This window comes from Bombus vosnesenskii, unplaced genomic scaffold, assembly GCF_011952255.1.
Source record: "Bombus vosnesenskii isolate JDL3184/JDL3185 unplaced genomic scaffold, Bvos_JDL3184-5_v1.1 scf7180000013349, whole genome shotgun sequence".
Lineage (NCBI taxonomy): Eukaryota > Metazoa > Arthropoda > Insecta > Hymenoptera > Apidae > Bombus > Bombus vosnesenskii.
In genome coordinates, this window is record NW_022882985.1 from 322,488 (window position 1) to 460,961 (window position 138,474).

Below are 138,474 nucleotides of genomic sequence, written 5' to 3' on the forward strand. Positions count from 1 at the left end.
TAAGTTGACTATTCATACCGTATATTAATTTTTTACTAAATATAAGTTTACAGTAAATATCCTGTAACATATATATATATATTTCGAAATTGAATTCAAATTTTGTCCATATACTTATAGCAGTCGCGTCTCATTACAGTGTTAATAAAATTTTAAAATGTTTCATATAACACGGACAATATAGGAATATATGTTTTCTGTAGCAAATGTACGAATAGCTTTGCGAGCCACTGCACGTATATATCATAATACACATGAGCCGCCGATTTTCTACGATTACTCGTTTATTACTTGTTAATATTAATACGAAAAATAATAAGGGCGGCTAGCACACCACGAAAAAATTTGAATTAGGAAATTAGTTATTATCGCTTGTCATCAAATATATAATCCATGTATGGTCCACGATTCTAGCACTAAATATATATCTACGATTCTTTATCTAATTTCATTAATTTTTCGACCTTTGTTCCAGAAAAACATAACTCAACTGATTTTAGTTATTCAATTCATCTTTATAATACTCTTTATTAAATGAAATATATAAATCTAATGAGAAAAATATACGTGCGATTTACGTTTATAAATATTAAATTAGATTAATAAAAGATAAAATATGTAACGATCCTTTTTGATATTGAAATTAAGTTATAAATTAACAAAGGAAATTCTACAGGGAAGGAATGCAAATATGGCATGATCCAGAAATGATCTGGCCCTACACATTGAAATACCGCAGATCTCTGAATTGTTCTGTACATGACAATCGTTTTAGTCTCAGACAAGTATAATTTCGCTCTGTAGCTATAGGAATTACTAAACAGTTTACTCTCAAAATTAAGTAGATTTTCAGGTATTAACAGGTATCATTTCCAGATCGCAAATTGCAGAATCCCTGCACAATAACATGTTGTTATATGCGTTTACACCTCTTTATTCATAAGTGCTAGAAATACGAATCATGTGTACCGATAGAGGACACGTTACATGCTCTGCTGGAGAGATACGTACCGTCGTATAACGTGAGGATGAAAATTTTATTTATACGTCTCGTACGTAACAATCTATTTACAGGTGATGAAATACATACATATCATGAAGGCCTTCGTATACAAAACGAAAAAGTCAGAAGAAAGCATTTGTAATACTCTTACGTACAATAAATTCACTCTTCTTTCTAAAACCTGTAATACTAATTATATAAAACAAACATGTTTTATGTATATCACTTAAGGAATTACAATTTACAAAAAGATATAATAAATCGTCTTTAGGAATGAATAGAAGCAATACTGTATGGAATGAATTAGTACCTTTGAATTTTAACAATAATTTACAACCATCGATCGATGTTAGAAAATTATTGTATATATTTGGAATATTTAGATTCAAGCCTTTAAGACTGTTAAAACTGCTTTTTTAACAAATCAAATATGAATAAAGTTTTGATTTTATGCAGTTAGATTAATTGTGAACAAAACTTTGTACTACATCTTTTTATATATTAATGAAATCTAATTTCTCGTCAAAAATATTTCGATCTAGAATATATATGGTACATTTCTATGCATAACTAGAGATATATATATTTGTCTGTGACAATTAAAGAAATAGATAATCATAAAAATTTCTTGTCTCAATGGAATACAATTACTTGCAAAACTTCTGATGAATGTCATCTATGCAGTTGTCCATACAAATCAAAATAGATTTGCAAAGATAAAAAGGTATACGTAATGCTATTGTATAATCATATATTAAGATGGAATATTTAGTTTGCTCAACCATAGTCGACGCTTAAAGCGCTCAGCCCTTTCTTCTTTATAGCTTCTGCCACAGCTCTTTCTAGAAAATTCTCTTGTTGGTCATTCTCGTCAATTTTATCCAAATCAAAATCAAGCCTATTATATTCCTCTGTGCTTTTTGAATCATTCAATCTTAATGAATTTGCAGATGTAGTAGCTACAGAGTTTTCAAAATTTCCAACATTTTGTATGCGATTAGAGGGGCAGGAACAGTGCACATCAGTGTATTCATTATTGGTCCAATATCCCGGAGCTTTGTCACTGTAAAAAGCACTGGATTGAGGAATAAGTCCTGTAGACTGTACTAGACCGTGATTACGAATTGCCATCATAACTGCAGTGTCTTCCATATCGTTTCCTCTAAACAACTGAAATCTGGACTCCTCCACGGAACAAGAGGATGAAGTTACCATAATGTAATTCTCTAATACTACATTAATGGTATTATCCACATATCCTTTGGCCACCTGACAAGCTTGCCATCTTTTCAATTTTTCCCTTGCTTGTCTCTCTGCATCGTCATATTCTACATTTTCTGTTTCTTGTACCATCTCTTCTTTTCCTACTGAATTCTTTTCCTACAAAATGAATGCTTAAATGGAACATATATTTTGAGAAATTAAATGATCACACTTTGCTCATTTCTATTTAGAGAATTAAAATATACGATTAATATATAAGATGATCCATATGATTAATATAAAGGACAGTTCTATGTCTTCTTCTATCTTAATTTTCATGTCTTTTAACATATCTGTCTTATGCCTTAATATACTGCATATATAGTCTGCATATATAGCTGAAGCATGTTTTGATCTAGGTAAAGTTTATAATTTTTATCCTCCCACTTTTGGAACAGTAGTAGACTTGTAAAAATAAAATACTGAAAACTGAAATTCGATATTGTTCATAAACTTTAAATAATGTCAAGGTATGCTTTAATTATAAGTATAACAATGCTAAAGTATGTAGTAACTATAATATATATTGAGGCAGAAGACAAATACTTTGAACATTTTCTTTAATCATCCATAAATTATAAATGAAGGAATATATGTGACATATATGCATATGATGTCTTTTACTTATTTTAATGTGTAGATTCACTCTCTAAAGTATTGACATGTATTTATGAATCACCCTATATATCATTAGAATAATTTAATATAATATTAAATTTATTGTAACTATACGTAATAGTTACCATATCCCAAATCGTCTCGTTGCCTTTAAGTCGTGTACATTGCCGTTTCGGAGGAGCTGGCCTTTCGTGATCGTCAGTATCTGATTCCTCGATGTCAGTCGCCATTTTCTCTATTTTATATAGAACTGTATCGTTTTCTTTTCAAACAACTTAAATAAGAATAAATAATTCCAACAACAATACTTCTAAACAATCATCAAGCAAAGAGTCTGACCGACGTTACAAAAATTCGAATCACTTCCACCAACTTTCTTTGACATCTTTCTCTTGGATAATAGTGATAAATCTTTGTCGTGCTGTCAATTAACTTGAAATAACTTCGACGTTTCTGATTATACGCAGTCTTCACAATGTGAGTAGATCGCAGTATAAAAATTGAATAATAATCACGAGCGAATCGGTTAGAACTCAAGAGGACAAATACCACACATAATCAAATGGCAAGAATCGTTTTGACAGCTTCAAAATGGCTACTTTACCATTAGATTCTATATAAAATTACCAAATTGAATCGCAAGCATATTTTGTAGATTATTAATACGAGATACATTCTGAAAATATCGTAAAGAAAATTGTGCAGGAACGAAGCACATCGGGAAGTAATTTAAATTTAAATTAATCTACCTGGACGGTGTTTTGACTGCAGCACTACATTCTAAAATGGCGTAAACATGTGTTTGCAGTGTTCAAGGGAATTTTGACGTCTGGTTCTGTCAAGCATATCGTTTTGTAAATCGTTCGAAGTAAATTCGTTTTGACATTTTCGTTAAACACGCTAATTGGCATGGCAGTCTGTGGAGAATACATTCGTAGTCAATTTCCCACGATAGATGACGATCTATACCAATATGTAGAAGGTATATTTCCAAAGAATAACCTATAAGTTATACGAAATATTTATCACTTCGTTTATAAGTTTATAAGTTATAAGTATATTTTTAACTAACATAAATATCCGTGCTCATAAAGGTATTTTAGATAGTTCAAAGGATGATTTCGAGGATGGCGACGAAGTTTACGAAGCAATAGGGGAGGTATTACACGAGGTTGCAGAAAAACCAGAGAATGAGGTTAGGTCTGTAAACGTGTTCGCACTTATCACTTTTCATAATGTTGTCAATTACCCTTTATTGCTATCGTTTATTTTATGTTTAACTTTATAACTTACAGCTACAGTTTCAACTTACAGTTCTTTCTGATATTTATTTTTGAAATCATTTTCTTACATAATCTTTGCTCAAATTTCTGATTTAGAATTTTTTATTTGCAGACAAATATGCGTCAAGCTACTGGAAATGCTAAAAGGTAATTCAAACGATGGAAATGTTGAAAGGAGAAAAAATGGGGTAAACAAAGTATTAAATGCTCCAGTACATTTGGGTACTATGGCTGCTACCCTAGAAGCTCAAGTAGAACAAATAAAAAGTATATGGGTTACTACTAGAGATGACGCTATGGTAAAAAATAATTCTGTGGATAATTAATATTTAAATAGTACTTCGATCACAAAATATTCTTTTACAGAAAGTAGATGCTAAGAAGCTAGAAAAGGCAGAGGCAAAATTGCAACAAAAACAAGAAAAGAGAAGTAACAATGAATTAAGTGGACGAATTAATATTGTAAGCCAAGGTATAGAATCCGCTAGTGCGAGTCAAATGACGAGTAAAAAGGATAGTAGAATGGAGACAAAAGGTGGTGTAAATAAAGCCCAGGATATTAGAATAGAAAACTTTGATATAGCATATGGGGATAGAATATTATTGCAAGGAGCTGACTTAACGCTTGCATTTGGTAGACGCTATGGCCTTATCGGTAGAAATGGACTCGGTAAAACTACATTACTAAGAATGATATCTAGGTACTAAAACATGTAATATGATAATTTCTTATTCTACGTATTTTACTTAATCTTCTAAATATTGTTTTATCTCAATCATTTCAGTAAACAGTTGAGAATACCATCCCATATAAGAGTTTTACATGTAGAACAAGAAGTCGCCGGAGACGATACTTCTGCTCTCGAATCTGTATTAGAATGCGACCAAGAGAGAAGTATGTTACTTAGTAAGGAAACAGAATTGCAAGTGGCGATCGAAAAGGATGGTGGTAAAACGGGAGATGCATTAGGCGAAGAATTAGCTAGAGTATATGAAGCAATGCAGTTAGCTGAAGTAGATAAAGCACCTGCTAGAGCTAGTGCAATTTTATCAGGACTTGGGTTCTCTGTCGAAAGACAATCGTGGCCAACTAAAGCTTTCTCTGGCGGTTGGAGAATGAGATTAGCACTTGCAAGGGCACTGTTTTCTAGACCTGATCTTTTATTACTTGACGAACCTACAAACATGCTTGATATTAAAGCCATACTTTGGTTGGAGAAATATTTACAGTCATGGCCAACTACGTTACTGGTGGTTTCTCACGACAGGAACTTCTTAGACACAGTAAAGACTCGTGTGCTTTAAAGAATATTATTCATACATTCTAAATAAATAAGTTTAATTTTATGATATTTTTTACAACAGGTTCCAACTGATATACTATATTTGCGTGGACAAAAAATTGAAGCGTATCGTGGTAATTATGAACAGTTCGCAAAAACTAAAGGGGAACGTGAAAGAAATCAGCAGAGAGAATATGAAGCTCAGCAAGCGAAAAGAGCACATGTACAAGAATTCATTGATCGATTTCGATACAATGCCAATCGCGCTTCTAGTGTACAGAGTAAAATTAAGATGCTAGAAAAATTGTAAGTTCAGTAAATCTAATCTAGAGAACGATCAGAGAACGCTCAAATTTTATCATTTTTAACAGACCAGAACTTAAACCAATGGAGAAGGAAGGAGAAGTAACTCTTCGTTTCCCAGATGTTGAACCATTAAGTCCTCCAATATTGCAACTTAACGAAGTCTCCTTTAGTTATACTGGAGGAGTCGATAATTCGTATATATTTAGTGGCGTGAACTTAACTGCTAGCTTACAATCCCGTATTTGTATCGTGGGAGAGAATGGTGCTGGTAAAACTACGCTTTTAAAAATCATAACAGGTGCACTAAGTCCAACACGAGGCACAGTGCATGTTCATAGAAATTTGAAATTTGGATATTTTAGTCAACATCACGTAGACCAACTTGATATGCGTGTGTGCCCAGTTGAACTATTGCAAAATCATTTTCCAGGTGTGAATTAATTTTTAATTTGTACAAATGTTACTATTAATAGATTATTTCTATAATCTGTTCTTCATTTAATTACCAGGTAAACCAGTTGAGGAATACAGAAGAATGCTTGGAAGCTTTGGAATAAGTGGTAATTTAGCTTTGCAGACTATTAGTTCTTTATCTGGAGGGCAAAAATCTAGAGTAGCATTTGCACTAATGTGTGCTGCAATGCCAAACTTTTTGGTACTTGATGAACCTACGAATCATTTAGACATCGAATCCATCGAAGCTTTAGGCAAAGCATTGAATACTTGCCAGGTAAAAAGTCGTTCTAAATTTTCTCTTAGTTTATGTTATGCAAATTCTATTTTGAATAATCTTCCAGGCAGGTGTTATATTAGTTTCACACGACGAAAGATTAATTCGCATGGTATGCACCGAACTCTGGGTATGTGGAGAAGGATCTGTTCGATGCATCGAAGGTGGTTTTGACGAGTATCGTAGGATCATTGAAAAGGAACTTGAAGTATAAAGATCGTTTTAATTTAATTGCATTATCAGTCTCTGCATTGTCCCCACTCAAGTTACCGATGTGAAAATTTCGATTAATTCAAGTAGATACAAGAAAAGAACGAATGTTTTGGGACAATGGAAATTTTTGATTTATTTATCGATGATATCACGGATATTATATTGTCTATTTTAAATAAAATCGTGATCACTATAAGAATCATTGTTTACATATTATATATATATTTCATCATATTAACATGAAATTTGCAAAATAGACTGTCTTCAACTTACAAGAACATAGAACTAGGAAAGTTTCACATCGTTTAACTGCCAGCTACAATAAACTATATCTAAAAAAATTCTGATATTTAATATTGTACATTAGTTAATAATAAAAAGTCGTTGTTATAAATAAAGGTATATAAGACTTTGTCCTTATTACAAAACCATTCAGGATATTACATTCAAGATATATATATAATATAAACGCAGTTCTTTTCTTTAAATTTACCATATACTATCTCAATAATACGACGTATCAAAATTTTATACGAGAAATTTGTAGAGCTGTGAAATTAAAAACATTAAAATCAACATTTTATTTTTAATAAACATAAAATGTTCATGATACTTCATAATACATAGTAGTTTTAATACTTTTATTCCGCTTCCTTTTTCTTTCATCTAAACCTTTCATTTCAATGTAATAATATTTCGAAAACTATTAAAACTAGTTGTATAACATAATAAATATAACAAATTACTTGAATGTGCCAAAGAAGTGGTTCTGTATTGTCACAGTTAACCTCCGGATGAAGTATTTAATGATACCATTGTATTGGATATAGAAGACATTTGCATGGGTGGCGCAGGAGCTTGTTGTTTTGCAGCTGGAATTTTCAAATACTTCTATTATTTTTCTCTTGACAAAACTTAAATTCGCTCGATAATCAGGTAATTACTTTAACATGCAGTTGGATCTTGAAGATGCATATCACGCAATGCAAGCAATTAGCTCAAGTATTTAAGTAAGCACCTAGTATTAGTTGATGTATTGTAATATATATAATAAACAATTAAATTAGTTAAATAAGTATGTGCTTTATTTTTCATACTTAATTTTACTTTGTGCCACATAAATGTACATGCAAAGAGATAAACTTTCTATTCATGAGCAGAAACAATACAAACTAGTTGATTTATGATATATGAATATAACATGGTGACTCATTGTCAGTAGTAAATCATATGCAAGAAATGATGAATAGTTTTAGATATGCAAATTTATAAAAATAACTCCGCAGTATACCGCCTAATAGTATGATTCGAAAACGAATATGATGGACTTTTAAATATATCGTTCTCACCATTTCTGCTGCTGTAGACTTTTGTAAACCCCTTAAATTGCTCCGGCGGCGGGAAATTCGCAATAGAATGAAACATATCCGCGAACCGAACCTCTAAATCTAGAGCATTCATCGTCTGTCCATTGCGCATGGAAGAACTCCTTGTGGGAGGTGTTGGCGGTGGTGGCGGCGGCGGGGCTAGTCTTTGATGAGTAGGAGCTGGACGATGCGGAAGGGGCGGAGGTGGAGGTGGTATACAAGGAGCGCTAACAGTTACTCTAGAAGGAGGTGGCGGTGCCACTCTAGTTGCTGTAGAGGGTATATTGTTTGATCTAGATGTAGGTGGAGAAGGAGGTTTCGCGACTGGAGGCTTAAGAATTCGATTTGTAGGCCTCGATTGGGTCTCGTTCAGACAATCCTGAGACTGATGAAGGGAAGGTGGAGTTGGAGCAAGTACAGGAGGTGATCTAGGCAATCGCATACTTTGTGCTCTTGACACACTTCCTCCAGTTAAGTTTAATTTCTTAGGAGGTGGTGATGGTTTGTGCAATGCAGATGTTGATGTGGTAGGTGGTTTGGGAGCAAGAGTAGGCTTTCCAAATCCCTTAGGTGCTTCCATATTAGAACTAGAGTCCGCAGTACTTTGTCCTGGCATTGAGTTTGCCTTCTAAAATGTGACACAAAATCTTCAAATCTATATTAACATATAATTTTTTAGATATCTTTACCTGAACAAATAGTTGTGGCTTTTGAGTGGCTGGTGGTGGAATTGGCGGTGGACCTCTTTTTATGCTAGGGACAGTCGATTGACCAAAGTTTGTATTATTAACATTACTATTATTCTTTTCAACTGCAGAAGTCCGAGATCCTACAGGCTTCAATTTAGGAATACCAGTAGGAAATAATCCACCTAGTCCTATGGGACCTCCATTACTTGTGCTAATGCCACTGTTTGCTACATTAGAACTATTTTCCTTGCTATGTAAGGAAGAAGAGTTTCCTGATTCACCTCTAACTCTACCTAAAATGATAATAATAATAAGTATCGCTGACTGAAAAATATACATACTTTATAACTTACCACTAACTACAGGTGCACTTTTATCTACGGTTATAGTTTTCTTTAAAGTTTTGCCAGCTCTAATTGACTGAAGAAGTAAATTTCTATCCTGATCTGCTACCCCAGAACCAGATGTGTTGAAGACAGGAGGTGGAGGTGGAGGTGGTGCAGGCATCCTTGTTCAATTTTTATAAAAGTATTTACCACCTCTGTTAAAATCGTATTATAACAATAAAACGATTAATTTAAATAAATCTGAATCACAATCCTTATGATCAAATTAAATTGTAGACTGTAGCATGTAGAATGGCTGAAACACATTTTGAGATAAGATTAGACCTCCTACACAGAAAATAGTGCAATTAGGTTAGCGAAAAAATAATTTCAACATTTTCTACGATATTTTATATTTGTATTGGCAATTTTTATACTTTAGAAACATATGTCGTAAGTATAATGAGACAAATTATAAATAATTTACCTAAAATTGATAAAACGATTCTATCCCCCCAGAGGAACAGTCTTTGAAACTACCGCACTTTGCATCCGTTTCTGATTCACTATGAACGAACAGAATCCACAACATTCCAAATTTTTCCAGGGCCGATAAAAATTCAGATGCACTGATGTTTCTTACAGGTAAAAATTAAAATCGACTCGTTAGACGTATAGATAACTGAATTAATGCACATCTTGATAAAAGTCGACCATTTGTTTATAGCATTGACGAGTCATATTCGATCGAACATGCATACGTCGAGTCGAATACACCTGAATACACCACACCTGGGAGCTCTTAAACTCATGACAGTGAAATGAGAACAGTATCTTTCTCTTGTAGCTATGTTACCATTGGCTACCAAGAGATTCGCAGCCTCGCTTTCCACTATAGAAACACACATCCGTTTTTAAACATTCCAATTGTAATTGTTTCCTTATTCGTTTATGCAATCCGGAAGTTAAGTAAAAATATTAATTCTTAATGTATTAAAAAACCGACGAAATGATTTCCATAAATTAAAGTTGATTAAAAATTAGATATCAAATAAGATGTATTAAAATTAGACTTTTACTATATAAAAAGTAATATTTTATGCGTTACATTAAAATATAAAAGAAATATGAAATATTTGAAATACAATATATACATATGTATAATTTATAAGGAATATAATTAGCATATAGTAACATACAAATATAGGTGATAGAATGAGGCTTCTTTCTTAAAGAGAAACTTTCGCCATTATACAAATAAATAAAAGCAATGAAACATCTTATCTTTTAGGTTTTTATTCTGTATATGATTTTATCCAAGTAATAGCCTGAAAAAATTAATCGAATGCAACAGTTGTTGTCTCTACATAGCATAAAATTTTTCTATATTAAAGTCAAAGACTGAACATATCTGAGAGTCATAATATCAAAAACTGTTTATAAGTGTAAAATTTATTTTGTGCAAAAGATCTTTCTTTTTACAATTAATATACAATCATTATACATATTTACAAAATTCGCCCATCAATACAAAAATAGATTATATACTATATTGAATTATGATAATCCCTGTAAAAAGTTTCCCCTCGCGTTTAGCTGCATTGCAAAACATAATTGCAATAATTTTTACGAGCTCTCATAAACAATGTAACACTACCTAGATTTTTAAATCTTTCATCGATGTTGTTAACATAACAACCAACGTTTTAACCAACAGCTTTTTTTATTCCTAAACCTTCCAGGCAAATGATCCCATATGGAAAAAACATAATTCTTATTTTTATTCCTTTGTTACATGATTCGTTGGTTCAGGCTTTATTTCATCGATCTGTTCAGTAATAACTATATCAGACTGCTCTGTATCTTTATGCAGAGCGATAATAATTTTTTCTTCCGTGGAAGATTGACTATCTGAGGAACCCTCCTGTGTTGAAGTAGCTGCTTCCTAGAATAGAAAGAAAACTATGAAAAAATAATAATAGACCTACAACATTTTCGGCTTCCCATTCTTTTCGTTCATCTCTAAACCGAACTGATCCCAGTCAGATTACAACTCTTCTTACCGTACTCCGAATCTTCGTGTGTGTCTTTATATGTTTCGTCAAATGGTCTGATCGCATGAATTTTTTAGTACACTCAGGACATTGGAATCTCTTTTCACCGGTGTGAGTTCTACGATGCCTCTGAAGCTCATCCGACCTAGTAAATTTCTTACCACAAAATATCCAACTACAAACAAATGGTCGTTCTCCGGTATGCCACCTCAAATGAGCCCGAAGATGACTGGTCTTTCCATATACCTTATTACAACCCGCTATATGGCATACATGTTGCCGTTTTCTAGTCATATCTCTATTCCTATTCATATGAATTTCAATCTATAAAATTGTTATGAACTTAAACAGATACTGATACAGATTAGTTTTAAAATCCTACCTATCACCATCTCCGCAATTAGGACATGTGCAAGCAACCCTTCTACGATGTTGCTTATTAGAATCCGTCTCGATATTTGCAGACGGTGCAGTAGCTACTTGATGCTGGTGTGATGTGGGGGTAGGCGTTGTTAACGCGTTATTCGATTGAAGAGTTTGTAAAATTTGCCACTTTGTCGGATCGTTCGAATCTAATTGTACGGTTGGAGCAGCAACAATCGGTGCAGCTGCTGTTGCAGGTAGCGTTTGAACGGTGGCAGGCTGAAGAGCACTTGCAGGTATGACTTGCACATTACCTAAACCTGGAATATTTTGCACAGGTATCGACTGAAGAAAACCATTTGTCGCGTTCATTCCACCAGCAGGTTGAAGTTGCATTATACTGCCGTTACCAACGCTCCTCATCATGTTACCTTGCTGGGCAGTTAAGCTTGCTAACGCGGATGCAGGAATTAAAGTTAGCTGTTGTGCTTGCGTTCCTGTAAAATATACATATTTAAGTGTTAATATGGTTTTCCTAGTTATAGATAGAGGAAATTCAAATTAACAGTCATTGGTCAATGTACCTGCAATTGTAATTGGCTGAACTGCAGGTTGTGTTGTTTGAGCAGCAGGAATATGTATAACTTGGCCGCTAGCTAATTGTCTAGCATCAATACTGGCTACTTTTATATCACCCTCGACTGACTCTGGTGGTCTTGCTAATGCTGATAACGTCTGTACATCGATCTTCTGTCCATCTTTTGTGGTAATTACATTGTTGCTTCCTTGCATTGGCCTTCCAAGTGCACCGATTCCAAGTACCTATAGAAGATGCAATAAATATAAACATTTAATCGTAGACATAAAAGATAATTAACTCTCTTAATACATCTTCTACAATCTTTCACCTGAACATTGCTTGGGGTTGTTACTGTTGTGCTCCAAGTTGCCACAGTTGAAGATGGCGTAGATGATTGTTGTTGCGCTTGTTGAACTTGTTGTTGCTGCTGCTGTTGTATAACTTGCTGTACAACTTGTTGCACTTGTTGCTGTTGTTGCTGCTGCACTTGAGCTTGTGCCGCCTGCTGTTGCTGTTGCTGCTGCACGGACTGTACAACCTGTGGTTGAGCTTGCTGTTGCACTACTTGCTGTGCTTGTTGCTGAGCAACTTGCTGAGCTACTTGTGTTACCTGTTGATTCTTATATCAAAATTATTTTAATAAAATCGAACATTGTTATATGATGTATTATTTCTTTTTATATTTACTTGTAAGCTTTGAAGTTGTGGTATGTTAGCAATTTGGACTTGCTGAATTTGTCCATTAGGTGTAATTATTTGAGCTACTTGTGGAATTTGCTACAAATAAATTTTATTTCAAATAATATATGTATACTAATTCTTATCGCACAAAAATTTGTATTCGCGTAATCAACATACTTGCGTGATCTGCGGTATCATCTGCGTGGCAGGCACATTGAAAACACTGGACAATGCTTGAACTGGAAAATGTACAGTTTGATAAACTGTCTGTCCATTACTAGCAGTAACTGGTACTTGCACAGGCACAGTTTGTTGAACATGTTGCATAGGAAACTGAAGAGGTCTAACTTGTACACTTTGCCCTGAATATAAAAAATATTTAATGAAATCTGCTATCTTTTATAAAAGTAATCTGATAACAATGGAACACATACCTGTTGGTAACTGAACAGTTTGCGCAGTGATATTCTGTATAATGGAAGTAGGAAAGACACTGGGTGCTTTTATCAAACTAACTGGCTGTGGTGTAATAATAGTTTGACCATTAGCCAGTTGTACTTGCTGGCTAGCAAGTTGAACTTGTTGGCCATTAGCAGTGGCAAATTGCATTGTTGGTTGGCTTTGATGATGCCCTCCTGCAGCAGACATAGCTGAGGATGGGATGAAAAGTGCTTCTTGGCCATCAATGTTAACGGTTTGCATCTGTGGTATAACACTATAACTGAGTTGTTGTTGCGGTTGTTGCTGTTGCTGCGATTGTTGCTGTGTTTGCTGTTGTTGAGACTGTTGTTGCTGTTGCTGAAGCGCAGCTTGAGCCTGAGTACTGATCAACTGAGCACCCTGAAGTAATTTTTACATCTTAAAAGAAGAAAGAAAAGAAGCGAACCATTTAATATTCTTCTAAAAGCATTTCTCACCTGCAAGAATTGTTGAGGCAAAGATTGTACAGAAATGGTTTGTGCTCTTTGTTGATCATGCTGCGGTTGCTGAGTCTGTAAAGGCACAAAATTTTGCAATTGTTGCAAAGTAATGACTTGTGGCTGCTGTTGTTGCTGTGCTTGTTGTTGAACATCTTGTTGCTGCTGCAATTGCTGCAAAACTGCTGCATTTGTGGTTAAGAAACGAATTTGAGGTTGGGCAGTTTGCTGTTCCAATTGCTGTTGTTGCTGTTCAGCTTCATCCTGCTGCTGCTGCTGCTGTGTTTGTAAAAGATCATGATCTTCGATCTCCTCCTGTCAAATAATTTCAACATCTGCATACTTCTGCATACTTTATTTCTATAGAAATAATTAAATCAAATTTCTCAACCGTTTTACCTGACTGATACTTCTCCCATCCACGCTTCGTTTCATGATAAATATATGTGTAGTATATTCTTAACACAAACAAGGTCGTCGTCAACGCCAAATTTATGCAGATTACCCTTATGCTAGGAATCCATTCTTGACTATACCAAACAGGACTGACTATTTAGTCCGTGGTACGCGGAAACACCCGCTGGAAGAGCGTTTAATCTAAAAAATTCATTAGTTGGTTAAACCCGCTCTATTTTACTTTATAACTACTTAAGTTATGAATCTCCACCAAGTTAGCTACAATCGTAACTACCCTGCCACTTGAACACCGCATCTGGCTCCGTTTTTCTTTTTCTTTTATTTCGAGTTAAAGTAAACGACACTTGCCACTCAGGTACATCGCGATTGAACGAAAATGAAGTGAAAATGATGCGAATGAAGCCGTAGCGTCGAATGAGCAAGAAACACGAACGACTTAAACGATATCGACACGTGCGAAGACCACTCTCCGAAGACAAAGAAGGCCAGAGAGCACTCCTCGAGAACCCAATCGAGGACCGCCTCTCTACGCCCCTGTTCCTGCCGCCCCACCCGCAGCCGCTCGAAATATTGCCCACCGTGGCAAGGACGCGCATAACCACCGACACAGAGGCGCACTGTATGTCGTCACACCCGCCCACTCGGTCGTTTGTCGACTGTCCGCCTCACCAACACACTCACCTACACGCGATAACGGGGAAGGCAGCCTCACGATGCAGCCTCCACCCACTTTGCACATGGGACTCCACCTAACTCGCGAACAGCACGTGGCTCCTCCGCAGAAACGTCCACTATGTACTCCCGCCACTCGATTTTTTCCTCAAAAACCAGGATGATAAGCCTTCCGTGCTCGCTATGCTTCCTGTTTCATCTGTTCGGCCCCGTAGCTGTCCCTGAGACGGCCATAATAGAACACCACGGATAACTAAACTTCAACCTAAAAGATTTTACAATATTGTAGACTACAAAGAAGTTGGTAATGAACAGAAAAATAAATAATACAGTATAATAATATTGTGTTATGTAAAGTAATACATATATTCGCTAAAATATATATATATAATATATAATTCGCTGTTTTAGAAATGCATTTCCATGTATACATCTATACACCGATGTGCATACTCAAGCGTTGCGTGGTACGCGCGCGCACACTATTCTCGAAGCGATCGCGGTCGACGATCTATGTCCTCCTTCTTTGGTCGATACACTCTCTGTTATAGTGGAAACGTTTTTTTTACAAAAAGAAATACGATCAACGAGATTCTTTGCCACAATGGTTGAACTAATTTCCTTGGTAACACCAGAAGATTGACGCTATGTTCAAAGTTGCCGCCAAAAGTACAGATATAGGACAAGCCAATGTTCTTCTTTTTCTTTCTGATGATCGACGAAGAAATTAGTTAGCGGATACTCTATAACCGACAATTTCCGACGAAAGAAAAATCTTACGCTGGTTTCGTATCACCTTGCGAACGATTCGATTTCAACGTGATTTCAACATGTGCACGTAGACTCGCAACGTGTTGGTCGGCCGTCCCTCGCGAAAACAGGGCTACAAATACTGCTATGAGAGGACTACTTTCGCCGTGGGGCGGTACACAAGGTGGCAACGTCGCCGTACGCCAAGTGCGAGGATCAAAGCTCTGATTGGTCGTTGGTTATTCGTGATAGTTGGCACCGAGCAGAGGTTCGTTAGACAGGGGCGTACGCAGAAACCGTCGGACGCCCACCCCGTCGAAGAGGGATAAACGATGCACACCTCCTACTTTCTCTGGCCTTCCTTCCCCTCTTTTTACCAATACCCCCGGTCAGGGCCACGCTTGAGCAGGGTCGCGAACATCGGCATATCGTTGTTATAGAGCAAACTCACTCTCTCTCCTTCTTACTCTATCACATTATAGAAACGCTACTGATTGCCTGATGCCGACATTTATAGGGAGAAGGGAGGAGCTGTTAGTACTCCCTCGCTATGCCGCCGCCCTTCTTTTCATAATCAGAAACAAGCTTCACGAAACGAATCTCTCTTGCTTTAGTTGGCCATGTATGGAGTGGCCGAGTAGGTTATGTGTTGAATGTGATTCAATCCTGAAGGCTACTTTAATTGGAAGTAGTGATGGGTTGTCTCAAGCATTTCAAGTCGCATCGAATATCTGAATGTGGCGAAAATTCAAATCAGTTCGAATACGATTCGATACCCTAAAACTTATGAAAGTCTTGGACCTTGAAAGTCTTGGAGATCTTGAAAGTTTTGCAACTCTTGTAAGTCTTAAAAGCTTAACGTGTAGTCAATATTTGACAGCATTTTGAATACTTTAATCCAAATACATACATTGGTATAAAATATTAAAGATAAGTCAATAGAAAGTTTGAGATATTGGAAATGCATCTACGCGAACGATTTCCAAGTGTTTTGAAGTATTGAATGATATTCGAATCACTTCGAATTTCGGCATTCTTAAAAAACATTGAATCATCTCAAAACTGACAATGAAATTTGAATGCCCATCATAAGTTGTATTTCTATGCGATCCAATCCTGCAAGCTACTTCAATTGGAGGTTATGAATCTATCGATGTTTTTTCGATCAATCATATGTATTTTCTACACTTTTTTTAAGACTCAATTCACGTATTGATTTCGTTAAAAAGTGGGTACTTCGTACATAGCAACAGCAATTTTTCAGCAAGGTGTATAAAAATATCGATAGGAAGGGATTGATAATATACAGAATACAGAACGATATAAAAATAATTTACTTAACAAAAAGTATAATCTCATACTGCTCCAATTTGAGGTTATGAATTTACCAATATTTTTTTATATTTTGTACTTTTTTTGGAACTCATGGTTAATCTATTTATTTCATTAGAATTTATCTGGTGCATAGCAATAGGAATTTTTCAGGTAGGTACCTGGAAATATTGATGAGGTTTAATTCAATAAAGAGGAATGAATATTATATAGAAGTGGTATACATTTGACATGACAAAAAATAACATATTTATCTGGAAGGAATGAGATGTAAAATAAGTCCAATATGGCTTTTATTAAGTCAATGATAATGACAAGTGAAATAAATTAATTTCTAACATCAACCGTATGTCGTAATTGCATGATGTTAGTAACAATAAATTAAATAAGTAGTTACATTTAAGTAATCAGATAATCTACATATAGACTGTTTACTAATATACATTAGCAATTAACGTAATTTATAAATAAATTCTTCTTCAGGAGTTCTAAAAATAATATCGAGCTTACAATCCAATGGCGTGTATGATTATGTCACATGTAATGTGTACCTAAACAGGGAATTATTCACAATACATGCTTGACGATTTTGTTACAGCGAGTCTAAAGTAACAAACTTAGAATAACATCATGTATTTCTTTATACCAAACTGCATTTTCTAATTGCATTAAACTAGAATTTATTTTCTGTAACATCAACTTTTTGTAATTATGAAAGCATACGTTCAATGATTATGGCATTTAAAATGCTCGACGTTCGTGTAAGTATATAATTTTCTAAAAATTGTACCAACTCAGTATACAATGATATACCTAGTCATAAATACGTTTCTTAATCATATCGATGCATTTAAAGACTTATATACAGATTAGAACATATCTGTTCTATTCCTTAATGAAAACTGAAACACTGTACATAAAAATATTTACATATTAAAAGTGAAATTGTTGTTATGGTCGTGTCCTTTTTCCGAAGTTGATCGTTAAAATAGTTAAGATTCAGCGCAGCCGTAATTAATGTACATTTACGCGCTTAAAATCTTCCCTCTTATCTTCATCTCGTTCATTTTGAGCTTGCAAGCTAACTGCAACGAAGGTAGAAAGTCGTTGTATAAAGTACGAAAAAAGATAAATAGGTCTACAAAGTAGTAATCCTAGAGTATTTGTACTAGAGTGGGCTACAATTGAAGTTCAGAGTGAACAATGATTCTGTCATAATGAATTTGTCGTAGAACTGTGTTTTGAACGTGTAAATTGCTTTTAGAAGCGTGCAGAAAATTGTACAATGCCACAGAAAATGAACCTCCTACAGTCCACCGCCTGATCTCTCTACACTGATCTGTTTCTTCAGCATATCTTTCTCGTGTTGCGCCTCTTCCATCTCTGCCATTCTTGCAAAACGTGAATATGCCACGTGTCCAGATTTAATGGCCGACATCATCTGCGTCAAATTGAGAAAAATTAGCTTTAAAAATTCGAAACGAGAAGAAACCTGGTTCCATAAACTTGGTGATAATCACAGTTTCATAGTTTGGCACAAGAGCAGCATGATACTAAAATATGTTGAAGGAAAGAAGTAAAAGAAGTAGAGAGGTTCGAATATTCATAGAAATATTGTAGTCACAACATCAGAACAAGACACGCTTTGATTAGATTAGATTATTGTAATCTATTAATATGTAATCAGGTCTAAACTATTCATGCAACAAAAAAGAGAATATTAAAAAATTTGTTACGAGAAATTATGATAAAATAAAGGAATACAAATGTTATTGGTATCTATCGTTATCCAACAGATCTTTTGTGCGATTATTTTTTTTTTTTGTTAAAACTGAACTAGTCCTAAGTAATGTTAAAAGATATGTAAATATATATGTAAAATAATGCAACAAAAGAAATTTGAGGAAAAAAGAAATTTGAAAGCGGCTGCAAGACTATACGACAAATCCGTGCGTGCGAGCTTTCACAGACCTGAAGATATTCGTCCAACTCGACCTGACCATTCATATTAGTGTCGATTTCGCGTAGTATTTCATGAAGCTCTTCACCAGGCACTTCCTTGTCACCAAACAACTGCGAATGGTAAACAAATGTTTCAATTAAATATATGCTTTACGATTTACCTGTAGATAATCTTGTAACTCCATTTGCCCATTGTAATTGAGATCAATTTCATTGAGCAAAGTGTGCATCTCATCTTCTTTCAGTTTTATGCCAAGTACCTGTACATCGACAATTACACGTATAATGAAAACAAAAAGAAAATAAAAAAATAAATTTAGCATAAAATTAATACTATGTTTTATGCAAACCTTAAGTCCCCGTCTGATGTCGTTAATGGAAACATAGCCTTTGTTGTCTTTATCGATGATTCCAAAACGTTTAATATACAACTGAATTTCATCCTTCGTGAGGTTGATAGGAATTTTGTCACGAGACGCGCGATTAACCATTTGTCCCATTTCATTAGCGAGGAAGTCACTAGCCTCTTTATGCTGTCTTTTCTTTTCCTCCGGTGTCCAATGTAATTCTTCTCCCATAATGTCGATAATTACCGGAAGAGCTTCTTGTGCTGCTTGGACGTTTAAGAAGGCTAATCTCAATCGTCTTGCAATCATATCAATTGCTGTTCTCGCGTATTCACGAACTCCATATCGAATCTAAAATTAATAGCGGTTAATTATTACAATGAATAAAGAAAGATATATAAAAAATAATGATTGATAGTATTTACCTCAGCGTCGATATATGGGAATTCAGGATGAATCTTTTTGCCTATAATTGGCCACCTTTTACCAGTAAGGGAAGCCATTTTTGCTACAGCAAATGCACGGTCTCCATAACTCTTGGCCATATGTTGTGCAACCTCACATTCCAAGCCAAAATCTTGTACTAATCTGATGTACATTGTTGGACTCCAACCATGAGCTCCCTCGAGGAGAAAACCATTTGTTTGACAGGGTCTTTCAGGTTTTAAATCGCAGGCTTAACAAATAATATGAAAATTAAAAATAAAACTTAACAAATCTCTATCGTACATATACATCATGTACTATACCCTTGATAGCTGTATCGATAGTTTCCTCAGCCATCGCTCTGTACGTTGTCCATTTTCCTCCAGCTATCGTGATAAGTTTCGTGGGACTGACATGTACAATGTGATTTCTCGCAAGGGACTGGGTATTTGGTTTGTTTGGATCGGAGACAAGAGGTCTAATTCCGCTCCAAGCGGACAAGACATCCCCTCGACGAACTTCAACGTCCGGATTGAGGTAATTCTTCACTTCACGTAAAATGAACATGATTTCATCCTCAGTGGGTCGTGGATTATGCGTTATTTCGCAGGGTAAATCAGTCGTTCCTGCGATCGTTTGTTTCTGCCAGGGTAAGAAAAAGATCACTCGGCCGTCACTCGTTGATGGATCCAATAAACCCATCTGATCGGGGCTATAAAAATGAAATTAATACATATAATTAATGTATGTTTTTCTTAACCATGCTTCCCAAGTTCAAGTTTTATAATCTATTCAGTTATTCACCTGTAATAGCCTGGAAGAACAATATGAACACCAGAAGAGGGACAGCAGATTTCTTTAACGTTCTGGTCATCCATTTTCCTGATATGGTCGGTAAAAGGTCCCGTTGCGTTTATTATTGCCTTTGCCTTCACATCCCATTGTTCACCCGTAAGTTCGTCTTTCACTCGAGCTCCAGTAAGGACCCGATTACCATCCTTCGTGCAGAAAAAATTTTATTCCGATAAACAATCTATCTTCACATGGCTCTTATTACATATGTACAATCAGATAATATCGATGCCAATACCTTATCGAGACCTTTCAAGAGATTAACAACTTTAACATGATTTACGACTGTGGCACCATGTCGTGAGGCAGTTAGTGCAACTGCCAAATTCATTCTGGCATCATCCTGTTGACCTGTTACATCAAAGCAATATGAAATTACAGCATGCTTGAAAGAGTTGATAAAGAATAGCACAATAGAAATACCATCATAGTAAACAATAGCTCCTGTGAGTTTATCTCCTTTCAGCATGGGAAACAATTCTAGCGCATCCCTCTTGCTGAGAAAGTACGATGGTCTAACTGTCTTGCCTCCAGCAACAAGATCATACATTTTTATACCAAACCAGTAGTAGGGAATTTGCCACCACCTGTTGAAGATAAGTGGATTTTGATTATTGATTTCATATCGAACAGGTAAAAACAATTAAGTAATAAACATCATAACATACGTGTAAACAGGCAACATGATAGGCAGAGGATGAGCCAAATGAGGTGCGCTGTGTAACATAGACGCTCGTTCATGCAAAGCTTCTTTGACCATTCTGTATTGTTCCACATCCAGTTGTAATATAGCCTTCTGTAAGTAACGGACTCCTCCATGAATAAGTTTAGTACTCCTAGAGGATGTACCAGAAGCAAAATCATCTGCCTCGATTAATGCCGTCTTCAAACCTGGAAATTAAAAATAGCATATGATTAATAGATAACTACCTAAGGTTTTTTATTTATTTAAAGTCGCATTACCTCGTGTACATGCATCTAACGCACATCCAGCTCCAGTCGCACCACCACCGACGATAAGAACATCGTACTCTTCGTGATTCTTCAACGCCTTCACTTGATCTTCCCTGGTTGGCAAAGGTCTTTTCGATGGTCGTGATTTCTGTACATCCGCGTGTACCTAATAAATAAAGGAATATTGTATCAAGCGAACTACAACCAATTTTACACAATACGTCCTCCGAGATTAATATTTTTATTTGATCATTTTGATTATAAATAAATTTCTGATGTTTATACATTTTTGGGAAAATTTAAGATTCCAGAAATCTACAAAATACATATATGTAGTATGCAAAAATATGTAAAATATTTAAAGTAGAGCACTTATTATCATATTTAGTAGATGAAACAAATTTCTATCTAAATTCTATTTTTTTAATTATGTGCATAAAAATATAAAATTCCATAAGATTCATCTAATTATAAACCAGTTTTCATAAATGACACGATACTAGTCGATAAAACAGTTGAAGATGGAGCGGGTCATTCAAAACAAAATAGCATTCCCCGCGTATTTATTAGTACAGATTGAAAGCTATTCTCCGCTTATCATCGTATAGGAGCATGGGGCAATTATCGTAATAGATGACCCTATACCAGCGTCGTCTTGGATATAATCAACTTTAGTCACTTCGTGATAGAATCAATTGCGATCACGATTCGTGTCACTGTATCAATTTGATTTGTCGGGTATAATCAAGTTTGATAAATATCGGTCTCGTGCTTACATTTCCATACAATAAATGAAAAATTTTACGTTGGTCTTTATTTTTATTTTCCTTAACTTTTGTTCATATATTGTCAAATCAGAATGAAATAATCCTATATTCAGACGGGCCATAGCTTCGAAAAACAATCGTGTATCAAAATAGACGAGCATTCCTGATAGCTCGTCCTGGCCTGGCACAGACCTTTGCAGCAGTGAAATTTTGGTATCCACGTGACTTCTAACTTGGTAACTTGGTGCCACGAAACACTACAGCCTTGACTGCCAGTGTAAATTATAGTTACTAATAGCTTTCGTTAATAGCTATAAGTCAAACTGAAAAATGCAATAAACAATTGAAATTTTATTGCGATGACGATTCTGGCTTCTTTCGATATTTGCACTTAAATAGCATTTCTTTTAAACGCTGTACATTCTCAGGAAACGAGAAAGAAAAAAAGATTTAAGAGCGATAATCAAAATTGTAATAAGAAGAAGTTAATACGTTTGATTGCAAAGAACAATAAGAAATGACTAAAAAATTTTCTGGTATATAAAGAGGGCCCAACAAATCCATCTTCGCTGATATCTCACTGCCTATGTTCCTGCCATTTTTAACATAATCCCACGAGTGAGTTTCAAACGGAAAATTCCATATCCCTTGCACGATTAGCTTTTACAAAGAAGAAATCATAACCAGCAAATAAAGAATGAAATAGCTAGAACATAACATGCAAAGTGAAATATTCAATATATTGGCACATGCCATATAAGTAATTCTCAGTTTTTCTGACAGTTAAGTTTAAGACAATAGTTTTCTAAAATTGCCATTGAAACTTAATGAAAAGGTATAGGGAATTGCAAAAAGTATGGAAAAATTAATTATTGATTAACTTTGCCAATTAGTAACTTTTTATTCTCATCTAGTATATGCAAACTAACGTCAGCATCACTTATGAGATGATCAGATAATATGTAGAAAGTGCAACAGATTTCTGTCTAGGTTCTATTTTTCCAATATGAATTTTTAGCATAAATTTGCATGAACATTCACGATCTAATAAAGTCGATTATACTTACGGTATTATCGGTCATTAACAGATAAGAAGTAAGAGCACTAGCACCGATGGCACTTGCACCACCCACTAATAGCTTTAGCGATGCCATTTTATTACGTCTGTTATGATGGAACCACCCTTTTGGAAAGATCTGAAAATAAACGAAAATACGCTTGTATTACTGTTGCTCACGTCAACGGCGGTTTAGAAATTACGTAAGACGAGAACGGAATAGAAAAATAATTATAGAAAGATACGACAAAGGGTTGCTAAACGGCGAAATTTCTACACGAATGATAAGCGTTTGTTAAATGAGGAAAAAATATCGTTATACAATGATAAGATAAATGATAAGATAAATCGAATTGATAGCTGTAAAACTGAAGATATAATCTTTCGGGCGATTAATCAATGCCCCTGATCTATTTAGTGAATCACCATGCAGATTTTTTGGCAGTATATCAACAGGTGCAATTTGAACGACAGTAACAAGGAAGCAAATACAGTAGAATTTTGTTTATTAGAACAAATTAATACTAAGCCTTCACTATCCGAACTATGATCAAGCATGATCTCGTACTATTTCGTAATACGTACAAACACTTATTCTTATGAGTATATTAATACATGCAATTATTTATTTTTATATAAAATAAATTCTATATGTCAAAGGAGGAACGGTTGAAATTGTAACACTTCGATCCTAATATGTTTCAACTAATAAGAAAAGATGGAGAGAATAGCTAATTAGTGAACAGTGAACTTCTATTATCGGAACAGCCTTGTCCTCCTGTTTGTTCGAATAAAGAAGAGATTCTACTGTATTAAGATGGGATACGACAAGAATGTTATCGATGAGGATTTAACCTAATTGTTTACAAATCAAAATTTGAGTTTGATCATTTTTATGTGTCTTATGTAAAAAGCAATGTAATGTACAATGATTTTAGATATTGATACAGCTATGAAAGCATAGAGTTACATAGTTCGTTGGCTTCTTTGCAAAGATTTAAGTTTTAAAAATGTTTATTGGCAGTTATCCCGGAATATTTTTGTCCTGATTAAACGTGACATACCGATTCTTTATTTCTTTTGCATCGGATCATGTGATATACTGATGTCTCATACGAGACGTCGTACCTACACTGTCTTACTTACGTATACAATGATGTAATAGACTTTAGTCTAGTGATTAAGAGCCATGGGTGCAAAGTGAATTACTTGATAGTAGTGCTATAATTAACCGGCTAGAACTCGCTCTTACTGAGTGAGGAAATCCGTCTTGATAAATCTACTGCATACATTCAACGGTTTCTGTTGAATTATCAGTTATAAAATACGTGATTGATAATGAATACGGACTATATGTAGTTACTATGTAAACGTAGTATAACGCGATGTAATACGCAAGGTTCGTTAAAATCACTGATTGTTTGTCTACGATTTTGTTAAAACTTCGAATGCCAGGAATTTTTTCAAAAAGTACTACGACATATTAACCGATTTTTAGCAAGATGCATTATGATTGCACGTTTCAAAGATATATTATGTATTAGGTAAAGAAAAACGCGTTTTTACTTTCTGGTAATAAATATAGCGATTATTTTAAATAGTAATAAAAAACATTGACGCAAATAAGGCATAATCATTCCCTATACTATCGACGGTTTAATTACTTCTTCTCTTCAAATTTTTATTAATAATTTTTGTACATATGTTCGGGTTATTATGTTATATATATATATATATATGTTATATTATACTAATATGACTATTAACCAATAAAAGTAACTGATATATTTAATTGAAATATGATACACAGTAAGATGCACGTGACTCTGACGCACTATTTTTTATCGGGTGACGTGTTCGTCTTAATTCATGAATTAAAGTAATTCAAATAAAAAAGTAAGAGCAAATAGAAAATATGAAATCATTACATGTAATTGACACTTCTCTAATCACAGAGTTACTCGCCTTTCAAGTATCAAAAAAATAATTTACGTTATGCTATTCACTATGAGACCTTGACAGTCCCCTAAAACACGTGGAATTACGTAAGCAGTATTAATCAGCAAATTCTAATATTCATAGTATCCTTTCTGACTATTTCTCTTTTTTTATGAATGTCAGATGCATCGAGATATAATATATGCGAAATATCTTATGAAAATGGAGAAACTGATTGGATTGGATGAAACTAGTTAACACTAGTTGAATCTTATGCTGTTCTTTTTCTCGAAGCAAACGGAGTCATAACATTTCCATAATTTTTATAAATATTAAAGTACATGTATATTACGATAATGCAAATGTAGAGACCGATGTCGTAAAGCTACGTTTTAAAATAGCACCCGAATCTCGTGCCAAATGATTTGGAATGTCATCAGTATTTGTATTGTAACTGTACTCATTATACAATACAGATATACATCACAATATTATGAGTGGGAAAAAAAATATTCACTAACTTTCTTTTATTTCAATATGGATGAATGAATGAAATCTCGTAAACAATCCATTCTTCAGTTACATAAATCGACCTCAACGTATCACCACCTTCTTCTAATTAAAACTTCAGTGATCATAGGAGTTAGTTTATAAGGATTTCTATAAAAAAATTCATAATTAACATCACCTTATCTCTTCGTTAAAAAATGTAAAATAATTTAGTACGAAAATAAATGATTTATTATCTATATGCAATAGTTCATAAAATGTTCTTTGCTATAGTAGCAATTGACATTTGTGACATTACTGATAACGCTACTTACTGTGAAACAAATTGACAGCTATGAGAGTCTTGAAAACACTCGCGCACAGTGGTGGTGAGTGCGATATATGAAACTAAAAATTAACGATAGACATAATCAACGAGGATGCCGGCACACATTTCACTGACTCGCGCGAGCGAATGAACCGTAGTGAACGATCAAACGACACTTAATAAAGATGTAAACTGACTGCCTCAGCGACATCTTTCGAACATTTTTCTATTTATTGAATGGCGCGCCTAATAAAATGTAAATCAGTTTATTCGCTTCTTTTTGTTTGTGGATAGAAAGATTAAATCCTGAAAAAGACATAATATACTTTTACATTAGAATAATGGATTTTTTCATTCAAAGATATATAAAATTTTTCTCAATCAATTATATTGTTTTATATTCACATTTTTTTTTATACAAAACAAATGATTTCCTTTCACGATGTCAAAAAACAGATTAGTCAAAAATACTCAGTTCCTTATTATTTGTTACTCGCAAAAGTTCGTAAAATAGTGATTTTTTATCTTGATTATCTTATGTAGCATAACTTACATATGAATTATATATTATTCATACCAGAAATAAAATAATTTTTCATTATTTTACAGCGATTTATCTCTATAAACGATAGACACTCGTTTCATCCTGAACAGTTATAGGGTTGAATATACATAAAAGTCTTGTGTATTAATTAGACATAAAATAACATCCGAAATCTTAATGCTAGTAACAAGTGAATTCACATGTTGACTATGATCTAACAAAATAAGACATGTAAACATAGTACAAATGCACAGGATGTATGATGAATGGATGTACAATAAATAGCAAAAATCATTGCAAAAAAATCAAAACACACAGCGTAGCTAATACCTACTATTTACACAAATTGTTATATCAAAATATATGATCATTTTTATTACACAATTAATTATGTTTTTTTTCTTTTCGTATTATCCTCTTGAGCCCAAAACGTGAGCTAAAAATTACACTTCGTCAGATGCAAGTACTTCTCTATCAGTGGGTGAAGATGACTTGTCTTTTCTCTCATCTTCTTTCATTTGAAGAGCAACCGCGGACTCAAGCACCCGTATCCTACCCTCATGTTTCACAATCACCGCTTTTAATTTTCGTATTTCCTCACCAAATTCTTTTAAACGTTCTTCCTGTAAAACAAACAACCATATGTTCAACAATTTCGTCAAGAATAAAGTTACGAGTAACGTACAGTAATGCCTGCCGATGCTTGTGTAGTATTTTGTGCAGAATTCGAGGAGGCAACTTTTGCTCCTTTGCTCAATATGTTTGACTTTTTATGTATTTTCAATTCGTTTTTGGCTACTGAGGGTTGATAACCGTCCCTCAGAGAGATCAGTATGGGATCCGCATCGGTTCCATTTTCCCACTCTTCGGCAGAAATCGCAGCAGTGTCGCCGGGGGTATCGGGATACAAATCTTCTTGAAATAATTCTGACTGGAAACGAATAAACGATATTAAAACGATTAAAAAGAAAAACGCTTATTTATTCAGTATTCAGAATGTGTATGAATTGTACCTTTCTTGGTACAGTCATAGAGATAACCTGGCAAAAGCCTGAGTTGTTGAGCCGGTAAAATCTAGTTATTTCACAGCTATTAACATCACAGCCTCGTTTTGGCATCATTCCTATACCTCGTTGAGGATCAGGAGTTTGAAACGTATTGATATAATGAACAAAGGGAGGTTCAGGGGTAATTTCGAAATATCGAATCACAGAGTCACCCTTCCCACATAAATACACTAAATTCGTGTCGGAATCGTACAAAGGAAACATAACTCCGTTACTTGTATCCAATTCGACCATAACTATAGGTTCACCTAACATATCTGGAGCACGTAGGGAATATTGCCTCTCAGACATTTTACTGAAACCTGTGGTAAATATCAAGCCTCCCCTGAAAACACATTAAACACACATCTTTGTGGATACAGTTTTATATATATTCATAGATACAAATATAAGATCCTACAAAAATATACAAATCAATAAAATATATGTTTAAATATTATATCCTTCTCTAATTTAATAATTTACTTTTATTGTTTTTTGAATTATCTTATTCAAGTTAATCATCAAAACTGAATAACATCCACCTTGTTACAACATTTGAAAACTGTGTCTTTTGTATTAAATACACACGTGTGAAATAACATGAAACAAATAAAATAATTATGAAGAAATAGTGTTGTTTGCGCAACAAATTATTTCAACTTATATTTTAAGCAGAGATCAGTGCACCAGCTCTGTCACTGAATTTTGTAAAATATATATACCTGAATCGATCTGTCCGTTTTTCGAAACAGATATTACCAGCATTCAAAACTGCATTAATGATTTTTTAGATATTAGCGTAGTTATTTCACTGTATTCTGTACTTGTTTGCCAACATATACGAAATGTTATATTTTAAATGATATATATACGATACTTACTGAAACTTTTATGCGGATACTACACAGTGGACACCTTGATATTTGCATTTATTAAGCTGACATCCCCCTGACGAGTTGCATTTTCAATCTTCAAGTTTTCCATTAAAAAATACCAAATCTCGCACTACACAAATTGGAAAGACCATGTGATAATAAAAAATAAATGTATTCTTAACGAGCAAATAGAAGTATCAATCACATGTCATTAAAAGATACTATAGCCTGCCATAAACATAGTCTGTTTTGAGATAAACATCACATTTATCCTTACATTTATTGTGTAAAAAGGCGGATGTATATTGTTTGATGATTATTTAATGTGGAAGATATGTTGATAGTGTTTTGCATAATCAAGGTATTCATTATTCCTAAATACATATTTCGGTAACATTTATTTGAAATTTATTGGTTTTCATGTGCACAATGGTAGAAATATTTGTGATTAAATATATGTATAATTAAAAGCTAAAAGGGCTTATCCACATTGATAAATACCTACTGAAAAGAAATTTACATACCTGAGAAAGATTGCACGAGTTGCTTTACTACCTTCGTGCGCAATGGCTTCTTCTAATATCTCTCCAGTTCTTGGATCCAAAATTCGAATCTTTTTATCTTTACAAGTAGTAACTACTCTGGAACCATCCCAATTCCAACATGCAGAATAAATCATATCTGGATGACAATCTATTCGTACTATGGCTTCTCCTGTGCCTACATTCCAAATCAATACAAGATTGTCAGATCCAGCTGTGAGCAATATGTTCAACGCTGTAGGGTGCCATAATACAAGGCCAACTCTGCGCTGATGCAGCTGGAGATCTACCACAGATTCAGTTAATGTCCTAGAAATACCACCATCAGGTATTTGCCATACTTTAACTACGCAATCTTCGGAACCTGATGCTATGATATTATCATTATGAGGACACCATGCAATGTCTAATACAGGACCTTTATGTCCACCGACTAAAGGATAATCTGCTGGTATTCGACCTACCTATAATAATATAAAGATAAAATATAAAATAATAAAATTAACGTGAGAATTACTTGCTAAATATCTAATAAAATAACAAATAATATACTAGTACAGTGCTTAACTTGAAATTGAAAAAAAAACGAAAATGACAGGGAGATCGAGGGTGAAACTTACTTTGTTATGCGGTAAGACTATGAAAGCACCACCGCCTGCAGATTCTACGATGATAGCGAGAAATTTTGGATTCACGGCGCAAAAGGTTGAATCCCATGAGGACTTCGACACCCTTATATTATCGTAACATTGTTCACGTTTTAAAGCCGTCCCGTACACGTGGCGGAACTTGCTGCTGCGCACCACACGGAAAGACATATCTGCACCTACTTTCGGTGACAAACAAAAAGCGAAGGGAACAATGATTAACCTAAAGAATAAGGATGGTACTTTGCCGTGTGCCGGTTATTATGATTATTTTAATAAATTATTGTTACGTGTCCACCGCCAACGTGGGCGTCGCGTGGACCATCCCCGTTTTATAAATAGATTCCCCACCCTTGACGTGTTGAAATGAGCGCGACTGAAATAAGAATATTTTTCGAATCTCGACTTTTTACTGTTTATAAGTTTAATGTTTCTCCCCCAGTCTTCTCGACCTCAGGACTGCCAATTATCACGGATATCTCGAAAATATTTAATAGACCATAATTGATCAAACGAAAAATAGATCTGATCCACCCGAAATAAACCGGCCGCCGCTTTTATGCGACGATGATTCACACCGATCGTCATAGCGTTCCTGAATTTACATTACTGTACTCCGTCCGGTCCCGTCTAAGGCATGGATTGCAATCCAAATGCTTCGTTATTTCGATATTTTCGGACGAACGTTTGATCACTAAATTCGCGGATATCGTGATTTTTGACGTTATGCCAATATCGAGGAGCAACCCGGGGGAGTATCGAAATTTCCCCACTGCTGGAGAACGCATTTAGGTCAATTGTATTCTCCGTTCGTGCTCCAATGAAATATCCTTCGTGAAAAAAATTAACATATTAGAAATCAGATTATCTGTGTTCAACTTAAGAGCAAGATAAGTAGAGCAGAATTGTTTTACAAATGCGAGCAAAACCACAATTACAAATGCGATTTACCTTCGACTATTTAAAGAAATACATCTATCATTCCCTCTGAATGTCGTTCTTTTATCTCACCCCGGTACGTTCGATGAAACAAACGAAAATCTTATCAATTAAAACAACTTGAACTAAAAACTGATTTTCTATATACGTGTTAATAGAAAGCTAAATAACGGAATAATTTCAACGTCCCGATTAATCGTTCTGCTATCGTCAACGGGTTGACGCCGACTGCTATTCTCTCGCGCTAACTGTATCTAATCTACCACGTGTTTGTATACGCCACATGCACATACGCAACAGAGATATTCACGCGCAACTACGACTCACGATTAACTATTACATTATCGTATTTTACAGATAAGAATGCAGAGCTGCATTCATCGGATGACGAATACTCTTTTTTTAATTCGATCAACACTCGGAGGAATTTCAACGTTCCCGCCGACTAGCAATAACGTTGTAATTCAGTGAACGACCACGTAGTAGCGCTATTGACACGAACGACTGGATCATTTGAGAGCACCTTATTTGGAAGTGCGCACCCTGCTCCTGTGAATACCTACCCCCGAAGCTACTTCTTCTGTCACATTATCAGTTATAAATCTGTATACTTGTGAAATATTTTCTATGATTAGTTTCTTGTCTCACCCCCCTTGTTTTTTTTGTTTGTAGCACTTGTATACGTACGAATTAAGCGGGTTACATATACACGAGGTAGAGAAAATCGTCCGATCTTTCCGTGAACGCGACGAACTTATCGTGCCTAGATAATTTTTTTCAGAGTACGTGTGTAAAAAGAATCCTCACCGAGAAATTTTTTTCCGATGACAGCCGATGCACGCTTTTGGAAAAGAACTCTCCCCACCCCCCAAATCTCACGCGCTAATGAGGATGATGGATGCGCGCGCTTCTAAACGCAATATGGCGCCTCACGGCGCGTAATATTTAAACTTTTGAGTCTCCTGCACATTGATTTTTTACATTGTCATTGATACATTACCATTAAGCTGGATTTTTATGCATTTACAGGAAATTTGAAGCTGCAATTGCACAGAATGTACGAAATACGGCAAAATATATAAAGTATAATGCTTTCTATAATACTTAGTAGGTTTTTCAATCAACAACAATTTTCTAATGAGGTTCTACTTTTTTTATTATATTCTGAAAAATATGAATTTTTATAAAAATTCGTAGACTGGTAATAAGCCACAATATATAGTGAAACCATCTTCAGCCCTAATTGTATGTTTAAAACTTACTATTCATGCTGTATACTAGTTTTTATATAAATATATGTTTCCAATAAACGTTATGTAACTTCTATATACATTTACGAATTGGTTTTAAACTTTGTTATTATAATCACGATAATCATGTCTCATTACAGTATTAACAAAATTTCAAAAAGTTTCGTATAATGAAGGTAATATATCCACAAAAAGATTCTGTCATAAGTGCTCAAATATTTTTGCGTGCCACTGTACGTTCTTAAGCCAGATTTACACCTTTTCATATTGAATGATCATCACGGATAGTTCATCGAAAAACATCGTTTTCTTCCGCATTTCATTTAAATTGAGTAATGATCAATCTTTTCTTTTGATAAATTAAATGGATGATTAATTCGTAGCGAAACGATATTGTCTTATGACTATGCCGTTGCAAGTACGATATACTGAATCCAATCATTTCACACTCCTATGATACATACCATACGAAATGAATATAGATTTGGCCTATTCTTACTATTTTCTGGGCAATCCTGTATTAAGAATCTTAATAATAAATTCTTTAAGACAGGGAAGAAAACTATCACATTTTGTTTCAAGATCTATAGGATCAACTTAATAAATTTGAAGAATATTTTAAACTAATGAAATGAATTCAACCAGTGAACTGGTATAAATACTCCGGCTTTCATTATTCACATTTACCGTGAAAGAGATGTAAATTCGGCTGTATTCAATTCATTCAAAATAAGCTTTACTTTGTTGACTGGTCACCTCACTATAAAACGTAACTGAAAATATTATTTTTCGATGAATAATTCGCTATAATCATCCAAAGTGAAAAAGGTGTAAATTCGGCTTTATCTTTCCTGAGTTCTGACTAACCAATCCGATTTTCGAACATAATCTAGTGAACAGTTAATAGAACATACTTAAAAGGGAAATTATTTGGAGGGGCGGGTGGGATTCGATTTGTCGCGAATGCAACACTTGCTTTCGTATCATTCATGACAATATTCTAAAAAGTTGCATATGGTTGTATGCATGTTTGTTGTTGTGAGTGATGATATGTTTAGATAAGAGAGTGAATTTGTTAATACTTTAATATTAAACTGGTAGAAATGGGTAATCAAGCAACACGTGGTGGACATGTATCCACCAAGAAGGCTGATGCTGTGGTTCATGTTGGTGATAATGCAAACGCAAACAATCTTTCGAAAAGTTCCTCAGGGACCGAATTAGAAAGTAATTCGCACATGCAGTTCTTTCCAATTGAAAGTCTAGCGAAGGTATAGGGTCAATTTGTAATTACTATTTCTTCGTAAATCGAACGACACAGATATATTCGATATATCGCAGAAGTATGTCGATCGTCTTTTGAAAATCATTAATCGTTACAAATATTTGTTTCACATTTTAAAAACGCAAATTGATTTGTATGGTTCACGAATAATATTCAAATTATTTCTTAACTAATTTATTTTCGATCCACTTTTCCTTTGACAATCTTTATAATTCGTATAACCTACGATGTCATGTTGCTGATGTAATATGTTTTTCGTAAATAATATTTTTGCGTTGCAAAAATTAATTTAGATCATCTCTGGTCTTTTCCCAAAAATGTGAATAAATATAAAACTGTTTGTCATTTCTTTCCACGTTAATAAAATAAGATACTATTACTTTCTAGTTTGTAGATTTATCAACATTAATAATATCTATTAAGGTTTATTAAGATTTAATATTTATTAAAATTAATTTTAGAAAGCATGTATTAGTTAGATTGTTCATTTTGCAGATTTTGTCTCATTTAACTCACGAACAGGAACGTATAAATGGGATAACAATATCTATATTTCAATGCTATCTCTTCCCCAATTATCCAGAGTTAGGTGAAAAATTATTCAATTATCTCCATCATGCTGCCAATGTTAATACTACGCACTTGAGTGCCAATTCTTTCAAACAACAAGCAGAGAAGTTCCTCTCTGTAATGAGTGATCAAACTGTATTAGAGAATTATGTGAAGATGTATTCTGATATAAAAGGAGATGGAAGCATAAATCCTGATGGATTGAAGGCTTTATTGAACATTTCTTATAATATTGCTATGGATAGTAGCGGAACCTCCCCCTGTATTTATAAAGGTCAAATAATTGATTCAGCTGTATCATCGTGTGTTAGTAAATTTAATATTTATTAGCATTATTAACCAAAACCTATACAAAACTAAAACTATAGAATGTGTATTACAGTTTCATGGCAAACATACTTTGTCTGTGAGTTATGTGAGCAACTGGATCTGGCAACATTGTCCACGTCTAATATATGGCCCTCATCGATATATAATACATGTACTAACAACTGCTTACAGAAATGGTAAAGCTCTTTTATCCAAAGAACAACCACAACCACATTTGGAGATACCAACACCTATATTGGAGCAACCAGATTCTTTATGTTTTCCACAAGTTTTGTTACCTATGAGCTACGTGTGGTTATTATCAAGCACACTACCCGAATGTTATCTTCAGGTATATTTTCATTTGAAATTTGATATATACTTCACTGAATTGTAAAATAATAAGATAAATATATGTTTAGACAGATGATTCACCAAAAGATGTTACTCATGCACTCATAGCTAAAAGAATGGGCAATGTGTGTCCTAGACACTGGACATTATTGTACAATAGCTCAGAACATGGAACAGGAGCTAATCGATTTCTTTACCATGTATTAGGGTACAGAGGACCCACTCTTTTATTCATACGGATTGTTAATCCAGATGGAGATACTTTGCGTCCTACATACTGCATATGTTCAGCGATAGAATGGCGTGAAAGTCATCTGTATTGGGGTGATGAAGATTCGATGGGCATTGAATTGTTTCCTTCATATAGGGTTATTGAAAAAGGAGCTAAAGTGTTATACTTGAATACTGGTATCAGAGGTTATCCTCATGGATTACGGTTCGGAAGTAATCCTCGCTCGCCGTATATTAGTATAGATGAATCATTCCATTCAGTTAGTATAGCAGGTGCACCTTATCCGATTGCTAGCTTAGAAGTTTGGGGTTGTGGAGATATGAAATTAAGGTATCTTTTTTTTTGTTTTTTTTCTTATATAAAGATGAATAGATTTCAATAAAAAAAATTAATTTGAAATATTTTATAGGGAACGTCAATTGGAAATTAAAAAGTGGCAAGTGAAGGAAGCAGAAAAGCAGAGGACCGTTAAACTGACTGCTAGAGATTGGAAAGATCATCCTGATCGTTACTTACTTGAATTGGCAGGTAGGGCATCCTACAACGAATCAAATAAATAGTCTCAATATAATATTCTATTATAGCACAAAATTAATTCAGGATTTTAGTAGATTATTTGTATATATGTATATATCATTAAGGATAGTATTGCTTGAATGTGTAAGTACTTATGCTGTATGTGTAAGATTGCAAACACCATATTTGATTTACAAAGTATGAAGTGCTATAGTATATAAACTGTACAATAACAGGAGGAGGAAAGTTTCTTAATTTATTACTTATTTTTTATGAATCAGTTACTTAAACTAAAATCGAAGTACTTCAAAAACCTAACATAGTATATTTTTAAATAGTACTTTCATGCTCAATAATATTAGCATAAAAGATACAAAGCTCCAAAAATATTTAAGATGAAAGTGTGCTATGTTATATAGCGATGATTGAAAATTTGCTTTAATAAAACTTGTCTAATAACTGTAAACTTTCAATTTTTAATAAAATATTAAATATACACGTGTATTTGTTAAAAGTATAACTACATAGGTGCTACTGCATATTTTTATGTGAGTTTTAGATAAATGTGTTTTGGTTGTGTGCGTTAAATGTGAGCTATTTGATTCAACCAACTCAGATTTATGTAACTTCCGGAATTTTGTATCTTTTTGTATTTTTAAGCTGTGACCATTATGGCGTGCCTTATATACGTACTTAAGGAATATAATGAATCACGTTAGATATTAACATTAGATGCGTGCAAAAATGAAATAAAAATAACAAATACAACTGAAGAACTAGTTGCGTCCGAAATCTTATTACCATCGGAGAAAAAAGTAGTCATTACTGGATAATTTATTTTAAATGACTAATGTTTTTTAAAATAAAATTTGTATTTACATAAATAAAGCAATGAAATAGCGAGCAAGATTTTTTATTTTAACGATTATACTGTATGAACAATGTTATTTTTTGGTTAAGGAATAAATAAGGTATTTAACATATTTTCTTGTTTTTTAAATCCCGAAATAATGCTCATGTTTAATATAATTTTTCTTATTTTATTCAGTTATTTCCTTAACTCTATGCTTCAGTAACTATAAATGAAGATCGTATGCTTTTTCAAGAATTTATTGCTTAATATAACGATATTCAATGTAATATATATTTCTATAGAAAGACGCGTATAAGATCATTTATCATTCCAAAGATAATTTAAACATTGTATAATATATAAAGTAACTTGAGGAAATTGATTAATTGCTGTGACATTTAGCATACTTTTTAACATCACTGAATAGAGTAAGGGAAAATAACTTATAACGTAATTTTCATAAGTACTTATATCAATACAAGTATATGCTTTATCAGAAACATATCTATTGAAGATCACTAATATGATTTTCAATATACATTCACACTTACTGCAAAAAACTCTACATATATATCAGAATATCATATAAGACATATTTACAGTTATTTAAATAAATATATAAAACTATATCTCTCTAATAGGTTTTATATATATTATTTATGCTACCTGATAATATGGGATGTGCTACGAATGGAAGATAAACAAATCCAATATATTCATCTCTAGAATGAAATGATCTTTTGAAACAGTAAGACAGTAGAAGAAAACATATCCTTGGAATGCTGTTAACCAAAGTGGAAAGTATAACCGTCTGTACGAAATTGATAACCATCATGTTGAAAGAATGTCTGAAACACTACATTTGGATCGATATCTATAAAGAAAAAAAGTTAATTATTATACCACATATACTGAACTATCTATAAAATCTTATACCAGCATAAATTTACGGACTGTGCGAACCTTGGAATCCACCTTCAGCATCATCAATGTCGTGTCCACTATCGTAACGCGACCGTTTCTTAGGATCAGATAGAATACCATAGGCTTCTCCAACTTCCTTAAACTTCTTTTCTTGTTCTTTCTTTTCTCCTTCTGTTGCGTTAGGGTGTCGGTCTGTACATAATAACGTAAAGATAGATTAACATAATTAAAATAAACTGAATAGGCACGCATTTTCAAGCTTACCAGGATGATGTACCATCGCTCGTTTCCTATATGCTTTTTTGATATCATCAGTAGATGCATTCTTATCAATACCTAAAATCTTGTAGTAATCTTTCCTCTTTGATTTTTTTAACGCCAACTTAGCTTCCATTAACAATCGTTTGTTATCTGTCAATATTTAATAAATTAATATGTTATTATAAAAGTGTTTATTATTGTAAGTAAAATATGTATCTTCTTTACCTGAACTTTTATCCATTTTATACACTTTTTCGAGATCACGAACAGCTTTTTCATATTCTTTGAGCTCCATATAAGAAGCTGCTCTTCTCAAGAGTGCTTTAAGATACTTTTCATCGAGTTTCAGTGCTTCCGTACATTCTGTTACCGATTCATTTAATCGATTTAACTATAGGGTTATGTGAAAATGTTAGTAATTTTTATAAAATCGATTTTAATAAAATATGAAAATATAATACCTTTGCTGCGACCGTTGCTTTATTAAAATGGAGTTTTGCATTTGTTACTATATTTTGAGGATCTATAGTCAAAGCTTCTGTATATAATTGATATGCTTTCAAATATTGTTCCATTTCATAAGCAGCATTGCCTTCTTCCTTTTTTTTTTTCAAATTCTTAGCTCGCTTATATATTTCTAATGCTTTAGCATGGTCTGGAGCCAATCTAAGTACTTGTTGGAAGTGTGCAAATGCTCTGTCAATATTATCTTGGAAATATAGGCACATAGCACGAACATATATAGCATCTGCATTTTGCTTATCAAGATGTAAGATATCACTGAAATATCATTGATATTAAATATAAAATAATTTTGATTACTTTAGGTTCATGAAAAAAGCAATTACTTTGCTATTTCCTGTGCTTCCTGGTACCTGCCCAAGAATACCAAACATTCTGCTTTAGTTAATTTAAATCTTGTGCAACGATTACTCACATCACAACAACGATCCATACAATATACAACCTACAAGTATTATATGTTAAACACTATTATCTATATTACTAAGTACATGTTCATTCAGAAGTTGAGCCACAAACCTTACGATAATCTTTAGCATTATATGCAGCATCTGCATCCTTAAGAAATTTTTTCACATATTCTAAGTCTTTTTTCTCTGTGGTAATGCCTATATTCTCGGGATCAATCTCTAATAACTTGGATAAAGTAGTCTCAGCTTGAACTATGTCACCCAAAATCAGACAACATTTTATAATTCTTACATAAGCCTAAACGTAAATGAATTGAATTAAAAGAATGTTCATTTCTTTAAATGTATTTTTATGTATCTTTATGTCTAACGTACTTTGTATACTTTTGGATCCAATTCAATACATTTCTTCGCATCTTTCAAGGCAAGAGGATATTTGTTAAGCATCATGTAACATGCAGCTCTGTTTGTGTAAAGTTGTGGTGTATTTGGGTATAATTCTAAAAGGATATTCATTTTAATCATCTATAAGGTCATAACATCATAACAAATTTTTAATTGAACAAATACTTACCAATAAGTTCACTGTACTCTTTTAATGCTTCCTTGTATTGTTTTCCACCATAAAGTTCTTTGGCAGTTTGCATTTTTGCATGTTTGGAACATCTATGTATTTAATATTGCACTGAATAATTTGATAAAACATAATCATAATCATATAAACTAAAGCCATATCATCTTTTACCAAGTCAATTATGTAACCCCATAAAAAATATTAAAAACATAGGGTCAATATAAAATTAAAACGATTATTAAGAGATAGAAAGAATGTTTAAGAATTTTGAACGATATATAAAGAAAAAGATCGATCAGTCCACGGTATATATCATTTCTGCTTATTAAAAAAGTAACATTTAATAAATTAAACGAAGCGCGACATTATATATTCTCGGTCTTTACTTACTCTTTAATAGTAGACATTGTCGAATGTTTTGAAATATACTTGTGTATATTCCTAGAAGACTGAAAAATAGTAAGCGTAATATTTCATGAGATATTATATGATATTCCTATGTTCATACATAGTCATTTTATATTATTATGAAACTTACATCTTTGTAACAAAAATATATACGTACTAACCCAATCGGTTTATTCCCTTCGTGCAACAGTCCTACTCCCTTTAAAACTACCAACAGAAGGGCCGCATTTGTAATAATGATCCCAGGAAATTAGTATATACACGTTCCAAAACGCATCCAAAATGGTTTAAAAATCTAAATTAATTTTAAATTAATTATTATTTGATACTAATCATTAGTGCGATAATTAATCAAATTTTTGTCCTAATAATAATTTGAATAAAAAAAAACATCAAGGAGAATTTGAAAACTTTCCACCATTTTTTTTGGAACACCTTTCATCACAGCAATTTTATGATGTATCAGCCTTTAATGGCGTTGTCATTCTAACCTGTGGCAGTTTAACCATTTGAAGCGAAAAAAACGATCAATTTTGTAATACGTAAGTTTATAAATGAATAAATAAAATTATATACTTTTACATCATTTTTGTTAATAGCAATGCGTGCTCAACATAAACTAATACTAATCAAACTATTGCACCATGTGCTTAAAAATTATCGCATATACAGAACAGATTTTCTTATTACATGCACAGTTCAAATTTCAATTTTATTATTATCATATTATATTATAAAATTTTATAAATAAATATATGTAAAAATTTTTATTAATAATAAAGTATATACATTTATATACCACCTTTTCAAGTATTAAACATTTACTAAATTTGTTCCTTTTTTCTGACACAGTATTTTTCTAAACATGAGTCGTTTCTTTGCTACTGGATCAGATTCTGAATCTGATAGTGCTTCCGAGGAGGAGCAGGTTCAACGAGCACCGACTACAGCTTTTACTGTAAATTTAAACATTATAATATTTCATTATTTCCTTTTTTATACTGTGGCAAACATACAAAATTTGAATTAACATAATGTAAAATTTTTTCAGTTCAGTGATGAAGAAGAAGAAACTAAGAGGGTTGTACGATCAACCAAAGAAAAAAGATACGAAGAGATTGCAAATCTCATCAAGCTCATAAGAAATTATAAAAAGATCAAAGATATGAGTAGCATGTTGTCCAGTAAGTGCTTACAAAGTTTAATGATATTAAACAAATATAAATTATTCATAAAGTATTCATTTAATTAAAATCATTTATATTGTAACTATAGGTTTCGAGGATTTAATGCGTGCTTATCAAAAAGCTCTGCCTGTAATAGCAAAGGAAGAAGGTGGTCAAACACCACGTTTTTACATCAGATGTTTAGTAGAAATGGAAGATTTTATCAATGAAGTATGGGAAGATCGTGAGGGTCGCAAAAATATGTCAAAAAACAATTCAAAGTCATTGACTTCATTGCGTCAGAAACTGCGTAAATATAATAAAGATTTTGAAGAAGATATAGCAAAATTCAGAGAAAATCCAGATCAGGATGATGATGAGGAGGAAGAAAAACGTGAGTCAATTTCACTGATAGTATTCAATAATATTTCAATTCAATAGTAATTCAATAATATTTACTGATGTTCTAATTTAATTATTTAAAATAAAAATTAATCATTGTTTAAAATCTAGCTGAGGAAGTTATAGAATCTGAGGAAGAGGAAGACAGTGCAGTTCCTTTCAAAAAGGCTGGATCAGAAGCAAGTGAACCAGATACTTCTAAATTTAAGGTTTGTTATATGTAATAAAATATTTTGTGACTTCCTTTTCTTGATATTAACAAGATTATACTTTTACAGAAAAGCATAGCTGATGGAGAAGAAGGTAGTGAAAGTGAATCTGACTGGGGTAGTTCTTCAGATAGCGAGAGTACAAGTAGTGAGGATGAAGGTCAATATCAAAATATACGTGAACGGTTTATCAAAAAGTATGTTTAACTCATTCACACAAATAGATGAAAGTAATAATTAATTAATGTAATATTAACATTGGCATATTCTGAAATAGAGTGACAGATAAAGAGGAAGAAGAAGACAAGACAAAACGAAAGGAACAGCGAAAGGAACGTAAAGAAAAGGAACGGAAAAAGAAGAAAGATGAAGACGACGAAGAAGGTGAATGGGAAACTGTCAAAGGCGGTGTAGCCATTCCATCCGAAAAGCCGAAAATGTTTGCGAAGGATGCAGAAATTAATGTTGCTGCTGTCTTGAAGAAACTTTCTGAGATCATCGCGGCTCGCGGTAAAAAACGTACCGATCGAAGGGAACAAATTGAACTTTTACACGAACTGCAATCCATAGCCGATACTCATAATCTTGGACCAGCAGTAGCTGTAAAAATTAAATTTTCTATCGTGTCCTCTATTTTCGATTACAACCCAAAAGTATCAGATGCAATGAAACCTGAATATTGGTCAAAGTAGGTATTATATTCTAAATTTTTAGAATATGAAACCATCCCAATTTATGAATTAATAAATTATTTTTTTGCAGGATACTAGAACGTATCACAGAAATGCTTGATATGCTTTTGAACACGAAAGATATGGTTATCGCTGAAGTGGTATCTGAGGATGCAGAAGAGTACGAAACTCCGCCTTATAAAATACATGGATGTGTGCTAACGTTAGTAGAACGTTTAGATGAGGAATTTACTAAGTTATTAAAGGAATGCGATCCACACAGTAATGAATATGTAGAAAGGTATGTATATATATTTAAATAAATTAGTAAATTAAAAATGTAGACGAAAATATTCACCATCTTTTTAGGTTGAAAGATGAGAAACAAGTATCCATGATAATAGATAAAGTTCAAGAATATTTAGAAAGGCAAGGCACAGTTTCTGAACTTTGCCGCGTATACCTACGTAAAATTGAACATCTATATTATAAATTTGATCCAAATGTTCTTAAACAAAAAGAAGTAAGTATATAATTAATATTTTACAGATAAAAATCTAAGAATATAATATATACATATTCAGGGAGAACTTGGTCTAGACGTTGCAACATCTGTGCAAGTTATGGAGAAGCTTTGTAAATACGTTTATGCTCATGACGGGACAGACAGACTTAGAACTCGTGCGATTCTTTCTCATGTTTATCATCATGCTCTTCACGATAACTGGTTTCAAGCACGTGATCTTATTCTGATGTCCCATTTACAAGAAACCATTCAGCATTCCGATCCAGCTACACAAGTTTGTATCCTTTATAATGAAATTATGCTTTTCCATATTCTTATAAATTTTTTCCCCTCTATTTCCAATTACAGATTTTATACAACAGAACTATTGCTCATCTGGGTTTATGTGCATTCCGTCACGCGAATATTAAAGACGCACACAATTGTTTAGTTGATTTAATGGTGACTGGTAAAGTAAAGGAACTCTTGGCACAAGGTCTTCTTCCTCAAAGACAACATGAACGGAGCAAAGAACAAGAAAAAATCGAAAAACAAAGGCAAATGCCATTCCATATGCATATCAATTTGGAACTCCTTGAGTGTGTTTATTTAGTTTCTGCCATGCTCATTGAAATTCCGTACATGGCTGCACATGAATTTGATGCGAGGAGAAGAATGATTTCCAAGACATTTTATCAACAGTTGAGATCAAGTGAACGTCAGTCTTTGGTTGGACCTCCAGAATCTATGAGAGAACACGTTGTCGCGGCAGCAAAAGCGATGCGCAATGGAAATTGGTTGGCTTGCAATAATTTTATCATTAACGAAAAAATGAATGCTAAAGTTTGGGACCTCTTTTACCAAGCGGACAAAGTTCGTGACATGCTCACAAGATTAATCAAAGAAGAGGCTTTAAGAACGTACTTGTTCACGTATTCCCACGTCTATGATTCGATTTCTATGCCAAAATTGGCAGAGATGTTTCAACTGAAGCGACCTGTTGTTCATTCCATCATTAGTAAAATGATTATCAACGAGGAACTTATGGCATCTTTGGATGATCCAACAGAAACGGTTGTGATGCATCGCAGCGAACCAAGTCGTTTACAATCTCTAGCATTGCAGCTTACCGATAAAGTAAACAATTTCGTGGATTCTAATGAACGTATTTTCGAAATGAAACAAGGTAAGCTATGAAAACTTTAAGTAATTTTAAATAATTGTAAAATTGTAAAATGATTTGTATTGTATATGATTGTAAAATACTGATGATGATGAACGTCTTACGTCACAGGAAACTTCTTCTCAAGAGGAAATCAAGGAAACTTCCGTGATAGGCAAAATTATAATCGACAGGGACAAGATTGGGGCCGTCAGAGACGGGACCGTGATCGGGATCGTAATCGAGAAGAAAATCGAAATTATTAAAAATCAGGGAACATTGAATATTGTTTATGTGGGTGTTTAACAGTGGATTATCATTGTACCGTGTATACACACTCATGTGAATAATGTTGAAAATAACAGTATATAAATAATTAATCACTATTTTAGTGTATATTTATACTTCCATGTTTGCTACTATTTACATATAATTACTTTATATATAAATGTTACAAATTTTTGATTATCATCTTTAAGATGTTCATATATCTTGCACCTTCTCCAGCAATTTATTACCTGTTATTATATTATCCGAGGTTAGTACAAGTCGAATCCCAGTCGATTTTTCTATAAACCGGCAAGCAGTTATTTCGGCATAGGTAATACCACCAATGATACATATCACTACCATTTTTGGTAATAATGAACCACGTTGGCCACTTATGACGCAGTTTGATAAATTTGTTAACTCGTCAAGACTCTTAGTATCCTTTTCTTGATTCACAACAATATTTAATATTTGAGCCTATAGAGATGTGAATTTTTGTCAACTCCATTCAATATTAAACATTATCAAGTAAACTAATTTAATTAATAATATTACTAACGATTAGTGGTACGTAAACATTATTGAATACGTAACTTGCACACGAACGGCTTTTTTGCTCCATTTGCTTGTAGTAACTGGGTAACAGCTTTAACTTCTGTGCATTATTATTCCATTCACTGTTCCAATTTGGTAATTTGTGTAAAATATTTTCTGACCTATACTTCAATAAACTTATACTATGCAATTTATAAAATAACGGTATGTGTTTATAACCGTGAGCATGAAGATAAAGTTTTTGTATAGAATCCAGTTCATTTTGGGTAATTCCGTCGCTTGTAATCGATAATAAACATAATAAACGTAAGGTTCTTAGTGGATGATCGTCTGAAAAATGAGTTGTAAGATCGCGATGAATAAAATCATCTGAAAAAAGATAGTGTTGTCTATTAAAAGAATTTACATACCTACATATCTCTCAATATGACTCAAACACTCTTTCCTCTCTCTGCACTCAAGCATACATTTCTCTATTTTTTGCAAGGTTTGAAAGTCAGAACTTAATGTGTCTGCTATTAGCTGGCAAGCAGAAATATGAAAAGCAAGTTGTCGCGTTAGATCTCTAGTTTTTTGTAATCTCGTCGCTACATATCTTTCCATTTCGGATAACTTCATTGTTTGTATCGCATTCTGTTCCACTGATATGAACCATTAAAAATACTGCTAACTTTTATGAAAAATAAATTAATAAAAGAAATATATAAGAACATACATTTTAAAGATTTCGCTTTCCCATGTAAAATTGGAAAAACTTCGCTGCATGGTGTATCTCTTACTTCCCCGTAAATTTGATCTTTATCTGGATCTAGCTTAACTTGAGATTTGCCCAAAATACCTGTACCAACATTTATTTCCACTACTTCGTGTAATAATCCAGCGTAAGTTACAGGGGTTAAAAGTGGCGTAACTAAATCATAATTTCTGTCCATTATAATTAAAGCTCCTATTTCATTTTCTATATTAGAGGAGCCTAAACAGTGTTTCATTGACTCCATAATTTTGAACATTTGCTGACTATACTTTCCAAAGGAAAGTGTCAATTTGGGTGAACCAAGTATAAGTTGCAGTGACCATAAGCTACGTCCTAATGCTGGCAGTAATGTAGTATCTTTGTGATAGTAAAGATCAATAAACATACAGTTTTCTAAAGATAAGATGTTCCCATCTAATCTTATAAATTCCCAAGATAATGTTTGTAATGTAACTAATCCAGATAATCCTAAACAAACATTTGCATTCTTACCCTAATGGAACTGAGACAACTATTGATTATTTAATTGCATAATAAAATATTCACCTTCTTCTTCGATTATTGAATTAAGAACAGTGGGTACAGATGGAGTAACTAGAATATGATGATATGGTTGTACATGTGGTTTAATATTTGAAGGAATTTCTGACTGTATTTGATCTAGTACCCTTTTGCAAGCAATCAAATCACTTGAAACCAAAAAGATGTGTTGAGAATTTGAAAGCTTCAAGCCTTGCTCCATTTTATAAATCTTTTCAACGCCATAACGTCTAAGTCAAAAATAATATCATTTAATATCTGTTCAAAAAGTAACATGCCACATTAATTTAAAATAATTACTTGAGTACAGAAACTCCTACAAAACTGTCCAAAATTTTCATAAGTTTCTGCTCTATCACTAAGTCTTTGGTTCCGGGAATTGCGTCCAGTATTTCAACAAGTTTTCGTTGACTTATTTGTTGTAATACATTCAATCTATCATCCAACGTGATGTCCATATCTTTTTAATATATATTATAAATTTCGATAATTTGATAATAAGTAGTAACAAAATTATTTAACCACTATGAGTTATGAAGATGCTGCATATTTTTGTTCGATGACATGATATCGATGTAAAGTTAAAAACTATAATGGAATTCCAATGTTTTATTCGTCTATCAAAATTCTTTTGAACTGCAAGTGATTTTCAAACCACATCACATTAAATTGATACTTCTTTTAAAGGAAGCATAACAAACAACTCGACTAGTGCACCCATGTGGCAGAGCTTCGTAAACCGGAGTGAAACGTATTTTCCAATCCTTTCAATACTCACGCGTATGCGTATAGTATCTCAGTAGGGTTATTTAAAAATGGCGGACGCATCGTCTTCCGATACTACCTCAGATTGTTGCTATGAATGGTTCTCTGATATTACTTCCGAAAAATCGGAATACGTGATAGTAGGTCAGAAACCATGCCTGTCTCATCGACGCAGTAAAAGACATTTCTTACAGAAGCTATTTTTAAGAGAGGTAATGTTGCTTAACCTTCAACTTACTACGAGCGTTAATGAAATTGACAGACCCTAAATAACTGCCAAAATTCTGTGATAATGTGAAAAAAAAAGGAAAACAATTAAGACATGTCCAGGAAGAAAATTTAAATCGTTCCTCGGTGTTGTATGCTTGTTGTTAAATGATACATAGTGCTTAATATTTTATGGATGCAAGAAAAAATGTGCTTTTGTTCTTGCTCATAAAGTTTTTTAATCTCTCTTGTTTGTTCTCTACTGTAAATTAAATGAATTAATGATTACATGATACCTATAAGAAATAGAAATTAAAAAATATAAGAGCAACAGTGATCTATTAAAATTTGTTAATTAGAGAGGAAGAACGATGAGGGTATTATAAAAAAATATTAATTTTTACAGATCAGAGGTTGTTTATCAGCGCACAACTATGCCTCAGAAGAAAGACTGTTTGCTACTGTACCTTCATGGAGACACTTACCATTATTACATGTAATCCCAAAATCAGCACTTGAAGCAGGGTATGTTTATTACATGCGTAAATTTATATCACGAGGAAATGTAGTAAAATGAGAAAATGTTCATTCATTGAGAATCTTGTAATAACAATAATTATTATTATTGAAGACACATTGTAATGGGATTGACACAATGTGGTCAGTTTTTACTTACATACACATATACCATGGATGTGAGTGGCACTACCTCTTTGTACAAATACTTGTTACATTGGTGGGCCTTTACTCCAAATCATGTTGCACGTAAAGTTGCAGAAGTCACGCTTTTTGGTAATTACACTATCTACAGAGAACTTAGTATTGTTATATCTCAATGGCCACTGGAGAGGAATAAACTAGTGATACATGGTCTTTGGTAAGATTTCATTTAATTATTTTATTTATCAGATAAGTCTTCAAATTTACAAAGTAAATTAAGTAATTTATGAAGTAAGTGAAAGTAATTAATAAACATAAATTTCTAGTACAAATTGGCTACACCTTCAACCAACAGATAGAGCGTACTTAACAATAACTACAGTACCATCTCTTGAAAATTGTAAGGACTGTTTAAAAGTAGCAGCATCCTATGAAGAAGAAGGTGAAGGTAATATAACATTACATGTATAAAATGCATTGCAGTAAATTAAAAAATATTTGTTTGATTTTTTACAGAGCTTGCAGCAAACTGGGATGGTTGTGTACGGTGTAATTGTCTTCAACATGGACTCACTGTCCATACCACCTATGAAGTAATTTCTCCATATCCTAGGTTCCGTGCTACTGTCTGTTTGAATTACTGGAATCATGTGGTAGTTAACACAGGCAACTTTTTACATGTGCTCAGGGTGGACTTGGACATTCCAAAATCAAAAAACCAGAAGTCTAGCGATAAACAGGATACTGTAATTCCCGACACAGTGCCGTTAGACATGAGTGATGTTGAAGAATTGGATTACACAAAGACAGTGGAACGTTATGAGAGTTCCGACGAGAAAATAGGCACACCCGAATGCGCGGTGGATCAATCGCCGCGATGCGAGTCGAGTATAGAACATGACTTTTTAGAAGAACCAATTAAATTAGATGATAAGTTAGGTCGTGATTCATTAAATACCTCAAGCAGCAATCAAAGCGACTGTGCCTGTGATATAAATAAGTCTGCTGATGTCGTAGGTGTTAAGCCGTGCGAGTGTTCCGACAGCATCGAGTGTAAATGTCGAAACAGTAGTCCGATCTCACGAACCGAACAGCAAGCGATTTCTGTCAGAGACAAAATCTTACAGGACTTCTGTGAGGACATGTCCCAGGAACTCAATATTGGTAGTGATCTGATCACACTAGTGAAGCATCCCTCGTGTTCCCCACGGTCTACACCACAAAGACTTCCTTCCGATCTCAAAACTATGACATGGTCTTCGCCAATTCTCACACCACCCTCAGACATCTTGAGAACCCGGAATTCAGAGTCTAGTCATAAAAGCACGCGCAGTCAACGTTCTAATTCTCCTCAACCTGGCGCTTCAAAGGACAGCAATGTCAGTTCTGTTAATTCTCCTCTTCATTCGGTCTCTATAAGTCCATCCTCTTCATGTTCTTCGCGGTTAATGTCACCTCCTGTGTCACGATCCTTTCGTCATCCAAGTCCACGCAAAAGATCTAATTTACATTCTCCTCCTCCCATTGTGAGTTCGACGCAGTCGAGGACAAGAGCTACGCATAAGCTTATCCTCGAAGCTGAAAAGGCGTATGAATTTACGGACGAGGCGCAAGAGACTTGTGAAAAGCTTAGCTCATTCCGGAAACGAAGACTTGCTGATAAGAAGTACGAGTTCTGCGATGAAACTGAGGATGCCGAGAACATAGTTCCTTTCAAGCATATACGGGATCAATTTAAACATCGTGGCTGTTCAATACATCAGATATCGTCCTCTCCTACAATGTCACCCGCACTGCCAAACGGTAAGAAGCATTGGGTGGATTCCGATCAGAGTGAAACGGATGATTTCAGCGTTACTCAGGATATTGGTTTGTCGAATGATTTAATCATTGATTCAGGTAAACTGAATTGTCCATATCGAGGGGGCACTTCGATCTTATTGATAGATGAAGTCAATAATGTTATTTTAATTTATTAGCGGAAAAAAATGTGCTACGTCCATTGAATCAGAATCAACTATCCAATGGAGGCATAAGTAGAGATCGTTCTAATAAGCATTCTGTTAATTCCTCGCCATTAGTTCCAAAAATAAATTTACAGTATCCTAGTATAAAATGCACTGCACATTTCAAGAGAAGTTACATAGAACTTGATGATGAAATGATATCAGTTATTACAGATGTTGAAGGTATATTATAATTTCTATTATTTTTTGGTAATTAAAATAAAAACAAACAAGCATAAGCATTCATATATATATACATTTTACAGATGAGGAAACAGGAGGATATGTGAGTTACCAATGTGTGCTTCCTATGCATGTCCATGGATCTGGTTATGTTCAAATGCAAATGATTAGCAATAGCAAAGCTGAAAAATTGGTATTATGCTTAAAATTTGAATGATTTTATTCAACAATTGATAAGATAAATTTAAACAATTATCGAATTTTTAGATAGTACCATGCGTTTCGATAAATCAATTAAGTTTCGATATTGAAACGTTCTCTCATCATATTGCAGACTGGATTTGTATGAGATTTAAGAAGAAATATTGGCATTGTAGTGATTATGATATAGAAATAATAGATGTGTGTGCGTTAAGTGGTGACATTATCTGTCTATTAATAATGAAGATACAGGCTAGTGAAATTAGTAGTCAAACTCAATGGTTCGTACTAGTTTATGTTCAAGAATTTTCATTATACCTCAAATACTTATTTTGGTGAAATATAGCTCTCAAGAGAGAACACAGTATGAAGTGGGATGCAAATTCACATGGAACATTAATACAAGCCAATATAGGATAACTGATATATTACCATTGGAAGAAGTAAAAACCGAATCGTGGAAGCCAAATTGTATGAACGTTCCAAATTTTCGTAGTCCATTATGGAACCCGACCAGACGTTTAGCGCCAAAATTAAGGGAAAAGATACAACAACCATATGCGCACACAGTACGATTTTTGCATAATGAAATGACTTTGGCAGGTAAGCGTTCCAAATGAAGTAAACATTATTTTAAAAAATAAAAAATACATGATATATTTTTTAGGCGAATCTATAACTAGACTTTATGATTTGGATAACCTGGTGGAATTTTACATAACACCGATGCCAAATTACTCTTCGATTGAGTAAATAATTATCGACTAAACGATATGTCGCAAACAATAATTTATTTAGTGTTACAAATCTATGAGTTTCATCATCAATAAGATAGCGTGTACAATATACTGAATGTATTGGAAACATACCCCATACACTTATGATACTATTTCAAAAAATTATTAATTCCAAGCGTGAATAGCAACAGATGTAACACGTTGTATAGATTCTTACTGTGCTTTTTTCACGAGACTACCTAAATAAGTTGATTGTTAAGTGCCGCTATAATGGATTGTTCAAAACTTAATGACGTAGACTAAAGGTACTGAATAATAATACAACGAATATTACAAGCAGTTTGCTTGAACTTTGTAAATTATATTCTAGCGCTATATATTGATTATCTATATATTATAGATAAACTTTGGTAATTACCAGATATAAGTAACTAAGAACTGATTGTCAATGAATGTATTGTATATGGTCTCAAAGAAATGGAATAACTAGCAACAAATTATTTAGTACTTGGTCCCAAAATTAATTAGCAAAGGAAAAATATATCTCAACATACTTCTTAATTAATTTTTTATGCTAAAATTTGCTCTAGTTAGATTTGTAGAATTAAATACATTTATTTACGTTTTCGCGTTAACTTCGCGTAACCGTGTTGTATTATAAAGTCATTTTACCATAAACCTTTTTATATCTGGAAAACTGAAATACATATATAAATGTGCACAACGTGTGCGACTAATCACTGTATTGTAATGTATATAAGTACCGATTGTACTTTCTACAAAAAACATTTAAGATTTGAGAGATAAAGTTATTTAATTCGCTGAAGCAGCGACAATGAAACTGGAAAGGTCAGTTTCTTAAATGCAATAAAATATTTGTCATTACTGGCGAAGGATGGCTTTAAGTTTCTTACCTTTATAAATGCATAAGATAATTACTATCTGTATGTACGAAAGTGAAAGATTATAGAATTCAAACGGGAATCTTGATAGGTGGTCCTACGCTAACTTCGGATCCTATTCCATCCAGTTTCAAACCAGTGAGAATTTCTTCCCATGCACTCATACACTGCTGATAATGTCGAATTTGTCGATCTGCCATTGAAATTAACATATTTTTCAAATCCATTTGCTTTTCAACGTTCCACCTTTGTAAATCACTTCGGAGATTTTCGTTCGCACATTCTACACGATCTTGCAATAATTCTGTTTGCTTTGCTAGTCGTGGAATAGTTTGTCCGAGTCTTTCTAATTTTTCGTCACGGGATTCTGCCTTCCAAAGTGATCCACCCCAATTTTGGGTTGAAGAATTACCGCTTGTAAGACCCATTAGCTATTTGAATAATTAGTATCATAAAATATCGCAATTTATTAATAATAACTACATTTAAAAACAAAATGTAAAGTGCACCTGATCTTTCTCTAATCTTTTCTTTGCTAATTCTTCAACGGTCATTTCGTATTCAATTTGCATTGAGTCCCGTCGGGATAAAGCATTTCTAACTGCATCTACATATGAAATGTATTCTCGTTCCTCGTTCGTTACGTTTTCTAAGAGTTTCTGATGAGCCACTGCATTACATTCTATTGCTTTAGCAATAGCTAACAGAAAGGAAGCTAATTCTGGCTCTGAAGTTGCCCATAAGGTGAAAATTGGATGTAATTGATGCAATTCCAGCAAGTAGTCTAATAAAACATAATTTAATTGAGATCATAATAAAAAGTAATTAATATAACGAGTCAACTAATCTTTGGTTATACCTTGCCTTTCCTTATGTATACGATGATTTATTTTATCTACAGTTGCTAATTTTTCGCTAAGAGCTGTACAATAATCCCGAATTTGCTCAAATTCAAAATGACGCTGTTTCATGGTATATGTACTTGCGATATTTTGTAGAGAATCAGTCATTTTAACAAGAACATTTCCACGATTTTTACGATGTATAAGAAATTCCTAAAAAATATGGAAGTACAATATTCAAAAGTATATTGAAGAAATAAATATATAAGAGACAAAAATATTCTTACTGCAGGTTTAGTAGTCAGAAAAATGTACAGATTTTTGTCACAACTGAGAATTGGATGATTCACAACTCTGTTAAGAAATACATGTAACAACTTCATGCGTGCTATGATAAATTCTTTGGAATAACGATCTAACTGAGCAAGTAACGTATGTTTTCCAGGCATTGGCTGTAATAATAATATTAATATTTAATCATTCTCATAAGTTATGAAACTATCCTGGGGATAAGTAAGTAAACATAGAGTTAATATGGTTCAAAAATATATAATGGCTCACTGGTATGATATGTGTAGGATATAAATCCACTAATTTTTGTCGCAACCAAATAAAATCATTGTAACGTCTCCTGACAATGTATTCTCCTTCCTCAAATTCTGGTCTCATGGACTAAAATGATGCAAAAAGTTTATCATTCTATCAATGCTCTTTATCAATGCTGGTTTATCGTCCTCTACAGATATATAACTATAAACTTGAAATAAAACTTACTTTTGTTGTTATACGAAAAGTAATATAAGTTTCAAGCGTTTCAAGATGCTTCTGAGGATTGTCTACTTTTACTTGTAGATCTCTAGAATCTGTTTGAAAATCTGATATTTCTTGCTCTGGTAGAGTAGAGAAACTGTCAATGGAGGGAGAAGCTATCTGGAAATAAAAGTTGCATTAAATAAAACACGATACTAAACGTAAATAATTAAAGCTATTAACTGTATACAGTAAGACATTATGCAAAACTCGTGATTTTTATTTCTGTATCGTTGTAATGCAGTGACTGTCAAAGATATTACAGGTTATATCCTCACCACAGAACCCTCGACGGACGTGCTACAATTCGAAAGAAAATCGACATCGCGGCTTTCCTGCTTAATAACACCGCCGACTGCCATTGTGCTTACTTCTAAAATTGCAGAATCTTCCACATTCTTTTCACTCAAGTTCTCTACCTCGATTTCCGAAGAGGTCATCATCTTTAAACTGTCAAGCAACAGACACACAGCTTTAACAGCACTGCGTCCTGCGTCACAATGCGCAGCATTAGGTCAATCACGAGTACGATACGCACATTGATCATGTTTTAAAAACTGGGGGGCGGTCAACAAACAATGACGAATCTGTATCTTTTCAGGCCTCTAAAATCCTAATAAGATGTCATTCTATAAGTTCTAAGTTATCATAAGAGTACAATTATTTATAATAAATATGATGGGAAAGTTGGAGGAAATGTAGATGAAGCCGACGGTGTTTCGAAAGACGAATTAGAACTTTCTGACTTCGAATGATGATAACTTCCAAACGATTTATAAAAACATATTGCTCAAATTGTTAATTAATAAAACGCGACAAATTAAGGCAAATATTCCATGAAATATGTTTTTATAGTTATACTGTAACTTACTTTTGAAACAAGAGGGAATGTATTAAATACGAAGAATTGCCGCTATATTTCATCCTTTTTTTATTTAGATGACGTTTTTTCGATAAAATATTGGTTGTACCTTTATTTGCCTGATGCCTAACTAGGATTTTAGATGTCTGAAGGAACACGAATTTGGTATTTTTTGACCATCCTTTTTTTTTGAATATAAATAATTTTCACGTAATCAAATTAATCATTATTCCACATTACAATCTATAAGTGTTACAATTTATGGGCACTTTTTCTCTTACTAGATTCTTATAAGAGAAAAATCGTATATTGTTCTCTCTGTAATTGAAGAACTATAATCTGATCTTCAGTTGTTATGAAACGTGGTTGAAAAAATTTACGACATTCTGGAGTAAAGAGCAAATAATTTACGCCCGTGGAAACCGTATCTCGGGATACAGTCGACAGATTTTCCCGCGATTAAAACTCTAAAACTTTGGCGTGTACTTCGCAAAAGTATGGAGTGGCAGGAAGAGGACGAATACAATTCCATTTTTTCCAAGAGATATTCCATAATGATGGCGGAAGAATCCTCATTGCCGATTATTTATTATCGATCTCAAAATTTGTTGCCAAGTAAGTTTTACATTTACATATTTCCTACACCTGTCAGAAGGTTAAACGTGCAGCGAAAGTTTATTTAAAATATAACATTTTTGTCATTGGGTGTAAACATATTTAGTTGTTTTAGGAAGATCTCATACAGGTTATTCGTTTTTGTTACGATAATAGTAATCACTAGACTGCGGATTTTTATGCATTTTTATATTTTTATGAACATAACTAAAGAGATAAAATTCCAATCAAATTTCTAATTTAAATAGAAATTTGTTTCATCTACTATCAAATATTATAATAAATATCCTATTTTGGATATTTTATATTTTTGTGCACATTATATACATTGTGCGTTATGATGTATTTTTGCATCATCAGACTTCCCATAGATGTATAAAAATCCGCAATCTAGTAATTATATTTGTGCATGATTGGTCAGTTATTTACAATCTCTCACTCTTCGACAATTTCGAACAGCGCGCCGCGTGAAAGCGCGGTGTATTTGTATGATCGATTGATTCAAACGAATTAAATGCAGATTAAGATGAATTAAAGATACTCTGACATATTGCATATCCAATCGAGTAAAAATCAGCGGCTAATCTAAATGATTATTCATCGGAGCAAAGCAAATGTCATAATGCAGTTAGTCGGTATCACGTATAGGCTGCGCATTGATATGCGATTGCGCACACATACACTAACTGCTATGTAACACAGTTTCTATTTATGAGTTACATTTGCCGTTTTTCGAAAAGGGGATTCCTATGGAAAAAAACCTGGAGTTAAATTTTATCTAAACGAATGTTATAGATTTTAGTGATTTAATCGAGTCCGACTGTTAATGTCGAAGAAGGGCACGCGCGACATTATTCATAGGCGTATCAATAATTCTATAGACCCGGTTCAAGATTATTCTGTAAGAATAATTTTTTACTCGATTTTAATCGACTATTAATAGACTCGGCTTTTATGCGTTTATAAGAAATTTGAAAGCGCAGAATTGCACAAAATGCACGTAATACGAAAAAATGTATGAAGTATTCAAAGCATAGTGCCTTCTGTAATACTTGATAGTTAAAAGAATTTTTTACTGAGATTCTACTTTTTAAATTATATTCTCAAAAATATAAATTTACATAAAAATCCGCAATCTAATTACTAAATATCATTGTGTATTGCGGGATATGTAACTTATAAGATGATTTTAACTATGGTCGCGATAGAAGTGCTTGATCACGTAACATACACAAAACCTAATACTAATTAAGTTCACTGTCTATCAAATTAAACTTGAAGATGGCCGAAACTTTAATAAAATATGGTTTAAAAAGAACGAATACTATTTCGTTTACTCTAAAGTACATTTACTTATTATATCTTACTAATTACATATATATAGTAGCTCGCAAAAATATTTGAACACTGAACACAAAACTGTTTTTATGAATATATTATACGCGTTACATAAACCTTTTTGAAAATTTGTTAGCACTGTAATGAGACACAATTATTGTGATTATAATTATAGAGTTCGAAATCAATTTGAAAATGTATATTAAAGTTACAAGACATTTATTGTAAACATACACTTAGTAAAAAATTAGTATACAGAATGAATAGTAATCTTAAACATAAAACTAGTGCTAAACATGGTCTGGTAAAATATTATAGCTTATTAATATAGAAAATAATTGATTGTTAATACTGTGCTTATCCTTGCAAAGTGTATGTTTCCAATAAATATCTTGTAACTTTTATGCACATTTTCAGATCTGTCTCAAATTTTACCAATATGAATCACGATAGTCATGTTTTACTATAGTAATAATGAAATTTCAAAATGTTTTTTATAATATATACATAAAAGTTCCTAAGGATATTCGAATACTTCTGTGAGCGTATGTATAGAAGAAGAATGAGGAGAAGGGCGAATTTAACAATATTTAGAGAAAATAGTGAGCTTAATCAGAAAACGTTGATTTGAAAGAATAAAATTTAAAAACATAAAAGGGTATATTCTGAAAGAGCATAAATAATAGTGGTAGTTTGTAGTATTGGTTGTTTTGTATATATGTATAGGGTAGTTATAGCACCCTAAGGTAAACGAAGATTAGGTACGGTACTGGTTGTGACGCGGGCAGTGATGCCGTAGTCAAGGCGACCGCAGCAGCAGACAACCAACACTCCGACCAGCCGTCGACAACAAAATATACAGGTTTGTCGGAGTGTGCTGCTCCGCTTTTCCACTTCTACGGTGCCTTGGCTGTCCGCGTGGTTTCCTGGGTGACAACTACGGCAGTTCCTTGAACGGGAAAAGCCCGATTGAAATACGTGGGGGGACACGTTCGGTCGCGCAAGTGCGTCCGGGCGTCGTGTTGAAAGTACACGCCATTCATGAAGACAGGTGAGTAAAAAAGAAACGTATGAACCGCGCTTTCTTACGATTCTAATTACTATTGTTTATGCGCGTGTTCATAGAATTTTCCAAACACGATTACGGAAAACAGAACGTAACGTGTTCGAACATACAGCGTACTAGCGTCTTATCAAACTCTGCTATATTATTAATTTTATCATCTGCAATATGTATTTGTATAGTGACAGTTTATACAATTTGATTATTCATAGCTGTAAGCTGAACTATCCAAATAACTTATGGTTCTGAGAATTTTTTCACGTTTCATAATTGTATTTCTTAATGCAGAGTCATCGTACTATGAACATTCATACGTTACTGTTTGGCCTTTTTATGTGAAGATTTGTTGAAAATGTTCACACTACACTGTTAAGACTATGAATCGTTTGGTTGTTTAGACATTTACAGAAAAAGACTCTGGACCAATTAGATTAATCCTCTGATTTGAAAATTTCATTCCTTTTAAAATGTTATATTTTCTGTGGTCAGTATATCTTCTAAGTATTTGCTGTAGCAAAGATTAATTAATTTCTCCCACATAGAAAATCATTGCAGATTTCTTGCTTTATATATTCCCCTATTGCATTACGCTTTGGTGATTTTATTGTGCACCCTACCTGGGGGATATCTAATATTTGGAACCCTGTGTAGCATTTAATTAAAATGGGCTTATCAATGTACTTCTTGAAGCATGAAAGAAAAAGCCCACCTTCAGCCATCTAATTATTTTAAAAATGATGCTGCAATAAACTTAAAATTTCAAGTACTGCAATGTGTCTTGTCCAATATGTTTATAGATTATGTTTATAAGATAAGACTTGTAATATTAAGATATTTGAAAGTATATAAATATATGTGATATTATATATGGGGAACATGCAATGTAAAGTAACAAATAAGGTGTGCTGCAGAACACTTTCAGGCATCAGTCATGCAGTCATGCATAACAGAGGCCAGGTGCATACACAGTATGCTTTCTAATGAAACCACCATTTTCTAGAATAACATAATACCTGATATCAAATAATATATTTTTCATATATTTTTTTCTCAAATTAATTATTACATTAATAGTGTCTTAATGGTTTTATGTTGATATTATATTTGCAAAGAAAACGATTAATATATCTTTTTTCAATAGAATATACAATAAGAATTTCTATATCGTATTTTTTTTCTACCATCGAAACTTTTTCACGGGTACGTAGGCTAATTATAAAATTTATTGCTATTGATCAGCAGGGAGTTTTAATACTCTCTAATTGCACCTATGATCCGACCTTTCCTATCGATGCTTTCAATCCCCTTGACAAGAGTTCTATGTCCATCCACGCGTATGCTACATTTTAGCCACTACCCCTCGCCCTTTCGTTTTCTTCCCTTTGAAACATTGTTTGGTACCTGTCACCCTACAGGTACAGGGTGTACCAATACATCTTGCTACACATACGTCGAAACGACAATGCCGTGTTTCATTCGAGCGCTCTTTGAGGCTTCTCTTTGATCTATAGATTATTGAATGCTACACACCTGCGAGAAATTACGTAGGCGATTCTTCTTATATGTAGGTTAGGGTGTCTGTTAATCTATCGCTATAACTAACATCCGATTCGCGGGTATCACCGTTCGATTATGTTCCCTGTTTCTGCTTATCAACGTATACAATATGTATTCTGAAATTTATTATAATAAAAATGATTAACTCTACTATATTGTTATTCTTTCGATACTTATACGATCGTATTTGTTATACTATAAAAAATAATCAATACATTCTTGCACATTGTATAATACATCTAAACAGCAAAATATACATCAAATTTTTATTCATTTACGAAATATTTATCTTTCTCATTTTCATTTAAAAACTTTCCAAAAAGTAGTACATAATACTTGTAAAAAAGTGGAATAGTTTGTAACAATCTATAGATTTTATAGTAATTTTGCTTCCTTTATTTATGAATCAATTATATTTCTTTAGTGATTGCATTCTATAGAATGGCCATAAGCATATAGAAAGAATTTATAGCAGTTCTTCCTGTGCCGAGTCTGCTGGAGAACGTTATTGATATTTATTGCATTTGTATATGTATACGTCTACAGATTCTTCCCTTCACAAACGGGAAGGTAGCAGTAGTGGTGATACAGTGGGAGTAGAGAGAGGTGAAGGAGTGATTGCCATGACTACGACAGGAGCCCAGTATGCCCTCGCAGCATCCACCAGAGCTAATAACAGTGGGGGTAGCTCTACAACAGTGGGGGTGGAACCTAAGCCAAGCGTTGTTGTCGTGACTACTTCCAGCTCCAGTGGCAGTGGTAATGCAGCACAGAGTCAGTCTACGAGGGGACAGCAACTTATTACTGTTGTTACCAGTCCTGATCCTTCCAGTCCAAATAATCTACAACCTATACAGGTTTGCTCAACTACATAGTATTAGTAATTCTCTATTTGCTAAAAGATTTCCTTTTTTAAAGAACTTTTAAAGAAATTTTTTTCATGATGTATGGAACCTTATATTTATCAATTATATATATGTTTGATATTATTGGAAATGAAGAAGCTGTGTTAAATATTTATATTATTATATAGAAATTTACCGTTGATCATGAGAACATGCATACTATAAATAATAATTTAGTTATTGGTTCAGGATCCGCTTGAAACAGCTGCAGACTCTTCCAACGGCTCAACAGGTACTCCAGCGCATGTTACAGCACAAGTTGTAGTGAATACTACCCATTCTGGTCAGCATACTCTTGTTGATTCTGACGCTGCATCCACGTCTGCTGGTACCATTGTCAGTGGATCTCCGCATTTTATTACAGTAACAGGTGCGTTTTGAGCCAAAGTTAATTTCAATTCAGCTGTTAGTCGCAAAATTGCTGATTGCCGAGTCGAAAATTGCAAAACGTTCAAATTTGAGAACTTGGTTTTAAAAAATACCATTGATATATATAAAAGGAAATCGCGATAAGTTGTCGAGAGACTCCTTATAAGTATATGTTAGGGGTGAGTATCAGGATCAGTTTGAAAAAAAATTATAGTGTTTGAGTAGAGATTTGGCCCTTTCCATGCTGCTGAAAAACATGCACCTCTGTTCTTCTACTCTGACCACACTAGGCACCAGTGACTCACCATCCTACGCGTCCCTCACAACGGCAGTAGGTGAGGGCAGAATATAATTAGCATGCATTATTTATTTCATTACTAATGTACAACATACTTGTAAAAAAGTTATGTATTATTCGTTAATATGCATTAATTAATTTTGCATGTTATAGTACGTTTTTTATATGGATGAATAATAAAGAAAAATATAAATAAATTTAAATACGTGTAGATATTAAATTTTATTTTAAGAGTGGAAGCACTTACTTAAATGCACTCTATTTTTTCTAGTGATTGGCAAGATACAACTGCGTAACTCCTAAATATTATGCATTTCACGAAGCTTAATTCGTGTGAAAGTGTTGTCTATATAAATATATTGAAATATATCGCGTTTGTTTCAGTGTCTGGTGAACCGGAAGCGGTGGGGTCCGAGTCGGTTTCTCATCCTACCTATGTTCAATATGTTGAGGGAGATGGTTCTACGTATATACCGACAAATGGCCAGATGTAAGTATATCAATATTATATTCAATCGTTCCACTAAATTTTATAGTTTATCATTCATAGGACATACCCTGTATATGCTGTTGGAGAAGCAGGAGCGATGTATACTCCTGCGTCCAGTCAGTACTACACACCAGCAACCACACCAGTAACTTACGCTCAGGTAATTTATAAAAGATCTTATCTGCTATTAATGGATGTAACTGTAATTCTAACGTAATGTGTGGCTTTTAGTATTATCGTGAATAATATTTCATTGCATGTAGGTTACTGGTCAAGGTTCAAATTCTACAACTGGACAATTGTTATCCCAGGGCAATGGCACGTACCTTATTCAACAGAGTGTTGTAGATGGGGATCCGACAGCACATGCGTTAATATCTGCAGCTGCTGCACGTGCTAGTCCGCAGACAGAAAATGCGGTAAGATAGCAATGCATGTTTATGGTTCCCATTGCTTTCAATTTCTTTGTTATTTTGCAAAACTCTGTATATATATATATATATATACTATTGTTTTATATAATATAAATTTGTATCGAGTTGCTCTAGAATATTAAATAGCGAATGGTGATCTATAATGAAGCTACTTTTTCGAAATTGGGATTTAATGTGGTATTGGTATGTTGGGTGTTTGATAGGAAACTGTGGTTAGCGGGGGTGGAGGGGCATACTTGATCAGCGGTAATTCAGGAAGTACTGCTGTCACCGTGGAAGATGCTGCAGCAGCAGCTGCAAATATGACGCATGCCACTAGAGTTTCCCAAGCAACAGTAAGCTGATACATAATCTCTATTTGTAAGCTTAGCTGTACTAATTTGTTGTAGCATGCAAAACTGCTTCTTTAGAGATGCTTTATACAAGCTCAAAATTTAATTTGATTCGCCAATAATGCAAGAAAGATTTTTTCTAACATAAATATTACTAGCACGTGTGGGTGTTATATGTAGTTTGAACTAGCATTTTATTTTCTGATTTTTTATGTATATAGTGTTATATATCTGTTGTTTGTTAATAATATAATTCTGAAGTTTATAATGAATTTTATATAATCAGGTTCATTGGTTGCTTGAAAATTATGAAACAGCAGATGGTGTTTCTCTTCCAAGATCCACACTTTACAATCATTATCTACGTCACTGTTCTGAAAATAAGTTAGATCCTGTAAATGCCGCAAGTTTTGGGAAATTAATACGTTCCGTTTTTTTGGGTTTAAGAACCAGACGATTGGGCACAAGGTAAAGGACTTTATTGTTTGTTCTAAATACACTCTGCATTATATTTTAATTGTATGTTGTAAATAATTATGTTTTAATCACTATCATCTTCCACAGGGGAAACTCAAAGTATCATTATTATGGAATTCGTGTTAAACCCAGTTCTCCTTTAGTCATGCTAAATGAAGATGGAACACCGCGTCAGCAACATGGTACAAATTCGCAAACGAAACGATTCAAATTCGTGAACCAAAAACAGGATACTACATATGAGAACAATGCGCATTCGAATACGAACATTTCTTCGAACAATTCACCGCCACAATATCATCAGTATCTGGGTGAGGCGAGTGGTGCTATTCCAGAATTTCCAGAAATAATAGTCGGACATGGTTCGTCCCTTCCGGAAGATTGCACGTTAGAGGATATTGATACGTTTCGTAGTATATACAGAGAACATTGTGAAGCCTTTTTAGATGCTGTTCTCAACTTTGAGTTCGCTACTGTAGAAAGTCTTTGGAGAGAATTTTGGCGTAGCCAGGACAATAATAATGGTGATGAATGTGAAGAAGAAAAATATTTATCAAAGTAAGATTTTTATACTCGATTTTTTAAAGAAATTTCTGAAAAACATTTTAAGACATTTTATACTGTTTATTTAGGACTAAGTTATATCAGATGTGTAAATGTTCAGAAGTTCAAGATTTCATAAGAAAAGTTGATTATACATTTTATCAAAATTTAGTGGAAGTACTAATGCCTAATGTGTTGCGACCCATACCAAGTGAGTTGAATTGATCACGCCATTATATATTTGTAATATCATTACGGTAACAATTGATGTACAATTTCCAGGTTCATTAACACAGTCTATCCGAAATTTTGCAAAAGGACTAGAATCGTGGTTGACGTCAGCAATGGCTGATTGCCCTGAAGAAATGACTCAAATAAAGGTAGTATTAGAAAATAATGAAGAATTATATCTTTTTTAACAATATTTTATTTTAGTTGACTGCTGTATCTGCGTTTGCTCAGACATTAAGGCGTTATACATCATTGAATCATCTTGCTCAAGCTGCACGTGCAGTGCTTCAGAATTCTAGTCAAATAAATCAAATGCTAGCTGATCTGAATCGCGTTGATTTTCATAATGTACAAGAACAGGTATCTAATTTATTAAGGCTTAGTAATTTAATATAAAGTGTACCTCTTCTAACACTGAAAGATGCATATATGTATATTTTGCAGGCTTCGTGGGTATGCCAATGCGATTACGCAATGGTACAACGTCTGGAAGCAGACTTTAAGGTAACATTACAACAACAAAATTCATTGGAAGATTGGGCAATTTGGTTAAAGAGCGTTGTGACTCAAGTTCTTAAACCGTTTGAGGAAAAGCCAACATTTGCAAAGGCCGCTCGACAATTTTTGCTCAAATGGTCCTTTTATAGGTAATTATTTCAAATATGTAAAAGATTACGATTAATTCCTTATATCTTTGATTATTATTTTATTATTCATTCAATAGTTCCATGGTTATTCGTGACCTTACTTTAAGAAGCGCAGCAAGTTTCGGATCTTTTCATCTAATTCGATTATTGTATGATGAGTATATGTTTTATTTGATTGAACATCAAGTAGCAGTTGCCACAGGGACAACTCCAATAGCAGTAATGGGAGATGTGTGTATTCTTGTCAGACAATGTAAAATATAATATTTTTAATAATTATTGGATTAATAGCTTTTATTTTCTTTCAGAAAAGTCAAAATTGCTCTTTAGTTAGCGCGTTTGGGGCCACTTCTAATGGAGGTAAGTTATGCTTGCTTAATATTTTTCATGAATTTTATCCATTTACATGGAATTTGTAATTTAGAAATGTTTCTTTAGATGCGTCGAACACGAGTCAACCAAAGCGTATGAAATTAAGCTAACTGCGTGCCTACGTCTTTTAGTTTTGAAAATAAGCCAGTAGCACCTGAGAATGGAACGTTAGCACAAGAGCATGCAGGCCTACTAACACACTAGTCCCATAAATTATAATTTTATATAAGATGAGATCTTATTGTATTATGACTTGAACAAAGAAGATTTTTGCATAACGAACACCCAGGATATATACAATCTAAGTAAGTTTGTGTGATATAATGTGTAGGAATATGTAATGCAATCTCGTTTCATACGAGTATATGATGCAAGTGTAACGTATCGCTGGCACGATGTTTAGTACATTAATGTATCATCTAGTCGAAACATCCTTGAAATGTGTATGGGACCATGAATTTATCATGCCCTTATAGTATTCAATATTGAAAGCTTACTCGACTATAAATTTCGTTTCCTTTGAAGCTTCCGAGCATTCCGAAAAGTCTTAAACTTTACCACTAATAACTTGAACTTTGACTACCTAATGTACTTTACTTTTTAGCATGTTACATGAAAATTAAGTCGAGTGAGCTTAAAATAACAAACATCAGTTTGTGCAAAAGAAAATAGTCGGAAAGAGAGCATTTTTAACGGAGAAACCTTTTTCTCCTAGAATTCATATCGACGGATTCTATTTTGCACAAATAATTGAGTAACATTTTACAAGATCCGCCCTGTCGACGGTATTGTCAAAAGAAAGAGTAAGAAAAGTAACTGTTCCTACTGGAGCAGATTCAAATTAGATTACTATAATGGTATAATCGATGCCAGTTTTAAAAATTTCCGACATTCATATTTTTTAATGCAATTTATTAATTATACATAAAGCTGCGTAAAAAAGTTCTGTTGTAAGCCGTCTGTGTGTTATACTCTATATATATTCTTTCAGTACTTTTAAACGAATAGTACAAAACAGCGATGAGAAAAGTGGCGAATGTAATGGTATAATATAATCGTTTTGATTTACTGATAGAATATACATTATAGTTCTTACATTAAATGTATATATATGAATGGTATGACAGAGAATTGCACAGTTGTTGAAATTTAATATGAAAGAGAAAGAAGAACATAAAATTGCAAATTGTATCAGTGAAAACTGTGAGTGTCTTCAAACATACTTCGCATTTATTACATAATTTTAATATATTTAACTACAGAAGATGATTTGTATTTGTAGACACTCAAGTAACTTATCTATGTAGTAAAAACTAACTAAATTTTAAGTATACATTGTGAATTTCATGTTATACTTTTTTGTTATATATGTATTATTTTATGAAAGCATGTCAAAATATGTAAGTTGTTACAAAAGTTGAAAACACACATACTTTTTTTTTTATGTATGATTTCATCATTTATTGTATTTATTTATTTCAGCCTGATGGCCTAGAAATTGGATTTCGTGTTACATAATGATTTCATTATTTATGATTATGATTAGATTTAATTATATATATCACAGCCACTTCCTAAATGTGGAAATTAGCTGAATTAATGGAGATATACTATAATTATTTACGACTTACGAAATGATACCAAAAGACTTATATTCTAATTTGATATGTTCATTTCTAAGCATTTTAGTGTACATTGAGAGAAAGGGAGAGAGAGAAAGAGAGAGTATAATTTGTTGTACACTGTAGGTTCATAAAAACTTATAGCTATTATTATTTGTTTCCATAAAAGTTTCATATTTCTGAATTTCTCATATTTTATGTCATATTATACATTTATTTCATATATTTAGTGATATGAACAAATATATACACACACTATTATATACTTTGAGAGAAGTACAAAGTTTCAATGAAATTGATGTGTACTGTTTGACATATTTTTTCAGTAACTTGCTTATTATGGTTATTACCAAATGTCAGAAAATTACTCTAATAATTCCATATTTATAAAACAAAAGTACTTTATTTGAGAAACTTGCGCTGAAGTAAAGTTCAATTAATGCTTGCACATTAAATGAATATTGAATATATTAAAAGATTATCTTTCAAAATTATTACTACCTGCATGCGAGTTTACTCAAATACAGAATTGATGATGTAAACGTATTTTTTATTGCAAAACATTGCTATATAGATTGTTTAATTAGACTTTGTGAAAGCACGTTACGTATTTTACAAGAAATCGAAAATTATTATGTAAAAATATACGAATTGTTTGATTTTCCAAGAGAAATCCTATCAGAACGTATCTCGAAATGTAGGAAATGAGTAATTGCATAAATGTTTAAATCCATTGTAGGATGCTATTCTTATTCAATATTAAATTGAAAGATAGAAACTCCTATGAACAAACTAAATGTTTGGCAAAACTTGGTGCCTTTTATTTCATACAAGAAAGAAACGAACATTTTTTTATTGTACCTTGATTATATAAAGAATCGAGGCCAAACGACCAAGATGAATGGGACAGATAGTTATGCTCTTCCTTTAGGGCTTCTTTTATAGCATTTTATTTTGTAAAAAAAGAGTTAGGAAGTTTTTTCAAAGTGATGGAGTAGAAAAGAGAATTAAATGAATGTATGAGAGGAAATGTATGCATTTTATAAAAATATTGTATCGAGCAAAAAATTGCGGTTATTTCTTTTAAATATATTTAAACGATTTTTTTTTTGCAAAAAAAGATTTCTTCCAAAGTAAAATTCACTTTGTTAAAGGTCATAATAAAGGGTACTAAATACTGATCAAATTTATTACATTGCGATGTTCGTAAATAGTTTTAACGAGAATAGGATACAAATATATATATATATATATATATGTAGGATATATATATATATATATATATATATATATATATATATATATATATATATATATATGTGTATATTTATTTATTGTATAAAAGTATTGCATATATATACTAGTCAAACTTTTTATAGATTTAAGTCGAGAACAGGGATTGAGTATCACACAGTAAATTGACCATTGGTTGCGCGTTATATTATTTGTGTGCAAAAGGAAAGGATAGAATATTTCCATAACTATAATGAGCTTATACATGTAAAAATTAATGATATGTGTACTTAGCATAAGAATGGCTTTCTAAGAAATTTCTATATTTCTTTTTTTGTCAATAAGAATTCATGCAATGATGGCAAGTATGATTGAATATAGAAATGTGTGTTAAACGAATTCATTTTCAAAATGCAGCATTTAAAAATCAAAATCAAATAGAAATGTCTTATTACATTACACAAAAACGATACTATTCAAAAAGAAATGTTTTGCACGGTTCTGTATTCATTGATACTTGCTTGTACTTTGTACTTCTTAGGTAGAATCGCTGTTCGTAAGTTTCACATAATTATCACAAAGTGCAAGCAATTGTAGTCTTGTTGTTGATGATAAAAGATCAAACTTAACACAGTTTCCTATGTTGCGAAAGAAGACGGCCTTAAATAATTCCAATTGTAAGACAGAAAAAAAGATTTACTACGTTGTTAAGAGATGAACACTGAGAACAAACGAAAAAGAAGAAAATTAAGAGATACTCTTGAGAGAGGAAAAGTAAAAGTATCGTTTTCCTTATAACTTAAAGAAAATATTTTGATACCTCCAGATTTGCACAAGTCGAGTGTCATTCATTACTGCTTAAATAAGATTATTTTTACTGAATGCAGCTCAAAACGATAAACAATTTATATAAATTATGTGAGGTGTAAGAAGCTCTAAGAACTGTGTGAATGTGCGAATCACAAAAATTGAATAATAAATATATGTTTAAAACTTGTAAGATTGCGTTTGTTATCTAATTTGTGATGTTATCATAAGTCATTTAGTTGACGAGTATTTTTCATTAAAATAATTCATTGAGAGACATTTAAAAGAATAAAGATAACTTAACAAACTTGAAATCTATCAACCGGATACCATCTAATTTCATTTTTATGTTTACTACAAAACATGAAATACCTATAACGTAAACAATACAATAATCATTAATGTTAGACTAAGGTCTTTGCTTCAAAGTTACCCGCGTTTCGCACAAATCACATGTAGACCCCAGAATCGAGTAAGTTGCTCCCTCAGTCGCCATGTTGCGCGCGGTCTGTATATTATGTAGTTGTGCGCGGTGGAACGGAATTTTCCAAATTTTTCGCAAAATTTCGAGAAGTTGAATTAGTTTTTATTCATCTCGTATATAGTATACTTTAAAGAGTAAGTATTGATATAAATAAGAGTAATTTATAATATAAAATACTATAATATCAACATAAACATTATTAATGCAGGCTAAGCTGTTTTCTCATATTATACGTTTTCTTTATCTATTTTATTCCACGAGCATTGTTAATTTGTCGAGAATTTTATTCTTTTTATTCAATTTTTACATCGACAATGAAGAATAATTAGGAAAAGATGGTAGGGATTATAATACATGAAAATTATTGTTTGAAAAGAATTCAATTTAAGTTTGTCCGTTATATTTGAATCATAACAGCACCCTCTATCGACCATTTTTTAATAATTTGAATTTTGATATATGTTCGTTTTTACAGCAGAATTATAAGCTAACTGTTATATTATTTGTATTATTGTAGACGATAGAGTAACGCGAGATATCATCTTTAAGAAGAAAATACAATAACATAAAGCAAGGAGATTTCATCTTCCTGATTTTCTACAATCAAGGTCTCACTGCATTGGTAAGTGGATAATATTGAATATTTTGAATAATTAGACCAAAGAAATTTTTATAAATACAGCTAAAGAAATGCAATGTAAATAGAAATTTATTTCATTGTCTAAATATTATAATAAGCATTTGGGTGTTTCTTGTATTCTTAGTCTAATTATTATCAGCTTTGCACAATATCCTGCTTCTTTTGTTTCAAATTGTATTTACCATAAAATTGTGATTAATTTCAAAGAATTCGATTATTAGTTTGGCAGATACTCGAAATAAAAAATAATTTATATGTATGAAAATTAAATCTTTTTTTATTTATTATATGTATCTAACATATCTAACATATCTCACGCATTAAAATAAAATCAAGAAAAAGGGGAATAATACACATTACTTAATGTGGATAATTTTTAACTTTAAATATAAATCTCTAGACTTATACAACAATAATAATGACAAGCAATTAAAGTTAAGACAACAATCGATAGTTTGTACAACAATCGATAGTTGAGCTTTTATTCATACATTCATACGATGTTTTGTGTATTTACGGATAAGTAAAAGAGAAAACTTAACAATAAGCTTGATTCACTTCGCGAAATTTAGCAGAACAATTTATTTTAATAATTGAAAATCTATTAAACATTCTCTGTAAAATTAATCTTAATAGTTGTTGACACGTCAACAACTACTACTACAAGTAACAAGGTAGTTCCAGATATTTCTCTGAATAGTTTTTGTTTATTATATCTATTTACAGTAAAAGGAAACTATATCTAAGGTATCGTTTATCTGTTACAACATAATATTTTTATAAAAAATTTTGAACCATTTTGGTAGTTAGAATAATACAATTATTAAAACCATATTATTAGTTCTTGAGGTTATAGGAAAAAGTAATTTAAACATTTAAGCGTTTTTAACCAATTTTTTCGAGATTTTCTTAGAATTGCAACGAACTTTCTCGCGTTCATTAAGTGACGCTTTTATTTTAGTAATTCATTAATTTTAAATATGTAAATCTGACTATATGTTAGACAAATTTTTTGTAGTCAGTTGTCATATGGCATTAGTAAATTTTTCTCTAATTTTAAGAAGTCTATAAAATCAATTAGAAAAACGATTGAATTTAATATATACTTTCAATTGTTAGGTATAAAATGCCTTCAGATATCATGAGCACAGATTTTAGCAAAAATAAAAATATGCTAGTTCCTAGACGGTACCTTGTAGTTGATGCAAACGATATTAATGATGATAAAAGTTTACATATCTCAACTCCATTTGAAAAGTTAATTAGTAGTGAATTGCAAATAGATGTAAAGACGGTTAATAAATCAAAACCTGATTTGGATACTGCAAAATCTTCGATAGATACTGAAGAGGATCAAACTAAAGGTGATAATAAAAAAAAAGATTAAATAAAGCATTCTTAGTGATAATAGTATCATCAAAGATATTTCATTAAAAAACATTCCTTGTGAATACTTGCCATTTTGTAGTTCATTATAATTTAATTTTCTGGTGATATTTATTAATAGAATTTGCTATTTAGTTCGTTATAAGTATGTTGTTAGTCACTTGAATAGGCACTTTAAAACAGCTGATCTTTTAAGGTTTCCATAGAAGGAGACCTGCAAGGTCTTTCTTTCTCTCTTTGTCTTTTTAATATGATAATAAAATCAATGTTGAGCTACTGATTAAGTTATAGTGCACACTTGATACAGTAGTATATTAGTGCTTTCAGAATGCCAGTAAAATATAAAAATAAAACAAAATTTTCAAAGCGTCGAGGTATCATCATCACTTATAGAATAGTTCCTGGAAGATCTTATCTTTACAAAAATCCATTTCTTAGAAATATTTATGAACATTTTGTACTCTAAGGTGTGTATTTAAAACAAGATTGTTTTTGCTCTAGAAGTTGTTGGACATCAATTGAGATTTAGTACTCACAATGAAACTAATTATAAAAGTAGTGATATTGCTGCATTTATTCAACCAGAATATGATGCAAGCATAGATGAGAAGTTACCAGAGACAGTGACATTACTTACTACACCAGAAGGAGGAAAATTATACTTAGTAGGCACAGCACATTTCAGTGTTGAAAGCCAAAATGATGTTGCAATGGTAAATAAATTATATTTTATATGTACCAGATATATTAAGTACATTTCAAAATATTCAAGGATCATTCCAATATGTTTTCTTTAAAGATAGTAGGAACCCCCTAGTAGGATAATTAAAAACTATATTTTTTCTTTACAATTAAAGATCATTCGAGCTGTACAGCCTCACATAGTTGCAGTTGAATTATGTAAAACTAGAATCGATGTTATAAACATTAACGAGGAAGCTCTGTATCGTAATGCGAGAGACTTAAGTATTAGTAAGTTCCCCAGATTGTTTATTTAAGTACAATGCTTTTGGCATATCATTCACTTACTTCGTTTTGTAGAAAGATTAACTGAAACAATAAGACACTATGGGGCTTATAATGGATTGTTGCATATTATGTTATACCGCATGGTGAATCATGTCGTTAAGCAACTTGGGATGCCACCAGGTGGTGAATTTCGTACAGCGTTCGAAGAGGTATACTAGAATAGACTTTAACCGAATTTAAACAACAACGTGAGATAATTATAAATTCCATGGTGCTTCTTCAGGCAAAAAAAGTACCAAATTGCATTATCCAGTTAGCGGATCGTTCGATTAACGTGACATTTCAACGTGCGTTGAGAGAATTATCTTGGTGGGAAATAATGAAGCTAGCTTGGTTAGTAATACGATTAGATTCTCGTATCAATAAACAAGACGTAGAGCGTTATAAACGGAAATGTGTGATACAACAAATGATTTCGTCATTGAGGGAAGAATACCCAGCGATAGAGAGAACGTTTGTCACAGAAAGGGATATGTATCTTACATACCATCTTCAGATGGCTACTGCAGCACAACACACTGCAGAAGGGCTAAAACCACCAAGAATTGTAGGAGTTGTTGGCATAGGACATATTAATGGAATTGTTGAAAACTGGGGAAAAGTAAAAGCCTCTGATATATGGCCTATTATACGGTATATATAAAGTTAACTTAAGTATTCATGGATGTATCATTATGGATACCTACTCTTCTTTTCCATATTTCTTTTTTATAGAGCACCTCCTCAACCTTTATCAAGCAAAATATTAAAGTTTACAATTAAAGCCTCCTTATTGGGAGCTACGATTTACATGGGATATAAAATTATACCACTACCTTCTTTTAATGCGTTGCAATCAATCAAATCGTCGTTTGAAGGATTATTGGAGGTCAGTGCTAAGTAGGATAGCTGGAATTTGACTTTTAGAGCTCTTTATTAATATATAACACATACTTTTTATCGGAGACAAAGAAATAAATACAAAATAATTGTTTCCTTTATTTTGTGTTGCCTATCCTTAAAGATCCTGTCAAACTTTCTTCTGGTTTTTAATTGATATAATATTATAATAATCATGGAGGCGACTGCCTGTGCAGATGAATACGAACACGCTGTACCTGGTGTCATGTACACAGTACATAATATACCAGGTCCTGGGATAGATCTGGAAGAGTTTGAATCAGAATATTCATTAGGTTGCTCATGTACAATTCGGTGCTCCAACTGTTTCTGTACACGTGGTTCGCCGAATTATAAAGATGATTGTATACTAGATGAAAAATTATCAGGGCCAATAGTTGAGTGCAACCCTCATTGTACTTGTGGAGAAAATTGTAATAATAGAGTGGTACAGAATGGTCCAGTGGATAGTCTAGTCGTGTCAGAGATCGATGGAAAAGGACACGGTTTGTTCACGAGTAAACTCATTAAGAAAGGTCAATTCATTTGCGAATATGCTGGGGAGGTGATAGGTATCGAGGAAGCAAGGCGTAGAGTCGAAGCGAATAAAAATACCATGAATTACGTTCTTGTCGTTTCTGAACATATCGGGGATCGAGTAATAGTGACGTGCATAGATCCTAAATATTTTGGCAATATCGGAAGATACTCCAATCACAGTTGCGATCCAAATACTAATCTTGTACCTATTCGAGTCGAAGGACCAGTACCTCGATTATGTTTGTTCGCATCCAGAAATATAGAGGTAGGCGAAGAGATAACTTTTAACTATGCCGGCGGAGTTACTAATTCCGTCCATAATCTCAGTCATACACCCTGTCTTTGTGGCTCCAACAACTGTTCTGGCTATCTGCCTCATAATACTATTTAAGACTGTTAAGCTTTTTGATAAATTTATCGAAATACTATTTAAGACTGTTAAGCCTTTTGATAAATTTATCGAAAAGCCTTCAGTAAATTTGTATGACTGGAAAGAATGGAATCTGGATTGATCATAGAGTTGTGTAAATATAAAAGAGTTTTGGTAATTTGTATTTATTCGTTGTTTATTTATCGTTTATCGAGAAAAAAAAATATATATATATAATATTATTTTGCAACAAATTAGTATCCTGAAAGTATATTATTTTTAGTAAGAAATGAATAGTTGAATATTAAATTCGTGATATTATGTTTGTTATAGCGTGTGGAAAATTAGTGTGCTAGTAGTATAGAAAAATTATAATTTTTTCTTATTAATATAGGAAAATAGCAGAGTAAAGGAATGTTACTTTGATCATTATAATTATATTTTCTATTACAGCCTTCTTGTGTGTTCGTTTACACTAATACATATTAGAAAAAATAATGGGGATAGGGATATTTTTATGAATATAATAATTGCTAACTTTAACATATTGTAAATTAAAAAAAAATCATTACAAGATTGTGGTTCTCAGTAGATTTAAGGATATAACGTGAATTATAATTAAGAAATGATTTATCATAAGATCATGATTTTATAGTGAAATTAAAAAAAGTGATGTACTAATATATTACTCTAACTAAAACTATTAAGAATGATACAATATCATTGTTACTCGAGCCTCGATTTAATATTCTTTGTTATATACGTACCAAACATATTTGTAATAACTGATATATGTTAAAAACATATTATATAAGAATGCGTGTATAGCAAAACAGTTAAGCACAGTATATATCAATTTTCCAACGAAATAAAACATTCGTGCGTTTTAAGTAACACCAATGTTTTTAATAATGTAATTTTACTCTATACAAATATTTGAACACAGTTTTTTAATCTCCATATTGTTAGGTATAAATAATGTGCAGTGCTGACAATAAAGTGGAGTATGATATACAGAAAAACAAGTCTCGGATTTATAAAAATCTTTTCAATTTATTAGAATATACATCCGATACGTCAATTAAAAAAATTGACCTTTAGGAGATTGATTGAAGTTTATATTTTAACTTTAAAATTGATTTTTTATAATTGTGTAATTAAGAAAAGCACTAGAGAAGCATCCAATATTCTTTTCGTTTCTTAAACATTAGTGAACTTCTTTGGTTTGTTGTTTAACTATGTTTCCTGTATTTTAAAAACTGTACATTACGTAAAGGTAATACGTAGAACGAGCATAAAATTAACCTTCAAGCTAATATCTTTTTGTTCTATTAACTTCTATTTTTTTTCTTCGTTTTTCGTAGCGTATTCCGATTCTTTCGACTCGTTACGATATTTCCAACGCATCCATGCCACCCTCATGCGATCCCAAATGTTCTCTAACGAATCCATAGCTGGTCTAACATCTAGTAACGTGAATGTAAATTTTTCATCAACTGCACCACCATCATAATAATCTATAACGTATCGTACATCCTTTCCGCATCTGTCTACGATCCAATCATGCCGGTCAAATGGTAATTCATATCTAAAAAAAAATAGGTCCATGTTTATTAACCAAACTCATCAAGGATAATCGTGAATCATTCTTCTTGATAACCATAACTCACCCCAACCAATATCGGATGCGAGCGCGTGGCGAATACTGCTTGGCCTTGCCTCCAAAGCTACGCAATTTCGGAGTACAACATTCTCTTGCATGAAGAGCCTCCCACTTAAGCACTTCTTGCCATGCTAGTTCGTTATTGGCATTGTGGATTTTTATTATGTCATCCATGTCTTTTGGTGTTATGTCGTCTTTTTGCCATCTCCAGCCTTTCCTCAGCATCGCATTCCAGAACATTTGTTGCGAAGGGTACACCCAAAACTCTCCTTCTCCCACTGCTTTTGGTATAGATGAAACTTGTCTCTCTGTGGGCAGTGGGAAAGGCTGATCTGGTGCTGGTTGTTGATTAGCTGGTGGCATCTAGAATTTTATTTAAATTACCATTCAGAGGAAATGAATTAATACCAAGAGGCATTCTAAAGATATTCTAAATTGTGTTAATTAGAATATTAACCATATTAAGGGGATTAATGTCTCCTGAAGCCATGTCATTAATTGGACATTCACTGGGATACGTAGATGGTGTTTTGTCCTGTGCAGATTTGTGCATAGGACATTCTGGAGGAGGTTTCCCATCAGGTTTGTGTATTCCATGATATGGAGCGTTTGAGATCTGTTGCTGGTGCGTTGGGATAATTGCATCAGCTGCCAATACAGCAGAATTCATTACATTACCCATCTTCCTTTGTTCTAGAATTTCTGCAACGAGTATTTGAAATTAGAATACTTATGTTTTCATTCAAGAAAATAAAAATTACGACCGTTGGAAGTATAACCTATAAATAGATTATGCAATAACCTACATCTTCTGTTGTTTCAATGTCACAATTAGGTATGTTAGAGTAAGTAATGAAAATATAGTAGAGTAAGTGAAATATTCTCGTGTTTTGGCAAAGGCGAGGTTTTAATACTTACATAGAGCTATGAACATGTGATATCGTTGTTTAAGTAAATGTATTTGATCATCTATTTTTATCAAATTAGGGGGACGTTTCAATAAATTACGATGTTTCTAAATATATTAAATAAATGTTAAGAATAAGAGATATTGTCCTTTAAAGAATTGGAACATCTCAATTCCGAATTCTTCAAACGGTTTAGGATTGTCACACTTCACACTGTTATTTCTAGTAGTACTAGTAACAGTGATCTCTGTTAAGGTCACGATAATTTCCCCTAAAAGTAGGGAACTTTCTAGATTTTACAACAAACGTTCGTGAATAATTTGAGGCAACCTTTTAACAAAAATTTATTCTATTTTCATATCTGTATATAAATATGTTTGTAATAATATGTAATTAATAATTCCACCAAGTTTTAGGAAGTTATACGTTCTTCTATTGGTAAAACTTTAGATTCAAATTTGAAATTTTTGACGTAAGAAATTTATTAGGCAGTGAATTATTTTTTAGTGCTTTTTTATTAAAATACATATGATATGTACACTCAGTCCGCAGATTTTAGTATGCGAATAGTGACGTTATCGTTAGATTTAAACCATCTTTCATTATATGTACAAAAGACATCAAATTTCGATAAGAAAATTGCGTTATTAATAAGATAATATTTTCTCAGTAACAACAATAATTTCAGAATAATCGATAAATTAGAAATAGTAATTTCTAACGCAAAAGGACTTTCCACTCGCATAATTCTTTAGCCTACAATACTGTAAAAACAAATCAGAGAAAGAGAACAGGTCTATCGAAATACATACTCGTTATTATTAGATTTTAAGAAATCACTATTTATATTATACTTAAGGCGATCTACTCTTTACAACAAAACCGGTTTTCAATATATTCTTCTTCTACTATCATCGAAAGCCGATTTTGACAAATACACTGGCCACTATTATTCATAAATTCAGCAAGTTCCGTAGCTTCGCGGAAATTGAACCTATTCAATCGTGTGGCATAGACGTGTGTTCTCAAAGGATTCGATTAAAGCAAAAAGAATCAATTCCTTGCGATCTTCGTTGATTCCTTGTTTCCGGTTACGTGTTCCAGATCCAGACTATCGTATTCTAGTCCAGCAGTGTTATCATAATAGGCATAGTCGTAGTCATTTTTTTTCCCAGATTTTGGCCGCGTTGTAGTGGTACTAGGTAGCCTCGTCGTGGACGAAAACGGTCTGGCAGACCCACTAACATATGTACTTTCTCTAGGAGTTGTTGGTGATTGTGACGATCTTTGGGTATTAGAGTTGAAATTGTTGGGATTGTACGTGGTGGCTGTAGAAATTCTCCTATGTAAAAATAGTAAAGTAGTAATAGTAATAATAGCAAAATGATAAAAACTGTAAGAATATGTAAAAACGTATTTTTTTTAATAGAGAGAACGTTGGCTCGAGTTTAGAAGTCCATATTGCGTACTAATCTATCTAATACCTTGGTACTGGAGTCGTAGACCTTGGTGTTTCAGCCAAATGATTGATACTTGCAGGGCTGAATCCAATTCCAACCGAAGACCTTGCTAGATCGTAATTTCCGGTGCTGGTTTCGGTGTAGTATTTCCCATTTGTTCCATCGTAATTGTTGTATTGCGTGGCTTTCTTTGGTGCTTTGGTGCTGTCGTAGTATTGAGACGAACTTTTGATAGGTTGGTTAGATTTTTCGTAGTACTGTCCGCTTTCGCTGGTCCTCACAGCTGTTTGAGCCTGGGCATTGTCATTAGGAATATACTTCTTCGTGGCTGGGCTATATGTAGTAGGGGCGTAACTGCTGCTTGCAAAACTAGGGAAGTATTTAGTGGTTGGTTGAGAGATATCCTGCTTGATGGTTGTACTACTTCTGTACTGTCCATTATTATTGTTGTTATTGTAATTATTGTTGTTGTTGTTATTATAATTATTATCGTAGACGGTAGGTGTAGCAGTGGTAGACTGATAAGGTACGTTATTATTTGTACGTTGAATATTATTGTAATTTCTCTGGTAGTTTGTGTAATCGTTTGGCTGGTAATTGGTGCTAGGTTGCAAGGTTGTGGATTGCGTAAACTGCGCGCCGTTATTATAATTCTGATTGTAATTCTTATTATAGCTGGTCGGCTTCACCGTGGTACTCTGACTGAAGCCACCGGTATTTTGTTGGTTGTAATTGGGATTGGTGTTGTAAGCGTTGTAAATGGTCGTTTTGGTCGTCGTGCTAGGAGACTGGAAGTTGTAATTATTCTGATAATTGGTGCTGGGCCTGTACGTCGAAGACGGCGTGTTATATCTCTGCGTATTTTGTTGATTCCTGTTGAAATTCTCTAGAGGCCTGGCACTGGTCGACGATACGAAACCATTGGCTCGCTGATTGTAATTATTACCACTATAGAAGCCGGTATAAGTGTTCTGATTAGCAGGAGCAGCGGCAGGTACAGCAGTGCTGGATGCTACGTAATTGTTGTTGCCATTGTCATTGTACTGCTGTTTCCTGCTGACCTTTCTCACTCCGGTCTTCTTTTTTTCTTGAACAATCTCGTCCTTGTAGGTTTTCTCGCTCTCATAATCCTCATCCTTGCCGTTTCTATTATTGTAAAAATTGCCACTGCTGCTGCCTCGGAGATCCCTGTTGGCGTTAAAGCTTCCCGACGACACTCTGTTGAGAGTGTTGGCCGACGAACGAACAGGGTCACTCGTTTCAGACCGTTGAAGATGGTCTTGGGGCTCGGCGTCGCTGCGTATGCTATCGTAGTGAAGCGACTCCAGGCCGGATCCTAATCTGTACAGGTCAAAATTATCGCTGGCGTAGTACAGAGTAGCCGCCTCGCAGTCGACGTCGTACCAGTCCGCGCAGGTTTGACTTTCTTGGTCGAACGCTGTGTCGTTGGGACACAAGAACCTTGAAAAAGAAAACAAGAAGAAGAAAGAAAGAAAAAACAACAGATGCTTATAATAAATCGTTTTGAACGCGTTGGTGGGCGGAATATTAATTTTTCTCACAGAATAACCTACTTGTAATCCTGAATAGTGCCGGACACGGACACACAGACGTGAAAGACTTGACAGTCAGTCTCTGGGTCGGCGTAATAGCTTCCTACGATCTTATTGCGACAAGTGAAGGAAGTTTCCGGCATGTACTGTTGCGAGTACCTGGGTGGTGGCCGTTGGAGCCCGAAGACACAGGCTCCGAGCGCAGCCACTGTAACAGAATGGGAATCATCGAAAAAAGGTCGTAGACTTTCGCTTTCCATAATTAATTTCACCAGCAACGAGAAGGGAAAATCGCTCGGCAACCAGTGGCTCGTCACGCTTCGCGCTGATGCTTCTTTTTTCGCGCGTTTACGGCATGTTCGCAGAATCGTATTCGCGACACGCGTCTCTTTCCGCTCGAAGGATCGCGACAGAGAAATTCGCCGAAGCACCCGTGAAATTCAGTTAAATCTCCAAGGTTTCGTCTAAACGTACCCCATACAAGGCAAACGAGTCTCCCGATCGATTTCATCCTGTCTTCTTCTTCGACTAAACCGTTCACTACAGCAGTTGATCCACAAGATAGCTGACACTCGCGCGTTACCTTCGCGAAGGGACTCTTCGAGATGACTGCAGCGTCGAGGAGAACGCCACGACCGAGAAGAGGATGCCCAGCGGGGAACGTTCCACGGGAGGACGCCTCTGGGGCCCGTGGACGAGGTAGGGGCTCTCGTCTATCCAGGAGAAGGCACACGTGTCTGATGGGGGTAGAGGACGTAACGAAGCGTTACGTCACTCTCCGCTCGATCGCCGAAGGCAGATGCTACCAGCCAGTGACGACCTGCATAGAGAAACTATTGATGAAAGCTGCGGAACGATCGTAACCTCGCATTCTTCTCATCTTCCTATAGAGTTTGTTTTCCGAACATTCTGAGCTCCTCGCTGACGTCTTTTTAAACACAGTCTGGCGATCTTCGGAGCTCAGAATCTGAAAGGGGAAGAGAGAGAGAGAGAGAGAGAGGAAGAGGAAGACTATGGAAACACGTAGATTAATAGGTGTCTCTACACCTTATGTATTAAGACAACTATTTATAAGAAGAGCCTAATAAATTTGACTTTTGTAAGAATGAACAGCACGTTATAAGACTCATATGACGCGAATAAAGTAACAAATTTACGGCGAGATTAATCGAGGAATAAACGCAGTGGACCAGCGTTCGATTTCTGTCAAATATCATCGAGAATACCAATATCTATGGCCGGCGGTTTAATTGTTTCACAATTGTTTCGATTATTCATTTGATGTAAGTTGAGGAACCTGCGAGTTCTCCGATCTAGGACAAGCCTAGCCGATCTTTAGAGAAGGTTTACCCGCTCCTATGACAAATCGACGTTGCTGTTAGACTCTCTCGGATGACAAATCGATGGGTTACGAAGGCGACAGGCAGTAAAAGTCGCTTTCTATTAAATCATTCGGCGGCACGTAGCCAGGACACGGGTTGCCAAAGCCCGGAAAAATCGTCGATCGACAGGAGATCTTAGCTCCGAAAGTGTCTACAGTTGAAGATACCGATAGAGATCTGCGATCGGATGAATTGGTCGATACCATGGAAATCGGTGACGGTCGGAGCGTGCTGAAATCGACACAGGAATCGTGGTGTACGCCGCGACCGGTCGTCTCTTGCCCTTTGCCAGCTGGAGATCGAGTCTCGACCTCTGGAAAAGGCGCATCCAAGGAGTGCTGTGTCGCATTCCAGCGATGGACCGACTTCTCTCGTTGCCTGGAACCTGATCGTCTTACGGTCCGAGAGGAATCAAAGGGTCGGAGAGCGGCGAAGGATAAAGGGAAATCGAGAGGAAGCACGAGGAGGCTGAAGATCGAGGTCGTACCTCGACAATCGAAATTTTGCAATTCCCCTCGCATTCTGTTTATCCTGCGTGAAACGGAGGTGGTTTCCGGCACGTTTGAGAACATCGTCGACGATAAAACGAGGCTTACGCAAGACTCTTGGATCGAATATAACGAATATGAACGTATACATACAGGGTGTCCCAATATTGATGGTACATCGTGGACGGGCTGATTGTACATGAGAAAATAAGTCGAATATATGGAATAAATTTGTTTTCGAGAATAGCGATCCGTCTAACATAATCAAATTCACGCGTATTTGGCAGAAATTCAAAGTCGATTTTCTCGAAAGCAAATTTATTCCAAAAAATGTATTCGATTTATTATCTCATGTACAACCATCCCCTCCACGGTTTTACCATCGAATCTGTGACACCCTGTACACTGCAAATATATCTGACGCTCAATGTATTCTAGCGAAGCTTCGTATTTCGTATTGGATAAACGTGTATCTTTTTTCGAAAATTGTTATTGTCATCTTTTACATACGCTGTTGGAATCTCAAGTAGATGAGCGGAAAAGAAGCGAAATTGTGTTGCACCAGCGGAAGCACAAGAAAAGGACAGCAGTGTCGAATATATTTATTAGCGTCGACTGATTCTGTTGCGATGAAAATTAGATTTATACTGTTTTGGCTGTTCGCAAGAGATCTATCTCTCTTCTGGCCGTAAATAAGAGCTAATCGAAAGTTTCATCACAGACAGCGGCTATTCCGTTTTTCAATGACCATCTGCGTCTCTATTACGCGCGATGAGCTCGCGACGAGGAATCTTCTCAGCCTTGGAGGGCGAAAGTTGCCTTCGACTCGTTCTTAGATGGCACGATATTTGCACCTACAGCCGGAGGAACGTGACCATAGTGGGAGATGGATCGGCTGGCTCCTTGTAATTTTACTTGGCTTCCTTTTTTCCCATCATCTTCGATATCTATTAATAGAGATCGTGAAAACCGTACATGGATCATGTCGGCCTTCGCGCAGTTTTCAATTTTCTATCGTTCCATCGATGGAAGCTCGGATGCGATTTCGCTTTCCTTTTTAAAGCCGAAGGTCGCGAGAATTTGTATAAAATACGTCCGTAGAATATTCAGCGCGGATACCGATACCAAATTCACGGATACGGTGGCTGTAAAAAACACTGCCACGTGTCGTTATTTTCGAGCGAAGCACATTCTTCTCAGATTCTGCGTTTCACTTTCCTGCCAAATTTTCGGTACGAAAGTATTACCTAATTTTAATGCAAAATTCAAAACTCTTGCGCCTAATTGATAAATAACAATTAATACGAATACGATGGCACTGTATATCAGACACACGTTAGACACACGAGGAGAGGCTCGAAAACGCTTCCGTCTTTTTTGCCCATATCGCGACCGCCTACGAGTATGAACGTTCGTCGTGACATTCTTTGCCAAGCGTCGAACCGATGCGATGGAGAAAGCGGGGTCATGGGTGCACAGACAGGCCATTTTCCCGCCAGGATATTTATCAGGGATGCTACGAACCTGATAACTCCATAGGCGATTATTAAATTGTATTTATTGCAAATGAAAGCGTCCTTATCTAAAACAGACTTATCTAGAAGCGAACTAGACGCTTATTGTCAGCCTCACGATCCGGTGCGATGTCTGCATCGATCATTGCGCGAGGATCATTCACTCGTCGTCGATCGTTCTACGTTGGAGTTCACGACCGCAATAGACGAAAGTATTCGTACGTTTAGCGCAAAAGATTCTTCTGCGTGTATCGTATAGAACATTTTGAAATTTACGTAACGAGACATCGTCATGGTTACACTGGTGTTTGAGACCAATACAAAGATATACACGTATACGTATACGTATACTGTATGTGCGGACTGTATACGTATAGGAACGAGGATAAGCATCTTAGGCGTGTTAAGGATGATCCTATGGAATACCGAAGTTTATTTTAACGTAACGAATAATCGTTTGTTCGGTATACTACGATCTCCGCGAAATATACACTTCGATGGATACAATTTTCAAATTTGTTTCGAACATTGCGAATATAATGGCGATACGCGAGCCTCTTAACGGTGGTAACAGAAGCTTCAGAATGTTTCGCACGATACACTCAGAAATTATCTACGCACGTTGGAATACTTTCGCGAACTTGTGTACATGTGGAAGAAAAAAAAGCTCGGTTTTACACGACTGTCGGCGAGGAATGATATTACGTAGATTTGCATAGCGATTTGGAGAAGAGAGAATGTTGCTCGTTACCCAAGCGGATACAAAAAGGTGCTAAGCGTATGCGGGAACACACTCGACTTCCGTCAGACCGGTGCACCTCTTCGTCCAGCCACCGTCTCGCTATCTTTTTTAACACTTTCGCGTGTGACGCGTCTTTCTCTAAACCACGGCAGATAGCGAGTCCATTTACAGCATGGAATTCGAATGGGACATCGGCTTGTTAATATTCAACGATCCTTCGTCTTCTGGCATCCTTTTTTACACGTTACACGCAAGATATTCGAGCAGGTAGTCGTATAAAAATATCTCGAGTCCAGCTATTTTTGTATTTGTAATTTTCATGCTCGATCGAACGAAGAACGAAAAGTGGCGGCACGAAAGAGCGAACGCGATTAGATGTACGGCCTTGGCGTGCACGAGCTCCCGTTTTTCCTATTTCCCTTCGTACGCGTTCCTCTTCTAGCCCGAGTCGAGCTAGTGAAAGCTGGCTGGAAGATCTCCAGCGTCCTCCGGCACGTGCACTCGAATCCTCCTCACGAATCGACGATTTATCGCGTTGAAACGGCGAAAGCAATAGGAACTGGAGCACAGATATATCGACATCACGACTATCGTATCCATTGGTCGATGCTCCGCTGGTGAAATCAGCCGCTGAGTCGGTTAATTCTGCATCGAACTTTTCGTCAACGTTTCGTAATATCGAAAGATATTCGGACAATTCATGATGTTCAAATTTGTATATTTATTTATTCCATAGGACAGATACGAATACAAGATAATATACAGGGTGGTTGGTAACTGGTGGTACAAGCTGAAAGGGGGTGATTCTAGGCGAAAAAAGAAGTCGAAAATATAGAATAAAATTTTTTTTTTTTAATTTTTCCATCGAGACAACGATCTACAGTGAGATCCGTTCTAACGAGACGCGATAAAGTGCACGCGTACCGAGCGAAAGTTCAAAGTCGATTTTCTCGAAAACAAAGCCTCGAACGAAAAATTGTTATTCTATATTTTCGACTTCTTTTTTCGCATAGAATCACCCCCTTTCCGCTTGTACCACCAGTTAACAACCACCCTGTATAAATAATATAACAACTTCGAGAGCTGATTATAGCACGTAAAAGCGATGAATAGGTCCATGTAAACGTATGCTGTGTCTGTGTCCGTTAATGAGACGTAACGAATTTTGTAAAAAGAGCAAACGCTCGTGAAAACGTCGAGAGACTAACGTTCAGGATAGAACAAGCTTTTCAACAAGTTCGGAAAATACCAGCAACCGGTTCGACGACAGAAGGAAAGTCGGATGCTCATTTCGAGTATCTTCCGTAAAGAAGCTAAGTTCGTATGAACTTTCTTCGTTGTTTTTAAGTGTACGATCGAGTGCCGAAGTGGATTCTACGCGTTCTGTTACGTCCTGTATAATGGCAATTATCGTGTACATAGAAATGAGCGTCGGGCAAGAAATAAGCAGAAGCAGAAAAGGCAAAAAGAGAGGCAGAAGAAAGTTCCTTTCTTCGCGTTTGAGTCGATCCGGAATGGAAAAGAATTCAGGATCGATTTTGCATGGTTGAGGAATTCAAAGGGAAAGAAACGGCCAAGCTGCTGGAAGTATGAAATTTTAACATCACAGTCGTCTCGTGAAATCGAATTAACATTATCAGCGAAGTTTTAAGTTGTAAGTTACAAGTTGCGTTATCAATAAACCAGCTGTGCACAATATACTAACAAAGTGAAAGGAAGATGTTATACTGTTTTTGGTCATTCGATTTGGCTATTTGATTACCTCGCGAATGAAAGATTCTTGCAGGACGTTCGAGAGAATTTTATGTCCAGAAATGGCCATTTAATCTGACATCATCGTCTACAGGTAGACGTTACAGATTGCGGGACGTTTGATTATCTCATTAGGCGACACGTTATAACGTCACAAGAAAGAAATGTATAATCTGTAACTTACAAGTTCAGTCAATTTATTAATATTATTAGTAGACTCTTATGGACATTAGCTGGCCATTTGACTAGCTTGCGAATGAAAAATTCTTGCAGGACGTTCGAGAGAATTTTATGTCCAGAAATGGCCATTTAATCTGACATCATCGTCTACAGGTAGACGTTACAGATTGCGGGACGTTTGATTATCTCATTAGGCGACACGTTATAACGTCACAAGAAAGAAATGTATAATCTGTAACTTACAAGTTCAGTCAATTTATTAATATTATTAGTAGATCGCCGACTCTTATGGACATTCGCATTTTAGAATATAATTAAAATGAAAAAAGTGGAGCCCCGGTAGAAAATTGTTTACCAAGTATTGCAAAAAGCACTGTAATTTCTACATTTTACGAGTATACATACAGCTTTTTCACGTTATATGCGCATTCTGTGCCATTTTGTAGCCTCAAATTTTCTATAAACGCGGCAAAATTCTCTACTCTAATTATTGCGGATTTTGTTAATACCAGCTAATGGTGAAATTCGCAATCACTTAGTTGCCAACCCAATATTAATAAATTATCGCTCGCGATGATCCAAATATTGGAATTTCGAGGAACTCTATTCTATAGCCTATAGAAGGCTATAGAAGAACGACAATAGCCAAGAGGATCGAATAATTCCCGGTGTTAAGAGCTTCCGTAGTTTCTTCGCGAAAAGACGAGAAAATTTGATCAGCGACGACATGGAAGCGCGACGAGACGATCCGATCGTTTGGTTCCGGTGATTAAAAATGGCGAGGAAGGTCGGTGAAGAAATCGATGCCTCGAGTTTCCGACCTACGACCCTCGATTACGCAATTCGATGCGCCTGCCGAGAGAGAAAATTCTCGCCACTTGTCTACGACTTTTCTTTTTCCCATGTCTGTTCGGAGATTTCACTTAATAACGAATTAATTTCCTCGTCCTAAATCCTGCAGCCGGCTCGAACAAACGTATTGCGAAACCTGCTTCAACGTTCGTTGTAGGTTTGCTCCTGTTCGTAAACGGAGAAATTTCGGTGGTGCAGGCTCTCGAACACAATACGAAGGCTCTCGTGTCAGCATCTTATCTGCAATGTCTCTCTTTGAATATTCCTCTCGCGTGCGCGAGCTGCTATCTCGCAGCTGCATCTCGGCGTCGATTACGTTGTCGCAATTACGTTTCCTCTTGGGAAAAAAACACCGTTTTGTTGCTTCTTATTGCTTCTCCAGAGGCGAAAATCTTCGCAAATCTCGTCCAAATCGAGTTTTTCTTCCGAAAGAATCACTCGCGATAGCTTCTTAACGTGGAAATCAGAATCTTTTGTTTGAGAAATCTTTGATGGAAATATTTGAATGACGTTATTGCACGTTGTACTCTGTGGACCGTAAGTGTTAGGACAGCCACTTGTTACACAGTCGGAGACGAAAATACAGGTAGCAGAGACAGATATCGATGAAGTTACTTAAAAAATAATCTATGTACTGTAAGGATATGCAGGGTGCGGGCGAGTAACACGCACAAGCGGATACGAGGCGATCGCTTATGATAAAATAGGAACAAAGTATGGAATAAAATTTGTTCATTTCGTTTTCATTTCGTAAGGAATCGCATTCGGCCGCGCCATGTGTAATAAATACAACTTACGTATATAACTGTAACAGTAGTACCAGTTCGATTAAACTCCACATTATCTGTCCACTTATTTTTATCCGCGACTATATTTGTTGGAAAACTCGAGCAATATTTACCTTATTTACTATTTTATATCGTAATACGTTGCTTCTTCGTAATCAATATGATCATCGTAACTGTATAATATAATAAGTATATATATACAGCTTATAGTTATATAATAAACGCATAGTAAAATAATATAGATATCTATAGATAGTATAGATAATATAAATAATATTAAATAGAATTTCGAAAGTCAGTACATAATATTAGATTGTCTGAAAAGTTTCTTCCGTTTTATAAGGAAATAGCAGATGCGCAACGTTCCTTTGTTTCATATTATTTTGTTCTATTGGAAATACATTGGATCCACAAAGTGGATCAGACATAATTCAATAAAATAATAAAAAAACCTTGTGCGTCTATTATTTCCTCATAAAACGAAAGGAACTTTCGTGACAAACTAATAATAAAAATGGCGCTTGTAATGGTCAATACCTCGACAAGGTATTCGTCGTTTCTGCAAATTCTTTAATCTTTTAATTACACGCCAGATTAAGAACGATACCTTAAACAGATAGAAAAGCTCCCAACGTTCATGCAATCAGTGACATTTAAACAGCAAACGCCTCTATTACTATAACAAACAAATACTAGTATAATAAATACTGCAATGAATTGCCAGGTTTTTTAGTATGTATGGATTACACGTGTATCCTGTTGATTTCATAAAAAGATAGTACTTGTTGCTTCCGACTATTTCGTTCGTATAATTTCATTTGTACAATTCACATACCAAAGTGTCCGGATACATAAGAGCGCTAGTGTATACATATAGAAAGGTGTAGCTAATTACACAGTCGCGCAACGATTGCATACGCGAGCGGCGAAGATGGAACGACGAACTCGTGCACGAGGATCCTCTCGCAGTTGACTCGACTTGGCGCGGGGAAGGGGATTCCTCTTCTAGTCTTCGCCACGTGAGAAAGTGAAAGCAAAAGGCGAGTGCTCGAGGAGGCATCCTCATCGAGGCGATCTCCACTCGTCTGTCTCTGGCGATCATCCTGAAAATCCGCGTGGCCCCTGAGCTATGAGCGGCTCGTTAACCCTCCTCCTGGATCCTGTCCTGAGCCAACCGTTGCACCATTTACGTACACGGTTCGCTATACTTGTAGAGAATTTTTAATTGATAAGAGCTCGCGCTACTATTGGTTGAAAACGTAGTTGCCCGCGAGGAAGCAGACCGATGATTCGGTCGACTAGTCGGCTAAGGCCGGCCTTAGCGCCTGTCTACAGATATCCGCGAGCGATTCTAGCGGAAAACAGGTCGGTTAATTAAGGATCTGGTTAATTTAAGGCCCGACAACCGATTAGTTTCTACAGAAGGTCCGTTTACTAGCAGGAAGGACCGTGTAAAAGATACGGCGTTTCGAAATGGGCCCATTGATACAGCGAGGACGCGATTTACAGGACGAAAAGCTCGTACCGTGCGCAATTAACGCCGCTCCCGAGGTCTTAATTACGGACTAGCTGGTTATTGTGACAGAGTGTGCAACTCCGTGTGAAAAAGAGGATTATCCACTCGTCGCCGTTCTCTTACGTAACCCGCGCTTTGGCTCGATGCTTTGTCGTCTGAAACAAATTTTCGTGACTCTACTATCAGTAAATCACGCGACGTCTCTACCGTTCAAATGTCTCGTCTGAATCAACCAAGTACCGCGTGACACGGTACAGGCGGCTGTATTTATACGACTTTGACAGAGAACCAGGTCGCGACGCCGTTACGAGGCACCTTCAAAGTTAAGTTTGAAAATATGGTCCCATAGAGAATGAGGTTCCAGCTACCGTCTAATGACGCTCTAATGTCACCGACACGAAGAAGCAACCAAGTTCACCTACGAATGGTTAAAGAAATTTCTAACTCGCTCCGCGACTACCTACTAAATCGCTAGACGCTAATAGCGTCTCCTGCTGACGAAAAACAGAGGTCCATGTTGCCTGAGATTATGAGAAGCTTGCGTATGCGAGTAGCACGATGATAAATGATAGTCGTTAATAATAGTAATAAATCGGTAGCTGACGCGGCTACAAGTAGCAAATAATTAGAAGAAGAAATTTCGAGTTACGCTTATTGGGATACATTTTCATGTGTATCATATTCCGAGAGAAATCTTTCCCATGACACGACGACCTTATTGGCGAGCTTCGAGCAATTTTCAAATAGCGAACGATGGGAAGTGTTCCACTTTTTATCGGGAACGCCGGCTGGCACAACGGTCGTCTTCTTTCCCAATATTGTTTTCTCCGAGGAAGAGAACAATCGATATTTCCCACTAATGGAACCCGATTCCACTTGGAAATCGCCACGAGATTCGTTCGGTACGTTTGGAGGATCCACGGGCACGCCGTTTAGTCTGGCCAGCTTCCGATATGATAATGGCAGCGGGTCGTCGCGATGTGCGCCGTCGGTCGGCGTAACTTTCACCGGGGCACACACGGGGACGAGGTGGTGTGTCGTGCGTGCGCAAATCCCCGAGCAAAGTTGCATAAACGCGGAGCCTCCGCGGCCTGGAACGTGGAAGTTATACAAGCGGCCGGTCCTGAGAGACTTTCCAGACGAGCGGCTGGATTCCTCCGCCTCCGAGGCAAGATCTTGGCTGGTGAACTTCGTGGGGAAGTCTTGACTTTGGGATGGAAAAAATGATCACCTCGCCAACTTCCTGTTTGCCTGGACCTCTTCCACGTACAGCGCCTCGTGGAAATATTAGACTGTGCCAAAAGTTTTGCTTTCGTTTTGCAAGCAAATGATAGATGCACGACATTTTTTGTTTTATATTATTTTATTGAATTATTGTTTTATTATTTTATTGCACGAACCATTTTGTTCTATTGGTACAAAAAAATGTTGTGCATCTATCACTTCCTTATAAAAGGAAACTTTTGGGGCAATATAATGTTTAAACTCCCATCACAGAATTATTTTTGCGAATATACTATATGTGCTACAAGTTTTTGAAATTTGAAACTAATACGAAAATGTACGTAAAAATTATAAGAAACTTTTGGGACAACCTAATGCTTAAACTCCTATCACAGGATTATTTTTGCTAATATACTATATGCGCTATAAGTTTTTGAAATTTGAAACTAATCCGAAAATATACATAAAAATTATAAGTCGTTATAAGTCATAACATTTAGTGAAAAGTTAGTATGCAATAGGAATAGCGGTTTTGATACATCAAAGGCCAGCGTTGCGATAACGCAACGTTTAATTTGCAATCTTTCTCGGTTAATTTATATCATAGGATCGAAGTGTGCTCGTAGAAGACACTGCAAGTGCGAAGAAACAAGCTTCTCGGGAGAAAATACCCGAGGAAATGTTCCATTCATTTAGATAGATGACATAGACAAAAGCCAAGAAACAATTAACTGAATGACACTCATGCTTTTCTGTACAGAGGCGACGTTGTGACACCATCTACGACTATCAATAAGCGACAGCTATTTAAAGGTGGAAATTGCACTTAAATTCTATGCTACACAGTATATTCTCATTAGTACGTAGAACATTTTTCAATAATAAGTCAAAAGTTTTTAATTTTGCCACTTATAGTGTTCTCTACAAGCATTTTTCGATTCTATTTCCTTAGTATCGTGGCTATCAGAAGAATATCCTTTTTCTACGTTATTTCTCCCACTTAGATTCTTCATGTTTATAAAATGTAAAGATGTAAATTGGAATATTTGTAATAGCGTGATAATTTATTATTGCCTGCTCCTTAATGGGTTAAACGTGTACGATTATGCCAAACAAGGGTCTCTCTGGTTTTTTAATATAGCAAATAGTTGATCATTTGTACAAATACTTTGGCGATCCTTGCCAAATGCTTCCAATAAATGTCTTGTAACTTCTGTATACAATTTCAAATTCGTTTCAAATTTTCATGATGTCTGTGATGATAATTATAACAGCCGTGTCTCGTTACGGTGCTAATACAATTTCAAGATGTACATAATATGAACACGTTTCATGAGTTACCATAGTTGCTAAATTCATTCCTTTTGTTTTTCAAATCTTAGTCCACCTAAATTGTTGGCATCGTTTATCGAATGTCGAAGATAACGTTCTTGTTGCTTTGAATACGACGAGGCTAATTCTTTTTACAGTTATAGGATTTTGAAAGATTTAAGATACAATTGTCAACACGTAACATACTAACACGTTCTTTAGGGATCGGATTTTCATTTTGTACAACGCTGTGGGCTAACAATAAATTTTCGTACAACACCTGTCTTTATATTACGAAACTCTACGTACGTGTGCAACGTGAATTATTATGAAATACTTTTCCGCAATGTGCGTGATTTTTAGTTCACGTGCCGTTTCGAAGTAAAAGCATGTAAATACGTCAAGTCGAGATGTTCGTAAATTTTTGAAATAAGAATAAAATTTCGTTGAAGCAGCGATTCGAAAGTAGAATTTAGAAGACTAGGAAGATCAACGTCTAATATCGAGTCGACGAGAAAAGTAAGCGTTTACAAACTTTAATGGGCCATTTTTTAGTCAAATTAGCCTTTCAGCCGTTGCGTAAGCGCGCGTTTCCATCGGCTATCCGGGGCAAAATGATGCGACAGTAGACGAAGTAGGAGAATCTACGACAAACGCGCAACTCTCATGACAGATTTCCGCTAGGGGTCCATGGACAGTTACGAGTGAGAGGTTCTCTAATTATTCTCTAACAATGCTCTAGAAATATCGAATTTGCAGTTAACGATATCTGAAAATATCCTTAACCCTCGATCGATATTGGTATATTATATAACAGACGACGACTCGCGTTAGATTCGATTCAAGTTTCTCGTAGAATAGAATAGAATAGAATAGAATAGAAGATCGTAGAATATCGAATTTTAATTTATATTCCACATCTTCTTCGATACCGCTGATAGCCTTGGTCGCTTAAAATACAGAACGCGTGTTCAATTAAGAAAAGCAAAATTACGTTAATTGAAGTTTGTTGTAGATTTTTTGATCTCATGTTCGCACCACACCAATCGAGGGTTCGTGCCTATGCAAATCGTCGTTCGAGATAATCACGCACGTCTGGTTAAAGAAGACGTTTCACCGAGTCTGATCGAGATGAAAACCGTATGGAAATGTTAGAACGGAATAGAGCGTAAACAGTGGAGGGAAATTGATGAAAGCGCGGGATGTTGCGTGATCGGAGGCGAGTTTCATTAGAAAGAGCGGATCAGAAGGCTAATTGGGAGAAGCGTAGGAAGCGTTCATTCATTACTGGGAGAAATGGTGCAACTTTGCTGTATTTTAATTACACATTTCGCAGAAAATCTCACGAAATTACCTACGGTTCTCTTGCACGTGTTTCTGTCTGGCAAATCGGCTCTCTCGTCTCCGTATTTTAGATTTTCCTTTTTCATTTTCCATCCTATGGAATTTTCCGATAGCGCGTGTTTTCGACAGAAACGAACCGCGGACATGTTCCGTGTCGCAATCGCGAAATCGCAGAATCGGTTTCGTGCTACGAATGTGTCGTTGCAGCCTCGGATCTGGCACAAGGATGCGTTGCCCGCTCGGCTGGATCCTTCAGTTTCGTTTTTCCCTCCTAGCTCCGAGCCTCTTCCCTGTTCAGACACGAATTTCCATGGGACCAATACGGTTCGACTTTCTCCGAAGTCTTATCGATGTTAAGAAACAGCTTGTGCCCCTAAAGGCATTGTCGCGTACTCCAGCCGCTTTCGCAGGCTGATTTTTTTTCCTCTCTTACGAGGCAAAATCCTCCTTCAATGGATCGGCTACTTTCGCGATGTTCCTGTCCCTAAAGAGTGTGAAGTCGAATGATGCGTAGACAATGGCACGCGTGCTGTCCTCGATTCTCTTCGTCTATAGTTCTCTTTGCACGAGGTTCCGAGTCCTATTGAATTAAGTAGTTCCGATCGTGAGGGATCTACGGTGCAATTTTCACGCTATCGATTCGCACGATGCAGATAGTTTAATTCTAAAAAAAAAAAAAAAAGAAAAAGAAAAAATGAAATTTCCATGCAAACGTTCGAGCGATGTAAAGAATTTATTTCCAAAAATAACGATTCGTCTACACTCGATAGACAACGAAAGATACGAAGAGGCGCGCGTCCTCGCCGACTTATCGGAATTTGATCGATGATCTGCGTGCCGTGTAGCGTTACGAAATTGATGATCAGTGTCACGCACAGTCCAGCAGTTCTTAGCCAGACTTTCGTATCGAAGAACCTTGAGGAAGACGAGCCAGGTAAGCAGCGCGGACAAGTCGATCGAAGGAAGTTGTAATTAGCCGGGGGCATACCCTGGAATAATGGTGGAGCCGTTACTTCTTTTTCAACCAGGCAAAACTCTCGTGGGAGGCTGACAGCAGTTTCACACAACGATCATTTTATTATACCGCTAGGTATGCGCGCCGTCAGGTCCCGTAATTGTTGGTAAAGCGAGCTGCTCGACTAACACGTACGATCGCGTAACACGCGTTATTGTCAGGCGGATTTTTTTCCTTGGTGGCATCTTCCTGCCATGGAACCAGGAAACGAAGCCTGGTTGCGCAATGGAAAGCGCTCTCCGAGAGATAGGATCTGGAGGAAAACGCGAGGACGATTATTTCGCCGGCTCTGATCGTTCGTTTAGGCTGTCCCTGTTCCGTTTTTGCACAATTTTCCCGGTGAATCTGATAGGAAAGCCAGGGTTACTTCTATTTATTTTCTCCACTGTTGTTATACCGCCTAATATCTCAAATGTTGCAATGTAATTAATTTTCTTTTACGTACAATAAGAATAAATAGCCGAAATACTGCTTGAGTAAAAAGTACATTATAAAATTCTCTTGAGTTACATCCTCCCTTTCAAGGTAACCTTTAAATCTAGGAACATCTTACAGTAGTGCAGCCTCTAACCTATCTGTAAGTCACGCACAAAGTTCAGTCACGCTTGTATTTGCTTCGTAGATTTGTTCTGTAGATTGTCATTTTAACCGGCGTTGACATAGAAACGTTTTCACAAGGATTCATAATCGATTGTTGAAAGTTGAAACCTGTAGCATTTGAATTTTCTGTCGTTTGGACCTTCTAATCGAACATCCCATTAAGTTATAACGTACAGTGGCTCGTGTAAGTATTCGTACACATTTTATGAACATATTACGTGTGTTATACGAAACAGTTTTACATTTCATTAGCTCGTTGTAATGACACCCAATTATCATAATTATATTGGACAAATTTTTAACCATTCTGGAAATGTATACGGAAGTTGCAAGACGATTCAAGTATATATTTTATGGAGATCAAAATAATATTTAAATAGGCAATCATCCACTATACTAATAAATCTCAGTATTCAGTGAGATCATTTTTAAATTACACGCTTAAGATGACTATTCGTACTGTATATTAATTTTTTTACTAAATATAAGTTAACAGTAAATATCTCGTAACTTCTATATGTATATATCTTTAGGTTGGATTAGATTGTTGCCAATGTAATCATGGCAGTAGAGTCATTACAGCGTTAATGAAATTGCAAATTGTTTTATAAAATACGCACGATATTAACATAAAAGTTTTCTGTGGCAAATGTACAAACACTTCTGCTAGTCACTGTAAAGGACATTCTAATGATCAGCAAGCGTCCGAAGAACGTGCAATAAATGGCTATTATATAAGCCATCGAATAAACAATTAATAGTATGGTAAAAGAAAGAGAATAAAAGTTCTTTGACTCATTCACTGGGTCTCCTGCAATCGGCGTAATCCTTGAATGTATAACCTTTCGATGAAGTCAGTGAGCATCCTCTGTCTAAATGCCAGAAGAGTAACATCACGACATGCTCATTGATATAATGGTGTTGGGTTTATTCTACCATAAAGCTACTTGGGAAAGAAAAAGTCCTTTTCTGTCAAGGATATCTCGTTTTTATCGAAGCCGTTCCATTTCTCATTATAGCTCTGGAACTAATTGATGGTTTTAGTAGGACCTATTTTCGTGGATGTTTCTTAATGGAAATGCTTCGAATTACGTAAGTTTTAGGTATATCTGTAGGAATAAAAATAGCGTGCTTAATTGAGAATGATTTATTGCAAATAAACTTTCTCTTGAAATTATTAATGCATTTGTATTTTGTATCGTTCGCAACTCACATTGTGGAGCCATCTGTGGAACGCAGATTCAATCTAACGAGACAGAATGTAGATAATTGCGAGTATTAGTAAATAATAATTATTAAAATTTATTGTATATAACAGAAAATATGACGAATTGGAAGGAAATACTCTTTATTGCAAAAATAAAAATCCTACAAGACATATATTTTGCCTCATAATATTTACAGTTTCGTTGTTATATATCAAACAATATTATGTTTGAAATGCTTCGTTAGGAACGGCGGAAGATTTATAGTCCTTCATAAAATTAGAAATTGCTTTTCTTATGTCCCACTTAGCTTCTTCTAAATAAGTCTGACACCAATCGGTGTTTAACCTGGTCGTTTCTACAAATTTGGCTAGTAACTCTTCTTTCTCGCTTACACTAAAGCACGATGGAACGACGTCGTCGTGAAATCTTCCTTCTATACTACTTGGTGGAATTTCTTGTATAGTAGAATCTATTAGGTACTGATCATTTATAATATTGTATTCGTGATCAGGACCAGCTTGAATAATGAACGTTCTGTTGAACCATAAAATTTGCGATGTGGTGCTAATGGTCCTCAATAGTCCGCAAACGGAGATTGCTAAGCATTTGCCATTGTCATACATTATATCTAATACAAAAGAATTTCTATCGTGATAGGATCGTGGTAATCTCTTTAGACCAACTAAAATATTATCTTGTCCGTAATAAAGATGCTGTTGCCGTTTCTTATTTGAATCTACATTTTTTAATAAATTTCTACTCGCTGTAAATTGAACGAGATTCCGTTTATGAGCCACAGCTGCTGGAATCGCCAAGCTCATGGAATAAAACGCATTTTTACAATATAATCCCCTCAGGACTGTTCTATCCCTCTGATCGTACAGAGCGAAAAAGTGGTTGACGAATTTGGTGACTAACCCTTCCCTAGATTCATTTCTAAAGTAATTAGTATACGTGAGTGGTAGGCCAGATGTTCTAATGTAAACTCCATCCAATTGAAACAAATTGGGACAGTATTTCATAGCAGAGTCTATGTACTGTTTAGAACTAGAATAATTTTCACAGAGAGGATTTCCATCTAACCATAACTTCAGTATACACAGATTTTTTAAAGGAGCGAGTGCTTCCATAGTTATAAAGTTATTGTACCTTAAATCCAGATACTTTATGGATGTCAAACCACAAGTTTCTATAGGAGTCAGGTTGAACAGTTCGTTTTTTTGAAGATTCAGGTGCTCTACTTTGGCAATTGAAGTCTTTGTTAATTTTAAAACATGACAAAAAGTTCTCTGTTGAGATAAAGGACAATATACGGTGTTAGACATTTCAGAGTCTTTATGAAACTCTGACAAGTCTAAAGTTTTTCTATTAGAATTGTACATCTTGGTCAAAGCAGTTACGATCAATGGCTGAATATTGAGTTTCAGATCTTGAATGGATGCAAATCCTAAAGTTACAATCAAGATCAGTGGATCTCCATCTGGATTTTTAATTACTAAGTTAGTCTTGCATAGCTTGTCCAGAGCATGAGCACAATTACGTGCCAAAAAAAAGGTATCTTCTCCACTGGCTTGGTACTTAACAGGGATCAATTCTGCTGGTTCGATAGCACTCAATATGGCTTTCAATACATTTTCTTTGCTGTATTGAGTTCCTTTCAGAATTTTAACTTTGTGCCACACATCTGAACGACCCATTAATGTCCTTTCTTGGAACATAGATCCCCCCATGCTTATTTTAATAGCAATGGAGGAATCCAGTTGCATTGGCACAATTGGTAAACTTGTTCGTTGCATTTCTGTATTATATATTCATCCACATGTTCTAAGTAAATATTTATCGATATGAAGTCTTTGGAAATTTTTCTAATTTTATACCAAGAAAATTACATGTTCCTGAAAAGGAAAAATTTTTATTCTTTACATCGTTAGGTTAGATTTTTTAATGCAAAATTATATCGTACGTATAATAAGGATCCGAATTACATTACCCTTTTTCAGCGATATCCATGGAAAAAAAGATAAATTTATTTTTGTTTCAAAAATATTCATTACTAATATTATTAAATATTGTTGATAATTTATATTGCATCATTGTACGTTGACAGTAGGTGTTGTACATCGACATCTGCTGGCTGGAGTAGTAAGAAAGAAGTAGAGGAAGGATCACTTACTGGTTATCGATAAATTCAGCCGTTTAAAATGCCTGCCACTGTTTCGGTCAAATATCGTAATTGTTACTTTCGTACTACATATTAACTTTACAAATTTTTCACAGTTTACAAAATCTTTTTATAAGTATTTCTGTATATCGTTGTGAACGTAAGAAACTTCCATAAGTTGCCGTTAAGCCTGTCAAATCTCCGGTTCATTTAATTGTCGAGAACACTTAGAACTGCGTCCTCTACAGAGTTAACATGATATCGCGAGAACGAAAGGTCCATTGAAATTCGGATAATTGTTTCTGCTCGATGAATATACGTCAAAAATGCCTGACAAATATTCTGAAACCTGACTCTACATAGAATCGGATTATGAAATCGTGGACGTGAAGATGTGCACGACATTGGATCCAGATAGAGATCAGTATCTCGACGTCGAAGTACCTTATGAAATCATTCTGAAAAAAGGTTGAAAAACCAATAACAGGTACCACGAAGCATTTTCACGCGAGGAAAGGGTAACCAGATATGTTAATGGCTGGTCGACGAGCAAGTATGCATTACCGAGCAACGTGTAACGTTATCGGGAGAGAATTACCCGCTCTAGAAATGGTGCGTGGTCCGGCTTCTCTTTTAAATGTGTTATTTCACGGCGAAGCTCGTCCAATCACGCACGAATACAACAATGAATAGCGTTGAAATAGAGGTATAGAAGATCGAGAGACCGGTGATTTGACCGAGGGGCAGAGTCAGCGTGTGGTGAGTGTGCATCGAAGCCGCCTTGGGCATCCTCTTCCGCATTTCACGTAGACCGAAAACGAAAAATCCGCCGCGTCCAACGATCTGCTAGTTACACTACCGCTCAAAAGTATCCGGGCGTTAGCTTCTTCTTTTCATAGAATTCCGCTCCAATTACAAAAATACGAATAAATCGGATACCAGAGATTTCACTCGTAATTAACACGGTATACGGATAATGTTACGAATTGGTTAACACTAACCTTACCAGGTTCGGTCAAATGACAGGTTTGAAAATTGATTTTAAAATTGCACATTCATTACTATGTATGTATATTATATATGTAAATTCTTATATTATCTGATTAATCAATTTCTCAATTTTGATTAATGTAAGAATTTACATAAGGTTAGGTGAACAAAAGAAGTAACGATGAAAGTACAATTATAAAGTAAATTCTGAAACTAGAATATTCAATTTTAGAAGTCGAAAAATCGTAGAACGGAGCTGATGAACAATTTCTCCATTCGCAAGTCTCTTGAAAATAATTCGCGCAGTAAAAAATTACTTAGGTGGAGTAGGAAACGCCTTTAACTTTTCTTAAATGCTAGTTTTAACTTTCTCCATAAACCTTCGTGGCGCTTTCTCCAAATTGAAGTTCACGTAAGAAAATCACACGAATATTCTGACTATATACACCAATGTTACGATAACGAAGTTTCATATTTTTATTATAAATCTTCCTAACATCGAACGTGCCGATTCATAGTAAATTTCTTCCACCATAATGTAATTGATAATTAACGATAGAACAAGATTGAATGATATAGTAAATCTGATATAGTAAAAAGGCTTGCGACAGTAATGCAAGCGCTGGTACTTAAATGGTAAATCTATATAATATATAATGGAATATTCGTAAGCTTTCCAACAGATAATATAAATTTGTAGCCTGTTTTAGTTACTAGAGTAGAGTGCGCTTTTTCCATGCAATTATAGGAAATTAAAAAATAAAATGCGCAGGTAGCTCATAACATGAAAAAATACATAAAACATCCAAAGTGTAGTACTCTCTACAGCACTTATTAGATAAAACAATCTCCTTCCGAAGTTCCATTTTCGAAATAATATTCATGAAAATACGAATTTGCACGAACATCCGAGCTCGTAAATAATTCTAAATTCCTTATTGATTCGCTCTGGTAAGATCCGCGTACTTCTCCTACGAAGCGTAGGGAATCTTACGTGTACGTGTACCAGCAACCGGATGAATATTTTTCTTAGTATAGCAGACTCGGACAGCTGCGCTAATGGCCACGGGCCATAGTCGAGATACTCGGAGCTGCGTTAAATTCGCGATTTAAACGATCCACGCGGAGAAAAATCTTAATGGAGACGCCTGTGCGTCTGCTTTTCGATAATCGAATCTCTCTTCCTATGCGATTATTTAACCAAGCTGCATCTCGCCGTAGGAAGGAAACACGAGAGAAGTAGGAAGCGGGGTTTTTGTGTTTCAACTACGGGCCACATTTTCCTCTCTTTTTAGCTGGGACAAGGCTGGTTATCTCGCGGAGATTTCGCAGACCGTACGTTTTCCACGTGGTGTATACACACGGGATCGTAGCCCGTATTATAGCAATTCAATAATAAATTGTAGAACGTTCGGTCGTCGCATTATGCGCCGGTAATCACAGTAATAAGCAGTTCTAAAAGTAACGTAAGTACGTTGTAGGTAGTAACGAGTGAGCCGTAATCTCGGGGATGCCCCTATCTTCGTAGTTCGCAGCCATCGAAGGGAATCATAGGGAGGGAAAAAGAGTGGGAATCGAGAGAGGGAACGAGAAAGGGAAGGATAGGAAGGCAGAAAGACTGTGGGACGACGGAATGACAGAGAAGGAGGCGCGCGCGCGAAGGAGGAGAAGGAAAAGGCGATGCCGTGGAAGAGGCGCAGTGCGCTCGACGAGGAGAGCAGCCCATGGGCGTCATCCATGGTGCGATCTGGAATCGGCATAATTTACAACTCTCGCAGGAAATTGAGCCGCGTCGAGCCGATGCAAAAGTCCGCCGTGAGCAAGAGTCGCGATCATAGGTCCCTACCTTTCCTTCCGGCAGTAGATCACGTCCGATTGATGAATTTCTGCCTGCTGGATAGGAAAGGATCACCGATTCATTCCCGCTCGATCTATATTTTCCGACGTTCTTCGTTAGCAACCCTAATCGCCGCTCGAGATCGTTGCTCGTCCGGAGATCAGTGAATTCTTGTTGGATGGTTTAGGAAACACGAGGAAAACGTAGCTACGAGTAATTTCGGGAATTAACGAGGGGCTTTGTTAAGTCGGAACGGCTGGAATAGATGGAGCTTGGATCGATCCAGGAAGAATTCTCTTTCTCTCTTATCGGATGGTAGTACAGAGAATAAAAAAAGGGCTGAGGCTAACCGTCGGCGAATTGAATTAAGTAGATCTTTAAAGTTTGATGCTCTCGTTACTATCACGCGATAAAGAAGAGCGGCGTATGTACGCCTATGAAACGGCTCGAAGAAGACCGTGTTGTACGTAGCCGTTAAGCCAACATCTAATTCGATAACTGGCGAAAATAATAACGTAGCGATCTGTTGCGTTCGCGAGGCGCAATCATCCGTTTCGTACCGGGTGTCCACAGAAAAGTATCGGTCGATTCTCGCGCAGCTCGCTCCACGCCATCTTTTTTTTCCTATCTTACCTCCCTTCTTCCAGCGTCGTTCGCCTTCCACTGAAATTATTTGCAATGATAAAGCAGGCGATTAGACGCGATTCTTCGCGTCTATAGGCACGAAAACTCGGAGAAATTGCTATAAAATTTATCAATAAAAGGGCAGGGAATCTGAACGTCGGTTCCAAGGAATTAACAATGCTACGCTATTTTCCTTCGACGACAGTCGGAAACACGTTTGATCGAAAATATCGATCGCGGTTGAACGTTAACTTAGATGGGACTTAAATAGCACCGTTGGTTTACCAACGACCATAACGATTGTTCTAGGTTAAATTAATAAGATTTAGAGTGTTTGACTTCATTTTGTATCCTACGTTCTCCGCGAAGGAGGCGAGAGGACCAAATCGAATTAAAAATTCCAGGATCAAGTAATGAAACCTGAAACCGTTACCGATGGCTCCATGACAATACCGATATAGAGCCTTCTCAATTTTCGAGTAATGGAACGAGATCGTATTGTAGAAGCGGATCACGCGTTACAAAGGAGGTTGGCGTTACAAAGTCGACGAGTAGATTCGTAGCTGTAGGCTGGCGACGCCGGTTCCAGGGAATCAGATAATTTTCGGCCCTTAAAGACCGGAGCAGCGCACGGTAGCGATTTATAACGAGTCAGAAGAGACTGCTACCTCGGTAGCAGATGACATTTATTAAAAGTTTCGGTCCGAGCCGGGACGAGCATCGATCTTCCTCCGCTTCTTCCCCTTGGAAACTCGTGTTGTTCATGGCCGGCCCCGCGCGTCGGCTTGTTGCGCCCGTCCACCGGGGAATACCGAACAGTTTAATAAGCAAGTGGTAGCCGCGATACAAGATACACCGAGTACCATCCATCACGATGCACTCGCCAGTCGTCATTATGCTCCACGAATATTTCGAACCGGCAGATCCTCCGCCCTTGAACCTACTCTCCCCTTCTTTCCTTCGTCGTCGACCTTACTCCATAGAACGTATTCTCTATGTTACGCGTTACGCGTTAGAATTCCGCTAGTCACGACGGACAGAGTCGATACGCGAATTTATCAATTCTTGCTGTCTGCTGTTCGAAGTGTATAACGATCGAAGTGGCTTCACACGCCTTCCTTCTAAGCCAATCTTCCCTCGCGGAATCATAGAGACAGAGCACGCGAATTCCTCTATAGCGTGGCGTGTCAGGCAAAATAAACGAGACGTATCGAGATCGAACTGACGAGTCGCTTGTTTTCGAATAACGCGGTTAAACATTCGATTCTAAGGGTATGATCCGCCTTAAATCAAACTTGGAAACTTGTCTAGGTGTACGCACCGTGTGCTTTAGCGCTAAGCTTACCAGGCCCGGTTAAACGACCGGTTTCAAAATTCAATTTAAAATTGTACATTCGTTGCTATTTCCTTTGCTCATCCTACTTTATGTAAATTCTTACATCAACGGGAATTGAGAAATTGATTAATCGCGTACTATAAGAATTTGCATATATGATATTCGTACTTTTAATTTACTTATTTACTTATACTTTTACTTATACTTATTACTTATTTACTTATAATTCTCAATGAGAATCGATTGTAAAATTCATCGAAATAAAAAACGAATAATATTCATGTATAATAATGGGTGTACAATTCTAAATGCTATTTTGAAATTGCTCATTTTTATTAGTTCATTTTATTAACAAACATCGAGGAAATGATTAATCGGATGATATAAGAATTTTCATAAAGTTGGACGAACAAAAGAAATGGCGAATGTACAATTTTAAATTTATTCTTGAAACTGCCCATTTTTATTAGTTCATTTTGTTAACACAAATTGAGAAATTGATTAATCAAGTACTACAAAAATTTACATAAAGTTGGACGAACAAAAGAAATGGCGAATGTACAATTTTAAATTTATTCTTGAAACTGCCCATTTTTATTAGTTCATGTTATTAACAAAAATTGAGAAATTGATTAATCAAATACTACAAAAATTTACATAAAGTTGGACGAACAAAAGAAATGGCGAATGTACAATTTTAAATTTATTCTTGAAACTACTAATTTTTATTAGTTCATGTTATTAACAAACAATGAGGAAATAATTAATCGGATGATACAAGAATTTACATAAAGTTGGATGAACAAAAGAAATGATGAATGTTTAAATTTAATCTTGAAACTACTAATTTTTATTAGTTCATGTTATTAACAAAAATTGAGAAATTGATTAATCAAATACTACAAGAATTTACATAAAGTTGAACGAACAAAAGAAATAACAATGAATGTACAATACTAAATGAAATTAAATGTTGACAGCGGTCATTTGACCGAGCCAGGTAAAGTTAGCGTTAAACGTGATGATATATTTCTACGTACGTGTGTATACGCGTAGAGATTATCCTGAGAACTATCGTAGTAGTTAATTGTTCGAACAGTCCTTCCCGATTTAACTTTCAGGCGCAAATGTATACACTGCCGCTCGAAGGTATCCGGTCGTTTGTTTATTTTCGACGAGACACTCTTCAGAGTGGAAGGAAAGCTACAGTCAAAGCTGCAGTGGTTTTCTTGTTTTCGTCGTCTCATCGCAGTTACGTATAACGGAACGTTATTATCAGCCGATTAAATTGATTCTGAAAGGTCGATAACTAATAATAAGACTGGCGCGCTTAATTGTCACCTTTCTTCTGTTGCTTGACGAGCTCTTTATCCGCAGATTCTCTGATCTTCGAATCGTAAGGTACATAGATATCAACAAAGGTGTTCTAAACTGATAGGAAAACTTCCAACGTTAATTGACATAACGACGAAATTGATGCGACACGGCTAGTAATATTTAAATAGCAAATATGTACGTACATAGTATCGGTTTATACCTGTATTTCCTGCACACCTTGTATAGCCAATACAAAAAAATATTACGTTTCCTAGCATCTAACTCAGATTTACATTCTGTTAATTTCATAAAAAGACAGCGTGTGTCTAATTCTAACTCGTCACCGATATCTTCAATCCGATCAAATTCGCATATTGTTACGATATCACTGGACTAGATTTTCACGCAAACTCATATTAGGTCGTCTGAAAAGTTTCTTTCGTTTTATAAGGAAATAATAGACGCACGACATTTTTCGTTTTGTATTATTTTATCGAATTACGCACGATCGATTTTGTTCTATCAAAATAAGCACCACGACGTTCTACGGATCAGCTTTCATGTTTGTATAAAGACGCGTTGTTGTAAAACACGTGTCTGTAAAAGAACCTAATATTTTCCAGAATATCATCGAAAACGTGCAACCTACGAACAATACAAAACCGTTTAACCCGCCAAGTATCCAAGTAGCAAACGCTATACTTTCCGCATACTTTCTACATTTCTACGTATTACGCACATTTTGTGCGATTCTGTACTTTCAAGTTCCCTGTAAACGCGTCAATGTCCGCGGTCCAATTGCGACTACAAATCTCTCGACGTGTCCACGTATTTATCAACAGCGGTGTATACACATTTGGCAAGATCACGTGCGTAGTCCTCGGCCTGCGTGATTCAGCAACGAGTTCGCAACAGTCTGAAATTACTTTGGAGAGGTCATCGCGTCCACCAACTCATTTTCCAAAGTGTCCATGGCATCGTATCGACCGTTTTGCGAATCATCGGTTATGGCCGATGTGTAATCAGATAGTAGCGGAATGGACGGTGTCTCTAGGATTATTCAAGAAAACTGTTAAAAGGATCAGAATGTCGTGGGGTGCCTGGACGACGGAGGGAAAAGAGGGGGCGGTAGTCGCGCGCGAAACCTCCATTAAGCCCGGCGATAATAAAAGCTCAGGTCGCGGATCGACCCGTCATCCTGGTGGCCGGGTCGCGTGCAAAAAATACGTTAATTCCGCGGAACTTGCATGACCGTGCAAATAAATAAAACGGCGGGCACACATCGCCACCGGGCGTCGCGTACACCGTCGTCGTTCCGTGGCAGCGTATTTTATATTTTATCCGGTTCGAATGATTGATTGCGCTCTCCGCTGGCTAGCACGCCGCTCCGCGATACCATCTCGCGGAATGTCCCGGCTGTACTTGTCGTTTCACGCATTGTTTATTATTGTCCGATGCTTTTATCGTGATCGCCGCTCGAACCGACCGCAGCGACAATTCCAGCGGAAAAAGAAGCGCGTTCGAACGAGAAGCTGCGATACCTCCACCTTTTTCCTCCTTTTTAACTACGCGTTTCGCCCTCGTGAAATTAGTGTAATTAGTCTGATACAGACAGGCTACCAACTTTGCTAGCCTCTTTGGCTTATCTTATATTTTAAGCACGTTAAAAACACCGTGCTGCATCGATGCATCTACGTACTACGAAACAGCAATACGACGTGATTTGACGCGATATCTCTGAAAGCATAGAAAAGAAGATAGAAAAATGCACGTAGCCATAAGGATCTCCTCTCTGGTACGGTAGAGAATGGACGCGTTTAATTCGCAATTCGAAGATATAACGTTCATTTGGTTTATTTCGTTTCGTTTATCCGTTTTAATCGCTGCCAATAAAAACTAATCGATTGTAACGATTATTGTGTTCTTACCACGTAAGGATACCGTTGGAACCAACTACTTATGTCCCTTGTAGGCTCCTGGTCGCAATTCTAAAAACTGTTGCTTGGGTTTGGTCCATTTAACCTGTTGACCGGATCATCCTTCAAACGAAAACTAAACGCAAATCAATTGCAACTACGTCGAATGGAAATGTTGCAGGTGTAGATACTACGAGGTTTGTTTTTCGGCAGAAACCATGCGATAGAATATAGAGAATTCAAATATAGCGATTCTTAACAGGCCTCTTAACAGATTGAAACTTCCAATGGTCACGCGTTCTTCTTTCGCGCTTTAATCTCAAGTAATCGGTTGTTGAGACGTTTCAACGTCAAATCGAGGCGTTCTTTTCACGCGCGAAAGCAAAGCCTCGTCTCCATCCAGGCAACATGGAAGAAGTTAAAACAGCGGACGAAGTTAAAATCCACCTTCCGTGAGTCGCTGTTCGTTGGGAATATTTTGTGGAGCGGCAAGAGGCGAGGAAAAAATTCGGTCGACGTTGCTTCGACCGAGACACGAGGCTTAACGCCGTCGCACGATTTCCGTAAGCAACGAAACTCGTCGATGAAACGTATGCGAGAGATCGAAATGGACCTGCATTAGACATTGACATGGCGGAGGCAGGCCGGGAAAGGAAGGGCAAGGTTGTCGTTTTTGGCACGAACCGGAGTAAAGAGGCAACGATGGTATATACGCGAGAGGAGGATAGTAATTACAGAAGCGGGACTGAAAACGCGGGGTTCCATCAGACCCTGCGAGGCACGATCCTCGATAAGTATAGTTGTTTCAGGATCGCGTCGATGCCTCCCTCTCTCTACTCCCGCTATCTCATTTTATTGGTACAGGTTACGTGAAAAATTTATTGGCTGCGCGCCGCAGTCGATCGTTCAAGTATACCTACAAAGATAGAAGAGAAACCACGACTTTCGTGCCCGTGGATCGTGTAATTTTAGGAGTTATCCGCGACCATTAGAGAGGCCTTGGATCGTTTCGCTAGGAATTTCTTTCCGTAAGCTCTCTTCGTTTCCTTTTTTTCAACTCCCCCGCTGAGCTTTTTGCAAAGGAGCCAGCCACCTTTGTTATTTCCGTCGAGAAATATAATATTTGTTTAATCGGCGCCGAGTACGAGTTTTTCTTTGCACGAGAGATTTCTTCTTCCCTGCAGCCACGTCTATAATAGTCGTCGTTCATCGTGTTATTCCTCTTCTGCGGTGAATGCACCCGATCACCATGGCACACGGCTACCCCCTCATTATCTTCGATACAGTTTTGCCTCATTTTTTCCCTGCCCCCTCTTTTTCTGTTATTTCATCTTTACCCCTTCCTCTGCAGTGCTGTAGTTTCCTTCAGCCAAAACGGAGATGTTCTTCGTATTCCTCGAAAAAGGAAGAAAAGAAACGGTTGGCAATTGAAAGATGCTTTACGATGTTCCATCGAGGCTGCGGCAATTAACCGATATAAATTCATCGATATCGATGGAGAACAAAACGGGAAAGGTATCTGGCGAGAGACGGTCGCCTTCGATTTCTCGATACGTTGCCTCGCCAAATTATTTTCCTTTCGTATCTTCGCGGTTATGCGTGGTACGCGAGCGTGAGCAGATCGCCTCGGTCGATCGTCACGCTCGATTTCCCTGGCATTGCGCGCACAGCGATATAATGTAGCCAATTAATGCCCGCGGGACAATCGCCCCGAGTTTCTTACGAACTGTCCCGCAAATTGCCGCGATAAACAGCCGCTGGCAATATTGAGACGGAAGTGGTCTATGTTACCGATATGTCTAACTTATTCCCAAACCACTTCCTTTTTGTATCGACGATCGAACAGTTACAGAACTATTCGATTCTTTCTTTTCAGACTGTGGACGTAGGTACATTTATAGGAAATTTCAAGGCGAACGATGGCACGGAATATGAAAAATATATGTGAAATAACCGAAGCATAGTGCTCTTTCTGTAGAGTATTATAGTAGTAGTATTGTGCTATTAGTATTATAATAACCTACATGCTAATATTCGGTATATTTATTGCTATAATTACTAAATTTGTAAATTAAGAAATAGTAAGAACTTTAGCAAATTTATGGCAATTATAAACAAGATAATATATTGTAATACATATGTATTATTATAATATAAAGTATTATAATTTTGTATATTGTAATAAAATATAAATAATGTAATCATAATATTAGTATTATAATAACAAGGTATTATAATACTCGGTAAGTAGAACAATCTCCTACCGAGTTTTAATTTTCTAATTACGGTAGAATCTCGATTATCAAAGGCGATGCCGATCGGACCTGCCTCGGATAATCGGAAACTCAGATAATACGGAAAAGTCTGTTAGTGTTTGTATATTCATTATCCGTATAATGTTCTACGTGTATTTAAGTTTAATTAATTATCAAATCGACCGCAAGTTTAATTCACTGCTTTCACGATACCTCGCTATTTATAATCTCTTACTCTTCGTGTCAACAATTCGAAAAAGGCGAGGTTATGGTAAAGTTCAAAGCATCTCGGATAATACGGAATTTCGGTTAAACGGGGCTCGGTTAACCTAGACACCATTGTATATACTTATTCTCAAACGTATGAAATACATTATACTACACGAATGATAATACTATAATAATATTATAACCTATATAGTGATGTTATTATAATATTTCATTCCATCTTGCAGTATGAAGTTTCGAAAATGACCCTAAAAGAGGCAAGAAAGGAAGATAAATTACAGGCCTGCGTTGGTTAGGTACTTTACTTTATAAGACGATATAATTACTTATTGCATTAGATTGCCTTCGAATGAGATACATTTCTGAAACCAAATATGTACGTCCCACGAAGCGTTAGGCGAATCAGTAGGCAAGGAATCGGTAGAAAAGAATTTATCTTCCACTAGCATCTCCCCGTGGCGCGGACCAGAGACATTATCGACGAATAATGTGCCGGTTCATGGCCGCGGCGTAGAAGTATTGATGTCCTGGCAAACGCTTCGGCCACTTCCTAGCGGGTGTGCTACCCTGGCTCGAAACCTGCCAGGAATCAATGACAAATCCACCAACCAACCTTCTTGCCTCCCCGTTTTTTAATTGTCCGAATCGATGGACCGCCTGTCCACCCTGAACCATGCGATAATCGCAGCTAAATATCATTACGCGTCGTAATGTTACGGAATCGACCATTCGAATTAATGAATTTTCCAATCTTGTCGTTTGTTCCAGGCGAAGCGACGGTAGAACAAACGACACGGAGGAGTCGGAATCTGGAATGGAGCAGATTTACTGGTAAGTCTCGTTTATTAAAAATTGACGCTGCATAGAAACGCGCCGTAGAAACGGGTTAGCGCGTCGCGCGATAGATGGCAGCAGCAGTGTCTGTCTGAACTTGCAACTTCTAGAACCTGGTATTACGAATTATGTAAATACCTAGATCCGATCCAGTACTATTTACCAGATTGATAATACTAGACCGATGGTTCCGAGTAGAAATTGGCGGTCGCTCTCTTTTCAATGAACGATAATCGACAATTTAGAGGTTGGTTTAACAAATTCTACGCTGGGAAGAAATCAGGATGGAACTCTCTGACGAATCGTTCCATCTACGAAATTCGAAAGACCTCGGAGTAGAAAGTTGCCAGTGTTCCGGAAGGCACGTTTTACCCTAGGGACTTCCCTTCTGGAGGAACGAGTCTCGGTATGCTCGTAACTCGTCCCTCGGAACGGTTCTCTCGCAGAGTTTGCGTGTAAGTTTTTTCGACGGCTCGGATCCGTGGTTATTCGCGCATAACTCGAGGCAGATTCTAGTTGAGCCGCAGATTTATTAGCGATAGAGCAGTTCGATAGGCGGCCGTGCATCACCACGCCCAACCACGCGGCCTGCACATGCATCGAAACACTCGACTCGACTTCGCTCGACTCCACTCGACTCGTCTGTCGAGCGCAACGTGGAACGAGTGCGCCCCACGTCGCGTTTCTCTTATCCGCCGTTGCCTTCGCGTAGCTCCTGCAATTTCCTGTAAACCCTGTCGTTTTTTTTTCTCGCTCCATCGTCTCTCCGTTTAATCGTTGCACGGCGGAAAGATGCTGACTGGAAGATTCTCTGGAAAAAACGTGCAAGCCAGTTGGAAAGTCTCACCGTGGAATATTATCGGTGCAGCGATTGAATCGTCAGAAACGACGAGCCCGGGAACTCGAGCACCGTCCACCGAGCACCGAAGCGATAATTACAAGGAAATCGAGTGCGAACGAGCGGCGTTTATCGGCTGCGATCGGGCAAGCCACCGGCGGGCCAGCGCCGAACAGATAAAGAGCCAGAGAGAAGAGAATCTGTGTCAGAGGTTGCTTATGCCTCGGATTTATGGGTTTGATTACCGGCGCGGCATACGTGCCGCGATTTTGTATGGGTAAATCGTGATCCTCCACGCCTCCTCTGTGGCTCCCTCCACCCCGACCCAGCGAAACCTCGATCGCGTATAAAGTTATCGCATTCTCGGCCCCGTAAGTGTCCATTGTCTACTTTTCAGGCCCGCATTATGCCCGTTCTGCTTCTTCCCCTCTTCGGCTAACCTCTCTCCCAGCGACTTCACCGCCGGTGTAATTTCACTTTTACAGCCGCGTCGGATTCACCGGCGATAATCTCGATACGCCTTTACTCATCCTTCGGGTCCTCTGTTTGACCAGACGAATCTTTCGTATTTCACCAGCGAAATTGTTATCCTCGTTGGCAACGATTGCTCGGCGCTCGATGGCATTTGAATATCAGGAAGATGGAACTGTCCGTGCTCCTTATATCTGAACTGGTGTAACCTAAGTGATTCGCGTGACGTGGCTCTCTGTAATTTGGAACATACGCTGCACAGATATCGGAACACCTACGCGTTACATTGATCGACAAAGCTTTGGCTTCGATGAGTACGCTCGTTCGTCGATTGACGCGGAGTATCCGTTTCACGTAGATTCGTTTCACGCGAATGGAAATCGCGTAAATAGAGCCTGTCGGTAAGAAAGGAAAGATGCGTACACGTACGACGACTGGCACGACGTAATGTACTTTTACCATTATCACGTGCAGCACTGACGCGTTTCAATATCGCGGAATAATAAATTACCGCATGCACTCGTTACTTTTGAAACTTCTAGGAAAATATATTCTCCGGCCGCGTAAATTATGGTCGCGCGTAACATTTACCGCGTAAATTGCGTTGTAATTTGTCACGTAAAAAAGGTGCCGCGTAAACTGTGACAAGGAAGGAGAAGTTTATATTACGTTTAAATAAGGTTTCGATAAACCTAAGCAGCAATTTGTTTTGCCTCCCCTTGATATTACGATAGCTGTTAAATTTCCTATTTTCTATAATTTAGCACTTTCCCTGTAAATGCATAAATATCCGCAACTTAATTATAAGGCACGTACGATGCGAATATAATAGCAGATTTAGTTTGAAACGATTAAGAAGCAGGGCAGTGAGAAGCGTTCAATCTTCACCAGATGCGTACAAGTTTTAATATTTACAAATATTTCCCGTCTTGTACGTGGCTCTGCGTTACTTTCGCGTCTCGTAAGATGACTGTAACCTGCTTGAACCCTCCAACTCTCAGCCGTCGAATCGAACAAATACGAACTAGATTCGTGTTCTCTCTTAAGCTTCGTTCACACCGAGCGACGAAGCGATCGAACAGTTGAAATTCAGTCGTGCAAGCACAGCGTCAACCAAGTCGAATCGATTCGTCGTTCGACTAGGAACAGTCCGTTCTTCTATCGTCGGTCCTGATCCTTTGAACCCGCGGTCTGGTCGTTGCAAACGCAGTTGGCCGATGTGAACGTGACTTTAGCCGGAACAGCCGGCGTCTTCGGTAACCGTGGACGACTCAGACATTTGGCTCTCGTTATGGAATTTAAAAACGACGATGCAGTTTAGTGTCGCGTTTCGTTCGGTTGGAAATACTCGAGCAGAGGCGATAGCTTGTAACTCGTAAGCAGCTTTCGTCTGGCGATGCCGAAGACAGAGAGATGGTGGCACGGAACGGTCGAAAAACGCCGTTACGCCGGCGCATCAATCTTGCACCGGCTCTCCCGAAGCGTGGCCAAAGTCCTTCGAGGAGGAGGACGCTGTCGGGGAGAGACGTCGCTCGGCGAGAAGATGAGAAACGTCGCGGGAGGTCCCGCGCTCCGGGATTGATGGACATCCTCACCTACACGGCTGATTATTTGCCGCCACACGCAGGTTCCGGCCGGGCCCTGGCCTACCTCCGTAACCGCTCTTACGCGTGTTGCCACGGATTCCCGCCCGTAATCACCGGTCGTTAGCGCCTCATTCACCGCTGATCTCGACGCACGTCACCGATTTCCATTCCCTTCCTTCGTCTTGGATCGTTTTAGACCACGCACAGGCGCACCGAGTTTCCTCGGCCCAGCTTTCGGTACAAGCACTCTTGCGTCATGCCGGACGATCCTGCAGGACTTCGACCTTGGGGCAACCTACGAACAAGTCGAATTTTCAAGCCATCTGCGCGATCAATTGGACCGGTCGGCGGTATCGATCGTTCGTTCGTTGTTGGCGATCCCTGTGTTTTTAATCGACGAGTAAACGAAGAGATAACGGGCTGGAAGCGGCGTAACCGCATTAAAAGGCTGGCTCGTCTCAACACCTCATATCTCATCGCGGTGCGTTGATGATGTTCGAAACTGGTCGGCTCATTAGTATGTGAAGCCTGGCTGCCACCTACCGGGCGGGGCAGCGGGTCATTGAAACAATGGTGTTGTGACTAGACATCATCAGGCCCTCTCAGAGTGTCCCGGTCTGATCGATTCCGGCGATGATCGATCGATTCACCGTTTCTTCATTTGTCCAGGAATCTTGGAACCTGTGGCCACGTGCGTGCACGTTCTTTGTTGTCGAGCCAGATGCCACTGGCTCCGCGTGCAATTTCCGTTTTACTCGATCGTACGTATACTTTGGAAAATGAACGACGTAATTACTGGAAAGTTTGCGTGCGTGTAATCTCGATGTAAATTAGCCGGGTAATTTATTCGAGGGAAATCAATGAAGGGCCTCCGCGTCGGTATAAATCAGACGCAGCTTCTTCTTCCTTTCTTTTCTTTCTTCCTCTCTGTTCTCATTTTTCTCTCTTTCTTTTCGACTCTAGCAGGAAGCATCGCTTATTCGATCAAATCGATCGATCGCTAATAGACCTCTGCCGCGGCAAGATCATTAATTATGGCGTAATACTCGCCGAGAGGATGCGTCGATCAGCCTCGAGAACCACTCTTCTCCTCTCACCGTCGATGAGAGCAGGTAAGCGTTCTTCTAAACTCTGGGACCAGACGCTGGGGACCTGCACAGCCCTCATCCTCCTCCCTCGAAAAAGGGTACAGAGTGCCAGTCATATATTAGAGAACTGTTGGGGACACCTAACAAGCTGGCAGGACACGTTTCCCAGAATCGGGGCTACCCGCCACCCTCTACGCCTCTCTTACCCTCGATTTTCTCCTTTTGTCCCGATATTCCACCGCGTATTTCACATCCAACTAGCCGGCAGGCGCGGATAGATATTGTTTCGCGCCGTACGCTTGTTCCCAGCCCTCTCGAAACCTCCTTCCACGCGTCGTCCACGTTTTCTTAACGATCCAAATCGTTTCGCCTCTTCTTTTCTTTTTTCGCCTATTGCTTCGTCGCAATTTTAGGTCGACGACGTTTCGCCCTTTCGTCTTCTCTCTTCCTCCGCTTCTCTTTCACCGGCACGAAGGAGCTGAATGGCTCTCCGGTCGCTATGATCGGCAGATGGCTAAAAGTTTAATTACCCAGGTTGAAGAGGTTTTCGCAACGGGATATTAAGGCGAGCGCGCAACTATCGGCCGACAGGCTTATCGCTAATTATTAATCCAGTAGTTCCCTTTTATACGCGTCGTAAGCGGCGCAACCTGTTCGCCGCGGAATTATTATTAACAAGAGCGTACACTCGAGCCACTGAACGATTAATAGAAACGCCACCTTGCCATTATGCTACCTGCCTGGGCAAAAAACTGGCCACGACCAGCAACTCGTCTTTTCCGTTTGTTCGTCTTTCTTTTTGGTAAAGAGAAGGTCCGAGGAAAGATACACGGCCTCGCCAAAGTACTCGAACGCTTGTACGTGTCTTTTGTATTATGCAGCTTGTACACACACGCGTCCTTGTATTTGTTTCACATCCTGGTCGTATCGATAGAATGTGGAAGAAATCCAAAGATGTACAAACTGTGGTATTTCACAGAGGCCAGAAAGATATTTAAACAACGAATTGTCCGTTACACGTGTCATTACTTTTTCTTTATTTGGTAGACTTTTTACAATCCCATTGAAAATTATAGGCAAATTATTTTGGCGTGGTACTGTAATTTGGATTATAAGAGTTTATAGTACGTTTGATTCTAGTTCAATCTAATGCTTAAATCTAAAGGATATTGTCTTTTTAGTCCGCAGATCTGATTTGTCAAGTAATTGGGTAACTAATTTTGGCGGTTGTTAACTCTTATATTATACTGAATTTCGATATTTCTTCTTTAACCGTGGCTATCTTAAGGTCGCGATATATCGTTTCGTTGGTAACATACCAAGGTGCATCTATCGAGGATCTCAGAGTTTTTGATTGGAATCGTTGGACAATTTCTATGTTGCAGAAACAGACCGCTGTTGCGAAGGGAATAGAAAGATTGGAAATAACGAGAGGTCCATATCACTGTGGCCTTGAATATAAATTTCGTTTTCGGTTACAAGGTCTAGGAAGAAAAGAGCTATAAGTAGATTTCTATTGCTGTTTCTTGTAGCCTTCAGCCGCAGCCATACACCAAGGTTAACTTTTTGGTAATGTTCTTTGCTATGAATATACGAACGTGATCCCTATCTTCCTATTGTATCGTGACACTGTAAGAGCGAGGATTTGGATCAGCATACGCTATACCTGTACTTGTACTTACTTCCATATATTTTTCTATTTAATTCATCCACTGATTCCTCTATCGGTCAACCTCAACGACACGTGTTGATAAAGCTCGATATTTATGTAGTCGTGGTCAGCACTCGTCGTACGTTTAAAGTAGCTGTATCAATTTGTTGCCAAATATACCGTAATTTCTACGTACATTTTCACATGGCTTTCAATTTTGCCGAATATAATCGTAACATGATTCGTTTGTAATGTTAATAAAGTCTCGTTAAACGTACCGTATAACGCACACGATGTGGCCATAAAAGTCTCGCACGGCACCTAGACGTTCAGATACTTTCCAAGCGTGTCTTCTCGTTCTGAAGACCCGAAGATGATTCAGCGTCGTCACTCGTCAAGGGAGCGAGGGAATAATCGATGAGAGGAGAGGAAGAGGAGAGACAACGGAATGAAACGCTAAGGACTAAGCGTAGTTCGTTAATATCAGTTATCGAGTCGCGAACCGCCTTAAGTGTCGTTGTCTGTTTGTCGTAATTTAAATATTTAATAACTCGAGGCAAAGTTGGAAACGTATAATGCGTATGAAATTCGAAGCTGTTCCCTCCATCTGAACGACGCGACGACTTTTACGCAGTGGTTCGACCGGAACAATAAAATCGCGAGACGGCCGTTTTCAGCGGTTTTCCACGATTTTAACAGCCCGGCCGAATCCAGCGGGCTAGTCAGCTGGATAAATTAATCGAAAGTCCAGCGGAGGCTTCCTAAAATACCCGAACGAGTTTACCAGAAATAAAAACAAGTCTTAATTAAACGAAACGATCTCCGTGTTCGCCTGCTCGACCAGAAACCTGGTCGATACTTACGCCCTGGCTCGTTCAGCATTTCGAATTTAGTAGGTTCCACCGGCACTCGACAGTTCCCGTAACATTCTGCCATAGGGAAATGCACGAGTCACCTTGTACACGACCGCTTGTTCTTCGACCACGTGCCATTCATTCGCACGCTTGTCGGCGTCGATACTATTTACGATATTATGTTCGAAAAATTTCATTTATTCTCCGAGCAACGGTCGTCGGTTGACCGTGCGTCGCATCTGAACAAGCTACTCGAAAGGATGCGTTTCTCGTTTGTTCGGAATGGTCAGAGGTTCGAGGACTTCTCTAGGCCGAACGGCTCAGGTAGCTCGGCCCTGGTATCAGAAACACATCGTGTCCTACACGGCTCGCGTCTGATAACACTATTACTCGAAACGATTCACACGGATCTGTTTTCCTGCCGCGATTAGGTGTGCTTGCACCTGGGAACCTTCGCTGCCGGCTAATGGGCCGATCGCTTTCGTATTTTCTCGCTTGGAAAGGAATCGACAGCGATCGGGAAAGTGGGATCTTTATCATCGTCGGTTTGATTAGCCTGACAGGGTCCCTTGATGGCTTCCTTATTTGTAATCGAACCGCCGTCGTGACTTTCACGGCCTTCACACCTACTCGGATGAATCTTAATGCCCCGTGTCGTGATCACGGGAAACGTGTCTGTTGCCACACACGTAGCCCGAAACCGTTGTTGGGAAATCCAACGTGATACAACGCGCGAGCCACAGCTTCGAAATTCGAAAATGCCTAGCGGAAGAGGAACGCGCGTCCCAACGATACGGAAGATAGCGGCCGGACCGATCCGACGAATCCTCTCACACAGCAACTCTCATATCCACGTTGTATACTTACGGTACGATCTTTACGCCACGCGCAACGATTCGCGAGACAGGAATTTGTGGAAGAATGGCGGAAGAGTTATTTCGTCAAACGATGGAAAAGATTGGCCCCGCAAGGTTGCCGCGAGGTTAGGACCATCGGAGCGATATTAGTAGCCGAGTTTGCTCCGGTGTCACTGGTATTCCAGCGAAGATCCGTGGTTTATCTGCGATCAGGCAGGAATTCGGGATAGAAACCCGGCCGATGACAATATGGACTCGCGAGAGGAGACAAAGTAACGAGCGGCCGTGGCGGTGGAAGAGGGGTCAAGGGTAAGACATTCCACCAGTTGACACTCTAAGCTGGCCCGAATGTTTCGGATGGTTTCTCCTCCGGCTCCTCGACCTTTCGTCCCCTCCCGGTGCATCGCATCGCTACGGGTTCCAGCTGGATCCGACACGGCGTGTTATGGGCCTCGTAGACCCACGGCGAGAGAGAAAGAGAAAGAGAAAGAGAAAGAGAAAGAGAAAGAGAGAGAGAGAGGTGGGCCGTGTGCCGTGCCACGGTTCGTGTTCTCGGTTCTCGGAATCGCTAATTAGTGTCCTCCTTGTTTTATTCCCATGGCCGGCTCGTTCTCTCCCAGAAAATCCTTGTCCACGACGGTCCTCCTCTTCGCGCACCCTCCGATCCGTCGGTTGACGCGTCCGCTTGACGATTTCATCGCGAATCGAGCGATTTTCAGTAGCATCCGACAGACCGATCTTATAGATTCGTTTGTTTTTCGTTGGTTGGTCAATTTCATTGGTCGACACGGTCGATCGTGAGTTCTATCGCGGAAGAGTGGAAGCAAGGGAATGCCAGGCGTTCCCGTACGAGCGGAGATCGAAAGGTTTATCGATTTCTTCAACGAATTTCTCGAATGCCTTACACTTCTTCAGCAGCCTTCACACCTCCGATCTATCGAGCCATCTCCCCCGTGGATTTGATCCACGGACCAGATCCACCGTCCGAAACGGGCCCCTTTCTCGGAATCGCTAATTAGTGTCCTTCTCGCTTTCTTCCTTTCCAATCAGCCGGCCAGCCGTCGAATCTGATGCGAGCCGGCCCCGGGCCCAGACTGACTGACGCCTTCGCATAATTTACGACGCCATAAAACGCTCGATCAATCCATGAAAAACTAACGCGAACGATCGCCACGAGCACACGACCGATCTCGGTTATACGATCCACGTGAATTAGATTCTTCGCATCGATGCATTCGCTACGATCGAATGAAATTGAATGGATCGGAATATGCATAGCAGCGTGATAGTCTCGTCGTGGAAACACGCGCTGTCTTAACACATTTAGTAGAAGGTAAATGGACTTGGCAGAAAGTCGAATGAAATTTTACGTTGCAGCTATCGACCGTTAGGTACCTGGATATTTCGTATGTAAATCGTTGTAATTCGAACGATATTGATTAAAAAACGATATTAATTTTGGCAAAGTCGAGTGAAATTTTACGTTACAGCTAGAGAGCATTGGGTACCTAAATATTTCGAATGTAAATCGTTGCAATTCGAACGATATTGATTAGAAATCGATATAATTTTGGCAAAGTCGAATGAAATTTTACGTTGCAGGTAGCGAGCATTGGGTACCTAAATATTTCGTATGTAAATCGTTGCAATTCGAACGATATTGATTAGAAATTGATATAATTTTGGCAAAGTCGAATGAAATTTTACGTCGCAGGTATCGACCATTAGGTACCTAAATATTTCGTATATAAATCGTTGTAATTCGAACGATATTGATTAGAAATTGATATAATTTTGGCAAAGTCGAATGAAATTTTACGTTGCAGGTATCGACCATTAGGTACCTAAATATTTCGTATATAAATCGTTGTAATTCGAACGATATTGATTAAAAGTCGATGTTAATTTTGGGAAAGTCGAATGATATTTTACATTACAGCTACAGAACATTAGGTACCTAAATATTTCCTATGTAAATCGTTGTAATTCGAACGATATGAATTAAAAATCGATATTAATTTTTGTTTAGGTATGGAGAGGATTGAAAAAAATAGTTAGTGTAAAATTCATTTACAAATTATTCAGCTTGCTTGTTTGTTTTCTTCTGATGACTTCAACCACTTCTAACGACTTTTAATACCATCCAACCGCTTTTAATCGCTTTTTTCTGCACGCTCGCATACACTTTCACACGTACAGTATGAATGTAGCATACATTTAACAATTTTGGCAAAGATACTTCTCTCAGCCAATTGTAGAGAAAGGAAATTCGAAACGCTGCGTTTTAACGGACTTGCGGTGTTAAAATCCACGCCTCTTCCTTCATATTCGCGTCTCGTTCGTTTATTCGCCTGGAAACCGACCGATTACTGTGTTTACTCGTGGCACACGCCGGTTCTATCGAGTAATCGAGAAAAGTAAATTATGTCGAGTACATAGAGTCGTAGAACGCTTTATATTTGTCGAATATAACGTTTACACGATACGCTTACGCGGTCAGCTGACTTTACTGCCAACACGAGCGCGTTTCTCGCGCGATTGCTCCGTTCTTGCGCAACAGACGAGCAACAACGATAGACCGAAAATAGTAGGCGTGATAGAACGACGATTGCTTTACGATGGACGCGTGAAGAAATATAATAATCGCTATAACGTCGATAAGAAGAAACAGCAAATATCGTTAACGCAACTGTTACGTAATTACCATCTGATACAAGAGGCGATCGTCTCTCACCAGGATTCAAGTAGCCGAAACTTACTATCCAAAGCTATGGAGATTCTATGGTCGCAGGATGCGAGTGTGGCAGGACGTTACAGAGGGTTGAAGATGATTAAGAGTTTCGGAAAGTATGTCGAGCGTCGCTGTCGCGCGACACCGCAGGAATACATATCTGCACGTCCTTCGGCGGCAATAAGAACGGCCGCGGAATAAAGCAGAAACGTGACCGGCGCTCCTCGCAATTTACGTCAAAAGCGGCGTCGTGGATTCCCGCATACCGAATAACGACGTCGTCGAGAATAATGTCGCCTATGTAGATTCGATCCCGATAGCAGCAAAATACCACGCCGGTATCTCGGCGCAGTCCCTGACTGTTGAAACAAACCAAAAAGGGAAATAAGAAAAAAGAATGGAGAGGGTAGGTAGGGGGAGGGGAGGGGGGGGGGGGGGAGAGAAGAGAGAAAATAGAAGAAGAAGGGAAAAATAAAAGGCGAAAGGAACGGGACAGGGTGTTCTTCCACCATCGGTGCCGTTTTCGAAGATGAAGGGATAAAACCGACTGCGCTTCGTTCCTCTTACTGTTCTCTCTCTCTCTCTCTCTCTTCTGGTGCTGTTTATCGCCTGGATCCCGCCACACGAGAAAAGTCAGCACGAGGGAGATCCGAGGGAAGAAGAGCAGAGGCTCGTTTCACCGTGTGATAGATAATGACAATTTCGTGTCACCGGTTCCTCCGGAACGGTTCTAACGAGCGCGGTTTACCTGTTGCACCGTGGGGTCCTGGAAAGGAGCTGCGGCACAATGCGGCCGGCAACGGATAGCAGTTTTTTGCCCAATTGAATTGAATGTAAAACACGGCCTTACATCAATCTGAGCCGCGAGACTGAGTGACCGGAGTGATTTAAGCATCGGCCGGACCGCCGCGCTCTTTAGAGCTTTCCTGTCTCGGACTATGGCTGCCGGGAATCGAAAAGGACTTGGCGTTAAGCCGATCGACCGTCGCTGCTCCCTCGGTCGTTCAACTTGTCTACCCTCGATCGGCCGAGCGTTTCGTTCTCCGGTTTATCCTCGCTGCGATTCTTCTTTTTACTTTATCAGAAAATTCGACGTTTCCACGTTGTTCCGTACCACGCAGGACCACCGTGTTCGTTAACGCGTCCGCACGAGAGAAGATCGATCTCCTACCACGCCAGTTCGGGGATAAAGTCCGACAGGGACGCATCGCTCGGACGCTCCGGGAATTTATTAGTCGGTTGTGCGGCGTTTTATGATAATTGGCCAGCGCTCCGTAGTACGATGCAGTTTTTGCCGCAGTCTACGTGGACGGAAAGGGGAGCTGGTCTCGGGAACGCGGCCGCGTTCTTCGCGGAACCATATCGGGAACGAGTCGCCTGGAATTAGCGTCGGCTAAAAATCGGATCGACGCGACGCGGGCATTCCATGTAAATCAAGGCCCCGTGGCAAATGTGGCGCGCGAACCACGAGCCTCTGCTCTCTATTCCCGGCCACTGTAGCAACGCGTTCCACGCTGACAAACTCCACCGGCTAACAACATTCCGCCTGCGATTCTTCCTTTTCGCCTGGCCATTGTTTCCCGCGTCTCTTCGCCCCTGTCCATTTATTTGTCCTCGATTACCGGCGTCGAAATTTACATCCAACAACCCCCGGCTCCACTCGTGCTCCAACCCTCCGCTACGTCATCCCCTCATCCGCAGTCGTTGATAGCCGAGTGGAAGTAAAAACGACAGTGGAGAAATCACGAGGGTGTGGAAGATTGGCCGAAGATCGGTGCAAGAGGAGGCACAGGCATGGGACGATGTAGCTGGAACACGGTCGAGTTAAGCGACAATTAAATAAAGCCGAAGAGGGTCCCGTGGGTCCCAGGTGGCGCGGGAATCGGTGCCTGCACGCACGTCCAAGGCTTCCAACGGACTCCCACACTCCACCGACACGGGACACACGTACGTAGAGCTCGGAGAACCGTGTGAGTAAAGGTGGATACCACGGGACAGCCAGCAGGTATATAGCTCGCCTCTACCAAACCGTTGTCTTAAGGCTACCATATATTACGTCGGAAGACCGTGGGGCTGGCTCGGTCGTCCTCGTCGCACCTGCGGGTCCTAGCGTGTTCTCGCGCTCGGTTTCTCCGCTCACTTCCGAGATAGACGAAGAGGAGGCCAGGAGGAGGCCGAGAGGAAGGGCAGAGAGAAGCTCGAAGAGGTCCCACAGGCCCCGTGTCGTCGCGGGCATTCCTGCAGCTGATTTTATTTGTAGGATGTCAACCAGTCGCGGCCACGGAGGGACCAACCGAGGGACGCAGAATGCGAGCCTGCGACGAGACGGAGAGAGCGAGCGGACGGTCGGAGGAGGATGCAAGAGGCGGAGGTTCGAGGCAGAGACAGTGAGGAGCTGCGCGGCCATGGGACCCGGATCGGACCCAGACCCGACAGCACCAAACGGCAATTAATTCCCCTCTGGATTTATCGTGTCTAACTGCGCCGATCGGGGCCCGCGGATCCTATTACCCCCGCGGGCTCCATCATTTTTCCTCGCCCCGGACGCTGGCTCGCGTGTTCCCGGACAACCTCCGCTGCCAATCATTTCGACGCTTCTGTCAGCTTCCGTGACGATTTCTTTCCCGCCGCGCCTCCGCGTCCTCACGCTCTTCTCACAAATTTCGCCAGCACGTCGGCCAAGATCGACACGGGTTTCGGACAAGCCCAGCCTAAGTTTGCCGGGCTTGCACCGAGTTCGCCATCGATCGCGAGAGATCACGACGCTGTTATCGGTAACGGTAGGCGAGGCTCGGCCGTAGAAAAAAGGTTAAACGACCTCGTGGCATGCTTCCCGCGAGGCAGATAAACTCGCCGAGACAATGACGACACGATAACAGTCTGTTTTACGGCGAGTATCCATGGCTGGTACGTGGGCTGCATCCGCGCCACGGTGAGAGCGACTTTCCTTCGTCAAATTCAACGTTATTAACTGGCCGTGGCTCGACCATCCCTCCGCCTCCGTCCCTAGACACGGCTACCGTCTTTGATTATCGGCCAGGCACATTTTTTTCCACCAAGATTGGCTGCCGAGATAAGCTTGACCGAGGGTAGCTGTCGAGAGTCAGCCTCGTCGAGTTCATCGTCGAGTACCCTTTAATTCCACCTCGTCCATGGTCGGAATTTCCATCGATTCGTTCGTCCAATTGAATTTTCGGCGGACGCGTTTCTCGATCGATCGCAGTGACAGTAGAGCGACGAACAGGGTGTTGTGTTCGTATTCGCCACGACGAAAGCGACGTACGAGAGGACGATCTAATGGGTAAAAATTAGTCCTGACGGAGGGCATGGGTTCGACGAGACGGTAATGGTCGCCGGATTCTCGTCACGACCATAGATCGTTGGGTGCCGTGGTAGCCGAGACTGCCCGCTGGGCGTCCCAACACTATCGCTCCTGGATCAGCCACGGATTTCAGAAGCTACCAACTTATATATATCCACGGTGTTTATGTATGTTTATGCCTGTGTGCGGCCAGTCTTTACGGACCCCCTGCTGCACAGCAAGCGCGACTCTACGCTCGCGAAAAGGAAGGAAGAGGGTGGCCATCGGTGGCCTTACCCCTCGCCGCTGTTCGTCCCCTGGTCGACTGCGTGGCTGTCGATGCCCCATGGGAAAAAGGTGTAATAATTTGCAGCTGGTCCGTCCACCTTCTTTCCTCTGCCAATCAATTTCAACTTTCCTGCGGTGGTGTTTTTAATCCCGGCCAACGTTTATCTATCTCTAGATTCCATTTCGGTATCGATCGATGATTGATTTCCCGTGGATCTCATGGAAATACCGCGGGTACTCGCTTCGTCTAATTGCTCCGTCTATTTTCGGCCGGATGATTTATGGCCAGGATATGCAAAGCAGCTCGCTGAAAACGGCTCACCGAGTCCATTACACGCGTCGTTTCAGGCTCCCTCCCTCCCCCTCGCCCTATCTCTCTCTCTCTCTCTCACTCGCTCGCTGTCTGTCTTCCTCTTCGGAGATTTTTTATGATAAATTAATCTAAGCTCGGGAGAGACCAGTTCACCACTCGAACGCGACTTGGAACCGCTCGACAGGGGCAATAGGAATGAAGATCTCCCTGAAGCAGCGGTGGATTCGGTTAAATTAATTACGATCTTGGTCGGTTTATTAATACCTAACGAGTCGTCGGAGCGGACGCTGTCGTCGAAACGTCGTATATATTCGAAAAACGGCTGCTCCGGGCCGCAGGGATAAAAAAAAAGCAGGCAGGAGCAGGGGGGCAGAGTCGACTTTACGACTGGCGGAATGCCCGGATCGGCCCTTTTTACGCGCGGATTTTTAATTGAATTAAACGATGATAAATAATCGAGCCGATACGAGAATGTCGCCCGTTACGTGCCGGATTTTTCTGCTCTCTGGATTCGGATCCTCGATCCCTCGATGCTCTCGGTTTCTTGCCGCCTGCTCGAACGAGAACCCGATCGAATAAATGCTATTCTCCTTGCTACGTTGCGTGCCGGTAAGAGAATACCAGATCGGATCCAGTATAATGTATATTTATTCCTCGATAACTATTCTCCGTTTACGCTAACGACTACAGCCAAACGGGAAATACAACGTAGCCAGATTGTACGCCAGCTACTAGAAATCGCCAGCCCGCCCGCTTGTCTCCGGAAACACGAAATCCAGTTTGATCGGCAGCGTAGATTCTGCTAAATGCACGTAATAACGCAAGGAACGGTCAGCGTTATCGCTGTTCCATCTGGACGAACTGCGTCCTTGACGACCGACGATCGTTAGACGCGGCTTGTAGAAAGCTCTGGAATCGAGAGGCTATTCTCCTTTGGCGCGCAAACGTCTTACGACCAGGTGAAGCGCGAGCGTCGTGTTTGGAGGGAAATTGGCGCCGCGAGATCGACGAAAATATCGGGCAGCGGCTAAAGGAAATGGTTTGCCGCGAGTTAGGAGGAATTCCAGGGGTGTTGGCGAAGCTATCGAGGGATCGAGAGGCCGAAAGGAGCCGGTGTACGAGGCGGTTTGAGGCGGCCAGAAGGCCCGGCTCCATTTATCATACAGGAAACAATAGGAACTGGCAAAACACGTGCTTCGCGCGCGCTCTGCAAAACCAGCCGAGGCGCAGATCGAACGACGACCACGACCACGACAACGACCACGACCACGACGACCACGACGATGGGAGGAAAGAGACTGGAGAAGAGAGGGTCCAGATACATAATACGCCGAGGGGCTGTGTGCACAAACAGGCGAAAAAGAAAGTCACCACGGTCCCCGCAGTGGAGACGGAGACGGACGGCGAGGGCCCAACGGGGTGACCGGTCTCCCTTCATTTGTTAAAACAATATAACAATTCATTTTTGTCACATCCACTGTCGAAGGGCTTTTATTGCGATGGCCAGCCCTCTCGGAATTGTTTCACCGGTCCAGCCAAACTATTGTCGAACCGGCGCGGCGGTGTTCTCTCGTCTTCTCCAGGGACGGACGAATATCTTACGACTCGGCCGAATACGCCATCTCCGGTTTTGCTTGGCAATTTCCAGAACGGCGTTTTAAAAGAAACTGACCAAATACGAAACGATAATACGTAAGATGGGATTTTTAAGAATCCGATAAACCAATGCAGTCTGTCAAATTGATTCAGGTTGTCCCGATCGATCGCCCCGAGACGCGTACTTTGTTGCGTGGTCATGCGTTTTGTCGCTGTTTATCTTCTCAGGGAGATTTTTCGCGATACTCGCACGGAGAAACGCGCATCATGCGCAGAAATGGTCATCGATGATGATAAATGGCGACGATGGTGCAGAGTTTCACACTTGTCTGATTGTTGCAAACAGCTGTCTTTTCAAGTATAATTTTCTAACCAGAGAGATCGTCGAGAAGAATAAAATTGTTCTTCCTTTACCTTCCATGAAAATGTCACATCTGACGCCAATGTTTTCACGTCTGGCTGTTTATATTCCGTATCTAGGTACAGTTTGTTTTCTCGTATTCGCCAGTTCGACATTAGAAATCGCTCGTAACGTTAGAAATATGCGAAGCTGTCGCGAAATCGATCGATTTCGTAAGAACCTTCTGTTACGTTCCTGCGCTCGATCTGTGCACAATTTCCCTATAGATTTTTGGAGAGAAGAACGTTAAAAACGTCGGTTAATTCTCAGCCGGAGAAAGATTTCGGAGTTGCACGCTTTTTCCAGAACAGGTCAGGGCTGGCGAGGAGCGTCACGCGAACTTGCAGCCGTTTCCACGAGAAAAATCGACTTGTTGCTATCTCGAGCGTCCCAGTTCCAATCCTAACGAGCTTCCACCAGCTCCGTCGCTGTTATTTCTCTTTTTTTTTTTTTTTTTAGAATCGTGAAATCTAGCCACGGCGATTTTTATTAGCCGCACAGCTGTTTTTATCCGCATTTTCTTCGATCGAACGAAAACGAGGAAGCGGAGCGTCGCGCAATGGCCCACGACGTCGTTTCCGGACGACTTCGGAAGCGGATAGGTTTCGCTAAATAATATTCCTGCGAATAAAAAATATAGAAACGCTTTCCATCGCCATTTGTTAGAAGCGTTTTTACATCGTTTCTTCTAAAATTTCCTCTTGTCGATGAAGAATGGAACATAGAACAGAGCGCGTTAGACGATCTGACAATTCTGATCTACTATTTGCTTAACTCAATTTTCGCCAAGTTACGATTGGTAATTGTAATTTGGTTCCAACTTGGATATTACAACGACCGTAACTTGGTTTATTCCTCAACAACCGTAATGGTAATTTAAGGCAATTTAACGCGATAAAAGATAGGAATATTAGAAACTGGACACGCTTCTACTTTATCACCGAAACGGAACCAAATATCTGCAACACCCGCGACGTACTAAACTCCGTTGAAAATGCCCTAACATCGAACGAGTACAATTTATGTACAAATTATACAATTTGCTACAGATTCGTTTCGTTCCACTGAGCGTTCTTAACGTGGTCGCTAGTAACCTTGAAAGGTGTCAAAGGCGAATTTAAACACACGATCGAAGAAAGAGAAAGAGAGGAGTACCATTTGCCAAGGAAACGCCACAAGTGGGAAAATCTAAGAATTCTGATCTTTTATTGTAAAACGTTCGACGCATCAACGAGAGTACCGTAGCTCAATTTGCTCTTCCAAATAATTAATTACGAATAATGGCAGAAAGGTACAAAGTCCAGTGAACGACGGTTAATTGTTTCTTGGCTCTTGTCCACGATCCATCCATTTAAACGAACAGAACACCGTGTTTCGTAGCTGGCACATACAACAGGCTTCTCCACAGGTACGCTTTTCTTTTCCATCAACTTCAACTGCATTCGCGCGTAAGATTTCTCTTTTCCTTGAAAACTCGTCTCTTGGCACCCACCGTGTTCTTTCTACCAGCGCTCTTCGACGAAAGCCAATTTTTATCACAACGTTGTTCGAGTGCTACTTCGCGATGAACCACAGCCGTCAACGCCGTTAACTCGAATGTCCCCGAAGACGATTATTCCCGACCTTGGGAAACAGCGAATTTCGTCGATTTCGAACGACCAAATGTCGATGCGCCACCGCCGTGTAGAAGTTTAAAACGTGACGATAGATTCGCAGCGAGGAACGCCATTATGGATGAGCAAACTGAGGCCGGTCTTCCTGGTCCCGGCCATAAGTTAGCTGCCACCGGCTTGAACCCGGCTGCATGAGAGATACTCGCGGCAGCGCATTATTTACATATTTATATATTAAACGCTCGGCTCCTACCACGCGGCCCTATCCTCGGGGATCCCTTGTTGCCGTTTCGGGATACGAATCGGCGAAATTTGTGTTGTAACCAGCCGATTCCCCATGCGACTCGATAAAATTCTCCAGCCTCTCGCGTCTCTCCTCCCGCTCCTTCCTGCTCTTTTTTATGCACCTTAAAAATTTCTTCGGCAACATCAACTGGAAAAATGGTACTTCTCGCGCTGTTCTCGTGCCCTGTCGCCTGTTCAACAGCTCGCGGGCATAATTCGCGAGGAAACAGGATACATAGTTATTAAATTACTGGCCGAGTCTCCTCTCTGTGTATGCATTTTCGGCCGGTGGAATTTATCCCGCCGCTCGACCGGATCCAATTGCAGCTTAGAGCAATCTCCGTTTCGTCCATTTCGAATCGAAACGAACGAAATTTTTGGTCTGCTCGACGGGTGACGTGTATTTGTACCCGAACTGCGTACCTAAGCATCTTTCTGTAAGTTTTTAGGGTACTAGGATACGATCGTTTGTAGGGAATCGTTGCCCTAATTTTTATCTTTTTCAATTGCGTAAAAAGAAAGAAAAGAAGAAGAGAAAATGTAGTTAACCAGTGTTTTGCTTGTACAAAGAATACAAATTTACGATACGTGTTGAAGATTCTACTTAGAAAACGGTATAGTTATTTTAGGTCCTAATGCAATATTAAAATTCCATAAACTTTAAACTCGGTTTTCTCAGTTCACAAAGTAGAGGAGGTAGAAGAATTAACACTTTGACTGCCACGGTGGTCATTGGTGAGTGATTCCACTTCTTACAATTGTAAAAATTGTATGAAAATTGACAGTTAAGGTATTTTGAATATAACCGATAAATAGAAGATACTTTGAAACAAAAAGTGCCCCATTGAAAGATTAAACGTTTTTATTAGAACATCAATAAAAAAAAATGAGAACAAATCTTGCATCTAACAACTTAGTCAATTTAATTCCACTTGTACTGTGGACAAGTAAGTTGAGTTCCACTTGGACTGTAGACAAGTAAGTTCAGTTCCACTTGGACTGTGGACAAGTAAGTTCAATTCCACTTGGACTGTGGACAAGTAAGTTGAGTTCCACTTGTACTGTGGACAAGTAAGTTGAGTTCCACTTGTACTGTGGACAAGTAAGTTCAATTCCACTTGGACTGTGGACAAGTAAGTTGAGTTCCACTTGTACTGTGGACAAGTAAGTTGAGTTCCACTTGTACTGTGGACAAGTAAGTTCAATTCCACTTGGACTGTGGACAAGTAAGTTGAGTTCCACTTGTACTGTGGACAAGTAAGTTGAGTTCCACTTGTACTGTGGACAAGTAAGTTCAGTTTCACTTGGACTTTTGACAAGTAAGTTGAGTTCCACTTGGACTTTTGACAAGTAAGCGCATTTGCTATCCTATTAACCGTGTATTTGTTATTAAACCTAAGATTATTGTCATTAGCATCTCGAGTATCTATTATAATTGTCACGGTTAATTGGCAAATTCTGTATTAGTCATATAATCACCTTGTGAATTTATTATTATAGTCATTTAAGGACTAAGTAATCATTGTTATTATAATATAAGTCTTTAGTGAGAACTTATTATTGTGTAGTGAAACTGTTTATTGCTAGTGAACGTTATTCTGTATTAATCATATTTATACCATTAAGTATCATCTATATTGTATAATGAAAAAAATGACTAATTCATATGAAGCTTCGTTAAACGCTCCTAATCCCATTGCTAACTCGACAGTTTGTGTTTATTGAAATATGTGCAATTTTGTATACTATACTACATTAGCCGCGTGACACTCATGTACGAGTATGAGTGTGTGGAAGTATGTGCGTGCACAGACGAATGCAACTGTTGAGTTAGTGGCGTGGTATAGAAGACGGTGAGGCAAAGAGAGTGCCAAGACGCATGCAAATGTATATCGACGAAGATCTTGCAAATCACATGTTAAATAAATCTGAAGCTATTTGGATATCAATTCTAAGTGTAATTTAAATGTTCCTATACATTTATTTCGGCGATTAAGATCCACAATTTTCAACAGTTTTGGAAGCAAGCTATAATAAAAATCGGAATAAAATATGCCCAATTTGTCGCGTTCTGAGAATTATTAAACAACCACATTCGTACAATTGTATTTCACAGGCTTGTACAACATTGCATTAGTACGTTATTGTTTCATATAGTTAAACTCGTGCTTGTACACACGTGCCAGTTGGTAGCGAAACTGTTACTTCTCTGCTGCTAATAAATTTATGACAGTTTTCCAGCAAAAAGCCCTGAACACTCTCAAACGGGTAATTGCCACGTAAACCCTAATATTAGAAACTACAAGCGAAGGTTAGGCTACGACAGGGAACTTCTATACATACAAACCTTAAACGAATCTTAGATTAATACAGTGTTACGTGTACTTACGTATTTGTTATAAAAGCGAAGATCTATATCTGCAAATGTTTGTTCGATCGTTGATCTGTCGTTGGATTAGTCGGAATATTTTTATCCTTATCATGTTCTACCGTTATCAATTAACGATAAGAGCAATATGTTTCTACGTGCTATGTAAATACCGACTTTGTCTTACGAAACAGCGTTCGAATCTTTGCATTTTGTTCGTTCGTTGCAAGATTACGATCGTTTAAAGTCGGCAAGTTGCAATTTGTCTTTCGCGTCGGCTTTATCTGTAACTTCCTTTCTTTTTTTTTTTACAACTTTTTTATCGCATTTGTCATAAACGATCGTGCTTTCACGATACCTCGGGACTCGTACAACGACGGCTTATTAAAACTCGAAGTATCCGAATGGCGAAACGGCACAAATACGGCACTTTTTCGCCGTTCTGGCCGTAGGATCGATCTGTCGTTATCGATTGGCGCAAAAGCGAAAAGGGCAACGTGTTCGAGTTTTCCTTTTAATCGCTAGCGAGGCTCGGCGCGATGCGTCGGTTGGAGCGTGAGCTTGCGATATTCGAGGCGAAAGAAAAGCGTTTCCGACATATTTCATGCGGCCAAAGATAACGCGAAACGGTCACGTGAAACGTGTCAGAAGGAACTATGAAGATTTATCGCGGCCGGCATCGGTGCTCCGGCTGCCGGACGATCGATAATTCCTTCCTCGTTTGCTTGCAGGGCCGCGAGCTTGCAAGCCCGTTTAGAACGCGATAAAGTCGTTAGCGCGCATTATCGCCGGCCAGCCTTTCCCAAGGCCACGCCGCCCGCCTGAATAATACACGTTCCGTTTTATAGATCGCTTTATAGATCGGCTCGAGTCCATCGGGCTCGAGCTTTCGGTAAACGAGCTTCCTTCCCAATAATTTTCTTCGTTTCTTCGCACTGAAAAGTGCGGCAGAGCAGCGCTGCCAAGGTTGCGACGAGGCATAATTTGCACGCGTACTCCGCGGCGATAGACCTCGAGGCCTTACGGCAAAACGATCCACGTTGATTTCGTATGCGATCCGCGGGGGCCCGTCAAAACGCGCCGACTATGTCGCGGAACCTTCCAATAAAACACGCCACCAACGGCCATACAGTCCTATCGGAAAGTATGCGAGCTATCCTGCCATCGCAGAAAAACCCATTTTCGATTCGCTGAACGGTATCGCGTGCCTTCTGCCCCGTCGAAACCTTAGACGTGGTGCTGCTTTTTACCATTTTATCGGTTAACAAGCCGGGGACAGTCTACTTATTTATCGAGGTCCGCGCGCACGGCCACGCTTTCGACAAGATTTCGACGCGATGTTACGAGCGTGTCCGGTGGATTAATATTTTTCTCGAGGCTGGTACCGCGCGGTCGAGAACGTCCCGGGAATGGTCCACGCCGCTCGTTAACATACTTTCGGTGTTGACTGTATGCGCGTAGAGAGCCGGGCTTCTACGAGGAGTAGGTTTCCGGCGGTGGAATTCCTCCGCGAGGCAGGCATCACAAAGGGACCGCGAGACCGTGCCAGTTGCTGGGGCCCATTTTGGCCGCGGCGCCATTTTGGTGAACCGCTTTATAACTCGGGAACAGCGTGCCTTCCTCTCGAGTCATCCTCTCTCCTCTTCGCAACCTGGTCACCGGCGTCCCCACCTTAATTTCCAGCTGCACGAACCCTGTACGGCCTGCACAACGATGGTGCCAGAAGTCGAACCCGGAGCAAGAGTCAACGGATATCCACGTCCGTATCCGGCATAATTATGCAAAAACAGGGCGTAGGGAGGCTGGCCGAGGATCGGGCGAGATCAAAACGCCGCGGACGGGCCGGACAAATTGTTGGATTTATGGATCGGTGACGGGGCGAGAGGCCGCTGCTGGATCCACCCTGTTATCGTCAAAATCTCCGTAGCTTCCGAGAAGGGGCCACAACGGAGAAGGAAAAAGACGAGCGAACGGCGACCGATGTAAAGCAGCGCGCGCCTGTCTTCGTGCACCGTCCACCTTCTTCTCTCCCCTTCGCCGTATAATCTTAACGTCCCTCCCGTCGTGGTACCTGGTGAAAAAATTTGCCCGCGCCGCGATAAACGTCGCGCCGAATAAGGAGCGCGAGGAAACTGCGCGAGGAACGTGGCACGCGCGTTTTCTACCTTCAACGTTCCATCTTCTTCGCAAACTGGACAACAACAAATTTCCTACTCGAGCGTCGCCGCTAAGTTTTCAGATTTCCTTTCGTCGTTCGTCATCGCCGCCAATTGTCCCCGTAATTTCTCGTAATTCGGATCGATCCGAGGGACAAGGAGACGACGGCGGAACGCGATTTTTCATCTACGAATGCGCGCTGTGCATTCCGGTTTTTTTCGGTCTCACGGAGAATCCAGGGCCAGGTTGGATGTCTGTGGGCGCCCGGTTTCGGCGAAAGCCAGCTCTCGATGGACCGGCTAGATTTCTATTCGCGATTAGGAGGCGCGTATACGCGTCCTACGTGACGAGAATGCTCGTCAGACGCGCGCCTCTCGTTGAACGGTCCGCGATATCGGGTTTCTGGCCTCTAACCACACCATCTGTTGCGTATCCGTGGCCGTTTGGCCCACGCGGCCCACGAATCCTCTCGCTCGTTCGCGATAACTCGAAGCACAGCATAGAAGGGTTTCTCGTACGCGCACAGTTAACTAATTGGTTTATGAATAAGCTAGCGAGACGGTGATCGGTGGAATCGAGTCTCGATGATATAACAGGCGGCCGATTCCTGGTGGTCACGCAGGGACAATGGTAATTACAAGCCAGGCCATTAGGACAATGCGTCGCGCCGCATGGGGCAGGTGTTTTTCGTTCGATCAGCGATGGCTACGAGTCCGCTTGTCTCGAACAATCTGCCCGTTCGTTCGCCGATCGAAATTTCCAGCAGTCGGTTGGACACGCGATTGCTGTTCGTCAGTCGCCTTTCGACGCTGTTTCTCTCGTCCGTCTGTCGTCATCGTTAATATCCAGATACGATTGGACGCGTGCGAGCGATCGAAATTACAAGCTTGCAACAGAAAGCTACGGGAAATGTGTCGGCGCGCGTTTCGATAACGGATTTCGTGGGACGTGGGATTTTCGTTGGAATCGTTGGAGCGAGGTCAGCGAGCGGAAGGCATCGATAGGTTCACAGACATCGCTAGGCTCGCGAGACGCGCAGGGTGATTCAGCGAATAGCGGAGAAGCGGCGTGCAAGTCTTACAGGGTCTTAAGGGCCGTTTCTCGCGCATTGTTTCAGACCCCCGCGGGGCTGTAGCCTCGCGAGTCATCCGGGAAAATTAGTTCGTCCGCGGGGGGTTCCTTGTTACCACCGAGGCGCCCTTTCCACCCCCTTTCCTCTCTTCGCGATACGTGAGAAAGTTTTTTACGCAGCGTACTCCTTCCTTCTTACTGCGTCGTCGAACCTGTTCGATTCGGCGTTCGTTCGCGCCTCTCCATCTGCTCGTCTCGGCGAAGATGGTCGTAGAATTTCGGCCGAGGATTCGCGCTGCTGACGGTCCAAGACGTTTTCCTCTAGCGGTGAAAGTCGGCCGTGCGCGTTAGAGGGGGGACTTTCGGCTTGTCGGAGTTGTAATTTGACCGTTTAGGCGGCGTCTCCTGCGGAGCGAGATCGACTCGCGTTCTCATAGTCATTCCCCGAGTAACTCGAATGCCATTGTTGCGTAACATAAGATACCGACGAGCCCGAATAATAAGCATCGCGGTCCCTAACGAAATTAATCCCTTTGTCGTCGCCGAGATTGAAATTTCTCTACGAGCAAACGCCGAATCGACGATTTGTCGAGGAAACAAAGAGACACTTGTTCCTTACCGCCCCCGGAGCCACGCCACGGGCAAAAGGTATCTCGATAATTGCGATCGGGACGCGTCGTCCGAGGCGTGAACGACACGAATAGGGCGTTGATTTGACGACACTCCCATCGGGGGGAGAAAACTCGAGGCGCACGCATGCATTATGCATCGCGTGGCCGTTGTTTGTGCGTAGTCTTCCACGCTTTCTTTCGCTTTTCAAACTCCCACCAGTCGCTGGCCAACCACCGACGTTAACCGTCCATTCACTCCATTACCTTTTTTCTAATTCCTCTCGCTGGTCGGCGGATCTTTGTTTCTTCGCTGCTTGGCTGGCCTCTGATCGCATCGTAATGTCGCGATGGTGTAACAGCCACATCGCCGTGTCCCAAGGTCGGTAAGTTTGCCGATAATAATAACAACGACGCGACGAAACCAACGATAACCACAAACAACGAGATACAACTGAGAACCGGAAGACTGGAGCGGCAATTTTCAGCCCACTGCACGTCGATCGAGTGCAAGTGTCAGTCAAGTCGATTCCTAGACTCGTTGGCTAAAGTTAATTAACAGTTAGGCTATTTCTATCAAAACAAGTCGAAATGAAAAACAGGTCTTTGAAAAATACGTAATCATAGAATATTTTTATATTTATTGATTTATTACCTTCTTACGGAAGCAATTCCATGTTGTGCGGTACATTTTTGGTATTATTTATAGCGGCATGTGAGTCAGAGGACAGTTCAAATCACGTTGTTGTTTTGTCTCGGAGTATCAAACTCGTTAGAACATACAAAATTTAATAATAAATAAACTCCGGGCGAAACAGTGTCGCCGCTACGTGCAGCCGTCGAACAAAGACGAATTCGAATTTTCCGACCCTCCCTCGACCAGTATAAATAAACGGACGCGATCGCGAGCGAATCAGTTATTAGCAGTTGTTATACGAGTTACACGAGTTATCGATTAATATCTTTGAGTTATCTGCGAGCGATTATACGCCGTCTTTGCGAATACGTTTGTACGAGCGACTTTGGACATTGTCTATATTTATTTATAATTTGTTTAATTTATTTCAAATATATTCGACGGGTTGCAACAGCAAGTTCTCGTTACCGTTTTATCGATCCTCTACAATTCCGCCACATATTAATCTAGCTGGGACTATGATCCCTGAACGGGGGTCGACATATTTATAAAATCGTAGAACCAGTCGTTTTGACTACTGTGGTATTTCTAGCGTTAGCATCTAGCGATCCAACGATCGATCCGGAATTTTCCCGATAACTGATATCGTCGTATCGAACGATACGCGGTAAAAATTTGAAAAACGCGCGAGAAGTTGTAGAAAACGAAGAAACTGGTTGATTGAGATTCGATAAACAGATCGCAGGATCCTTCTACATTTTGACTGCTATTGGTACAAGTAGCCTCGATGCGAAATTGTTTTCAGTTTGAATACATAAAAAATAAAATAAAATTCGTTACATTATTCTTTTAGTTATCGTTGCGAGAGTCATTGCGGAAAAATATAATACGAAGTAGGAATTTTAAAATAAAATGGTAAAACCAGTCAATTTGACCGGTGTGGCAATCACCATACAGTACCGAGTAACACAATGTATCAAAGTACAGCGATAAAGAGCGACGTAACAATCCTCCGACAAACACGCGACGATTTAGAGTTCCATTGCTTCGATTCGACCGAGATCTCGCGGACGATGCTGTAATAATCGCGTACACGTGTGCACGGAGATGGACAGCTACCGTAGGTTCAAGGACAATTATTTTGGCCTCAGGAGCGAAGCAGACAGACTGGCAACTCGATCTGTCTTTCATCTGGCACGTATAAACCGACGCCAATACCAACGTTCGTTGCTGTATTTCGAACTTTTATCACCGCGTTATTCGACGAAGGTGCACGGTAATAAATTTCGTCCTAAATTATGGCAGTCCGTTGCAAGAAAAACAACAAGACAATTCGCTGCAAGAGCGCGCGAAACGCGGTAACGTTTCTAGCAGTCTACGCTGCTTAGTCTAATTAATTCGCGGCGATTACTAATTGGACGATCTCGCGGCAGCCTATCGACGAGTTTTAGCCGCGTGATCCACGGTGCATCCTGGCTGACCCTGATAGCGTTTCCAATTACGCTGTGTGTCGGCGGGCTGAAATCCTTGCAAGGTGCCGCCCGTTGCCGTTGGTCGTGGCCCGTTGTCAACCGGCCGAGGCCAAAGTGGACTCATAGCCGCGTTATCGACGCGACGCAAGCAATCGGAGCGATCGATCGATGTGGTAGCGATGGTGAACGCTGTGCTCACCTACCAGAACATCCCTACCGGCTACCGGCGCTCTCTCTCTGGCTCCTGCAAGCCAGATACGCCATCTTCTGCCGGGGCTCGTCGCGTCTTCTCCCGGCACTCGATCTGATATCTCGAGCCGCCTCCATCGGCTATCACTCTGCCCCTTCTCTGTCGCATTCTTTCTATTGCCGCGAGGTTCTCCGTGCCCTCTGTCCGAGTTATTCCGGGGTCGAGGCACAGGCCTCGAGTCACACCGGTGATCCTGCAACGCTGCGTGTCTCTACGTTTCGTGGTACGTCGGCAGAGGATTTTCCAATGGGAAGAGTGGAACGCACGGGCCGAGAACGATGGCAGGATGAACGGAAGGATTTTCTCGGGTCGGGTCCCGGGGCGTTTGTTCGGGTTCTGGACCGACCCATCCATCGTTCGGGTGTCTGCTCGGCTCGTTAGCGATTCTGCATGAGTTGTCCTCTGTTGACCGGTTGTCTCTTGTCTTTTTTCGTGGACCCACGAGCGAGTTGGGCCTCCGCGGGGCCCCCTTGACGCGAGACCACCCCGTGCACCCGACAGGTATCCCCGTCTGTCACGTGACCTGTCACGGAACCCTCGGACCTCGCTCGGCTGCGACTCGACCGTTTCCTCGGTCGACGTGATCGACGCTTCGACGGTACGGGACACTGTCGACGACAACCGAGATTCGTACGTCGTATAAAATAAGTTTACGTAACCCGCAAGACGGGGGTTATCGCGCGTAACCGGTTACACGGTGGCCACGACGCGTTCAAGGCCTTCGATTTCCCATATTTCCTGACCAGCCGGCCGCCGCTGGAAATAACAACGAAATAAATTTCATTTCGTCCCGGCGCGGTAGTACGTTACACGTGTTGGATCCGGCCGATACCATCTTCGCCCGGTATCGATTTCACAAAACCTTCTCTCTCCCTCTTTCTCTCTCTCTCTCTCTCTCTGTGGCTGACTTGGCCACGCTATCCTGGCTCTCTCAGCAGAGTCCTTTCCTTCCTGTCGACCAGCCATCGAATCGCTACCCGCGTCCGATTTTCCAGCCATCTCGAAGAAACGCCGCGATACCCAACTTCCTGGCGAAGCGAGTGCCCGAAGGCAGAAAAGCCCGACGTGCTCGCCGGATCCCGGGGACCAGGAGTTTAGACTAAACGGAGGAACTGGCGGTTCCACGGGACAGGGTAAAAGGCATCGGTTGCCGGAACGCATGTCCTCCGGTTGTTGGACCATTTGCTCGCATCCCGTGTGGTCCGTCGATGTCCCCATTGTTTCTGAACCTGGCCGTCCGTATTCAAATTCGCTCGTTTCGAATTGGCCGGGGCCCCGCTGGCCGGCTCCGCTCGCGGATCCCGCGACCAAGCGAGAGCAACGAGAAGAGAAGAGAAGAGGGAAGGAAGAAAAGAAGGAGGTGGAGAGGCTCGCCTCCGTATTACGATCGGGCGAAACACACGCCGACTCGATGAAGAGGGAGGAAGAAGAGAGTGGAAGAGATGGTGGAGGAGGAGGAGGCAACAGCAGCAGCAGCAGCAGCAGCAGCGTGTTCGAGAGGAGGAAGAAGCGTGATGCACGGTGTAACACTGTGTGTGCCGGCGCACAGAGAGCGGAGAGAAAGACGACGACTGGAATAAAATATTCACAGCCGCGGCCCGAGCGGGGCCTTAATTGCGATCAGACGCGATCTCGGATTCCAACGGCCGGTGGGCCCACGAACCGAACCTAAGAAGTCCCCTCGAGTTCTTCTTGCTTGCTCGCCTCCTCTCCTCTCTCTCCTCGTCCCCTCTTCGCCTCGCCCTCCGTCGCTTATTCCTCTTCCCTTCTGTTCCTCCACTCCGCTCGGTGGTTGTTTCTTCTTTGAACCGTGTGCTGTGCTCTCTCGCTGTCTCTCCTCTACTCTCAGCGACCACGCACAGCTGCTCCTCTTATTCGTTTCTTCGGCCGTTTCGTTGCTCTTTCGAGTCAGCCTGCCTCCCGCCCCAACAGGCCACTACCGTGTCTCGACTCCTGTTTATCCTGTTACAATGAGATGTATCGACCTGTTCCGACCATCTACGAGCCGCGACCGCCGCTCCACGGGATTATTTAATTAGCTAGGCGATAGATCGCCCCGGTCACTTCCACTCGAATCATCGGATCTGCTGTTTTCTCTCGGGACCTGCAGGCTGCTCGCTCGAGGAAAAATCGTCCACGCCTTGGCGGCCATCCGCGCGAAACCGTAGGTTCGGGCGCGAGCCAAGTTTCCGATGTGCACGTGCAAGCAGATAAGAGGCGAGAAATATGCTACGGGTCCTCGTTCGTTTGTCTCTTCTAGTCGACAAGCGTGACTTGGATCGCGACTCGCGACTCGCGATTCGCTCTGCGCTTTCAGAAACTCGCCTCTATCCGCGGAATATTCGTCTTCGGACGATGACAACGAAACTCGATCAGCCTCGGGAAGAATATCGTAAGGAAACGGTTGTGAGAACCTGGATCGCTCGAGCATTGTGTGTCCACTTTTAACGGTTTCCAGAGGAACAGTTAAGAATTCAATGGAACCTGATAATCGACTAACTTCTTCTTGCATTTACCTCTGTTCATCTTCGTCCACGCTGTCGTACGATCGATCGTGCAAATTCTACACCGATCCATTCTTTCCAGAAGCGACGTAGCTGAAATTCTCGACAATATGTCGGTACGATAAGCGGAAATATTATTCGTAACAAATACGACGAATACGGAAGATACGAACGTGGCTTCTATGCGGCGCGAAGGAAGGAAAATTACGCGAAAAGCGGACGTACGACGTTGGCGCGCCAAGTCGTCGAGGCGCGAAAAGCGCGGGCCGTTGGCGATCGCGTCCAGTGTGTTGACCGACGCTAATGCGACAGAAGAAGGGCTCTAAGGTAGACGTTGAATCGGCGGTCGCTCGCTCTCCTCCCACTCTGCCGATTCTCGACAGGATCTCGCTGGTGGATTGCATAAGACGCATCGTTACCTAATATCGTTCGAAGCAGACGTTCCGCGTTAAACGAGCCGCAGGATATGTCTGAACGAACGCAACGGATCCAACTTACAATTAAGAACCTGGAGAATTTCGCGTCGGTAAGTGGCGTGTAAACGCAAATTCCTCAGGCTGCTTCCGCATAACTGCGAATCCGAAGGAGTCCAGCCTGGATCCTGGGAATGTTGGATTTTTTCCGCGGCTCCCCGCTTTCTCTCTATCCGTTTCTCTGGCTGCTCGGCGGATGTGAACGCGACGATAAGGCCCGGGTACGTGCGTGACTCTCTTTCCGTCTCCGAACCCCCGCCGCCTCCGATCCCCTTGACACGGCTTGGATGCATTGTTCCGCGCGATCTCCCGCGTACCTCTGCACCACGTATATTACATTGTTTCTCCGGCTGGAATTCGTTACCTCGAGCCCGTTACACCCGCCTCGCGTCCGCCTAGCGTTCGTCCCGCGACAGCTCCCTTTCTCCGTCAGAGCTTCTCGATCCTACGACGAAAAATCGTCACCGTAGATCGAGTAGATCCGCCTGTTTCGCTTAGCGACGCGTTCCCGTAGATGCGATACGGATATCGTCGTTTGGATGATACGTTTCTAACGTCTCGCGTAGTTATCGACTTTGTAAGAGAGCAGATACCACGCACCGAGCGTTTATGTGTCGTTATATTTACCGTCAGACAGTCGAACAGCGATCGGAAGCAATGGATTTCAGCGTTTGTACGAACACGACGATAGAACAGAGGCTCTAGATAGTAAAAGGACGTATTTTGGTTATTTCCTGTTGCTATACAGATTTTCAGTTTGAGCGAGTCGCTTATCTTTAATCGTGCAAAGACCGTAGCAAGATCGTTTCAATATAAGGAATGATTTCTTGATCGTTTTTTGTTAGTAGATTTTCAGTTTATTTGACTGAATTGCTTATCTTTAATCGTTCAAACAGCGTAGCAAGATCATTTCAATTGAAGAAATCATATTTTGATCGTTTTCTGTTATTAGATTTTCAGTTTAATCGAGCGAACTGCTTATCTTTAAACGTTGAATGACCGTAGCAAGATCGTTTCAATACGAGGAATGATTTCTCGATTGTTTTCTGTTATTACATTTTCGGTTTGTTTCAATGAATTTCTTATCTTTAATCTTTCAACGAGTGTAGCAAGATGATTTCAATCGAAGAAATCATATTTGCATCGTTTTCTCTTACTAGATTTTCAATTTATTTGAGTAAATTCCTTATCTTTAATCTTTCAAGGAGCGTAGCAAGATATTTTTCAGATAAAGAATCATATTTTGATCATTTTCTGTTATTACATTTTCAGTTTATTTGACCAGAATTGCTTATCTTTAATCTTTCAACGAGCGTAGCAAGATCATTTTAAATCAAGAAATCATATATTGATCATTTTCTGTTATTACATTTTCAGTTTATTTGACTGAATTGCTTATCTTTAAGCGTCCAAAAAGCGTAACAAGATCATCATTTCAATTCAAGAAATCATATTTTGATCGTATTCTGTTATTACATTTTCAGTTTGTTTGAATGAATTTTTTATCTTTAATATTTCAAAGAGCGTAGCAAGATAATTTTCATATAAAGAATCATATTTTGATCATTTTCTGTTATTACATTTTCAGTTTATTTGACTGAATTGCTTATCTTTAATCGTTCAACGAGCGTAGCAAGATCATTTGAATATAAGGAATGATCTCTTGATCGTTTTCTGTTACTAGATTTTCACTTTGTTTGAATGAATTGCTTATCTTTAATCGTTTAAAGAGCGTAGCAAGATCATTTCAATATAAGAAATGATTTCTTGATCGTTTTCTGTTATATTAGATTTTCACTTTGTTTAAATCAATCCCTTATCTTTAATCTTGGAACGATCTTATGAATTTAAATGATCGTTTCAAGATCATTTCAATTAGAAAAATTATATTTTGATCGTTTTCTGTTACTAGATTTTCAGTTTGTTCAAGTCAATCCCTTATCTTTAATCTTAGAACGATCTT

At 38.2% G+C, this 138,474-nt stretch overlaps 18 protein-coding genes and 2 long non-coding RNA genes across 53 annotated transcripts; 9 read left to right on the forward strand and 11 right to left on the reverse strand.

The window, feature by feature from the left end:
* Positions 1–918: 918 nt before the first annotated feature.
* LOC117236455 lies at positions 919–3,553 on the reverse strand. The gene is made up of 2 exons (XM_033499433.1): positions 3,010–3,553; positions 919–2,383 (listed from the first exon to the last, which is right to left on the reverse strand). The coding sequence occupies exons 1-2, from the start codon at positions 3,112–3,114 to the stop codon at positions 1,781–1,783; spliced, it is 708 nt and encodes a 235-aa protein (XP_033355324.1). The 5' UTR covers positions 3,115–3,553; the 3' UTR covers positions 919–1,780.
* Positions 3,554–3,643: 90 nt separating this feature from the next.
* On the forward strand, positions 3,644–7,101 carry LOC117236452 (ATP-binding cassette sub-family F member 3). Of its 2 annotated transcripts, XM_033499421.1 has the most exons (9): positions 3,644–3,866; positions 3,979–4,084; positions 4,280–4,466; positions 4,534–4,868; positions 4,953–5,451; positions 5,533–5,756; positions 5,822–6,186; positions 6,266–6,486; positions 6,554–7,101. In XM_033499421.1, the coding sequence occupies exons 1-9, from the start codon at positions 3,794–3,796 to the stop codon at positions 6,698–6,700; spliced, it is 2,157 nt and encodes a 718-aa protein (XP_033355312.1). In that variant the 5' UTR covers positions 3,644–3,793; the 3' UTR covers positions 6,701–7,101. The 2 variants fall into 2 exon arrangements, with proteins under 2 accessions (XP_033355312.1, XP_033355313.1); XM_033499422.1 differs by lacking the exon at positions 3,644–3,866 and having other exon boundaries at positions 3,979–4,079.
* Positions 7,102–7,254: 153 nt separating this feature from the next.
* On the reverse strand, positions 7,255–9,893 carry LOC117236454 (WAS/WASL-interacting protein family member 1-like). Its single transcript, XM_033499431.1, has 5 exons — positions 9,569–9,893; positions 9,109–9,397; positions 8,756–9,048; positions 8,049–8,694; positions 7,255–7,571 (listed from the first exon to the last, which is right to left on the reverse strand). The coding sequence occupies exons 2-5, from the start codon at positions 9,260–9,262 to the stop codon at positions 7,483–7,485; spliced, it is 1,182 nt and encodes a 393-aa protein (XP_033355322.1). The 5' UTR covers positions 9,263–9,397; positions 9,569–9,893; the 3' UTR covers positions 7,255–7,482.
* A 461-nt stretch (positions 9,894–10,354) lies between these two features.
* LOC117236449 (transcription factor Sp4-like) lies at positions 10,355–15,687 on the reverse strand. 6 transcript variants are annotated; one of them, XM_033499414.1, is made up of 12 exons: positions 15,571–15,687; positions 14,775–15,030; positions 14,076–14,273; positions 13,677–13,991; positions 13,194–13,599; positions 12,937–13,121; positions 12,766–12,855; positions 12,407–12,697; positions 12,083–12,320; positions 11,518–11,995; positions 11,145–11,439; positions 10,355–11,026 (listed from the first exon to the last, which is right to left on the reverse strand). In XM_033499414.1, exons 3-12 carry the CDS (start codon positions 14,109–14,111, stop codon positions 10,862–10,864), a joined length of 2,499 nt encoding a protein of 832 aa, XP_033355305.1. In that variant the 5' UTR covers positions 14,112–14,273; positions 14,775–15,030; positions 15,571–15,687; the 3' UTR covers positions 10,355–10,861. The 6 variants fall into 6 exon arrangements, with proteins under 6 accessions (XP_033355305.1, XP_033355304.1, XP_033355303.1 ...); XM_033499413.1 differs by having other exon boundaries at positions 15,562–15,684; XM_033499412.1 differs by having other exon boundaries at positions 14,779–15,030; positions 15,546–15,682.
* Positions 15,688–15,814: 127 nt separating this feature from the next.
* LOC117236458 lies at positions 15,815–17,801 on the forward strand. The gene is made up of 2 exons (XR_004493857.1): positions 15,815–16,890; positions 17,001–17,801. It is a non-coding gene; the product is annotated as an uncharacterized LOC117236458 (long non-coding RNA).
* On the reverse strand, positions 17,124–26,137 carry LOC117236450 (glycerol-3-phosphate dehydrogenase, mitochondrial). 4 transcript variants are annotated; one of them, XM_033499420.1, is made up of 13 exons: positions 25,975–26,137; positions 23,223–23,351; positions 21,398–21,554; positions 21,103–21,325; positions 20,858–21,021; positions 20,673–20,785; positions 20,387–20,580; positions 19,906–20,294; positions 19,582–19,832; positions 19,160–19,507; positions 18,971–19,069; positions 18,819–18,920; positions 17,124–18,288 (listed from the first exon to the last, which is right to left on the reverse strand). In XM_033499420.1, exons 2-13 carry the CDS (start codon positions 23,307–23,309, stop codon positions 18,154–18,156), a joined length of 2,262 nt encoding a protein of 753 aa, XP_033355311.1. In that variant the 5' UTR covers positions 23,310–23,351; positions 25,975–26,137; the 3' UTR covers positions 17,124–18,153. The 4 variants fall into 4 exon arrangements, with proteins under 4 accessions (XP_033355311.1, XP_033355309.1, XP_033355310.1 ...); XM_033499418.1 differs by lacking the exon at positions 18,971–19,069 and adding an exon at positions 25,672–25,810 and having other exon boundaries at positions 25,975–26,135; XM_033499419.1 differs by lacking the exon at positions 18,819–18,920.
* Positions 26,138–26,348: 211 nt separating this feature from the next.
* LOC117236453 (coronin-1C-A) lies at positions 26,349–31,464 on the reverse strand. Of its 7 annotated transcripts, none has more exons than XM_033499429.1 (6): positions 31,251–31,270; positions 29,598–29,806; positions 28,960–29,441; positions 27,525–27,903; positions 27,197–27,442; positions 26,349–27,134 (listed from the first exon to the last, which is right to left on the reverse strand). In XM_033499429.1, the coding sequence occupies exons 2-6, from the start codon at positions 29,793–29,795 to the stop codon at positions 26,955–26,957; spliced, it is 1,485 nt and encodes a 494-aa protein (XP_033355320.1). In that variant the 5' UTR covers positions 29,796–29,806; positions 31,251–31,270; the 3' UTR covers positions 26,349–26,954. The 7 variants fall into 7 exon arrangements, with proteins under 7 accessions (XP_033355320.1, XP_033355319.1, XP_033355317.1 ...); XM_033499428.1 differs by lacking the exon at positions 31,251–31,270 and adding an exon at positions 30,159–30,175; XM_033499426.1 differs by lacking the exon at positions 31,251–31,270 and adding an exon at positions 31,371–31,464 and having other exon boundaries at positions 26,352–27,134; positions 29,598–29,803.
* On the forward strand, positions 31,364–31,895 carry LOC117236457. The gene is made up of 2 exons (XR_004493856.1): positions 31,364–31,501; positions 31,593–31,895. It is a non-coding gene; the product is annotated as an uncharacterized LOC117236457 (long non-coding RNA).
* Positions 31,896–32,754: 859 nt separating this feature from the next.
* Positions 32,755–36,062, forward strand: LOC117236551. Its single transcript, XM_033499612.1, has 5 exons — positions 32,755–33,084; positions 33,594–33,974; positions 34,051–34,329; positions 34,400–34,893; positions 34,973–36,062. The coding sequence occupies exons 1-5, from the start codon at positions 32,917–32,919 to the stop codon at positions 35,121–35,123; spliced, it is 1,473 nt and encodes a 490-aa protein (XP_033355503.1). The 5' UTR covers positions 32,755–32,916; the 3' UTR covers positions 35,124–36,062.
* LOC117236553 (dnaJ homolog subfamily C member 7) lies at positions 35,977–39,323 on the reverse strand. 5 transcript variants are annotated; one of them, XM_033499616.1, is made up of 11 exons: positions 39,193–39,323; positions 39,014–39,072; positions 38,624–38,715; positions 38,425–38,549; positions 38,159–38,347; positions 37,966–38,084; positions 37,579–37,897; positions 37,343–37,508; positions 37,121–37,267; positions 36,896–37,048; positions 35,977–36,806 (listed from the first exon to the last, which is right to left on the reverse strand). In XM_033499616.1, the coding sequence occupies exons 2-11, from the start codon at positions 39,028–39,030 to the stop codon at positions 36,718–36,720; spliced, it is 1,416 nt and encodes a 471-aa protein (XP_033355507.1). In that variant the 5' UTR covers positions 39,031–39,072; positions 39,193–39,323; the 3' UTR covers positions 35,977–36,717. The 5 variants fall into 5 exon arrangements, with proteins under 5 accessions (XP_033355507.1, XP_033355506.1, XP_033355508.1 ...); XM_033499615.1 differs by having other exon boundaries at positions 39,162–39,302; XM_033499617.1 differs by having other exon boundaries at positions 39,189–39,285.
* A 119-nt stretch (positions 39,324–39,442) lies between these two features.
* On the forward strand, positions 39,443–43,617 carry LOC117236549 (eukaryotic translation initiation factor 3 subunit C). Its single transcript, XM_033499610.1, has 12 exons — positions 39,443–39,573; positions 39,884–39,989; positions 40,083–40,215; positions 40,307–40,591; positions 40,711–40,808; positions 40,878–41,005; positions 41,086–41,496; positions 41,571–41,780; positions 41,849–42,002; positions 42,064–42,279; positions 42,354–43,170; positions 43,279–43,617. Exons 2-12 carry the CDS (start codon positions 39,897–39,899, stop codon positions 43,410–43,412), a joined length of 2,679 nt encoding a protein of 892 aa, XP_033355501.1. The 5' UTR covers positions 39,443–39,573; positions 39,884–39,896; the 3' UTR covers positions 43,413–43,617.
* On the reverse strand, positions 43,516–46,062 carry LOC117236550 (vacuolar protein sorting-associated protein 33B). Its single transcript, XM_033499611.1, has 6 exons — positions 45,566–46,062; positions 45,272–45,495; positions 44,687–45,193; positions 44,382–44,612; positions 43,976–44,301; positions 43,516–43,893 (listed from the first exon to the last, which is right to left on the reverse strand). The coding sequence occupies exons 1-6, from the start codon at positions 45,721–45,723 to the stop codon at positions 43,630–43,632; spliced, it is 1,710 nt and encodes a 569-aa protein (XP_033355502.1). The 5' UTR covers positions 45,724–46,062; the 3' UTR covers positions 43,516–43,629.
* LOC117236548 lies at positions 46,046–50,521 on the forward strand. 2 transcript variants are annotated; one of them, XM_033499608.1, is made up of 10 exons: positions 46,046–46,242; positions 46,644–46,762; positions 46,869–47,114; positions 47,224–47,345; positions 47,414–48,796; positions 48,877–49,086; positions 49,170–49,279; positions 49,354–49,568; positions 49,634–49,890; positions 49,955–50,521. In XM_033499608.1, exons 1-10 carry the CDS (start codon positions 46,081–46,083, stop codon positions 50,038–50,040), a joined length of 2,910 nt encoding a protein of 969 aa, XP_033355499.1. In that variant the 5' UTR covers positions 46,046–46,080; the 3' UTR covers positions 50,041–50,521. The 2 variants fall into 2 exon arrangements, with proteins under 2 accessions (XP_033355499.1, XP_033355500.1); XM_033499609.1 differs by having other exon boundaries at positions 47,224–47,339.
* Positions 50,062–53,096, reverse strand: LOC117236552 (sorting nexin-30-like). 2 transcript variants are annotated; one of them, XR_004493877.1, is made up of 8 exons: positions 52,857–53,096; positions 52,543–52,698; positions 52,330–52,440; positions 52,056–52,220; positions 51,786–51,981; positions 51,436–51,710; positions 50,939–51,357; positions 50,062–50,721 (listed from the first exon to the last, which is right to left on the reverse strand). XR_004493877.1 is itself a non-coding variant. In XM_033499613.1 (7 exons), exons 1-7 carry the CDS (start codon positions 53,019–53,021, stop codon positions 50,998–51,000), a joined length of 1,428 nt encoding a protein of 475 aa, XP_033355504.1. In that variant the 5' UTR covers positions 53,022–53,096; the 3' UTR covers positions 50,062–50,997. The 2 variants fall into 2 exon arrangements, 1 of the variants encoding a protein (XP_033355504.1); XM_033499613.1 differs by having other exon boundaries at positions 50,062–51,357.
* Positions 53,097–56,305: 3,209 nt separating this feature from the next.
* On the forward strand, positions 56,306–66,966 carry LOC117236416 (DNA-binding protein RFX2). Of its 5 annotated transcripts, none has more exons than XM_033499338.1 (17): positions 56,306–56,444; positions 58,560–58,870; positions 59,096–59,288; positions 59,578–59,622; positions 59,970–60,075; positions 60,136–60,235; positions 60,339–60,494; positions 60,713–60,844; positions 61,128–61,309; positions 61,406–61,876; positions 61,951–62,072; positions 62,144–62,241; positions 62,297–62,452; positions 62,537–62,739; positions 62,817–62,970; positions 63,048–63,099; positions 63,178–66,966. In XM_033499338.1, the coding sequence occupies exons 1-17, from the start codon at positions 56,435–56,437 to the stop codon at positions 63,219–63,221; spliced, it is 2,535 nt and encodes an 844-aa protein (XP_033355229.1). In that variant the 5' UTR covers positions 56,306–56,434; the 3' UTR covers positions 63,222–66,966. The 5 variants fall into 5 exon arrangements, with proteins under 5 accessions (XP_033355229.1, XP_033355230.1, XP_033355231.1 ...); XM_033499339.1 differs by having other exon boundaries at positions 59,108–59,288; XM_033499342.1 differs by lacking the exon at positions 56,306–56,444 and adding an exon at positions 57,546–58,124.
* Positions 66,967–68,375: 1,409 nt separating this feature from the next.
* On the forward strand, positions 68,376–71,292 carry LOC117236417 (traB domain-containing protein). Of its 6 annotated transcripts, none has more exons than XM_033499344.1 (7): positions 68,376–68,571; positions 69,017–69,261; positions 69,785–69,996; positions 70,141–70,255; positions 70,325–70,461; positions 70,536–70,945; positions 71,027–71,195. In XM_033499344.1, the coding sequence occupies exons 2-7, from the start codon at positions 69,024–69,026 to the stop codon at positions 71,193–71,195; spliced, it is 1,281 nt and encodes a 426-aa protein (XP_033355235.1). In that variant the 5' UTR covers positions 68,376–68,571; positions 69,017–69,023. The 6 variants fall into 6 exon arrangements, with proteins under 6 accessions (XP_033355235.1, XP_033355237.1, XP_033355234.1 ...); XM_033499346.1 differs by having other exon boundaries at positions 68,558–68,644; positions 69,788–69,996; positions 71,027–71,292; XM_033499343.1 differs by having other exon boundaries at positions 68,558–68,644.
* Positions 71,293–71,306: 14 nt separating this feature from the next.
* On the forward strand, positions 71,307–72,995 carry LOC117236420 (histone-lysine N-methyltransferase SETMAR). Its single transcript, XM_033499351.1, has 2 exons — positions 71,307–72,111; positions 72,154–72,995. The coding sequence occupies exons 1-2, from the start codon at positions 71,367–71,369 to the stop codon at positions 72,162–72,164; spliced, it is 756 nt and encodes a 251-aa protein (XP_033355242.1). The 5' UTR covers positions 71,307–71,366; the 3' UTR covers positions 72,165–72,995.
* A 139-nt stretch (positions 72,996–73,134) lies between these two features.
* LOC117236419 (cytochrome c-type heme lyase) lies at positions 73,135–74,926 on the reverse strand. Of its 2 annotated transcripts, none has more exons than XM_033499349.1 (4): positions 74,683–74,926; positions 74,222–74,466; positions 73,772–74,127; positions 73,135–73,689 (listed from the first exon to the last, which is right to left on the reverse strand). In XM_033499349.1, the coding sequence occupies exons 2-4, from the start codon at positions 74,444–74,446 to the stop codon at positions 73,440–73,442; spliced, it is 831 nt and encodes a 276-aa protein (XP_033355240.1). In that variant the 5' UTR covers positions 74,447–74,466; positions 74,683–74,926; the 3' UTR covers positions 73,135–73,439. The 2 variants fall into 2 exon arrangements, with proteins under 2 accessions (XP_033355240.1, XP_033355241.1); XM_033499350.1 differs by lacking the exon at positions 74,683–74,926 and adding an exon at positions 74,571–74,589.
* Positions 74,927–75,179: 253 nt separating this feature from the next.
* On the reverse strand, positions 75,180–78,357 carry LOC117236507 (putative uncharacterized protein DDB_G0282499). Of its 2 annotated transcripts, XM_033499519.1 has the most exons (4): positions 78,160–78,357; positions 77,707–77,893; positions 76,157–77,593; positions 75,180–76,014 (listed from the first exon to the last, which is right to left on the reverse strand). In XM_033499519.1, exons 1-4 carry the CDS (start codon positions 78,194–78,196, stop codon positions 75,726–75,728), a joined length of 1,950 nt encoding a protein of 649 aa, XP_033355410.1. In that variant the 5' UTR covers positions 78,197–78,357; the 3' UTR covers positions 75,180–75,725. The 2 variants fall into 2 exon arrangements, with proteins under 2 accessions (XP_033355410.1, XP_033355409.1); XM_033499518.1 differs by lacking the exon at positions 78,160–78,357 and having other exon boundaries at positions 77,707–77,962.
* Positions 78,358–93,753: 15,396 nt separating this feature from the next.
* Positions 93,754–95,728, reverse strand: LOC117236493 (nuclear RNA export factor 1-like). Of its 2 annotated transcripts, none has more exons than XM_033499500.1 (2): positions 95,592–95,728; positions 93,754–95,496 (listed from the first exon to the last, which is right to left on the reverse strand). In XM_033499500.1, the coding sequence occupies exon 2, from the start codon at positions 95,395–95,397 to the stop codon at positions 93,823–93,825; it is 1,575 nt and encodes a 524-aa protein (XP_033355391.1). In that variant the 5' UTR covers positions 95,398–95,496; positions 95,592–95,728; the 3' UTR covers positions 93,754–93,822. The 2 variants fall into 2 exon arrangements, with proteins under 2 accessions (XP_033355391.1, XP_033355390.1); XM_033499499.1 differs by having other exon boundaries at positions 95,587–95,728.
* Positions 95,729–138,474: the final 42,746 nt, after the last annotated feature.

Coding starts and splice junctions, on each gene's coding strand:
- LOC117236449 (XM_033499414.1), bottom strand. CDS start 14,111: ATGAAACGAAGCGTGGATGGGAGAAGTATCAGTCAG. Junction 13,122..13,193: donor AACTGTTCAGTTACCAACAG/GTATGTGTTCCA, acceptor TTTTATATTCAG/GGCAAAGTGTACAAGTTAGA. Junction 11,996..12,082: donor TCAGCCAATTACAATTGCAG/GTACATTGACCA, acceptor TATATTTTACAG/GAACGCAAGCACAACAGCTA.
- LOC117236507 (XM_033499518.1), bottom strand. CDS start 77,945: ATGGAAAGCGAAAGTCTACGACCTTTTTTCGATGATTCCCATTCTGTT. Junction 77,594..77,706: donor GGCACTATTCAGGATTACAA/GTAGGTTATTCT, acceptor TTCTTTTTCAAG/GTTCTTGTGTCCCAACGACA. Junction 76,015..76,156: donor TCTACGACTCCAGTACCAAG/GTATTAGATAGA, acceptor ATTTTTACATAG/GAGAATTTCTACAGCCACCA.
- LOC117236453 (XM_033499429.1), bottom strand. CDS start 29,795: ATGTCTTTCCGTGTGGTGCGCAGCAGCAAGTTCCGCCACGTGTACGGG. Junction 29,442..29,597: donor TAGTCTTACCGCATAACAAA/GTAAGTTTCACC, acceptor ATATTATTATAG/GTAGGTCGAATACCAGCAGA. Junction 27,443..27,524: donor CTATGACTGTACCAAGAAAG/GTACAATTCATA, acceptor ATTCGTTTCCAG/TCAGAATTATTTCAAGAAGA.
- LOC117236419 (XM_033499349.1), bottom strand. CDS start 74,446: ATGGGTAATGTAATGAATTCTGCTGTATTGGCAGCTGATGCAATTATC. Junction 74,128..74,221: donor ACATTAATCCCCTTAATATG/GTTAATATTCTA, acceptor ATAAAATTCTAG/ATGCCACCAGCTAATCAACA. Junction 73,690..73,771: donor CGCATCCGATATTGGTTGGG/GTGAGTTATGGT, acceptor ATTTTTTTTTAG/ATATGAATTACCATTTGACC.
- LOC117236493 (XM_033499500.1), bottom strand. CDS start 95,397: ATGCAACGAACAAGTTTACCAATTGTGCCAATGCAACTGGATTCCTCC.
- LOC117236416 (XM_033499338.1), top strand. Junction 60,845..61,127: donor CTAGAGTTTCCCAAGCAACA/GTAAGCTGATAC, acceptor TTATATAATCAG/GTTCATTGGTTGCTTGAAAA. Junction 62,453..62,536: donor TTCATAATGTACAAGAACAG/GTATCTAATTTA, acceptor TATATTTTGCAG/GCTTCGTGGGTATGCCAATG.
- LOC117236550 (XM_033499611.1), bottom strand. CDS start 45,723: ATGGACATCACGTTGGATGATAGATTGAATGTATTACAACAAATAAGT. Junction 45,194..45,271: donor TTCAATAATCGAAGAAGAAG/GTGAATATTTTA, acceptor ATGTTTGTTTAG/GATTATCTGGATTAGTTACA. Junction 43,894..43,975: donor ATGTTTACGTACCACTAATC/GTTAGTAATATT, acceptor ACATCTCTATAG/GCTCAAATATTAAATATTGT.
- LOC117236454 (XM_033499431.1), bottom strand. CDS start 9,262: ATGCCTGCACCACCTCCACCTCCACCTCCTGTCTTCAACACATCTGGT. Junction 8,695..8,755: donor AGCCACAACTATTTGTTCAG/GTAAAGATATCT, acceptor GTCACATTTTAG/AAGGCAAACTCAATGCCAGG. Junction 7,572..8,048: donor AGTCTACAGCAGCAGAAATG/GTGAGAACGATA, acceptor TGAAAATTCCAG/CTGCAAAACAACAAGCTCCT.
- LOC117236420 (XM_033499351.1), top strand. CDS start 71,367: ATGGAGGCGACTGCCTGTGCAGATGAATACGAACACGCTGTACCTGGT.
- LOC117236450 (XM_033499420.1), bottom strand. CDS start 23,309: ATGGCATCGCTAAAGCTATTAGTGGGTGGTGCAAGTGCCATCGGTGCT. Junction 20,786..20,857: donor AGCTATTGTTTACTATGATG/GTATTTCTATTG, acceptor TTGATGTAACAG/GTCAACAGGATGATGCCAGA. Junction 19,070..19,159: donor ACATCAGACGGGGACTTAAG/GTTTGCATAAAA, acceptor GTCGATGTACAG/GTACTTGGCATAAAACTGAA.
- LOC117236551 (XM_033499612.1), top strand. CDS start 32,917: ATGGGTAATCAAGCAACACGTGGTGGACATGTATCCACCAAGAAGGCT. Junction 33,085..33,593: donor CAATTGAAAGTCTAGCGAAG/GTATAGGGTCAA, acceptor TTCATTTTGCAG/ATTTTGTCTCATTTAACTCA. Junction 34,894..34,972: donor TGTGGAGATATGAAATTAAG/GTATCTTTTTTT, acceptor AATATTTTATAG/GGAACGTCAATTGGAAATTA.
- LOC117236552 (XM_033499613.1), bottom strand. CDS start 53,021: ATGATGACCTCTTCGGAAATCGAGGTAGAGAACTTGAGTGAAAAGAAT. Junction 52,221..52,329: donor ATCCTACACATATCATACCA/GTGAGCCATTAT, acceptor TTATTATTACAG/CCAATGCCTGGAAAACATAC. Junction 51,711..51,785: donor TATACATAAGGAAAGGCAAG/GTATAACCAAAG, acceptor ATGTTTTATTAG/ACTACTTGCTGGAATTGCAT.
- LOC117236452 (XM_033499421.1), top strand. CDS start 3,794: ATGGCAGTCTGTGGAGAATACATTCGTAGTCAATTTCCCACGATAGAT. Junction 4,085..4,279: donor AAACCAGAGAATGAGGTTAG/GTCTGTAAACGT, acceptor TTTTATTTGCAG/ACAAATATGCGTCAAGCTAC. Junction 4,467..4,533: donor CTACTAGAGATGACGCTATG/GTAAAAAATAAT, acceptor ATTCTTTTACAG/AAAGTAGATGCTAAGAAGCT.
- LOC117236553 (XM_033499616.1), bottom strand. Junction 37,509..37,578: donor AAGCAACGGTCGCAGCAAAG/GTATTATATTTT, acceptor ATAACCCTATAG/TTAAATCGATTAAATGAATC. Junction 37,049..37,120: donor AGCGATGGTACATCATCCTG/GTAAGCTTGAAA, acceptor TATTATGTACAG/ACCGACACCCTAACGCAACA.
- LOC117236417 (XM_033499344.1), top strand. CDS start 69,024: ATGCCTTCAGATATCATGAGCACAGATTTTAGCAAAAATAAAAATATG. Junction 69,997..70,140: donor GCCAAAATGATGTTGCAATG/GTAAATAAATTA, acceptor TTACAATTAAAG/ATCATTCGAGCTGTACAGCC. Junction 70,462..70,535: donor TTCGTACAGCGTTCGAAGAG/GTATACTAGAAT, acceptor GTGCTTCTTCAG/GCAAAAAAAGTACCAAATTG.
- LOC117236549 (XM_033499610.1), top strand. CDS start 39,897: ATGAGTCGTTTCTTTGCTACTGGATCAGATTCTGAATCTGATAGTGCT. Junction 41,781..41,848: donor AGTAATGAATATGTAGAAAG/GTATGTATATAT, acceptor CCATCTTTTTAG/GTTGAAAGATGAGAAACAAG. Junction 42,003..42,063: donor ATGTTCTTAAACAAAAAGAA/GTAAGTATATAA, acceptor ATACATATTCAG/GGAGAACTTGGTCTAGACGT.
- LOC117236455 (XM_033499433.1), bottom strand. CDS start 3,114: ATGGCGACTGACATCGAGGAATCAGATACTGACGATCACGAAAGGCCA. Junction 2,384..3,009: donor ACGAGACGATTTGGGATATG/GTAACTATTACG, acceptor TTCATTTTGTAG/GAAAAGAATTCAGTAGGAAA.
- LOC117236548 (XM_033499608.1), top strand. CDS start 46,081: ATGGCGGACGCATCGTCTTCCGATACTACCTCAGATTGTTGCTATGAA. Junction 48,797..48,876: donor TGATTTAATCATTGATTCAG/GTAAACTGAATT, acceptor TTAATTTATTAG/CGGAAAAAAATGTGCTACGT. Junction 49,087..49,169: donor AGTTATTACAGATGTTGAAG/GTATATTATAAT, acceptor TACATTTTACAG/ATGAGGAAACAGGAGGATAT.